This window comes from Astatotilapia calliptera, chromosome 6 (genome assembly GCF_900246225.1).
Source record: "Astatotilapia calliptera chromosome 6, fAstCal1.2, whole genome shotgun sequence".
Taxonomy (NCBI): domain Eukaryota; kingdom Metazoa; phylum Chordata; class Actinopteri; order Cichliformes; family Cichlidae; genus Astatotilapia; species Astatotilapia calliptera.
In genome coordinates, this window is record NC_039307.1 from 17,822,525 (window position 1) to 17,957,417 (window position 134,893).

The following is a 134,893-nucleotide window of genomic DNA, read 5'->3' on the forward strand; positions in this document are numbered from 1 at the left end:
AGGCTCACTAATAACATGTTGTATCCTATTAGTTTAATTATCTCAAATTGACATAAATACTTTTTCAGAGAGCTTGTAAGCTGTTGCCATGCCAGAAACTTCCATTTTTAGCACATCCAGCCAAAGGTCCAATAAGCTTCTGCCACGGAAAAGCATCCATCCACAATTCAAAAGAATCGCTACTCCTCCGAGAGTATTAGTTAGATTTCAGTGAAATGTGCACACAGTGATCCCCTAATCAATCATCCAGATAGTGCTCAAGGTCAGGGTCACATTTGTAGGGCTCATAAGCCTACTACATCATTGATGTTCTGGTTTATTAGCAAGACAGTGACTACTGTTTTATACTCCTGTTTTGAAGCCTTAATCCTAGTTTTATTGAACTCATCGTCTGTTTTTATTTCTTTCTGGGAGCAGAAGTGACTGTTAGCATGGTGAATCTATTCACTGGACATATAATTCATTGTAGGCATACTGCTCTTTACCTATAAGAGCTCAGTAACATAGAAATAAAATACCACATGGTTTGGACAGTTTGTTACAGCATGTGCTTTCTTTACTAATATTATTAAAATTGCTTCAAAAGCCACAAAAACTGTCAAAATGTCGGGTTTACTGAATTAGCTGAAGTTAACCCTAGCACACAGCTAGTAGCCTAGCTTAGACTAGCCCCTCCCCCTGTCATTCCAAACAGCAAATTATGTGTTGGCTAACTATAAGATTTTATTAAATTTAAATGGATGAGTTATACAAAAGAACCTCTTCCAATTTATAAAAGAAAAAATAAGCTATAAAGACCAAAAACTGTTATTTTTTTAATAAATTTATTTTTTATGTAAAGTCAGCCAACTTAATATGGAAGTCTATAGGGAATTGTTTACCTCGAAACGCCATTAAAGGAACTACAAATCAAATTCAGCTTCATTTTTCAGCCCTGGGCTTGCTGGTTGGTCTCCAGTTTATGCTAACCCAAGCTAATTGACTGTAGCTTCATAATATCAACCTTCTAATCTACATTAGCAACATGTCAGCTTTTTCCTCCAGGTTATTATCCTGCAGTGGACCTGGATATATAATAAATGTACCCCTCTGTGCTCTCGGTCATCCTTTCTACACTCATCATTAACAAATCCCTCAAATAAAACATAAAAAAGAAATCTCAGTATGTACTGTAGCCCTGATTTATCCCTCCACCCGGCCCTAATCTGTTTCACATGCTGAGATTTTTGATGAAGAAGAGAATTGGCCCTCAAGTTCAAGGTCCTGTGTGGATTGTGTCAACTGCAGACTTTTGTAAGGGGGGAAAACAGAGTAAAGAGATGTAGGCGCACTAAAATAAGGTGGGACGCTGTGTGAAAAACACCACCTTTATTATCGATTGACTTATTTTTATGTTGCTAAAAAAAAACCAGGCAGCTTCCAAATCCACATCAGACACTCAGATGATCTCTGCTCTGACTGAATATGAAGGTGAAAACTAAGTTGTGTATTTCCTAAGTTTCCTGCTCTCTCTGTCCTTTAAATTGTATTATTATTCATGAAAAGTATATTCTACTTAAAGTCACTGGTCCAGTTTGACTTGAAGTCATGTTACCAAACCAAATTTTGATATCTACAAAGCACAATCCTGTCTGAATGGATCTAATACTTAGTTTGTAGAACATCCCGGTCAATTTTTTAGAAGACTTTCCTTCCCTTGGTGGACAAGTCAGTATGTATGATACAAGGGTGATGATGAGGGGCGGGGGGTGTCCAGTGTTTGTAAGCACTTGCATGTATACACTTTTCTTTATTTCTGTTTTTTAACTTTCAATTTTAGCCCAAAAAATGTGTGTTCTTGAATGATATTTGGAATTTTATCACTTTCACTGGTACTGATGATCCATGTAGTACTATAGGTGTGTGTGTGTGTGTGTGTTTTTGTAAGAGAAGAGCGATCTAAAAGTCAAAATTTTTCAGTTTCACTCAAATGCCGAATCTGAGTAAAACTTTTCACTATGGTAAAGATAGAAGACACTTTTCTTTTCTTTTTTTTACTGTTAACCTTATATAACTTTCTTGATACTTTGTGGCTCAGTTCTTGCTTTACACACTCGCTGTCACTTAAAAAAAAACTTTTTTTCCCTCTCATTTCAACGATTTTTTCCCTTTTGAATATAGCTCATTATTTCTGTTATTGTATGTGCCTGAAAACATACGCTTGATTACCTCTGTGTGTGCTCATATGGGAGACAGAGTGCGTCTGAGAGATATAGCTGTTTGTTGTACATGTACTATAAAGCTGTATGTAAATACTTTACCTCACGCTCATGGACTTTTGATAAAAACCTGTACAAAACAACAGCAGAGAGTACATCTATTTGGGATAAATCTTTCATTCTGAGATCCCCAATGCAGAACTGCTTTTTGTAATGACTTCAGGCCAGGATACGTGCAGTCATTTATTATCACACAGATAGTGCACACATTTAACGAGTGTTGCGTTTTGGGGTTTTTTTGTTGTTTTTTGACCAGTTAAGAAGGCTGTTTTTTTTTTCTCGCGAGGGGAGATCGTAAACCACCGCCAATAATTGCTACCCAGAAAGCACAATAGATTATCTATTGCATTTTTACAGAGGTGTGGTCTCTTTTTTTGTCCCTCTTTAGCTAAATCTTCTGTTATGTTGTGTTTGGTCACAGAGGAGATCGAACAAATCTATTCCCGAGCTGTACAGATTGTGAAAAATGTACATATGTCAAAAAAATCTAGTTCATCCTTGCATTTTTTTTGTATGGAGAGAAATTACTTGTGTGCAGAGAGTATTTCAAATTTGATTGAATATTTAGTAATATTGAAAAATGAGATTAAACACAGTCAATGTGAAAATAAGTGCTGAGAAATATTATTCTTCTGTCTCTTTGGAATAAAAGTGTTAAGTATTAATAAAAAATAAGAAATTTCAGCTGGTTGGTCTTTTCTTTTTCTCCTGCAGTTTATGTGCATGTCTGTAGGTTGACCGTGATGTCACATGAAGGGATCACATTGCTGTGTCCATGTGCGGTCCTGTGACATTATGGCTGCTGCAGAATGCCATCTTTTTTGCTCTTTCATTGCATCTTTTGCTTGTCATTCTCTGTTTTCCAGTGGGAAGAAAAAAACCACAAAGAGGCATGAGAGAGGCAGAGGAGATAAGGAGAACAAAAAATAATGGGAGATATATTGAGGGAAAGGAGAAGTGATGCAAACTGAACCGAGCAGCAGAGATCAAAGCCCCCAAAAACCTCTCTCTCCCCCTCCCCTTACTCTTCAGACTCTCTCTTTACTCTTGTCCAGCAACAGGAGTTATTTAAAGAAACCAGCCGGTTTGAAAATGTACCGATGCCTTGCCTACAGATTTGGAGGGAAGGTTTTTTTTAACAGCTGCAGTCCTGGATGGTTGAACAGAACAAGGTGAGGCATAGGTAGAAATAACCTTTTCATAAGTTAATCAGCTTCTGAAAAAAAAAAAGTAAAAACATCAGCCTTTTTTTTTTTTTGCTTACTTCTTCGATCCCTCCATCAACCCAACAACCCCAGGATGCATTGCAACACATGTAACTACTTCTTGACAATTAACTGTTACCTAGCAACTGGCTCTTTTTGCTGAGATGGGGAGGGGTGTAGAAAGAGAGACGGGGAGGGAGATTTATACAGTATTCCCACGGCATCTTAACTGGATTGGATGCAACAATGCATTGACAATACAGTACCAAAATGGAAAGTACAGCCTGAGCTGAACGCCCACACGTAGCAGCGAAGAGGGAAGGGGGCGTGCAGGGAGAGGAGGGGGGGAAAGAGAGGTGTGGTGGTTTGATATACAGTATGGGGGTGGGGGGATCACTGGTGGAATATTTTTAAAAAGGAAGGAATTAGCGTGCAGCTGCAAGTTGAAAGTGAGAAAAAAGGGAGAGAATGGACACGCCACCCTGCAGTATGAGATGAGGATGATAAGTGAAGTTGTAGAAGAGGAGTAGGGAGAAGCTGGTTGCTGTAGAAACACTTGGCAAAGTTTTAATGAAGGCATAAAGTTGGCTGTCTGCACTCAAGACGCACACACACGATCACCATACGCAAACAAACATTATAATTATGTTAGAAAATAATGGGCAGCCCCTGCTGGGCCCACGAGGGTCGTTCCTGGACTTCAGCTGAAATAAATAAATAAATGAAGATCAGCCTCCGTGAATCGGTGTAAAGCCGCGTGTGATTACGGCGGCAGACGAGCACTGACACCCTGTGGCAAAAACAGGGCATCCGCCTTGTTGGGACACGCACAGGTACCAGGAGAACAGCCTTCGTCTGCAGTGTTGCAGACGTCCACGCCTCTCACCGTCAGCCCTATGTGTGCGGTTAGGTGTCTGCCTTTCAAAGGTTATTTGTGTAATAAATATAGGCTTGAATATTAAATCAAGTAACGCACACTTAATGTTTCCATGAATAAAATTAGTTGCGCTGTGGACTTATTTTAAGGGTGTATTTTTTCCTGTTTTGGGCATTTAAAAAAAAAACTTAGCCAAATTGTCTACAAACCTCCATTTTTATTATGTCCTCTGCAGGCATGACTCACGGTGAGTTACTCTGGTCTAGAAGAAAGACGGAAACCCCGACGATTTTCATGCTTCTGTTCGATTTCTTACATAAAATCATTATGTAATTATTCTGCTTGTTCCTCCTCACATAAGAACTCCTCGCTCTCCCTGAAATCATTTGTCCATGCCTAGTTACAGATATGTGGGAAAAATAATGTGTCCTTATCCTTTAGATGCTACACCCGACTGTGAACTTCAAGGACTTGTGCTGTCTGCATGTAGACTATCGCTGTGTTGGTTATCATGATAAGCACCTTTATTTCAGTCAAATCAAATAGAGACCCTCTCTTTTTAAAGTGCGAGAGACTTAAAAAAAAAAGTGGGGTGTGAACTTCTTTCGACTTCCTTAAGTGGGGGCATGCCAGAGAAAGGTTTGACAATAACCTAATGAAACAAGTCTTTCTTCTTCTTGTTTTACGCGCACACCATCCTTGCATTTTGCGCGCTGTAATATATTATATTCAATCCAATAAGGAGGTGGCGTGGGAGTATTGCTTCGTTTGGGGGGTTGGAATGCTCTTTAATAAAAACAATAGGAATCACGTGGCTTAAAAGTGATGTAATGGTTATTTTATTTCTAGACATTGTGCTACTCGTTAGGTATGATTTCTAACCTTTCTATAAATAGCCCTTTGAAAGTGAACCTTAAATAAACATAAAACAGCCACTAACAACAAGAAGATAATTTAGTTGTTGGCTGATGTATTCGGTTTTGTTTAGTGATCAGTTTCTTTAGCTCTCAACCGTCCTTGATAGCGGACAGCTTTTTGGATTATCCCGTCACATTATTTCTGTATCTAATCAATCTACACGGATTAGATACAGTGCGGCTAAAGTAGCAGAGAGCTTCTGGAACAGCAATTAGGTTTGTGTAAGGTTGTTTCCCAAGTTGAGGTGATCCATAAAATAAAAGAAGAGAGAATGAGAAGTGGAACTGATGAGGCAAAAACCGCAATGAAATGGTGATAACAGTTTATTAAAGAATTTTAGTCTCTCACTAATAAAAATCAGAGGTTATATTGCATATGTAGAAACTTTACACTGTTTATAAAGGGATTTATAATTCGTTTCGGTAAACCCAACAAAGCCTCCAACTTTTTCCCTCTTTCCGTCGCACGCCCCCGCCCCCAACTCTGTCCATCCATCTATGTGTCACTCTTGACCAGCTTCACTCCCCTATTCTTCAGGACTCTCACCCGCCTCCTCCTCACCACCCTGCTCCCTCTGGGCGGGCTCACGCTCACTGCGCTCCTCGGGGTGTATCGGGCCAGACTCGCCACCTTCCCTTTCAGGCTGTGAGCCCGCCTGCCTTCCGCCTCCTCCTCCTCATCCTCCCCATCCTCCCCCTGGTAGCCGTAGCGACGGAGAAATGGTTCCAGCGTTGCTAGGCGATGAGAGAGCTCGGCGATGCGTCGGTGCAGCAGAGAGACTTCCCTGAAGAGGTCGTTGACAGACTCGGACAGAGGGCGCACCCTGCAGGAGGAACAGAGGACGGTTAACTTCAGAGGACCGCTCACACATATGGAGCGCTGTATGAAATTAATTATGACTGTGGATAAAGTCTTGAAAGACTTGATCCAAAGCAATCTGTGTGGTTACAGGAGACAAAGGAGGCAAAGACAGGCTGAGGTGAGAGTAAGAAATGCTCCTGTTCGTCTTCAAATTGGATTGGTTTACTCTCTCGTGACTTTTGATGCTCCCAAAATACATTTGTGGCAGTTCATTCATATCTCACTTTAGAATAAAAACTTGCTCTTTTTTTCAGTTCAGCTAAAGTTTAATTTAAGTAATCCAGTTCATAAAATGGTGAGTATATACATAATGCACTGGTGGAAACTTTCTGGGCATATCTTGCTATTGCCTGGTCCATATTGACATGATAGCATTAGACAGCTGCTGCAGATTTCTTGGATTGAGATCTGGTGACTTTGGAGGCCATTTGAACACAATGAACTCAGTGTCAAGAAACCAGTTTGATATGATGTCGGCTTTATGACATGGTGTGTTATGCTGCTGGAAGCAGCATCAGAGGATTGGTACACTGTGGTCATGAAGGGATGGACACGGTTAGCAACAATACTGTCGTGTAAAACAATGCTCAGTTGGTACTAAGGGGCCCAAAGTGTGCCAAATACAGTTACACCATTAGACCACCAGCAGCTACAGCCCCAAACCATTGATACACGGTAGGATGGATTCACGCTTTCATGCTTTCATGATCCTGCCATTGAAATTTCACAGCAGAAGTTGAGACTCAAGCAATGCAAATATTAGCCTTAATTTTACCTCAACTTCTTAGCTGACAGATATGGTCTTCTGCTGAGTTCAAAAGATGCTCTTTTGCATATACTTTGGTTGTTACGAGTGTTTATTTGAGCCACTGTTGCATTCCTATCAGCTCAAAGCAGTCTGGCCATTCTCCTCTGATCCCTGGCCTCAACAGGACATTTCCATCCAGAAAAATGCTACTCACTGGATATTTGTTCTTTTGTGCACCATTCTCTGTAAACCCTGGAGATGGCTGTGTGGGGGAAAATCCCAGTAGATCAGCAGTTTCTGAAACACTCAGACCAGCCATTTGGCATCAATAACCGTGCTTTCAAAGTCACTTAAATCACCTTTCTTCCTCATTTTGATGCTTGATTTGAACTTTATCAGGCCACCTCGACCATGTCTACGTCCCTAAATGCACAGACTTGATTGTCTAGTTAGAGGTTTGCATTAACAAGCAGTCAACAAGCAGGGCATTGGTGTACCCTACAAAGTAATGGGAAATGCGTTCACATGGTCTTAATAAAATATGAAATCTCCCAGGCTGACTAAAACAAGCCTCAATAAAAATAAAAAAACACAGAGTGAACTCTTCTTGTCAACAAACGATGCTGAAGAAATAAACATTTGCCTTAAAAGCAGATACTGTTAAACAGTAGTCATCTAATCACATAAAAGCGACTCTTTTGTCTAATCCTCAGAAACTGAGTAAACAAACCTCAGGCTGATTAGACATCATGATGATGGGTGATAAAGGTTAGGCCCACCTGGAGTAGTCGGGCAGCAGCGTGCTGGGCTGTGAGTGCAGCAGAGTTTTGATCTCACTGAAGATGCGTTTTCCCCAGGCATCTAAAACTCTGGTCACACTGCGCACTGAGGCCACATTCACGCTCTGAGCTGAAAGCGAAGCGTGACACCATCAGGCTTCAATTTATGGAACAACAAAACATCCTGTATGAATCATGAAAATGAAGAAAGCGTGTGCTTTAATTGTTCAAGAACTGTTTCTCTGAAGTGTCTCGGATTGCTGCGTTTCATTCAGCTGCCATAGCTCACGGCTTCAAACGCACAGTGATTTACGGGCTCCGTATCTCCAAACAGAATAGATCAAACACAGGCTTGTGATTTATACCTCCCTCTCTGTAGTTCCAGTACCCGTAATCCACTTCATTCTCCTCCTCGGCTGCATAGGCCCCAGTTGCTGTGGCAACCACCATCAGCGCCATCAACAGAGAGTGAGGGCCCATGTCGAGCAGATACACGCTCCCCCTTATAAAAGATGAAGAAGAAGAGAACAAATGTGCCTGTGTCAAAGTTATTTTTCAAACCAACCTTTTTTTCCCCTCCTTGTTTTTAAAGCAGAAAAAAATGTGTTTACATCGCCGACAAAGATGTGTGGAAATCAAAGCAACTTCATGTGCCACTAATTAGTGAAAAGGCGAGCATTTTTTTTGTGTGTGTGTGTTTTGCCAGTGCGATGTGCAACTTTGCTACTGTTTTTGTTTTATTATATTTTACTTTATTGTCTCAGTTAGGACAATTTCTTGGAATCTGCCCGTGCTAAGACTAATCACTGCTTAAAAAATGGAAAAGTGATCAAAGAAAATTTGTTGATAAAGATAGACGTAGCTTCTGAGTACAAAAAGTAAACCAAATCAAAAGTGTCTTAAACATCACTTCTTTCTAATGGCCAGCAGGAGGCGCCTCCTCTGTTTGGAAATCATAGTTTTGTATAGAAATCTTTGACAAAATAAACAGACTACTCCCGCTTGTTTAAAACTGCCCTTACTAACCATAATCTAAGCTATTTTAGGTAAATTATGTCCCCGTTCAGCTTCTCTGTTTCTCTGTGAAATGATCTGTCCTGTTTGAAAACAGTAAAAACAGTACAATGCTCAGCTTCAGGCAGAGTGGGACTTCGCCAGCTACTGGGCTGACTTTGCAGTGGCTATGTGCATCTTTCATATACAGTCTTTGGGTCAATTGGCACACGTGTGCCAGTAATAACTGTTACTGTCTTAGTAAATAAAAGACATCTTTCACTTAAACTGTAAGAAATAAATGTGTATAATTATGAAAAAAGTTAGCTCATTGTAATTATTCTGTAACCCTCCTATAATAATTTTGAAGCAAAATGTTTATGTTAATTCACAGAAAATGAAATTATTTTTTTAAAATGTATTTATTTTACTTTTTACTTTGGAGGCATACTGATGAAAAAACAAATAATAAATAAATATACAAATAAACGAATAAATAAATTACTATATGCAATAGTGAAAAAACAGGAACAATTCTGTCATTTGATTGTTTATCTATTACTTCATTCCTTTGTTAGAGTATGAATCGTGGTGGGGAAGGTCTTTATCAGTAGGAAAAGCTGTATAATATAAAATACAGTCCAAAATTATGCCTTTCTTCATATATTCCAAAGCTTTCCAGTGGACCAGCTTGGAGTCTTTCCCAGGCCAATTTTGGCCCCTGGGCCTCCTGTTTGACATCCCCGGTATAGAGTTTACCAAAAAGCCTTAGAACCTGGTACTTTATTACCAAAAAATACAAAAATGTTTGTGAGTATGACTGATAGCTCAAAGCATAAATGCAATGCGACTTCACTTCTTGTCTGGCAGCTTTATCTCCAGCCTTTTTCATAAAATCAAACTATGGATGTTTCGACCACAGCTTGATCCGGTGAGTCCAACAGCACCTTATTTTTGGTTAAAAAGATCACTGGTGGGGTTAGAAAGCTGGAGACTCGTGTAATACTCCCAGTCACTGTGGCAGATCCAGGATCCACAGAGGGAAAAAGAAGACGTGTAAAAACACTTGTACGTCTCTGCTTTCCCTCCAATAAAACCCCACTGATGACAACACAGCTACTTGATAATGGGGCAGGATGCGAACCAAAAAAATCTTGTTCCCTGTCGAACTGAAGGGATGAAGAAAACAGGCTTTTTCCAGTTGGACCTGTCTGTGTGTGTGGAGAGAGCAACAGCAGTTCAGTTAGGAAAAAGAAAAGGAAGGCAAGTTTTTGATTTTTAGAGTCCAGTTTTAATGGGGAAGAAAAGAGAAATGCTAAAGGCAGGCGACCCAGAAAACCAACCAAGCAAAGGGAAAAGCAAAACATCAGCACTGCATCCATATGACAGATCTGTGAATCATACTGGACAGTAATAAGTCGATGACTCACTGCTGAGGTATTGTAAATGTTCTCAGGAGGTCTGAATTTGGAGGCTGATCAAAGGAGGAGTGAAAATTAACCGCACAACAGCACCACGCAAACCAGCCGTCACCTGTTATGATCATGGTTTGTGGCTGTGCTGGAACAAAAACACTTTGCAACTTTGCAAACTAATGCCGCAGCGGCAGAAGTATCACAAGCTGGGAGCTGTTTCGGAAAAATAAGCAAATGAGCCGATACTCACGACTTGAAATGATGATGATGCTTTTAAGACTCAGCAGGAAGTCCTTCTCCCTCTCCCATGCGGTTTGAATACCAGATGTCTCTGCTCCTCTCGCCTCTCCACCCTGTCGCTGCCACGGTCCCTCTACTTACTTCTTCTCCCTTCTCTCCTGTTTTCTCCGACGCTCTCTCCACCCTCTTCTCCCAGCTTTGGGATAATTAAGAGAAGAGTGTGCGGCAGGTCCGGTACAGAGCTCTTTTTAAAACAAGTTTAGGGTTTGGGAGCTGTGCTAGCTTTTAGACCCCAACACACGCCCACCTCCAACTCTCTCTCTCCCTCTCATGCATATCACATGCAGACAAATTCTGCAACCCAGCTGCTGCCAGATGTGTGGCACATCCTCTTCTCTGAGATGTGATTTACCCCGTACTCCTTCTGTCTCATCTTCAGCGTGGGTATATGTATATTTGAGACTGTAATCTCACTCTGCTGGAGGATCACATCTCTGCACCGTGGTCTCCTTAAAAATGTTACAAATCCTTTTTATCTGACCGTTTAACACCTTCTGCCCTCCACACAGCGATATTCAACTATAAGAAGCAACTGCTGCTAGTATTTATGTCAGAAACAGAGAAACAAGAGAAACATCTTTTACTTTTCTAGTAAACTTTAATAGAAAACCTGCATGTTTACTCTACACTGTATTGTAGACCCACTTACTCTGTAAATTAAGAATAAATATACAAAATATAATGCATTTTTAGAGGTTAAACCAACTAACAATATATACATAACATGCATTAGTTTGTTTTCTTTATTTAATATGTTGAAGAATATTTTCTCTGTAATTTGTTTGATGTTCATCCTCCAGCGTCTCTAAAATCCTCTTACAGTCATAATAATAAAATATGTATATTGTGAAGAAATAGAAGCTGTTATCTGCATGCTAAAAACACAAATGAAAAATAATTGTGGAAAATGTTGCAGTAAGTTAAACTGAAGTCATTTTGACTTCCTCTATGTAATCTGATTAAGTGCAGGAAAGTATTCAAGTTCTGTAACACGTAACGTTAAGTATAGATAAATCCATTTAAAGCGAGCATAAAGTATAAGCATAAAATATACTCCAATATGTTTACTAATACTGTGCTCATAAATAATTTTCCCTTAAACTTTGAGATAAAGATTCAAATGATTTAACATTAACAAGTAAATAAGGACTTATAATTGTTGTTTAATCACCCATTAAGGTTTTTAGACATGATCCGAAGAGCCTGCTGAAGTTCACACTGAGCATTGGAATGGGGAAGAAAAGCGAACTAAATAATTTTATTTCATATTTCAGAAACTCCATGTAGATTTCTGCTGCAGCAAACAGATAGTTCGGGCAGAATTTGGTGGAAACAACATGAAAGCATGGATCCCTGTGTAAACATTTCACACTGGTGGTGTTGTCATGGTATGAAGAACATTTATCTGAGTGGTGGCTACCACAGCCTACCTGAGTGTTGTTGCTCATCATGTCCATGTCTTTATGACCACAGTGTACCCAGCTTCTGATGCCTGCTTCCAGTAGGATAATGCACCAGTTCACAAAGTGCAAATCATCTCAACTTGGTTTCTTGAACATGACATCAAGTTCACTTTACCCAAACGGCCTCTACAAAATACAGTAGTAGTTGCAGTAAATCAAAACTTGAACATCTTCCTTATATAATATTACAGAGCAGAAGGCTAATGTACGTCAAAAGGGAAACACCAGCTAAGTAAAGTTCCTCAGCAAAGCCTAGTAGTTCATTAAACCTTTGTTTCAGCACTGGAAACTTTTGAACTCAGGGGATGTTAGGAGTCCAATCCAGTATATTAAAGGCACATAACCTCATTTCTCAGTGCACCGATTAAAGCTAAAAAGGCAATACAGTGACTCCAGTTCAACTGGTTCAGAATTCCAGTGAGGCACTTGTTTGCATGTCAGATTTAAAAGGACCTCTTAGGTTAAGTGCCCTTTTGTGCTGTGCTCCTGTAAACCTGACTATCTGTGGCTTTACTGTATACTTCACTCCCCAGGAAGGAGGAGAGATAAGAAGTGCATTATAGTGGGTATGAAATGGAAAGAGTTATTTCTCAGTGACTGGCATCCAGATGTTATTCCCCCTCTCTATGTCTGTTTTCATGCTGTGAGCTGAGGTGAGGTCAGAGTTGGACGGTAATCTCTCCAGAAAGGAAACGCTGAAAAAGTCAGGTGGACGGGTGGAGAGAAGAAGGAGGGCGTAGGAACAAAAAAGACAAATGGAGTTAAATAACAATAACTGCCACACTTTAACATCTGCACATCTCCATTGGCAGCTTCAGAGAGAGCGAATCAGCAGAGAGTTACTGCCGTGAAGAAGTCACACAACCCGCGACAGCTGGTTCACATTAACAAAAGGCAATTTGTCACCTTCAGCTAAATTCCAGCCATGTACACACACACACACACACACACACACACACACACACACACACACACACACACACACACACACACACACACACTTATTTCCGCTCCCTGCTCGAGTCTTCTCTTTCTGCTGTTGTCTGAAAACCACATGACGAGGTGCGCACTCGTGGCTCACTCTGTTACTTCGCCAACACTGTCTCACTGTGGACGAAAGCCAAAACTGCAGTTTGCTTCCCATCCAGACGCTGACGTAACAGCAAACTGCAACCAGGAGAAGTCTTTCTTTGGACAAAACAAAAACTTTTAGAGTTGCCTGTGAAAAGTCTTTAACCTTTAGTGTTTTTAGACTTTAATATTGTCTGCCATGTCCTAGACTAACATGTAAAATGCTGTTTTTGCTTGTTCCCTTTAGAGTGCGTCAGTGTCCATCAAACATTTTGGGGAAGTGTTTTTTGGCAGAAAGAGGAACTTCAACAGTCTATAGAGTCACAAAACATTGTCATCGAAAAAGAATACAGACACTTTTATCAAACTATCCAATCGCACCATGGAATCTCAACCGTTTTGGACCCTTTTCTTCAAGTTGACATGGATACCTGCATTTTTCCTTCTCACTGTCTGTTCAGCAATGGATTCACCAAGTGAGCCACCACATTTGTGTTGTGACTGATATTTATTTGACTGGGATGAGTGTTTTCTGTTGCTTACGTGTGCGACTAACCCTGTAGTCTAGAAATAGATCGGAGAATAAATGAACTGCAGCAAATTTATTTCGTGTCCAGCGCTGAGTCATTTCAGCCCTAATGTGAACCTCTAACATGTCTTTTCACAGGTATCAGTCTGGAGCGCGAAGTCTTTGTGGCCTTTAGAGGTGAAAATCTCAACATTACATGCAATTTGATCAAAGCAGTAAACCAAACGGAAGATGGCTGCTTGACATGCTTTGATCCAAAAAACAAAACAATATACAATAATACCATCCCCACAATGGATACCGAACAGGAAAGATTTTCCTGGCATCTGGAGCTGAAAAACCTGAAGCTTTCAGGACTTTACTCCTGCCAGTATCAAACGGTGAAGGTGGATTGGTTTCTTCGAGTGACAGGTTAGTCCAAAAGAAAGAAAATGAAGATGAAAGCTCCAACTATAAGACATCTTTATCACAGTTACTCAGCAGTAAAGTATTCTAAGGAAGGAAGACCTGCCTTAACCTTCCTCTCGTGTTAGCTTTCTGTTATCATCTCTTATGTTAGCGGGTCGGTTTTGACCCGTGAATTAAATCAGCTATAAAATATACTAAAAACAATAAGTTATCATCCAATTTGTTTCTCATCTCTTGGTTACCTTGTTAGGCTTCCTTATCCATGAAAATGTTGGTTTTAATACTTTTGGCGTGGGCCTCTGGGTCTTTTTTTGTCACTGTACCCCTCGATTTCAATTTTAAAAAAATTGTAAAATTAACCTCAAGAGAATCATATTAATAAATAAAAGGTTTCTGTGTTACCTGAGTATTACTGAGGGGTATAGGATACATCTCTTAAATAAATCTGTTTTATTGATTTTTTTCATTTTAAGATTAATAACTAAAATGACATCTATGGTGTTACGGGTCAATTTCGACCCATAGACATTTACATCAAGAAAAGACAAAAAAAAGGTTGTTTTTTTCAGCAGTAGACCTTTAATATAAACTGAAAAAAAGAAAAAGTCCACTCCTCCTTTGTTTTGGTTATAGCCGTGGGTAATTGTGGGCTTTTTATCACTTCCCAATGATACAGCTTCACCTCAGTTTCCTTTGTGAAGTTCTTGTCCGTGGTCATATCTGGTAAAAAATAAAATAAAATAAAATATCACAGCTGATCCTGCAGTCCAGTGGTCATATGGAGGACCACACATTTTCATTGTTTCTTCTCAGGAGTGCCACTCGCAGCTTTGACTGTGAAAATCTGTACATTCCAGGCATAGTTGGTTTTTGCATCACAGGCTTCCCAGATTTTTCTGCCGTTTTTCCCTGGCTTACTGGGTATATATTGCCGGAAGGGGCATTTTCCTCAAAAAGTGGACAAGACGTTCATCCACTGTCACTGGCCCTGGGATGAACATCAGTGGAAGAAACTGCACCCATCTCTCCCAGACATCCCTAATGGGAGCAAGCTTGTCAGACCTCGGTCTGATCTCTCTGTTGTCAAATCTGAGGACTCTTGAATCAAAATGATATCAAATGTCTGAAGTGACATCGTTGCCCAGAAAATGTTTCTGCCTGTCGATGCATCCCATAGACCAGGGCTGCCCAATCCCAGTCCTCGAGAGCTACTATCCTGCAGTTTTAGATGCATCCCTACTCCAACACAGCTGAATCAAATGGTTTGATTACCTCTTCAGCATGCCATCATGTTTGGCAAAGGCCTGATAACAAGCCATTCATTTGATTCAGCTGTGTTGGAGTAGGGATGCATCTAAAAGCTGCAGGATAGTAGCTCTCGAGGACTGGGATTGGGCAGCCCTGCCATAGACGATCAGTGGCCTCATTGCAGCATCTGTACACTCCAGCAAGAAGAACACCAATGAAAGCATCCAGGTATTCCTCATCATGTCGCCATGGACTTTTTTTTCCTTCAAGGTTTATCATAGTAATGATGATTCTTTCTAGTGACAATGGCATAAATATCTCAAAACATCTCTTGATGTCACTGACTTTGGTCAGAGCAAACCTTGTGATTCCAGGGGTCATTTTGATGACATTTGCAGCAGCTGCCCTGCCATGTACATCATGAGGTACTGAGCTCCAAAAGATCTTACCATTTTTGGACTTGAATCTTTCAGCAGGAGTAGCTTCAGCACCAGCGACCTCCACCTCTGATCAGATGTGTCTGTGTCTTCTGGATGATAGTCCACATTGTCTTCCTCCTTAGAAACCTGCCCATCTGAATCGCTATGCTGCTCTGTGTCCTCTCCTTCATTTTCACCAAAAATATGATCCTGAACTTGGCTCACTGTGAATCTTCTTCTCATTTTTTGTATGCTGCAAATTGTAAATGTGCACTCTGGAAGTCAAATGGCCACTCAAATAGTGAATTCACCTCACATGCCCGTGTTTATTTTGTTTTGTTTTTGTGCAGGTATACTGCAAAAAACATGCAAAATAAGAATCCCCTAAAGCTCATATGATTAGGAGAGGTGCTTGCTGTAAGTGTTTTAGCTGACAGTGCACTTATGATTTCAGTTTTGGCTTTAATTATTGCTTTATACTCATAATATTATACCTGGGTCGAAACCGACCCTAACAACACAAAGGTCATAATTTTAACTAGGGCATTTTATAATTTAGTGAAAATATATTTTTTTTGGTTTTATTTTGTAGAAATAGAGGTTCCTGACAAAGTCAAAAAGCCTTGATACAATAAACAAATCTATGTGGTTTTTTTATGCATTTGAAATTTAAAATGGGTCGGTGCCGACCCTAACACGAGAGGAGGGTTAAGAAACAGATTCACTGCATTTTTTCAGATTTCTTTTTTTTTAAAGAGTAAATGTGTTTAAAAGGCTCTCTGTTAAAGACATGCAGGACATGAAGATAACTGTTTGTAATCATACAATGAGTGTAACTTCTCAACTTTCCCTTCTTATTCCTTCTTTTTAAATCTTCCTCTTTCTTCAAATGAAGCAGCGTCCATCTGTGATCCTGTCACAGATGAACACGATAAATTAAAAAGAAAGCTACTGCAGTGGCAGGGCAGTTAAAACATGTTTTGAAAATAAGATTAAGATGCTTGAATCAGGGCTGCTTTGATACATATTATTAGTGTCGAGGAGGTTGGTGGGGTCAGTGGCTGAACTACGATGATACCTTGCTGCTATTGAACAACACTAAAAATAAGAAGTTTTTATAGTTGCATCCTTTACAAATACAAGCAATAATCAAAATAAGTTGTAACACAGCTTTAAGGTGAATTAATTAAGAATAGGCTTTCAAATCCTTACAGTCCCACAAAGGGGGATCATATACAGTTTGCTATTTTCCACTGGTTCTTGAAGGGCATGCGTACTGATGAAAAAGTATTGCGTAGTTCATACAGAAAAGAATAAATAAACAGCATTCTGTGTAATAAAAACAACATTTTTTCTCTCTTATCCTTCCAGTAGCTTTGCTATCCCTGAGATCTATCTTCCGACCCTTTGAAAGGTCCTGAATCTTCTTTTGGAAACCCTTGTACGTCTTGAGAAATTAGCCAGAACAGACGCCAAAGGCCATTTGATCTGCATGTTATCCAGTTGTGATGAAGTCCACCACAGGGTGACATAATTTTTTTTTAATGTATTTATTTTTTTGTCTTTGTGGTTTTTCCAGATGAAGGCTACAAGGAACCTGTTAACACAGAGTTCATCATCATGGCCATTTTCACGGGTGTGCTGTTGATCTTCAGTGTGCTCGGCTCGGTGTATGTCTTCAGAGGACATTGGGTAAGACTGATCCTGCTGTTAAGCAAGCAGTAGTTAAGAAACAGCAGGTTACAACACACCAGAGTTGTGTCACAGTTTAATGAGGGATATTTTGACAAATTTTTAACTGTATCCAGGCTTGCTCAGTTCTACAAACAAAGGTATTTAACCTCAGTGGGATGGTTGTCCCCTTTGGACGTGGTCCTGAGGGTCACTGACCCACTATTAATCACATGAGTAATCACACAACCCGAGGCATGCTCTCTAGATTAAGTTATAAGTTGGAATTTAAAATGCCCCAGTGAGAATTTTCATCTGAAACTGATTATATGATTTAATCCTGATTATACTTAAGTTTAATAAGTGTGAACAATTATACTGCCAATAACAAACAGCTGTCCAACATCAGGCAGTGTCATCTCAGTCTCAATCACAAAACCCAACTCAGATTAATGGAAATAGTCACATGCCACCAGTTTTGTCATGTCTTTATTGCCTCATAAACTGCACTGGGACTGCTGTTACTGAACTACTGAATTATAATCATTTACACACTGATTTGAGCCAAAGAAAACCTAATACTCTGATTTGCAACATGCTCAAATTCTTCATCTTATCAGTGGCTGTGCTTCTTTTGTAGTCCCAGTGGACTTGAGCTCTTATACAGGAAGTGCATTGAATGCGAAAATGAAGTTAGCGCCATAAACTCTGAATACAAACACAAGACAAAAAACTAGAAAGGGAGCAGCTGTGAAGAAAGCCTCGTGTTTTACTCGTTTGTATGTTGCACACCTGTGATTGTTTTTTGGTTTTTTTTGATGAATCCAACTCCATCTTTAGACTGAGAAACATGGAGCTGGCGAGAAAAAACTAAAGCAAAGCCAAGAAGAGAAGAAGGTGACAAAGAAGGAGGACGATAGCTTGGATGCAACAGCAGCTCAGTCCTACTATGCCGTGAGCACCTCTCTCCTCATCAGTGTCTTTCACCTGAACTTCCTTACATTCATGTGGTCATTTCCAACATTTATTTGGACACTGACATGAAGATCTCTTTCAGAGTCTAGAGCCTCGTCCCAGGTCTATTTATGATGTACTGGACAGCTCACCTGCCAGAAGAGAGAATGACCAAGACAAAGCCAAACCCATGAAAAAGGAACCACCCAAAAAGGTCAGCGAACTTTGAGTGTCTTTTCAAAATAACGTGGTGTCAAAATAAAACGCGTAAATGTTGACCTGCCTTTCATTTTACCTCCACAGGCAGCGCAAAAGACAAAAGACAAGGATGAAGGTGTTTTTGAGTCTGTTTATGAGAACTTTTAGATCAACTCGTGATTGTGGGATCATAATCCAGCGCTTTTCTACTTTAATCTCATCTGTGTCAGCGACACTGAGAGAATCATCTTTCAATAAAATCAACAAAAACCACAAATGCAAAGTAAAAGTAGTTTGGTACAACACAAAGATTTCTAAAAGTGTGTAAAAAATGTAAATGAACAGAAGCATTCCCATCAGAATGAGCACAGTGTATCAAAAGTACTAAAGGTTTTCACTAAATACTACGACTGTACTATGTAAAAGTCTTTAGCTACACCTCATTTCTTTAGATTTTGTGCACCAATTTATTCAAACAGCCAAGGCAAAAAGAGAGTTTGAACAGTTCTAATGAGCTTAAAAGTCAGTATTCAGTATGAGCACCTATATTTTCCACCAAAGCCTGAAATTTCTTGCTCAACTTTCTTGTCATTTCTTTAAGTAGTCTTTAGGAATAGTTCTCCAGGCATCTTGATGGATGTTCAATGCTCTTCTTTGGATGTTGACTGGGTTTGCTCTATTATCTGTTGAAATGATTCCACACCGCTTCAATAATGTTGGTGTGGGAATAAAGTCTGGTCTCTGGGGAGATCAATTCCATAACTGACAGTGTGTGTGCGTGTGTGTGTGTGTGTTGTTGTTGTTTTTTTTAAATATTATTATTGCTGGTTTTCCTTTAGTTCAGTTAGTTTGGGATCACTTTCATGCTCAAAAATGGAGTAGCTAACAATCAGATGCCAAATGGTTTTGCGTGAAAGATCAAAATCCTGTGTTTATAGTTTCATTCATTTTTGACCCCCAGTTGAATGGCAGCCCCAAACCATGACAGAGCCTCTGCCGTGTTATACACATGGCTGCACATACTCTCTGTTGTACTTCTCTCCTAAGCTCCTCCGTACTGATGATGATTTAAACCAAAAATTTCCAATTTGGATTCATCACTCTATAAGACCTGTGGCCACTGATTTTCAGTCCAGTTCTTGTTTAATTTTGCACACCAGAGCCTTTTCTCCCCTTTTCCATTCATTAACAATGCTGTTTAACAGCCACCTTCCACTGAAACCATTTCTGATGAGGCTTCAGTGAACAGTACATGGATCAACTGAAGGGTCAGATGTATCTCCACTTTTTTTCCAAGTGGAGTCTAGTGTTTGATGTCTTCTTCTCACCTTAGAAACTGTGGGTAACAGGTAGCTGATTTTCAATAAATGTGTCTCTTGTCACCTGCTTCTGTCCGGAGCTGTAGCCTTTCTACTCATTTGCAGTGTTGCCAACTCCTCAGTAAGGAAAATCGCTATTGGCTGTCCTAAAAGTCGCTAGAAGTCGCTAAATGACGTCATCGCCTAATTTGCATAATTGGTCATGCTAATCTAATTGTAACCTATGTTGTTGGAGAGAGAAATAACATCGTGGAACAGACATAAAGTGAGTAAAAAACGTCCTAAATGCATTTAGAGTTTATTTAGAACTACAAATTAAATTTCTTTTAGCAATTATTGTTTTTTTTAATGTCACAATTCCAACCCTGCTCCTTTACTCGGGTTTGGACCGGTGTTCCAGATCTACTGGCGTTTAGATCAACTGGCGTTGGTCGAACAGATGTGTGGCAGTCTTGCGTTTCAGGAGCTCCTACCGACAAACCAGCAAAAAAACGCCAAATGTGTCATCTGTTACACTTGTGAGGTTGTCTCAAACACACTCCGTCAGTCTTGATGCTGTTGAACAACAAAATGTATAAAAATGTGGCGAGTTTACCTGGTGATATCCTCATGCGCGACGCGATCGCAAAAACAGCAAACAAGTAACACCACGCCGATGTTGTTCACAGGACAGCAAGAGTAAACGATCGGGAGAACCTTGTCGTCGTTATCGTTCCCCTCGCACGGTTTATTTCTCCGAATTCAGCGTTTTTGCTTCACAACTAAAGCGAGCAGTTTACTTTGTGCACTAACATGGACTCGAGTCAACCAGCGCCACCTCTGGCCAAGTGCCACAGCCTACAGCCAGATCAGCCTGTGACACTCATCTGCACCACGTTTGAATAAGTGTCATGCACATTTGTACCTTTCAATTGTCTCTGTTTGTGCGTCATGCAAATAAACCTTTGAAAAGAATGAAATGATATCATATATTCCTTATTGGCCTACATTTGTTCAAAATCCCAAATTATATACACAAAGTCATAGACATCACCACTCCAATTGGTCATCATGATTTTGATATTCTCTTTTTCCATAACAATGAAATACGCCTTGGACAAATATGACACATCAATATTTCATTAGTGTTGTAACATCACATGTCGTTAGCATAGTCTGTCTGTGTCTTCCCTCTGCAAACGAACATTTCAGAGTTGGTTGTTATATACAGTCTGTATAAGTGTGGTTAATCTAATAAACATTTGTAAGGAGATGGCAGTTACTGTGAATGTACTGCAGGTGATTAGTAATAAACAGTCAGACAATGACCCTGACAATCTCATTCAATCTTGCAGATTGAATGCACCTTCTGTGGAAAGTGGTACCACACAGTGTTGTGGACAAATGTTGTGGGTGCTAAATAAACAGAAAAAAGTGATCCCTGTTGTCTTTGCTTACTGATTGTTTTTAGTGTTGACAATCCACATTGCTGGCATTGCATCTGTCAACATGTTTGTGGGCAGATTTGGATGTACCAGGGGTAAGTGCAGCCACTCAGCCTCTACTCAATGTGATCATAGCAGCAGGTGCAGATGTGTCACAAGTTAATCTAGTAGTAGGCTATGGTAGTAGTGGACTGACCTCCATTGGAGACTGCTCCAGCTGCTGTGTGATAGTGGATCTGCTACAAATTGAAGATCATAAGCAAGTTTTGGAAATTAACCCTTGTATTATGTTGAAGAACAAACAATTGACATTGATTTTGTTGCGGGTCATTTTGACCCATACTGTGTAAATCCACTCAGAATTATCCAAAAACTGCAATAAAACAATAGCAACTTTATTTTCCATTAGATAAACATGTAGAACACAGACATACAACAGTGACTTTCCATAACTATTTTAGGAACAATTTGGTTTTTCGTTCTTACAAACACATTTCTTTTGAACTTGCCCAACGTTCTCAGTTTTTCAATGCTCAACATTTTCAATTTTGTCCACATGTTGGACAAAATGTGCTTTCTGCAGATGTACTTCTTGCATTCCTCACAGAAAGTGCTTGTTTTCAAACAGGAATCTTCCTAACTAAGATTTAAAACAAAAGATTTCTACGTCTCCTCCAGTCTCACAAACAGATGACAAACCAAGCGACACACCTGAGTCACTGACTTTCTTAAATCCACTCACTCTCACTGGCTGTTTATTACTAATCACTGTGTAACTGCTGTGAATTCACAGTAACTGCCATCTCCTTACAAATGTTCATTAGATTAACCACACTTATACAGACTGTATATAACTCCAGCCATGTTGATGGATTGCGTAAATTGGCTGGAAATATTAATTTCCAGGGAAAAGACACAGACAGACGATGCTTACAGGATGTGATGTGACAACACTAATGAAATATTGATGTGTCATATTTGTCCAAGGTGTATTTCATTGTTATGGAAAAAGAGAATATCAAAATCATGATGACCAATTGGAGTGGTGATGTCTATGACTTTGGCTACGTTCACACTGCAGGCGAAAGCGCATCAAATCCGATTTTTTTGACCCTATGCGACCCATATCCGATCATGGTATGACAGTGTGAACGGCACAAATCTGATATTTTCAAATCCAATCTGGGTCACTTTCGTATGTGGTACTGAATCCGATACATATCCGATGTTTCAGAAAGCAACTGCTGTGTGAACGGTCAAGTCGCATTAAATCCATCTTTTACGTCACTGACACGAGACAGACGCCAAGCTCCTTTGACTACGATGACCTGGATGACTGAGAACCTTCACATACAAGACAGACGCCAATTATCAGCGCCAAAGAAGCGCCCGAGAAGACATCGCGAACGCTTCCTGGCCATCCGGTGAAACTGCTGGGAAGACAACGTTGGAGAAACGTGAACATTTTATTTGTACTGCATAACCTGCAGATTCTGACATAAATCTGCAACTATCCTTTGAAGCACCGCTCCTCTAAAACAGCAATAAGGATCATTATTAGGTTATCTACATTATTATGTAAATAACAAAATAACTTAAAGCAAAAATTGGAAAACATGAAGTCCGAAGTCTTTATATTAAGGGCCATCAGTCAAACAATATAGTTTGCTCTGGGTCTAAACAGAGCGCGTTGTGTGTGACGTCTTCTTTTGCGCATGCGGGCCGCTTTGAGCGTTCACACTAGAGCGCGTTTGCTGTCGCATTTTATTTGTAGTGTGAACACGCAGACAAAAAAATCGGATTTGATCAAAAAATCGGAATCGAGCATTAAGACCTGCAGTGTGAACGTAGCCTAAGTTGGCAACACTGCTCATTTGGGCATGTCCTTTACGTCATGCGCCACGCAATTGCCGACGCCGACCAATGAAATCGTGAGTTGAGGCTGCTGTCACTTGGACTTCCTGGCATTGATCATGGCTGCGGAGGGCGATTTTCTGGCGAGATACCGAGCTGTGTCAAATAAACTGAAAAAGTAAGGCTTTGAAATGGCTTTGTTTAAGAAGAAAGACGGACGAATATCGGGAATAGCTAAATGTTATTTAGACTGAATGCGAGGTAACGGCTTTCAGCTAGTGCTAATAGGCTAAGCTAGCGTTACTGTTAGCCATTTGCTCGTTTTGTAGTGAAATATTTGGTCATTTTGAGATATTTAGCCCAGGTTCATCGAAAAATAAGCGATGAGTTGTTGGTGCTGTTTGACAGCTAATTGTAAAGCGCTTTGAGGGCCCCGAAAAGCGCTATATAAATGCAATCCGTTATTATTATTATTATTATTATTATTATTATTATTATTATTATTAACCCATAACTAGCCGGTAGTTTGCCACAGTACTGATATTCTATGTTTATCTAGCTGGCGTGTATCACAGTTGGCTATCTAAGATGTTTTAAAATGTGAAAATACTTTGTTTTCTTTTGTAGGCGTTTTCTTCGGAAGCCCAATGTGGCAGAGGCAAGTGAGCAATTTGGTGAGTGCCACATTAGTCCATCCATGTAAATGCTGTGATCCAGCCTATACTGCCGCACAGAAGAGTCAGCGCCTCTCCTGTGCTGTTAAATGATAGAGGCTGAATAAATGTCACCAGGCTTGTCTTTACCTGTGCTTTCAGGTCAGCTGGCAAAGGAGCTGAAGCAGCAGGACTGCCTTCAGTATGCTGCCTTCTGTAACCTGGCCATGGCTCGGTGAGTGGATCCGTATTCATTTTAACTGAATTGTGCCAAAGCACAGCAACAGGCACCTTACGGTGTAAAAGCACCTCGCACAAGTAAAGACCCCACAATAATCTGGAGAAAAACCCCAACAATTAAGCAACCCACCATGAGCAAGCACTTTGCAATGGTGGGAAGCAAAAACTCCCTTCTAACAAGAAAAATGCTCTTGCAGAACCATGTAGAACAGCAGCGTTTGTCCTGCATACATAGAGCAACAGGAATAGCAGCTAGCCAGCCTCAACAGCTAAGGACTGGACAACCAGAGTCCCAACTAGGGAATTTGTGTAACTAGATGGCTTGTTGCTGTTGTCACTAGTTTGCACAGGATGTACTAGTCGTTTAATCTAATTGTTTTGCATTTTAATTGATAACCAATTCTGATAAATTGTTGCGTCCTAATGCTATGTAGCTATCTGCCACCAGATGGTGTGTCATTGCCAGAGTAGTGCAGGGCTTTCTAGATCAGTGGTGTATCCTGAGACTTCCTTGGCCAGCATTAACCCTGATATGTTTCCTATCTAACATGCCTGGAACATGCTGAGTCAACAAACAGGGTGCACTGCACAGCTGCAGACTGCACTCACCCTGGAATGGAGAGCAGTTCCTCAATAACATAATATATCCAGACACTTGTGCAGTCCATGCAGAAACCGGTAAAAATGCATAGATTTCAAATACAGTAACACAGACTTATTGCCTTAACACAGACACACACTTTTGCTTTTCTAGTCTAGCTGAGCACTCAAAGTGCTTTACACAACTTCCCTCATTCACCCACACAAGCACTTTTATTCTATCCTCTTTCTTTAAGCGCTTTCTGCCTAACATTTACACACATTCATATTCTGATGGGTGAGACTCTTGGGTTGGTATCTTGCACAAGGATATTTGGCATGCAGATTGGAGCAGCCAGGGATCGAACCACCAACCCTTCTGATTAGCAGATGACCTGCTCTGCCTCGTGAGCTGAGCCACTCCACTCAGTAACGAGGCGCTTGATTTCACTGATGTTCTTGTAGAAGACTGTGAGTAAATCCTTCATGCTTGTTTCCAAAATTTCTGGGATCTCTGCCAGGAAACTGCAGAAACTTGCTCATCATCATTATTTTGGGGTGAAATGCTCAAGGATCACACGCAGGTTTATTGATCAAATATTCACACGCTTGTCCTACATTCAGGTCATAAAAGATTCAAGTGTAGAACCAAGCATAAAAGACTTTAAGAGGGGGCTGACTTGAAGCTTGAAAATAATTCTGTTACTCATTATGGTTTCACCACATAACGCTGCCGTGTAATAAGTCAATTTTAGGTATTTTTCCTACATCCGCTATCATTTTTTTCAGAAACAAATGATGAAATTTTTGACAAAAGTATAAGTAGCATGTCCTCATGAGGACAATTAGATAAAAATAAAAAAATCACACTTTTGTTATTATAATTATGTCATAATTATCTTATTTAGCTTTCAAATGGCACGCATGTTTGTTATCAGTTTTTTAAGGTCTATAAATCTAATATTATATTTTTAGCTTAAAATATTTAGAGCAGATCACTACTTTTCTTGTTTAAAAAAAACAAAGAAACAGCATGTGAGGTTATTACATAAAGGTACAGTCGGTGGAGTGATGAGTCCTCAGTGGTCAGCAGTAGTCTTAATTGGCCCACAGGGAGAGCGTAGCATTCATAGTCATGACAGTGACCTATCGGCTGTTGTTATACATCCTCGATGTCTTGACTGCAGGTGTGAGCAGACTCTCTTTAATGCTCCTGGAGAGGCACTGGCATTAACTGACGCTGCTCGCCTCTTCCTCTCATCTGAGAAGGAGAACAGGGCACTGCAGGCTCCAGGCTTTGATGAACACCTCCAGGCTGCACTCAACTGCTACAGCTTCGCCACTAAGGTATGATCAGCTCTAGTTTTCAAATCGATTTTTAGAGTTTGATGCAGTAAATGCACTCCAGAAGAAATCAGCAAATAAAGCAGATTCACCATGGAATATTTCATTAGATCAGGGTCTGGAGAAAAGATTGTGGAGTACATTCTTGTATAGTGACTGAATTCTGATGTACAAATGAATCGCAGGTGTATATTGAGATGAACCAGCCTGTGATGGCAGCCAGCCTGTGTTTGGAACTTGGCAACGCGCTCAAGGTAAAGCTGCTGTCTCTGAGGATAAATGACCCAGAATTGGTTTTTTGGGGGATTTTTTTTTTTTTTTTTTTTTTAAGCAAATGATGGAAAAAATGATTCATCGTTACTCTCCTGTCTTCCTCAATAGGAGATTAACAGACCAGGAGAGGCTATTGTTCATTATCAGAGGGCTGCAGAGTTACAGACGCAAACACCCATCGAAGCTTTGCTGTCAATGGGAGAAATGGCCACGTGTAAAATCCTCACCCGTGAGTTCTGTCGGTTCTGATTGAGTAGCTGCAGTTTGTTTGCTGTGCAAACAGGATCTGACGGGACTTTTGTTTGAGTTTGTGTTACTTGTGTTTTTATGATTTTCTTTTTTCTTTTCCAGGTGATTATGACGGTGCTTTGTCAGTGTTCACAGAGATGCAGCTGATCTGTCAGGAGAAAGGACTGCAGCTACCAGGCTCCATCACCCCTGTTGGTGAGCATCTGATAAAAAAAATGATATTAGCAGAGTTTTGTAAAGATGGGGTGTTATTACAGCCTTAGCAGTTTGTGTTTTCTTAACTAAAGCTGTATCCAGCATCTTAAATTGATTAACACAATTCAACTTGAAAACTGGGATAATTAAGAGCTGCATTCCCTCGTGATTGTCTTTTTTTTTTCGTTGCTGTGCAGATTTTTCATGTTATTTGCACTAAGAGGAAAAAATGTCTTAATTTCTCATCTTTAATTTTACTTTCTTGACAACAAAGGTGCCTTTTTGGACATTGTGGCAAAATGTGAGATATCCAGGGTGCTTCTGCTCATGTTGCTTGAGGTAAGCTCATCGGTTTTGCTGATAATTAAAACAACCTCTCTCACTGCAGACTTGAGTGCAAAGTCATGTTCAGTGTTGTGTTTTTGAAGGTATGATTCAGGCCATTTGTTTAAATTTATCTAAATATGCACTTTAACAAGTTTTTATTTATAGGTAGTTGCAATAAATACCTTTAAATTCACTCTTCAAACATACTATATTGCCAAAAGTATTCGTGCAGCTGCCTTCTCACTCATATGAATTTGAGTGATGTCCCATTCTTAATCCATAGTGTTTAATATAATGTCGACCCACCCTTTGTAGCTATAACAGCTTCAACCTTTCTGGGAATTCATTCCACAAGGTTTAGGAGTTTGTTTAAGGGAATTTTTGACCAGTCTTCCAGAAGCACATTTGTGAGGTCAGTCACGGATGTTGGGTGAAAAGGCCCGGCTCGCAGTCTCCACTCTAATTCATCCAAAAGGTTTTCTGTCAGGTTGAGGTCAGGACTCTGTGCGGGCCAGTTAAATTCTTCCACACCAAATTCGCTCATCCTTGTCTTTATGGACCTTGCTTTCTGCACTCGTGTGCAGTCTTTTTGAAACAGGAAGGTACCATTGACAGACTATTTCTACAAAGTTGGGAATTTGAAATTGTCTGAAATATCTTGTTATGCTGAAGCATTAAGTTTCTTTCACTGGAACTGAGGGGCTGAGTCCGAGGGGCAACATGAGGTTCGAAGGTCTGTAGCAGTCGACTCTGCAGAAAGTTGGAGAACTCTTTGCATTGTGCGTCTCAACATCCACTGACCCCACTCTGTGATTTTATGTGCTCTGCCACTTCATGACTAAGTTGCTGTCATTCCCAATCACTTCCACATCATTTTAACACCACTAACAGCTGACTGTGGAATATTTAGTAGTGAGGAAATTTCACAACTGGACTTGTTGCACAGGTGGCATCCTATCACAGTACACAGTTGGAAATACAGTGTACTTTAAATGCACTGCAAGGAGAGAGGAGGCACAGAGTGAGAAAAAGCTGGTCCTAATGTATCCTGACACAAGTACTGCACCTCCACATGCGACACACAGTTTGACGTGACGTGAGACTCGAGCTATTAATGCAAGCATTTCTCATTTGGCAGCTTTGGACCCTCCGGTTTCACGTCTCTTCACTGTCTCTCGCACTTAATTCTCGCAGCGAGGAGCTGAGACTCGAGTGAGAGAGCTGAGGAGACACATTAGCATAATGAAAGCACCTGTTGTGTGCATTGCATAGAGTTTCATTTCTTTATTTTAACCACATAGATTCAGCAGCTTAAACACTCACCTGTACTTGAGTGTCAAACAGCCTTCCGCTGGCCAATCAGTGAACTGTTAGAAAGCAGAATAGTTTTTTAAAGCTGTTTTAAACAATGCAATTACACTTAATGACAATGTTAATTATTTATCCAGCATCTTACAGTAATTACTGTGCATCTTGAAAAATTCAGGATTGTTGGTGCAGCAGAACTTAAATGGTCCCACGTTGTTGTGGTTTTGTTTGGGTTTTTTTGGTGCAGCCTCCACCTCAGAAGTTGTTACCAGAACACGCCCAGACCCTGGAGAGATACGCGTGGGAGTCCTTTGATCCTCACAGCCAATGTAAATTCACCTCAGCACTCGACTACTTGAGTATAATAATGTGTCATTAATCCTGCGCACTTATTGAAGTTGCGTAAATGTTGTTTTTTGTCTTCTGTTTCAGTGACCTTCCTGCCTGAGAATGTTTTCCTGCTCCTGCAGTCCGTAGTGGTGAGTTTCATGATAACACGGTCTGAGTCTTCCTGTCTCGTACAGGAAAAATAATGGTCTTCACGCCCTTCATATGACAGTGATGTATTGTGTGTGTTGAAGTTTGTTTTGTTTTTTTTCCTTTGGCAGTGAAGTGATTCTTTTTTTGTTTGTTTGTTTTTGCTTCAGCATTTGCAGTTTGCCAGCTTTGTGTAGGTTTTCTGCCTCAGAATTTTTCCCTCTTACACATTACATCATGTCGGTATTTTTACAGAGAAGCCAAAATATAGAAGCACTGTGTGAAAAACACCTTTAGTTCTTCTGTAGGTATTAAGAGAGTAAGAAGCAACCAGGTGCTGCTAATCAAATGCACAGACGTTTTGGCAGTTTGTTGGCCTGCAGCATTCATAATCACAGTGCCAATGTGGAAGACATCAGCAATGATGTGAGAGAAGCAGCTGTCGCTGCCCTTCAATCTAGGCAGGGTTACAAAGCTGATTCCAAACAATTTGAGGTCCATCATTCTGCAGTGAGACAGTCACAAGTGGAAAACATTCAAGATAGCTGTCAGTCTTCCCAGGAGTGGACGTCCCAGCAAATTAATCCCAAGATTAGATTATCCAGTGGTCAGAGAAACCGCAAAGAACCCAAGAGCTGCATTTCATAGGCTCAGTTAGCAGGTTACATGTTAAATTGCATGACCATACAGTTAAAGCATACGATAAAGCCTCTGCTTTCAGAATATGGAAGCATGACTTGGGTTTGCAAAGTTGCATCTGAACAAACTACAATACTTCTGGAACAGTGTCCTTTGGACCCCAAGCACAGCAGCAAATCTCAAACAGAGAATGGCTGAAAAAGAAAAGAAACAAGGCTCAAAGTTTAGACCACAAACTTAAGAGAGCTGTGCATAAACAAAGGACACACACCTCACCACTAAGGTTGTTCTACAATTTACTGAATCTTGAGTTGATGTTTTTCACACACTGCTTCTGTTTTTTTTGGGTTTTTTTAGCTGTTTTGTTAAATAATGATGAAATGTCTCAGGATGTCTTTACCTAATTTTAAGACCTACTATGGACCAAATAATATTTTTTACTGCGTCCTGATAAGGAACACATAAGAATTGACAGAGGCCATCCTTTTTTCTTTTTTCTTTTTTTTTTTTAAAATAACTGTATAAATAAAAAAAAGTTAATAAAAAATAATCATGTGTAATGTAGAGAAAGATTCTTCTCGAAGGAGCACGCTCTGTCTTTGGGAATGAATGGCCGGTAACAGAGAATAAATATTAACAAGTCAGAGGCCTCGTCAGGGTCCTCTGAATCTGCAGTTATGTTTTTATTAGTGCAGTGAATAACAACAGATCTGTTTTGCAGATGGCGTGTCAGGAGAAAGACACAGAGTCTCTAAAGTCTCTTCAGACTGAGCTATGGTAAGCATTTACAAATGTTAATTTCCATCATGTGAGAAAATATCTTTTACTGCTTGTCATTCTTAATTTTCCATATTGATCACATGCTTTATGCGGTTTTCCCCTTGCAGGCCGTTTCTGACAGCTGAGCAGAACCATCTTCTCCACCTGGTGGTTCAGGAGCGCATCACGCCGTCTGGTCAAGGCATTTAATACAGTCCAGTTTTTATTCGCTTCCTCTGGGAACGATACTTTATATAATGGAACATTCCTGTTTCTGAATGGGTCTGTTGTAAGGCCCGGAGAAGGGTTGTTTTCAAACTCCAGTGTTGTAACTTGGACTCAGAGAAATGTTAAACTTTGTGCTTATTCAGTCACGTAGGTTTGGAAATCAAGCTGAACTGTCTTTGTTGTCCTCAGACGTGCAGATTGCTGTTGCCAGGAATGCTTAGCTAAGAATAAATGTTGTGTATGTATCTGAGTGGAGACTATAAAACTGGACCACGTCATATGTTTTTATTATGTAAAAGTTTCAAATGTAGAAGAACTTATTGTGTTTACAGCTGGTTAGTAGATTAAACACGAATGCTTTGTTTTATCATTTTTATTAATAAATGACATAACATGGCTTAAATTCCAATATAACAAAATCTTCTACTGCATAGTTCTGTAATATGGTGCAATGACACCTCTGTCCTCCATCCCTGGGTCACTTAATTTTCACTTGTACAAATGCATGTACTTTTCTTATGATAGCAGCCCCCTACAGACACATAAGTAAACACAATAATAAAAAAAACAAAAAGGAGCTTAAAAATATATGATGGTTACAATGTACATAGACTGATGTATAATGTATTTGTTTTTTTTTCTAGCTGTAAAATAACGATTAACAGCTAGTCGTAAATGAAGGATTGTTATTTCCTGATTGTTCAAGTACTATAACAGGAATGTTATTTGTCGTTTTTTACTCCTCAGTTAGAATTTTAACATATTAAATGATAAGATTTAGTCTCCATCAACCTTTCTGAACCTTAAAGGAACTGGTAAACATTTTGGGACTAAATTATTTACTATCTTGCTGAGTAGGAGATTAATACTAATTGTTTGACTTTGTACACTAAAGAGGACCAAGGTTTTAAAAAAACAAAACAAAGACCGTGACCATGTAAAGAGAGTTTCCTGAGCAGTTTTGTCTTCCCATCGTCTTCTACGCAACCACGCTGCACAGATTTGCCCCCTGCTGGTCATTAGGAAGAATGCAGCTCGGAAGTTGTGACCATCTTTTATGCACAGTCTTAGCAGAAGAACTGAAAATGTGAAAACACTGGCTTCAAACCGCCGTCACCTCTGAAGTTAGAGTCTCCCCTTTTTGTTTGCACCCAGCCAAAAATGCTCATGTACAGCTCAGTGACTGTTTCACTAAAGCTAAGGTGACCAAAAGTTCACTCAAATCAATCTTGCCATTTTTTTTTTAGCACAAAACAACAAACAAAACAACCCAAAGCGATTATAAGCCTTTCTCAAAATGTCACACTATTCCTTTAAAGTACTTATGTCTGAACTACTACTACTATTTAAGACTAAACTGATTTATTAGCTATGTTCTGGTAATATTCCCAATAATTCAGCTCTATAAGGCGTTTTAGTCACATTATTAAAAAGAAAAAACATTATTTTGTTTGTCAGTTTTGCTGAAAAAATGTGTTTCACACTTGTAATGTTAGCATTTGCTCCATATCATTTTATATATATATATATATATTTTAAAAAGCTGTATAAACAAATGGCTCTCATTAGCATTTGGACATTTTGCTACAGTCGTAGCTTCAGATGGTGTTCATCAATTCTAAAAGAGGAGAACGAGCCCTGCCCTCTGTTTTTCCTCTCACTCTTTCTTCTTACGCAGGATGAAATAGGTGAGCGCTAAGATGAAGGTGAGGACAAACGAGATCCACGCCAGGATGTAGCAGTGTCCGTAACCTCCAGATGTGTCATTGACATGGAGCTTGGCTGTGTAGATTGAGGCTCCTGTCATTATGCAAAGGCCTGCAAGAGGGAAAATTATTATTACATGCAACCAAGACAAGGCAATCAAGAAGTAATTATTTTTCTATTATAAGATAAAGCTCGTGATGTGACCAGTGCAATCACAAGGAAATGAAAGACATGACACTTCCACCTTGTTAATTTTCCAGTGTTATGAACTCATGACATTCGCACTTTGTGTGAGTTTCTCATGTGCTCGTAGTACTATCACTGATAATGCATAATTAACTTAAAGCATGAAATTTTAATCACTCGGGACCTTTTTTTTTTTCTTTTACATCTGACATGGTGGCAAAAAACTGACTCGGTTTGTGGTCTTTTTGTTAGGGAGGATTTGCATGAAAATGTTTCTTGACTAAAATAAAAAGCAGCCAATGTCCAATGAAACTTTAAAGAACCTCCAGGAAGCCTGGAGAACTATCGCTTACTTTAAGAAGAAAGCCTGGCTCCTTGGAAGCAAAGCATAGACATGACAGGTGGTTCGGGCTTTTGTGAGTGAATACATTTTCTAGATTTTGCTCCTCAAACGTGAAAACATGATGCTTTGTTGCACATTGACGGCAAACAAAAATGTTTGGGGGTGTTGTTGAGAAATCAGCACACCTGAGAATGCTGGAGCAGGTGTGCTGGACAACTTTTCTTTCTAGTGAACCTCATGACATTAACAGAAGCAGCACACTGTTAAATGTGATACTGTTAACTATTTGAAGTGTCAAAATCATTCATTTGTGACACCTAAAAGACTAACACACTGCTGTGCTGTGGCTGAGATCAGCTTCTACTGATTTTCTACAGATTTCATGTGTCTGAGATGCAAACACGCTCACCTTGCTGATCCATCACAGTTCACTGGTTATTGCAATGTGTGAGGTACACACAGAAAGTGAAGAACTTCTAATCACTGGTTCGCTGTTTTGTACAAACTAATGAGAATTCAAATCCACTGAGTAGTCAAGGGTCTCTCAAACAGTCATATCGAGGGCAGATTCATCTTGTTCAGCACCAAATGAAAGTGTTTGAACTCAGGACTACTGATGATTACACGACAGGGCTGCAGCTACCCATTATTTTAGTAATCTATCTGTCTATTATTATTAATGAGAAATAACAAATATTCAAAAGAGAAAAATGAACTGTTCATTGATTTTCAGTTTAGAAACTGCAAGAAAATAGCAAGTTTACCTGCAAACATCTCTTAATAAAAACAAACAAAAATAGACCCTTTCCTTATTTTTACTCGCCATATTAAAATGATATTTTTAAAAGACAACACTTTCTTAATTGCAAAAACAAATAATAACAAGTACAGTAATCTCAAATACATACAAGCTAAACTAGCGCATGAAAATGAAACGGCTTTTACTCTCTCTTCTCAGAAGTCTTTCTTACATTAAGAGCAGGCCAAAAGAGTTCTGGTGGTATTAATATCTCCTTAATGAGGTAGATTTGGTGTGTGTGTGAGTGTCTGCATGCTTAGATGTGGTAGTGAATGCGCAAATATGCCTTTAAGTATTTACGCAAGTATGTGGCGGCTGCTATGAGGAAAAGCAGGCTAATCAGCATTTTCAGAACTGAAGCTTTGCCCTGCGCTTCGATGCAACGTTTCGTGCTGCAGAAGACAAACATTACCATGGTGTGGATGTCAATAATGTTAATGTTAATAATAACAATTTAGTATCCAACCTCCAGCCTCAGGTCAGTGTCTCGGAATCTGACTGGCCCACTTAAAATAAATGATATAATTTAATTGACTTATTTATATTTTATATTATGAGATAAATCTTATTTTTTACAGATTACATTGATCTAAATCTGCATAATAGTGTTGAAATTAAATGATGTGCACGCATCAGGATGTCACTGCTCTGACAGTATTACTCATGTTATCAACACTGGTAACAGGAAAGCCCTGACCACACCTTCCTAATTTGGGTGTCAACCAGTCAGACCACTTCATCCACATCCATGTAGTGAGAAGCCATTATATGACCTTTGTGTGTAAGTCGATTAAACTCTGCCCAGTACTGAAAGAGGAGTGGTGATTGTTGTGAACTGACACAGATAGATAGATGCCTCGCCATGCAATGAGCTCATTGGTCTGTTGAACGGATGAGGCTAAAAATTAGTTTAATTATTTACGAAGCTTTAAGTTCGAGCGTCGTGCTAACTTATTTAGTTAGACAAAAATCACATATGTCAGGTTTGTCAGTCGCACATCCTCCAGAGAAAATCATAAAGTCAGCCAAAAGAAACAAGACTGCAGGTAACTTACAGGCGATTATCTGTAAAATGCCAGTGAAGGTGAACCTCATTCCTTTGGGCAGGGTGAACAGCTGGGCCACAAATACAAACAAGGCAAGGATGGTGAAAACGCAGGCCAGCACTGAGGTGGCCTGCACCGCCTGGAGATAATCTGCAGCAACAAGATAATAAAAAAGTCAACAATAACACAGGCGTGAGGAAATATTCGGCCTTTTCAGTTTTATGTTTGTATTAACACCACTACCTACAGATCTACTCATTTCAGACTGACAATATTTACTGTAAACAGTGTAATACGTGATTTGTTCCGTCATCATCTTTGCCCTTCATTGTATAAATAATGAAAAATCACTAACTTTAACAGGGGGACAATCTGTGGAGTTTACCTTCTGGGTAGCCTTTCAGATTTGTGTAATGCCACACATTGTTTGATAAGTCCCACCTGCCCCACAGGTCAGCTGACACTAAATCGTCGACCCACCAGGCCTGACGACACAAAGGAAAGATTTAAAGTTCATGCAGATATGTTACACATTTTCTAGAAACCGCTGTCAGATCTCCTCCAGTTAATACAGAAAATAACATCATCTTACATTGTCAATGGCGGCCACCAGGAGCAGGATGATGGTGGTTATGTGCAGAACAACGATTGCTGCCAGCATCAACATTATGGCCTTCTGAAAACTGATAATGGGGTGGGGGAAGTGGAAGGAGGCACATCGTTATTTATTTTGCAAGCGCAGACGTATGTAACACGGACTCGTACATGAGGGAGTATTAATTACACACACACACACACACACACACACACACAGAGAGAGAGAGAGAGAGAGAGAGAAACTGTGTGAAACAAAGAAATAAAGAAATAACAGTAACAGAGAAGAGAGCCGTTTTATACAAGCCCAGACTTGCCGCAGAAATCATGCAGGCATAAACATTTTTGAATAAAACACATCTGGTGTCAAACACATCAGTGCTTTCAATCATTGTCATTACGTTTATTTATTATTTATTATATTTAATCAGCTCAGATTCATTAGCACCAATCACTGCGCCTGTAAACGCCCGCAGTTTGCTTTGAGCCTCTTTTTTTTTACGTCTTTTGAGCGTTTCCGTCGACAATAAAGGCGCATTTGTTAAGACGGCATTCCCAAACGGATGACACACACAGGGCCCGCACTGTAGTCGATAACTTTAAAAAGAGCGCGATAGTACGACAACAGAAAACAATAATAAGCACAGCATAAACTCACGGACTATTCAACGCTATGTTAGTGCGCCAAATTTCCAGTTGCGCGTCTTTTTAGGACTTTTTTGCGCTCACGGTCAGTCATATTTCTTGCGCTTAAAGTAACTGAAGTTTTTCCTACAGGCTTTAAAAAAACCCACTTCAGCCATCCGTAAGAGGGTTTCACAGAGTGTGCTCCGTAAACCGTCGCCTTTCTACAAGTAAGCAAAGAGCAGAAACGTTACCTGAACGCTCTTTAACGCACCGCGCGGGAGTTATTTGGGAATGTGAAACTCTGTGGACCCACCCAGCTTTGAATTCACAGCACACACATCACCGTGTTTTCCCTCTTCTTCTTTCCCCTCACCAAGCCCCACCCATAACGTTTCTCGAGTGAAAATAAACGGTGTCAGGTCGCCTCTTCCTGCAACTCCAGTGTGTGCGTAAAGGCGAGTAAGATCTTCGAAGGATTGCGTATCGTCAGATTCATTTACAAACGAAACAAACAAATAAACAAACAAACACGCGACAGCTTCACACGCACTATTTTAGTTGCTTCTTTAGTGTTTTACCTGGAAAATGTTTTTAATATAGAAATATCTTCATTCTCTCTGAGCGGCTCACCTGTGTGAGCTGTAGCTTCACTTTTTTTTGTCGCACATGGATACAAAATGCCATTTTGGACACGCTTGCAGAGCAGCCATAGTGTATCCTGGACTTGTTTTCAGGCCACTCACGCGCAATTGCCGCTTCATTGTGTACCTAAATTGACTTCTCCAAAGATGGGACATTAAGAAGCCGTGCATGGAATATCGCAGTGCATTGTGAGCCCCAGGGAGCTCATATTCAATTCAGCAGCAGTTTCACTCTGATGGCTGAGACTTACGTTCAAGCAAGTGAAAAACAGAATTCGTGTTCATGCAGATGCATTTTTGACTGCTACAAACAAATGAAAGTAAGATCGTTCCATTGATAAAAAGATATAAATAGATTCTTACCTGCGCCTCACACGCTATGCACTTTTATGTTTCGTGCGCCACTGCCAGAAAGCAGAAAAAAAAACTGCTGAAACATCAGAGGGTCTTAACATATTCATACTGTCCGAAACAATACATGGATAGTTTCTTTACTGAGAGATGTAATTACCTCTCAGTGAAGAAAAGTAAGAAAAAGGTCATGTTACTTGATGTCACACAGACTGCAGATCTCAGTGGGCCGGGCTGTGTCACGGCTTTGGAAAAACTCTGTTTACCCCATAAGCAACCAGCCGGTACAAGGATTTGCACACTTCACACTGTGTTTTGAAAGAAAAAAAAAGAAAAAAAGATTTTCCTCAAATGTTCGTCAGAAACAAAGAAGAAAAGATGGATGTTCAAATGTAGACAAACTCCAGCCGAAATAAGAGATGGCTGAAAAATAATCAGCGCCCAGCTCACTTCATTGTGTTTCGAGGCCACATTTTAAGAGAAGTTAGTGCTTCACTCATCCGTAGCACAAGATATTTATATAAAAGTCAGTAATTGCAAGTCATGTGACATGTGTTCACAGTGAAATAGTTGCTGCTGTGCCAGAGCATGCTTAAACTTTTGTTTTCATTATTTATTGTTTCAGTCATCATAAAAAGAAAGTACTCTCCCTGTTAGCTCTACATATCAGGACACAATTGGAAAAAATTATCTTCACCGAGTCTTAAAATTAGGTAAATACAACCTCAGATGAACACATGAAATATTACACCATGTCTCTTGTAAAGCAACCTTTAGCAGCACTATCAGGCCACTCACACACAGTTTCTCAGTCTCTTACATCATTGTGGAGGAATTTTATCCCAGCGTTTTTTTACAGCTTTGCTTCAGCTTACTGAGGTTTGCTAACATTAGTTTATGTGCAGCTCTCTTAAGGTCCCATCACAACTGTTCAGTCAGGTTGTGGTCTGGACTTTAAACCATTGCAACACCTTGATCTTTTTCTTCCAACCTGCTGTAGTTTTGCTGCTGTGCTTGAGATCATTGTATTTTTGCATGTCCCACAAGCTATGCTTGTCTTTAAAATCCTTTGCTTTACAGAGGAGCACATGGTTGAGTCAGAGATTGTAAGGTACCCAGGTCCGGTGGCTGAAAAATAAACCCAAATCCTCAGCCCTCCACCACCGTGCTTGACAGATGGTACGAAGAGTTTGTGCTGATATCCTGTTTGACTTTCACTAGACATGGCACTGTGCACTGTGGCCGAACATGTCCACTTTGGTCTCATCTTTGCAAACGTGTTCTTCTAAGACAGAAGACGTGTTGCAGCCCTCTCAAATAAATCCATACTGTCTGAGTCTTTTTCTGATTAACTGTCATTATATACTAACTGAGGCCTGTAGAGTCTGAGGTGTAGTTCTTCAGTCATTCCACCTCAAATCAACACAGGCCTTTTGCTGATGAAGCTAAAATGTGACAGAAATCGTTGTAATTCTGGACATAAAATCTTTATGCAAATCACAGATGGTCAAGCAGAAAATGCTCTAAATGTTGTCTGATTGGTGATGGACTGACCCTCTTGAGGGTTTTAATGGTAACCTCTCTGCTTTTAAGATTAGGCTTAAACATAAATTAAGCATATAGTTATGGCTACATCAGAATGAAATGTATCTTAGTTTTACTGCAATACGCTTAAGCTGCTGGGGCCTTCCCATGATGCACTGTTTCTTCTTCACTCACCTTTTTACACTCACTATGTGTTTATACCTCTCTGCAATTAATTAGTGTAGATGCTGATCATCCACAGTATTGAGATCCAAATCTTTATTATTAGTTATTATTTATCTCTGAATCTCTTCCACAATGTATCTTTGTCCTGTCCTGCCGCACCTCTCTGAGCCTGGTTCTGCTGGATGTTTCTTCCTGTTAAAAGGGAGTTTTTCCTTCCAACTGTCGCCAAAACACTTGCTCAAAGGGGTTCATATGCTTGTTGGGATTTTCTCTGTATTATTGCAGGGTGTTTACCTTACAGTATAAAGAGCCTTGAGACAACTGTTGTTATAATTTGGTGCTATATAAATAAAATTGAATTGAATTAAATTCCTCTAGACATTTCTGCAAACTCAACCTTTCATGGGGGAGGAGGGGGTCTTAAGTGAATTCCTAGTTAATTTCTGGTGTTTTAACTCATGAATTCTTAGTTTTTAGAAAGTGTTTTTAGTTTAGTAACACTGTGATACTATGGGCCACAAAATACAAAATACCATATGAGTGCAATCTCCAAATAGTGATCATACTCAAAAGTGTGGTTAATTTTACAGGTGATTTACAAAAGTTGTGCTGTTTTCTAAGGATAGGAGGCATCAGGTCATTTCAATATAAAGTGCAAAAAAATAAGACGTGCCCTTTTTTGTGTTGAATATCGGCGCAACTAGCAGCAAATTGCATGTCACGATCTATTAGTAAATCAGTTTGTGTATTTAATTCAAACATTTTCTTCCCTATATTTTGTGCCTTGAGAAAGGAATTCCCAGAAATACATATGCAGCAGGGACAGTTACAAATATTCGGCAATTTCCACCTCTTGCACACAATTTTGTTGCTGTGTTCTAGTTGTAAATACCGATAGTGCTTTTTTAAAATGTAAATGTGAAAAGCCAGTTTGTCTGGTTCGACTCATTAGTTAGTTTGTTTGAGTTTTGGATTTTTAGTTATTCTTCTTGTTATTCTTAGTTTGTCCAGCTCCCTCAGTTTTCCCGTCTTTCTCATTTTGTTTCTTTTCAAAAACACAAAGTGTTTTACTCAGGGGGTAAAAAACAGAGACCCAGAGTGTGATGCCAGCAAACAGTGATGAGGTTAAAGCAAAGGTAGGGTTAAAACAGAGTGAGAGAAAATATGCAGAAATGCCAAAATGTCAATATAAAATAATAAATACCAACAAAAAGAATAAACTCAATAAAAGAAATAACAGTAACAAACAATAAAAAGATAATTGAAAATGATAAAAGGACAATAAAAGACAACTGCACATAAAAGGACATTTTTGTGTCTATGTCAGAGTGTTTTATTAAGCCATTTAAAGAAAATTACTCTGTTCTGCAAGTCTCATCTCTTCAGCAAAGTTGTTCCAAAGCTGAACAGCCCCGATGACAAACGCACAGACGGCTTTAGATTTAAGCTTCAGCGTGATGATCTAAGGCTGCCAGGGGGTTTGCAATCCCAAATGACATTACAGGGTTGTGCTTTAAAACTGGCCAGTAAAATGCAGAAATCAATAAATCAATTCTAAACCGTACAGGAAGCCAGTGGAGAGAAGCCCAGACTGGGGTTATGTTTTGCTCTTTGCTAATGCTGGTAAGAAAGCAGCTGCTTTCTGAAGCAGCCGGGACTGAGATAGGCAGTCATTACCCCAGAGACACAGACACGCAGTAAAATACCAAAAATACTGAGGTACTGACATTCAAATCCTGGGTATTTTCAGGTAGTTTAATGAGGCACGCAGTGGCCTGAGCTTCCATCAGAAATGCAATTTATATAATATACACATAAACCTTTTCTGACCTTTATGAACTCGTGATAGATCGCCGATAGATTTAGTTTTCCTCCGAAACGCAAGCCTTTGTTAAATAAGAAAACAAAAGGGTAGGAGTAACGCAGAGAATAAATGTCAGTGATGAATATTAATAACGCCTTATGTTAACATACATGAGGCTTCAGTTATAGACAAACTGTCATACTTGAACCTCAGAAACTGTCATATTCTAAACTGACATTGTCAGATAGCTCTGCTTGTCGGCTCTGGTCAAATAGAACCGCGTAATTAAGGGATTACTTGTCAGACAGTGCACATCTAGAAAAGCTTTTCATCATCTGTCTTGGGTTAAAGCAAGCTTAAGCGGTTATGGATTTTCCCATTTTCACATAAATAGCTTTATAAATGAACGTTTCTATCTGGATGTGAAGTTTGTTTGCCTGGCAGGCCCCTTATCTCCCCTCGGGCTCACTAAAGACCAGACTCAGGTCAAGACTGAGGAACTTCTGGTGTTAGTGCTACAACGGTAGCTTTATCCTGCAGGAGGCGGGATGAAGACAGATACAGTAATTGCTTCCTTTGCTCTTTCACTTATTCCCTCATTTGTTGACAGTATAGATTCAGTCCGTATGAGCAGCCTAACCCGGACAGTTTACACAGTTCAGTGTTGAAAGTTGAGAATGTACAGTAGAGCAGGAGGGGGGATGTATTTTTGTGCAGTTTAGCACGGAGCTCCACTTAATTACTTCAGCCTTGAGCCAGAGTGAACATGTGTGCCAAATCTGATGAAACCTTTTCATAGAGGGGGAACTTGGATACATAGACTCACTTTAAGTATTCCTTCCTAACACCGGGTTGGACCTCCTTTCGAGTTCAGATCTGCCTTAATTCTTCCTTGCATAGATTCAACAAGCTGCTGGAATCCTCTGAGATTTGTACCCATATTGACACAATAGTATCACTATTGTGTGGATGCTGGATGCTGCACATCCACGATGTTTCACCACATCTCACTGGATGGGATCGGGTGACAGTGGTGGAAATTTGAGTATGTAACCTTTTTTTCCCCCCTATTTTATTTTAGTGTAAAGCACTTTGGATTTTTTAAAACTGGAAGTGTTTTTCAAATCTTCTGTTGTTCAATTTTGGTGAGCCCGTGTGAATGTAGCCTCAGTTTGCTGTTCTGGGCCAACACTAGTGGCAGCCGGTCTGGTCTTCTGCTGCTGAAGCTCATCTGCTTCAAGGGTCAACGTGTTGTGGATTCAGAGATGGCCTTTGTGCTTGCTGTGGTTGAAATGAGTGGTTATTTGAGTTACTGCAGTACGGCCAGTCTCCTCTGACCTCTGATGGGATTATCATCCACAGAACTGAACTGCATGCCTACATGCATTGAGTTCCTGCTATGTGATTGATTGATCGGGTATTTGTGTCAACCAGTAACCACCTTTTTTAAGGTATCCTTAATAAAGTGGTCAGTGAGTTTTTATAGATGTACATATGTCTGATTAGGTGAAAATCCAAAAAACATAATAAAACAATACAAAGCCAAGCCTATAAGCATCCCTAGGCCCATTCCTGTTTAGTGTGAGGAGCTCAGAACAAAGAGGAGAGACCTGTAGGCATCTTCTGTTCAAATACATTTGTAATGATCGGGCAGAGATATTGATCAGCCTTGCAATACATTCACTTAGCCAGCAGTTTATTTGCCAGCTTTACTTCCTGTGTTTGGCTGCAGCTGCTGTATTACTTATTTAAATTCATCATATTTGTTCATGATTGTGGCTGCTGATCAGGCCAGAGCGTATAACTGTCAGATCCGTCCCGCAGTGCTAGACAGCAGCTCCAGAGTGAAGTGGACAAACACAATCCAGCATCCTCCTTATTTGGTCAGAGAGGATGCTCTTTATGTTTATGTGAATGTGCAGATGCTTTAAGCACTGTTGTGTGATCACTTGATTGCAGTTAACCATATATAATATAATAACTGGGATAGGCTCTGCCCCTTTGTGACCTTGAACTGGATAAGAGGAAGAAAATGGCTATATAGAGGGATGCATGAATTTTGCCAGATCAAGCAATCAGTGATTACAGTTTTGGTGAAGAAATGAAATATTTTTGGATTCTGAACTGACGGTGATAGATCAGGACGGCATTTTTACTTTTTGACATTTAGCTGACAATTTCATTGACAAAATAATCACCAGAATTATAATAATAATGATCAGCTGCAGCCGTAAATACATGACAGACACACAGTTGAAATGCCATTCAACCCAAATGTCTCCTTTGAAGTGAATACATTTCTCACAGGCTCTGTGTTACATAACCTTTTGCAATGACGTCTGGGTGATAATAGAGCTAATAGTGTAGGCCTCTGTTTTTATTGTAGTGCTGCTGAGATGAAAATCATTTGAGAGCTATATTATTGTCAGAGGGTGTGGGAATGAACTCGGAGAAGCATTTTCTCCTGGCAGTAAGTCTGAATAGATGTCAAAACCATTACATCTGACCCCTGACGGTTCGTCATATCCTCACAGTAAATGTTGAGTGGGTGCGGAGCAGCGCTGGTTCCCATTTTATGCCACTTCTGACTCAGTGGAGTTTTCTATTCCTGTCACAACATGTGGGCCTCTGCAGAGTGTGCAGTCTAACATCCATTGTGCAGTGGGTGTCCAGTGAAAGGGTATTATGCAGAAGTAGCTGCTTCTAGTTTAAAATCCCAAGGAATCGATGCGAGCTCATCTTTATCTTTTACTGGGGTGTATTTTGGGGAAAACTTTGAACTGTTAGTCTTTTCAATTATGTCTGTGAATAAAGGTTATTACAATCATTTGTCTGCTGTTTTCTTGGTTAATCTGTTTATTTTTTGGCCTTAAAAATATCTCAGTTTTATGGAGAAGGTCACGTTTTTCTAAAGCCCCATTTAATGTCCTCCAGTGTTGGCGCACAGCTCATAAAGTCTTCTATTTGCTATCTTAGCAGACCAATAAAAGCCTCCGCCTCTTCCCCTCCAACTAAAACACTGATGTGATGAAATAGTTGCAACACCCATCTTCCCACATCAAATCACTTTGCTCTTCTTAGACCAGTCTCCTCAGCTCCCTGCAGTACTGTCGCGGCACAGGGCGTCCAATCTATTAACAAAGCCATTTAACTTTAGGATTTAGCCCCGTCCTCAAGCAGCGGCACAACAGCCAAGAAATATTCCACCATTATCACGCTCCCATGAATCTCCTCCTCGTGTCCTAACACCTCGCGACTCTCTTCGCCGAATCATGTAAATATGGAATAAGGAATAAAAATGCTGAGGAACTTCCAGTCGCCCTGTCTGCCTCCTCCTTGTTGACAAATTTTAAGTTGGGTACCTTAAAATTCCTGGAGTGCTGAGAAAATAACTTGAAATTTGACTCAGTGACTGAAGCAAGCTTCCATCTCTGTCAGACCGTGAACACTGCAACTCAGAAAACAGTATTATTTAAAAAAAAAAAAAAAAAAAAAAACCCCATAGTTACAAGTCCGCAAGAAACAAAACATTTCACAATAATATTTCATCAATTCGAATTTTAAAGTAAAAATCAACTACTTTGATAATTAGGTAATATTTTAAGTTTGTATTTAATTTCATAAAAAAATTACAAAATACTGAGCTTCCAAAATGTTCTGATGTCTTTGAGTTTCAGGAATTGTTAGAAATGACGTTAAAAATTACCTAACATACTAAAACTGATGGACCATATAATATAACCTTAAAACAATAACAGCCAGACTCACCCAAAGACTTGCAAACATATTCATTCTGGTGCTAACGTTATCAAATTTCCCATCAAGCCTTTCGCTCGACAGCCTCTCTCGCTCTCTCTCTGTGCAGGCTTTTTAATTGGCTCGTGCTTGATGACTTAATTGATCACCTTCGCGTTCAGGTGAGGCCCTCTGCGCGCACGCGGGCAAGAAGCGTCCATTCCGGCGATGTCTTGCAAACAGAAAAGAGGAAAAAGTATATTTTTATTTGTGGCAACTGTTTATTTTTACGTGTTTCAGCTGTGTTGTTCAGTAAGTTTAGGACAGTGGGAGGATGGTTTTACAGCTACAGAAGGGGAGAGGATTAAACAGGACAAAACTCCAGCTGGACAGCACACCGGGACAGGATATGGTGATCTGCGCGAATCTAACGAACAGAGACTTCACAAGCTTCAACTTCAGCCTGGATCTGGAGAGCCACACCCACATCTTAGCGCACAAGACCTTAAGAAGTCAGACGTCAAATTTGTGCCCGAGAGTTTGTCTTGGAATATTGGGAATGTTAGCGTGAAACCAAAGTCCTCGACTCCAGAGTCTGTACATGGACATCAAGCAGATTTTACAGGTTAACCTCAAACTCTCATATGTTATTCACAGGTGGTTTATGTGGTGAGTAAAGGCTGGCGTTTATTAAGCCTTTAGTTGCTTCAGTAGGAATTCCTTTGAGTCAGTTTGGGTCGGGTATAGTAAGGATACCCATATAGCTGCAGCACACCTGAAAACTAAACTGTGAGCGACTTGCATTCTGGGAAATGTAGGGCGCAGCCAGCATGAAGGATAAAACAGTCACTTCTGCTTCTGCTACACATTTCTATCATTAACAAACAATACCCAGCACATCTAATGACTGCTATGCCAAACTGGGTGGGTAATTTAAAGACAAGAACTACATCTTTGATGTGTATTTGGCTTTTTAATCCTCTAGGTTTTCAGGGGGAGGTTTTGGGCCTATCCTCTGAGTCCAGTACACATTTTTCTGAGTGGCAGGCTATGAGTCCTCTGGTGGAGTGTGATGATGATGTCATGGTCTTCACTGCCTCCGGTCAAGGATTTACACACCTGTCAGTGGACAGAGGTAAGTTTGTGGTGTTGGAAGACATGTCTTGTGTGTTTTGTTTTGTTTTTTTTTTTGTTTTGGGGTACTTCTTTTTATTTATTTTATTTTATTTTTTTGTGCCATTATACCATTATATTCAGAGGGAGGGCTCACCACATGTGATTTCAATATATAAGAAATTAAAAAAACAAACCCCCCAGTTCTTTACACTTTTTGTTTCTACAGTGGGAACCTCTCCGATCTCGGTGTTTCAGTTGCCTCCATACTGTGGTTACACTCTGAGGACATCGTGGAGTGACCTTGAGATGATGGTGCCATACGACGCCTGTTACATCACCCAGGAGGTACCAGCAGCAGCGTTTGACGCCCATCATCGTCTCTCGTGGTCTGTGTTAACTGCCCCTGACTTTGTCGTGCTGCTTTCTGTCAGAATAACAGTTACATGCTGCCCCTGCTGTGGTGGGGCACCCCGCTGAAGCTCTCCTGCCCAATTCGGATATCCATTCCTACACCCTTGTTCCCTCTTTCACCACCCTCAGTCTTCTGCTCCTCCTTTGGCATGGCAGTGCAGATACATGCACAGGAGAAGGATATACCTGCATTGGGAGTGAAAGGTTTTTTGTTTTGTGTGTGTATTTTATGTAAAGTTAGGAGATAGCTTAATGCTTCTGGTCTTGAAGAATAGTGGAAATTTATGCAATTTTTAAACACTGGTGGTTTTCATTGTCAATTGAGTAAAAAAACAAAAACAAAAGTATGTTCAATGTCTTGCAGTGAATGGAGCTTTGCATCCATTTGTATCTGAACAGTGTGCGTACTATATAGACTCCCAGTCTGAGGAGCATACTTTGTTCATCTACTCCAGTGCTCCTTGTTTCACCAGTAGAGTAAGTTTTCCTATTTTAACTGGATTACCAGACTGTTTGCTTGCAATAATATCTGCAACACTTCTTTTAATTTTTTCCCCCCCCACAGGATGGTCTCCAGCTTGAGCTTGTATTTGGTGATAATGAATACATTCTCTCCTGCCCAGTCACTTCTTGGTTCCCCTATGCACCCTCTACACCTTGGTCTCCACCTTTGTCTCCCGACAACCCTCAGTATCCCAACATCCCAGATCCCGTTGGACCTTCCCCTCCTCCACCTCCAACCCCAGAACACGGAAAATTTCCGGGCTATCCTGACTACAGCTATCCTGGTCTCCAGTTCCCCCAGCTGCCCCAGTTCCTCCAGCTCTACCCTCCTGGGCCACAAGCCAAAGAGCCACCTCAGCCCACCGGTGACAGTCCTCCCGGTTACCAGCCCAATTTTCCTGGGAAGTCACCTTATTCTTTTGGCTCCTTGAAATATCCACCTTCTCACTACCGTTCTCCAGTCATGGTGCTGGCCAGGCCTGATCCCAATCCTCGTCCACTTGAAAATGGACAGTCTCCACATCAAGTGCCTAATTTACCTCCTCAGTATCTATTTGATTACTCCCATATGTCATTCTACTACCCAACAGTGACACCAGCTACAACCACACCACCTCAAACCACCACTACTACTGTTCCTCCACTTACAAAACCAGCCAAACCTCCATCACATCCTCTTTACCCTCAGTACTATCTTCAGATGCCTTACTATCCTGAACCAGTAAACCAGCCACCTGTTCCTCTGCCTCCTGGTCCACAATATCCTCCTCCATCTCAGTCTAAACAGCCTATAGGTCCTCCAGCTTCTTCTTACAGCTCCTATTATGGTTATTGGCCAGTGTCCTACCAAAAACCTTCTGCTGCTCCACTTGACCCTATTAAAACCAGGGGTTACAACTTTCTCTCAAATCTGTTTTACCTACAACCAGCTGAATCTCCAACACCTGCCAATGAGGAACCTCAGAAACCAGTTCCACAAGAGATCTGTCTGCCTTACAGTCACACAATATGTAGCTCTTATCCTTACCATGTTTATCATACTCTCTACCCACCACACTACATTCCACCCCACCCCCCTCTGCCTCGGTATCCAGAGATTCAACCACCTGTGACGACACCAAAGCCTTCCACCACCACTACTACTCCCCCCACCACAAGCTCTACAACCCCAGCTGGGCCCTCTCCATGGACTCCTAATCTCCAGTGTATGACTGGGAGGATGGTTGCTTTCTTGCCTTTTACTCACCCAGACTCTATACAGGTCAAAGGTTGGTGTTTGTCCAAACATAAGAGCTCTTTGTGTTGGCAAGTAGTTAGATAAACAGACTAGCTGTGACACTTTATATTATTTTACTGCCAGCTGCCTCGGTTAAAGAAGAAATCCTTAGTCAGGTATATTTGTGATTTGAGGTGCTGTTGAAGAAATCACAGCAAAATATACTTAATATTTGACATGTATGTTTATTTTATTTTTTAAACCATAACTCTAACTCATAACTAATAAGTATTTAACTAGGTGTCATGTTTGCTGCATTAGACATACAAATTGTGCAATTACTTAAGGGGAAAAAAAACCCAGTGATGTATCCCATGGTGGTGGTCAGAGGGCCCGGTGGCGCCAGTGTCCGGCAGCCTCGCCTCTGTCAGTGCGCCCCAGGGCAGCTGTGGCTACAATGTAGCTTGCCATCGTGTGTGTGTGTGTGACTAAATGTAGTGTAAAGCGCTATACAAATACAGGTCATTTACCATGTAGAAGTCTCAAACTTAGTAAAACTTATGTACCAAAGATGAAACCTACAATGGCTTTAAAGAATTTATTAATTTTTTCCCTCAAAGATTTAGTTTTTTCTAGTGGAAGGTTCGACACAATTTGTCTTCATCACTTTTTGTGGAGGCAGGGGCGCACTGACTCAAGTATAATTTCCTGTGGAAATTAATTTCTAACCAGGCTCTGACCTGTTTAAATGTTTTAACATTTAAACCTTTCAAACACGGTGAAACATTGTTTGTTTAGCTTCCGTATGTTTTTATTGTTGCATTCATAATTAATCAGTTATAGTAAGGTAAGAATTTAGAATCTGACTTTCAGAAAGAACAAGCTGGTTTGTTTATTTTTGTCACCAGAGACATTGGAGAAAACCATGGTTTTAAAATAAGCGTGCATTTACGTCTGAAATAACGTAGCTTTTACCAGATGAGCTTAGAAACACTGTCAGTATGTTTGAATCAGGTTTTACTTTCAAGATGAAAAATGTATGTAATCTGCAGTTATCTAACTAATATTGGTTCCTACTCCAGACCAAACAAACATCTGGACTTTCGTCTCCAGTGTGGCTCCATTCTGTGGGTACATGCTACAGATGACTGAGGGCTTTGGGGTAATTCTCCACTCTCCTCTGCCTGCCTGCCACAGCTACTTACAGGTGGGATCAGTGCGTTTAGTCTGTCATTTTTGTGTTTGTTGTGGGGTTTTTTTTTGCATTGTTGCTTTGTGTGTTTTGTAATGGGAGCATAGCACACTGATTCCCAAAATGCCAACTGTGTGCATTATTGAAAATGTCTAACTTGGAAAATAAGGCAGCCGTTGTATGTCTTTTAATCGCGTAATGTTGCTGATGATGCAATGTCCAACTTCAGGCGTGTAGTCATTGAATTGGAATGAGACGTCAACATCGGTCAGACACAACTTTAGAACCACCTCCTGAAATTTTGTGTAGGTTCAATTTATCCATCAAAGCAGTTCTGACTTGTTATGGCATTGACACCTGACCTCTATCTACTCAGATTGTAATGGTGTTTAGGTGGGTGTTGTCATACTAATGAGCCAAAAGGATGCCAGGTTCCAGCAGGTTAAAGAGAACACAGCATTGTAATGACATGATCAACGATCGATGTTTCCTTCACCTGTCAGTGGTTTTGTTCTTGTGGACGATTGTTTTGGATATGCAGGATAAAATGGCACATGCATTTAAAAACAAGGCAGCTCAAAGGGAATCCTTGAGTACTGTGATACTGAGTGGTATCACAATGACAGACTGACAGGAAAATTATTCAAGTGTTGGTTAAACTGTTAATTTCTGAGTCTGTTGCCTGGTTGCTTTCCATTTTTCTTTTGTCTGTTAAATTTTCATTACTCTATGAATAAATGGATGGGGGGAACAAATGCACAGATGAACTGCAGTCCTCTACAGCAACATGGCAAGATATAAAGCTATTTTGAATTGCTGATGATGGCAGTTTGCACCATTTGTGTTGTCACTACAGCAAGTCCTGCTTGCATATAGAACACAGCCGGGCAGTTCTTCCTAGTCAGCAGCGCATATTTATGATTAATCCCATATGGACTATGCAGCACTGGTTCTGCATGCATCTGTGTTGGGTGGAGTTTTTTTTTTTTAAATTAAATATGTTCTCTGCAACCCAACTGCTGAACTGTTTTGTGACCTCCACTGGCAGACTTTATTTTTGAATACAGGCGCTTGAAACCATGCGTGGTTGCTCTTATTGATTTTGATTTCTCTTGCTGTAGACTCCCACGACCATTTCCTTACCTCTACGGTTTTGGGACTTCTCCATGGCGCAGTACAGGACTGTGGACCTGGAGTGCCCATTTCAAAGCCCCTCTGACAATCTTGCTACAGATGCCCCACTACCCACACCAACCCCACCAAGCACCACCAAGGATGGGATCGGCCCGTCTGCTGTTCCAAAGCCTAAAATCTTCTGCTCTTCTCATGAGATGACTGTGGAGCTCCCCTTTGGTCCCATTTCAGAAATAGTTGTTAAAGGTGTGTGCGTCTGTGTGGTGGTGTATGCGTTCCAGGTGCATATGTTTGCCATCATCTCTGCATGAGTTGACTACTACATGGTTCAGGGGCTTTGGTTTACTGTGAGTGGGAGTGGCAGACTTGGTCTTTTATTTTGACTGGGGAGTGCTTAAACGGAGCCCCTTACGCCTGCTGAGATCTATAATTGTGCCGCTTTAAAGTGCACACAAAAATAACTTGTTGTGCGTTTCCAAATGTATTTTTCAGACATCAAGGGGAACCAGATGAACCTCAAGGATGCCCCAAAGCAATGTGGGTACTCTGCAAGCAAAGGCAAAGATGGCAAAATCCATTTGAATCTACAGTTGCACTCACGCTGCCACATGAGTGTGCAGGCAAGTATTGACTTGGATTTCACACTGAGCATATGACCTTTTTGTATAATTGACTATTTTATGTGCCTATTAACTCTGGTATAAACATTTTTCTCTAAAAGGGTACACTATACATCATCACTGTCATCTACATGACACTAAATGGCAAAAAGGAGTCTCAGTTTTCCTGTCCGGTTACCATCTCGGGGCCCAGGCAAGGTAGATAGACTTAATATTTACTCCTCTGAAAGGCTGTTCAATTTGCCAAAGGTTGTTTTCTCCTGGCCATTCAGAGTTATTTTAACTGTGTGGCTGACATTTGTCGTGCTGTCCCTCAGAGTGCAACCTTCCTCACGAACAGCGTCTCCCCTGTGGATCCAGCTCTCTATCCCAGACACAGTGCCTCTCCATGGGCTGCTGCTTCAACAAGCACCCCCCTGCCTGCTACTACCCCATGGATGGTGAGCTGCAGTCTGCGTCCCCACTGGCTTTTTCACACCACTTAGCTGAGTACATTTGAGATGTTTTGGGTGCAGAAATGTAAGCGCTACAGCTGCTGGATGTGTGAAGAGGGATATTCAGGGCCAGCGCAGCATGATTCAAGCTGGCAGTGACACAAAATGTGAAAAGGGTATAAGATACCTTGGGTCTCATTATCAATTGCCTCCTGAGATTTCTGACCTTTGGTTCATCTGACCTTTACATAACTGTGCATGTGTATCTGTGTTTGTCTTTCTGCATCCCCCTCCAGAGTGCACTATTGACCGCCACTTTGTCTTCTCTGTGCCTGCCTCCATCACGGAGCCCCCTCTTTCCCCTGCCCTGCTTGTCGCTGCCGGCAACTTCACCTGCAGACCTCAGAAAGTGACTTCTGACTACGCCTTGTTTAAGATCCCGATGGATGGCTGTGGGACACGCAGAGTGGTGAGATTTGACCAGTGCACAAATTTACTTCTAATATTTAGTGTTTCCTATAGTTACTAGAGTGCTGATTTAATGAGTCTATAGCTAATTGGGGAAAATAATGAAAAGTCCAGTTGTATTCCATGATTCCTTTGGTTTGCATTAAGAAATTTCTTTTCCCCGTCCTAACAGATGTTGGGGGAAACTGTTGTCTATATGGTAGAAGTCATCAACATGGTTCAGGCAATCAGCCTCAACTATGGCACTATCACAAGAGATTCTCCTGTCAGGTCAGACCCATATTTACCTTTAATATGCCCACAGTGTTCACAGAAAGCTTCGGTCATGTCACTGAAGGATGGAGTGAATAACTCCATGATGGACAGTTTGGTGGATGAATAACATGCAACAAAGATGAAGAAATGACAAATGATTAAACTGTCTAGATATTATTTATCACATCTTCTGTCTTAATTCTCAGGCTGCTGGTGGAGTGCAGGTACATGCCAGGAACAGTTCTGACTGTGAGCTACATAGTTAAAACTCCCACCCTCGGTCCTGAAATTCAGTCCTATGGGGCATTTGGAGTTCAGCTAAGGATTGCTGAAGGTAAATTGTACTAATTTCAAGACAAAATGCTTTTTAATATCAAATAACCATTCAACACTGGTTGGGATGGATTGGAAAAATAATTGAATAACAAACAATTGTTGGGAAATTAAATATTTAGGCAGTGTATGAATATCTTAAACTGCATCCAGTTCAGCTTTGAGATCTTGTGCTTGCTTATGAAAGAGTGAAATGCTATTCCTATATACCTACACGGCAGATGACCAGTACAAAAGGTACTACCCACAATATCACCAGCCCTTGAAGATGATGCTGGGGAAGCCTCTCAATCTGGAAGTGCGGCTCCTCAACTCTCCAGATCCCACTTTAGTTCTGCTGGTACACTTCTGCGTGGCCTACCCCCGCTCTGGAAAAGCTGTGTGGGTGCTGCTGTACAATGGGTAGGTTTAAAAATGTGAAAAGAACATAGGAGGGGAAAAAACTGAGCTCGTAGGAGGAGGAGAGGTCCGTAGGAGTATCAAAACTTTCTTCTCACAAATATTTGATTTTTACATGGAAAGTAAAACGTGTTATCACATTGGCTCTCATCTATTCCACAGATGTCCCAACCCTTTGGACCCAGCACCGCCACAGGCTGTTCCATCGCATCCTCAGCCACTTTCTCCTGATGCTCAGACCCGCCGCTTCACCATCACAACATTCCAGTTCCTTCCTGATGGTGAGTTTAAGGATCTGGATGAAGAGGTAAGCAGGAACACAGCCACTTGAGTTCTGCATATAATGGTTTTGGGCTACTCTATAGGCATGTAAATACTTCTGTAGACATAGGATTGTTTGTTAAATTGGGATATGACTTTTTTTTTTTTTGATGCCATGGCTTTGCAAAAATACACCTCTGTTAGCTCAAAGCTTACAGAGACACAGACCTGCATGTTAAAATCAAACTTGAAATGATAAACATGATTTCATAATGTCCTGTGACATAACAGTTGACATGTATACATGTACAACATTTGTTCTGGATACACTTATTGGGTATAAACTGTTTTAACACATGTTAAAAATTACAAGTGTGACTCCTTGCAAGGAAACTGTAAAGACATGAGGGGTGACTCGGGACTCTTGCACAGTACAGTATCCAGGCTTCCTGTCTTAATTTGGTTAAAATGTGAACAAATGTGTGCTTGTTAGACTCTCTATTAGTGCCAGTTCAGATGAGTTATCTTTTCATCTAGTGGAAACGTGTTGTCTGAAGACGATTTGTGGCTATATCTCTAAATCTCTTAGGCAGCATTCCTAATGAGATGTGGAGGAGCCATTTTGTAAGCTGCAAATTCTGGCCCCATCTCAATTGCCAGCAGCTGTTTGTAATATTACGCTGCACACTCTGGAGACTGGACACAACATTAAATCCTGCTCTACTTTTCTTCCCTCTCAGATCTACTTCATGTGTTCGACTGAAATCTGCTCGCCACGTGATGGTCCTTGTGTTGAAGGATGCTTTGGCCAGTGACGGTGAGGATAATTAGCGCTCTGTCCTCAAATCACCCAGCACACTCTTGTGAACTCGGGTGGATCGCAACAAAACTGCCATGAATGAACTCCTTCACAAGCCGCCTACTCTCCGAGAACAGCCAGAGAGCCAGTAGTAGCTACAGTTCCATATGACAGCAGGACAATGTTTTAGTAATGAGGACAGTTTTGAATTATTAATTCAGACGGAGCCATTTCCTGTTTTTTCAGTTACACCACAGTAAATGCATGAAATTAGCCAAGATGATTGTCTGACTAGTAAAACAGCTGTGTTTACGTCTTGTTTATATACTTCAAAGTTAATTTCTTAACCATTTCTTTGCCCCCCTTTTTTTTTTTTTTTTTTCTTCTTTTTTTTTTTTTTTTTTCTTCTTTCTCCCCTTTTCTTTTTCAGGCCTCAGTCATCACTCATAACTACCAATAAAAGCTCTCAAGTAGCATGTGTGGGTTTTTTTTTTTATTTTATTTTATTTTTTTTATTTTAAACTGACAGCCATTAGCTTTTACAGTAGGAAGTGGCAGTACATCAAAAAAAGTGGGAGGCAACTTTGTGTGGACATGCTATCATTGTGGAGTAGACTGAGCCCATGTGGGCTCAGTCTATGTGCATGTTTAGAGCAGGATGACTGGAGGCTATGCACGAAGAATGAGGTAGAAACCTCAGCATGGACAGAAATGACATGCTTGACCTCATTACACAGTATCCAATTTTATTTATAAAGCACTTTAAAATACCCAGCACAGGAACAAAGTGCTGTACAGAAAAGAAGTTAAAACAATAGAATAACAGAAAAAACCAAAATAAATAAAACACAAAATTAAAACAGCCCTATATTAAAACAAAAACAAGATAAAACGGCATTGAATCAACTAAAATAAAAACCAACATCTCACGGTGTCAAAGGCCAGGGTAAAGAGGTGGGTTTTCAAGAGTGACTTAAAAACGGATAAAGAACTGGCCTGTCTAATCTCTAAAGGAAGCTCGTTCCACAGTTTGAATGTGAATGTTATTCATGATTATTATGCAGCTTCAAGTAGTAATACAACTGTGACTGAACACATTCTACAAAAAAGCCACCATGTATGCCAGGGGAAACCTTCTGATGGCACTTCCCAACTCAATTTGAGTACTTAGTACAACACCCCCCCCCCCTCCCTCCCTGAAAGAGGTGTCACAAATGAGACCCAATGGCAAGAATTGGACTGGCAAAGCCTCCAATCTGGCCCACTGGACAACTTTGGAGAATGTAGTGGTGGACTTCTATTTTGGACAAAGCATTACAGGTTGTTTTTTTTTTTTTTTTTTTTTGTATGTAGACCTTCCCTACACCCTGATAATTTCTTGATTTTTGGTACATTTCTAAGCTAAAAATTGTATGTAAATCTGTCAGCAGAACTCTTCTTCTACTACAGCTGCACTTCTTTATCATGTAGGAAAAACTGAGACATCCTGTTAATTTAAATTATTTTCCTTATACTAACGGTCTTGGAGATTGTATATTTTAGTTTCTGTACACTCAAAGAAAGGGGTGTTTCACTGGTCTGACCCACATAAGATTAGCCTGCAATGTAAATGAGTTTGACATCCCTGGTCTTAACACTTTGTCTAGCATTCACACATGTGCCGATGGATGCATTAGGGCCAGCTTGGTTCAGTAACCTGCTCAGATATACACTGACATGCAGACTAGAGGAGCTGTGGATCAATCCATCATTACCACCTCAGCCACAGATGCTCCAATGTCGCCCCACTAATAAGGGCTGAGCTTCGAGTTTATTTAATAAGGCACAAATCACCTAAAAGACCCTTTTAGGTGCAACTCACAGTAAACCCCTGGCTCTTGGTGTCCTTGGGCAGTTGTCTACTTTACTATTAAGCTTGAATTTTATTATTTTTGCATAGAAACTAACTCTGAGAATCCACATGTGAAAATGATAAATGTAAGGCTGCAGCTGTCTGTGTGGCATAAAGGCTATAAAGCATAAGATCCAAAAACAACCGTTGCATATTCTTAATGATTAAAATGCTAAACCTGTGCATTGCGGTAATGTGCAAGGGAGACTTTATTGTGCAGAAGTCACTCAACTGTGATTATAAGTGTATATCCCGAAATATCCAGTTATCAGAGTTGGGGAGGGAAAACGAGAATGTTTGCAAGGTAGAGTGGGAGGAGTCATGGCTCCTGCAAAAGGTTTTTTTTCCAAAATAAATTAAACTGGGACTATTCAGGTCAAGCGACTGGAGATTGTGCTGAACCAACACATGTAATAAACCTCTGCAAGTCTGCTCTTGTTTGTATTTTAAATCGCTACAACAGTTCCCCTTTGAAGTGCTCCTTTCCCATGGTACCCTTTGACCACTGGGTGTCATCCAAGCAATAAAAATGCCAGAGGAACATAAGGTACTCCATGCTGCATGACTCACAGCTGGGCTTGTGTGAAGACCTTGGCCTGCGTATCGGTTGTGTAATGAGTTAGGCATGAAATCTTCCCGAGCAGCCCACCCCTTTCAATATTCAGCCATGTAATGTGGCCAACATTAAAGAGCAAAAACTTTTATTTTGAAGAACTGCGCACAAACAAAAATGTGAATAGTAAAAGCAGCTTACAGTTACAGTTTTATTTTTTGGGGAGAGGGGTTGAATTGTAGTGCGTGTCGCCCCTTCTCTCTCTCACACACACACCTCCCCCTCGGTGAAATGTATGGAAGCACTGCGGCACACTGCGTGTATTTTGTAGGCTGCATGGCTGCCTGGCTCTGCGTTCAAAGGCAAGAGCGGAAGATAGGAGGAGGGGAATGACTACACCAAGAGAGTAGGAGGAGGGTGGAAAGGAGGGAGGGAGGACAGTTTCCTTTCTGTAACACACACGCTACATGAACACACCGGGAAAGCGGAGAGCGGAAAGAAAATAATAAGCGAGAGAAAGAGAGGGAGAAGGAAACGCTGCAGCCCCGGCGTCCGTCCGTCCGCCTGTCCGTCCTTCGGTTGGTTGGTTGGCTTTATTGTTTTTGTTTTTTTTGGGGGGAGGGAAGAAGCCGTCTTTTCTTTAAGCGCAGACTTGCGGACTAACATGGGAAGAGAGAGCTCCTGAGGAGGATTGACTTTCAGTGAACCTCTGCTCTGTGGTAAAAGTCTGTGGCTAACAGGGAGGAAAAAGGGCGACGGGGAAGACATGTTGAGGGTTTTTTTCATCTTGAGGTTGCGGTAGGGTATTGATGTTGTGCTCTTAAAAAACACACAGCTCTCCTGGAGTGGGGTTAAAAAAGAGAGAGAGAAAGAGAGGGGGGAGCAAATGGAAACTAGGCAGTAGGCTAAGCTCAGGAGCCATTGTTTTGATCGGTGTTTGTTTAATTGGCTTGTTATGATCTGAAATAACGTAGGCCTCTTAGGCATCCCCGCAGTAAATACATACACGGTCAGCAGACAGGGGCTACACAGCTGCAAATTAGCCCGACAGAGCTGCTCGCATTACAGGGGACTCTGTTATGAAATAACAGGGAAAACGGTGCTTGTGTGAGATTTCCTTTTATATATATATTTTTTTTTTTTCAAGTGACATTTTTTAAGCCAGGCAGCCAAAACATTTCCAGATACATCAACTCACTGGGGGGGAATCATACAAAGGCCCAAAATACAGTGAAAGCTACTTGGATTATTAAAAGACTGTTTTAATCCCTCCGACGATTTAAGCACAGAGGTGCACTAGATTAGGTTATTTTAGCCCCGTTTAGCTGAAGAGAGGGAACAAAAGATTTTTAAATGTTAATGTCGACCGACGTTGCATCCATCATGCTGCCTGTATCCCGGGGTCTCATAGACCGGGATAGAGAGCTGGACCCCATGGCCGGGGTGCATCCCAACCCCGGTGGCGCTCCTGCAGCTGTTCGCGGCATGAAGCGAGGAGACCCGGAGCCCGACGGACAGACAGCGGCGGCTCTGGTGGACTCGACCGGCGCTGAGTGCAAGCGTCCCCGCATCGACGGCACAGGAGGAATGGGCGAGGTTGGTCAGGTACAGAGAGGATTGTTTTTTGTTTTTTTCTTTTTTTTCTTTTTCCTAATACAATAAGGCAAAGACGGCTAAACGCAATCGTGGTGCAAGGCCAGGTTTCTCTTAATAATTTGGCCTATGCTGTTAATGTAATCTCACGATTTACCGGTGTTTCAGATGCGTGATCAGTGTGATAGTTGCGGATAGTTTAGAGCTGTAGCGGAGGGCCCAGCACACAGGCCTGTGACTGCTCATCCCATTACCAGCTGTGCAGGAAATGCCACCACAGCTGTAGATGACTCTACATGCTGTTTGAAGATGGAGCTGGATTAGTAACAAAGTAACTCACTGCGTTAACTGGACTGTTATAGATGCTACGGTGAAGCTCAGACAGTTAATTTAAAGGGGAATAGCAGTAATCCGGTTTGTATTGGCCTGGTTCATAGTTAACTGGTTAGTTATTCGAAAACCTGTCCAAAGATCATCTATGAAAACCCAGACAGCCCTGGCTGAGGGTGAAGAATGTAAACACATCCAGCATTTTACTACACCAAACACGAAAGAAAACATTCCTATGTGGCATAAGTGTGTACAACATTTGCTTTACAACGAGTCAGTGTCCATATCTGACTGTTTGACCTTTTTTTGGTGGGGGGGCAGACTGCAGGCTATCTAGAGTAAACAATGATCATTTTACCAAGGAGCCTAAACCTCATCAGTCCAATTGCCTGGATCCTAACACCCCTGCTTTTATGAGCACCACTGCTAAACTGGACTAGCAGTCAGCATAATCAGTTTGTTGTTGTTTTTTCCCCCCTTTCCCTCATTGATCCCAAAATGGTCAAATATTGTTATTAATAGAGCGTCACATGAGGACCCGAAGATGCTCTGGATAACATTAAAGTGGATTATGTAGGGTGAAGTACTCCAGTGGAAGACAGAAAGCTATTTCTCCATCGCTGAAAGCTCCAGTAATGGAGGTGAAGTGGCTTGTTTGCTCCAGTTTGGAAAACTAAATGGCTGGCTTTAACGTCGTCCTGCTGTCAGTCGAGGGAGTGCTGACAGACACGGCTAGAAATGTAATGCACTTAAAAACAGATGTGCAGGGAAAAGAGTGTGTGTGTGTGAGAGAGAGTCGGAGAGAAGAGCACGGATCAATAGCTTCAGCCCCTAAAACGTATTGAACGTGAACTGGCTGGACAGTCCGGAAATTAGAGTAGGAGAACCCCCTCCTTCCCTAGATGGTGCAGGAACAGATTTGCCCTATCACTGGCAGCAAAGAGGCTTTGTTTCCAGCTAATGGGATCACATCTCAAACTGGAGGGGGCATTATAACCGCACTGATCCCTGAGATCCTTATTTAAGGCCCTGGATTCTATGGGATGCCGTCACACAGATATTGGTGAAAACCAGATGAAGCTTATATACTGTAGTCCATTGTGTAATGCTCCTATTAGTGCACTAGCGAGTTATTAAAAACATCTTCCAGCCCTATATTTTTATATAGCAAGTGAATTTCTCTTCTAATGCTGTCATTGCAGGTCTGATGAAGTCAAACAAATAAAGGGCAGCCGTTAGATTCATTTCCAACTCCACGTTAAGTGTCCTAAAATAATCCTTCTTTGGACCTTTGTCTAGCTCAGGGGTCAGCAACCTTTAACACCCAAAGAGCCATTTGGAGCCGGTTTCCACGCAAAAGAAAACACTGGGAGCCGCAAATACTTTTTGACATCTAAAATCAAGATAACACTGTATATATTGTTTTTTACCTTTATGCTTTGTGTGAACAACTAAGGTGTGTTGCTTATGAAATCCATGAAGTGCTACAGAGAAAATTACATTTTGTTTATGTAATTAACACATTTTGAACTCTTAAAGAAATATAACAAAAGGAAAGACACCCAGCTGAACTAAAATGATCCAGCAAACAAAAACTGTTGTGAGCCGCCACCCTTATATCGCCTTTGGGATTTTGGAGCACTATGCTGCTGAAAAAAGAAAAATAGATATTTGCAAAATTCTGCCTAAATATGTATTTTACCTGGTTAATGTGTATGACGGGGCGTGGTCTAGGAGGACGTACCTGAGCGGCACCCGCAATCGCGCCTCGCCGCCTTAACCTCTGTGCCGTCTATGCTGTTGTTGGTATGTGTCGGGTTGTGAGCTGAAAAGCTACAGCCGGCTGTATGCGTACAGCAACCGTGTGTGAGAAGTGGTCAATAAAGATATGCTGAACATATGTTTGTTTACAAAGGGACTTCTGCTCCCGAACCTCTGCGCACAGCGTCTGCAAATCGGGGCTGTACGAAGTCACGTCATCTTTACGCAGGGCTGTAAGGTGTCATCTGTGAGGCGTGAGCGGTGTTTGTTTTTAACATAGCTCACGATTGAGAATAGCTGCTGTCATAATGTGGATCCGAAGATCCATAATTAGCCTACCTGGGGTTGAAAGTCTCGATAAATGCACGGCGTTTCGGCGGGTTAACCGGCTTCCGCGCTTATTTTGAGCCATGGAAAAAATAATAGAATATAATTTTATTTTTATATTTCAATATCACAATAATCTTCCAATTTAGAACTACAAATTAAAAAAGATCTAACATAAATAAAATACACTTCAGCTAAATACTTCAAATTTATTTTCCCAAACCACGCGGAGCCGCACTATACAGACTAAAGAGCCGCATGCGGCTCCGGAGCTGCAGGTTGCCGAGCCCTGGTCTAGCTCATCACTTCATGCTGTGAATCGAGCTGGTTTAATTCCTCTGCATTTAAGGTCACATTTCTTTTAGACTGGATTGGCGGCCCCTCTTAAATAAAAAAAGTGGGCGGAGCTTCTGTACTCTCACAGCAAGAGCTGAGATGGCAGTTTTCGAGATATCCCCTGTCATTGACATCACACAGACCCAAACGTAAAAAATGAAAAAAAAAAAGCAGTCTGAAACTAGAGCACCGAGCTTCAATATTAGAAATTTTGAGTGTTAAATATGATAGCACACCACTGTGACACTGTACATATGACAGAAAATAAGAAAAAGCATACGTGGTCCTTAAGTTTAATATTCATACATTCTGTACGTGCAGTTTCACCACTTTTCTATGTTTTCTCATTAAACATGTGCAGTCTGAACGTTTGAAGACATGAAATGTGACCATAAACTTTCTTTCTGACATTTTGCAGACTATAAAAATTAACCAGTAAATAATGTCATTAAAAAAAGTAAAAGGCAGAAAATTCATCCATAGATTTATATTATTACTCCAAAATCTCCACTGGGTTTAAATTTTTACCGTTGGCCTTTTAGGGAAAACAAAAAATAACAACCCTCATCTGTACAGACCATTTTTCCACTGTGCTTTGTGCCACATGCTTAACGAATTACCCCCCTCCCCCCAGACTCAGTGTGTGTATGTAAAACACTGACGTATTTTTATACCTCTTACCCGCTGACACCATTAAGGTTTCAGAAGCAAACTGGGGTGGGTGACGTTCAGTTTTCCTTAGTTCCTTAAATCGGGACGCTTGACTTTCCAAGAAACGTCTATAAAATCACAGAGAAGGCCATCTGTAAAGCTAATCTTCAGGAGGAGGGTAAATACTGGAAAATGTTACAGCATCTGGTACCCTGGCTCCTGCAAAGCACGCTGTCTCCCTTCCTTATTTTTTTTTTCCATTCTTGATTTTTAAAAAAAGTCTTTATTGCTGACGACACGGCAAGAGTTGAACTCTGACCTGTGAAGCCAGCAGAACAGGGGTGTGGTTGCGGTAGAGAGAGAAAGTAATTTATACCGCTGTGGCCTAATAATGGGATCTTTCCCGTTTGGTTATTGACACTGCTGTTTTTCTCATTAGGCTCTGATGTCATCACAGTGGAGTGGGAGGAAGTGCTCTGTTGAGTCAAAGCTACAAAGTAGCTACAGAGCAGCAGTGCGTTTATAAATCGGTGCAGCAAGCAGTGAATGACTGAATGCTCAGCTAACGAGGGCAAATAAAGCCAGTGAAAGGAAGAAAAAAAAGAAAAAGGGAAGAAGAAGCTGAGTGCTTTCAGCAGTATGAGTTCAGAGAAATTAGCTACTGATTTCCTGCCTCTGCCGTTGCCCTTCTCCGATTTTAAATGAGCGTGCTGCTCTCCCCGCCAACCCAACAACACACAATCAGTCTGTATTGCATTCCAGTGCAGCACCGGGGAAGTCCTGCATTTTTCAGGGTGACAGAGGATTCATAACGGCACCCTGCATCTTCAGCTCTGGTCAGATTTTGGGAATTGTCGAGAGTAGCTTGTCGGCTTCAATATCCATCTGGCCTGCTGCTGAGCGGCCCGTGTTTTGTTGTCACTCTGCGTAGGAACCGGGGCTCTCTCTAACCTAATAAGGTCCTGCCTGGGGCGACAGCGCTGAGGACAAATGACTTGACTAGGACGTTAATGTAGGTGGATCACCCTGCTGTACTTTCATCTCAGCCCCTGCACTGAAATGGTATGAAAATGTCAGCAAGAAAAATGTTCTCTTGCAGCCGGTGGAGAATATTTGTTTAGTTTTTGGGACCCTGATTTTCTGTGATGAATTGCAAGGAGAAATCTCTCGACTGATTCATGTTGAAGACCGGCGGTGTTTTGAGACTTGGCTTTGGGGGGGAAATTTGATGTTGCTACAGTGTACTTATCCTTATATTAACTTCGGTCTGGAGACTTTACAGCATTTCTAGTGTTGATGGTGTGTAACAGTGTATCAGTTCATGCTTATTTGAAAGGTAGACATCAGTCTCAGTGTTCGAGAATTTCCCAAAACGGAGCTATTATTGCCTTGTATTACCCAGTTTTTGCATAATATAATATCTTGGGGTGATTTTTAACCATAGTACTAAAAAGTTATTCTTTTGAGCTACCAAATTGTGCGGTTAGGGGATTTACCAGGATTTCTGGCTTTGGATGGGGTGTAGTGTTATACTGATGTTTATTTAAACATTGCTCTTCAATCTCTATTTGCAAACTGCACAAAACGGTGCTATTATGGTCTTTCTCCCCTATTAATAAATCATTATATATAAGTGTATAGTGTATAGTAGGGCTGAACGATATATCGCATTTGCGATAATATCGCGACATGATCAAGTGCAATTTTCTAACCGCAAAGGCTGCGATTATACTGCGATTATAAGGCTGTCCAAATTACTACCATATCCCAGAATTCATAGCGCGGCCCAGCCAAACTCCAGTTTCCAGCAATGGCGGCCGCTACTAAGTTTTAAAATTACTCATACTAATCTTTCTGGGTCACAAAATAAACTTTTAACATATTTTCAGGCGAGAAAGTAGTTGTGTAAACATCAAATATCTGCTCGGTTTATCAAGATATCCCATATTTGCAAAAGTGCTTCGACGTTTTCAGAGGCGTCTGCTACCCACCAGCTCGACAGCTAGCCGGGAGCTCGAGGGTTACTGATGCGGCCGAGAACGGCACAACTCCCGGCACATCATTTTCAGATCACCGCGGAGTTTCGCTGCTCGGGTTAAACGTAATATATAAGTCACTTAGACAACCTAAAAATGTTATTGTTGGGCTTTTTTCAGTGTTTTGTTTGTTCGTGAGTAAATCGGTTTGGCTGAGATTAAAGTTATTAGATTAGATAAAATAAAACTTTATTAATCCCCCGGGTGGGTTCCTCCTTGGTTTTCACACAGCTGACTAAACGTCAAACAGAAAACTTATTAAACAGAAGTATGAGACAGTCGAGAATTTACACCAGTGTCTGGTTATATTTTAGATAGCAAGAAGCAGACGGCCGAGTTTATTAAACTCCACTGAGACAGCGGTGACGCTAATCAGAACTAGCCTTCTGATTGGCTAATCAGAAGGCTAGATCGTCCAATTTCACGCCTTTAAATTTTAAAGGCGTGTTTGTGTGTGTGTTTATACAATTGCTATTATGTTTGCACTTTATGTGTAATGTTACTGACTGCAGAGATCAGTAAGATGTGTGTATTTTTTATTTATTAGTTTTATTTATTTAATATTATTTTTTAATTGAATGACTGTCCAGTAGTTCACAGATGTCGAAAAACTGAGTGTGGTAAAGCCACTGATTTTTTTTTATGTATATTTCTGCAATCTGCACATTGTACTGACTTTCATTTTAATGTTTACACCAGGGTTCCTTGTCAGCACTTTATGCTCAGATGTTTGTAAGCTAAAAATAAACTATTGTGTATGTTCAAATATACTGTTGTGATTGAAGAAGTTAAATAAAAATGTCAGTCATCAATTCATGCATCACCTCATGTCATCATAACAGAGGTCTGTCTTCCAGGAAAGAACAGTTTAAAATTAATGTAATATAGTATTGGCCATACTATATGATGTATTGCTTGTCTTTGTTTAATAATACAGAAGACAAAGACCTTAAAAAATAATCGCATATCGCATCGCAATCGCAATATTGGGGCAAAAAATCGCAATTAGATTATTTTCCATAATCGTTCAGCCCTAGTGTATAGTATGAATATTAATGACTTTCAACCACCAATAATAAAATGTTTAGTGTTAGATAATAAATTGTGATTCTCTGAGTAGCTAGAAACAGTATCATTTCTTTAATAAAATAAGTTATTACGTCTTAAATCCAGCATGCAGATTGTTACTGGGTCTTCTCTCAGTTCCTGTTAGTTAAAGTGAAGAAGATTGAATCACCTTTACCTGAATAAATGAATACTGCTTTAGCCAAAAGAGAAAAAAAAAAGTAGGTGAAGCAGATTTATGAAACCGTTTTCTCTTTTCTTCTTGTCTCCATATTTTTCCTCCTAACTGCTTTGATCTTTTGCTCATACCGAGGCTGCTGGCTCGTGGCTAGCTCTGACTTCTGGATAGCTTTAGCTTTAGCCACTTTCCCTTTGCTAGCTTCTTTAAAATGTCCATTTTCAGTTGAGTGAGGGTGATTTATGACCCCGATTAGGTTTGTTGCTACGAACAAATCTATTCAGACTTGCCAAAGTAAGCCGTAGCTTTTCTTCTGGTTTGCTTTGGCAAACTTTGTGTCTTTGCTTACAGTAAGGAGCTTCAACACTAATGATATTTTGGCATGTGAATGTGAGTTTACGTTTGACTTTTTCCCTGCCCCGCAGTGTGTGTGTTGTGCGTGCATGAAACGGACCAGCTTGTAATCAGACAAATGTGAGGCTGACCGGCCGGTCACCGGTCAAAGCCAGGAGCGCTGGATATCAGCCGATTCCGCTCCCTGGCTGGTTGATCCGCGCATCTCTAGTTTGATTTTTAATTTTTTTTATTGGTACACTTGGTAAATTAATTGGGAAACCATTTGAGCATTACATCTGGGGCATAGGGCTGAAAAATGTGATGATTTTTTTGTAGTTTTTGTGTAATATTTCTTAAATACAGTACATAAAAGAGATGATGTATGGGTCCAGTTATTGCTACTCAGTCTTCCCATCAGGCTCCACCCTTTTACAGGAGTTTAACTGCCTTTTAGAGTGAAGTCTGACATATTAAATGTAAAAATGGGGCCAGCAGCCACAATGTCATCAACATTGGTTCCAAAAATCCAATACTGGTCTCTGGTTTCACTGGAATGAAGGGATAATGCAGATTAATCATTATGGGCAATTATGTGGTGCCGTAAATAATTACATACAAATGTTAATTCTCTCTCTATCAGATCTGAAATAAATTGGGGGATCCAAATCACAATTGTGTTCAGCGGTTTCATTATGTAGCATGTGATCCAGCAGCTGATGCTGCTTCATGATTATCTTCATGCCAGAAGGGTCGAAGCAGCCTCCAAAACCCCCCCAGTGACTCCAACCAGCGTACCCTCAAAGAAGCACGTGTAGGTTTACTGTGTGAGGTATACCGAGGGGAAAATAAACTTTAGATCTTCTGGCCAACAGTTTGGAGGCTTAGCACATAAGTGCTTTGTGGAAGAAGTGGATTCACATCCTCTCGAGTGTATGCAGTGCCCTGCTTTGCAGTTAGGTAGGATGACTCTCAGAGTAGTGAAATGTAGTTCCTATTTTCCTCCTCCTCATCAGAACAGTAGCGGTCCCAAGGCGCGATAGGAATAGACACGAGTCTTGTGACCAAATTAGACATCCCACACGTGCTAAACAATCACACACACACCTACCCCACCTGTATTTATTTTTTTTGAAGAGCGGTATCAGGGTTCATGTGTACAGTGGGATACTTCTGCTGAGTGAAGGAGAAACCTGGAGGTAACTGTGCCTCTCATCCTGTGCTTCCTTTCAGATTTAATTATTACAGGACTGCTCCCGTCTCCCCTCCACCTCCTGCAAGCTGGTCTCTCTCCCCTCTCCTCCTCCCCATCTTTGCCATCTGTTGACTTCAGGTCATTTTGCTACTTTCTCGTGATTGCTCACCCGGTCTTCCCCTGCAGTTTCTTCTGTTGTTTTAGCCCCCTCCCCAGGAAAAAAGTCATTACCATCCCCGGAACGAGTCAGCGCGCCTTTATTGACTACCTGAAGTACAGAGTTTTCTATTTTCTCATGTTCGGTGCAAGTGGCCGCGGTGTTGAGTGACACTGAGATACACTCATCCTGAGCTGACTCCAGTGCACTGCCCCCCTCCCCCGCTCATCCCGCTGAGTTGCTTAAGGAAATTAAGCACATGACTCCACTCGTGTATGAGTCATTGTCTTTGCTCCCTCCATTCCCCCCCCCCCCCCCCACTTTTTTCTTTGCTGCCCATTTCCTGTTGAATTTCCAGTCCTTCCCTATTTTCCTGCTCATATGTTTCCAGATGTTTGCCTGTGAGAGCGCCGCCCTCACTGTGACGCAGCGTGCCCGTTCCATGAATCTCGTGCGCCCCCATACCTTCAGTGTTTTTTTTTTATTTTTTTGTGTTTAGAGTTTGGCCTCACCGTAAAGTAAGGTTCATACTTTATTCATGTTATTCAAGCCTCTAAGAGGTGATTCATTATTTAGAGCTTCTACCTCCCAAAGCCAGTTCACTAAGTACATTTTTGGCTCTGAGATAGACTCGCGCAAGCTGCATTTTTCAATCACGAAGACGCTTCCTGCTCCCTCCTCCTCAACCGAGCCTCTTACATTTGGAAATGTTGTGCTTAGTTTTAGTGAAACGGCCCCATGGGGTCCAGAGTTAGATGGCTACAGTATTAATCAGGCGAACTCAAGCTGTGAAGCGCACAGAGCAAAGTGTTCCCCCTGGGTACAGAGCAGACGAGGGACATTGGTTCCAGATGAAAGGAAGATCAGAGGGGGAAGGACAGAGGGAGGAGGGAGAAGCTGGGTTGTTTTCTAATCTAGTGATATGAAGTCAGAGACAGGCAAATCTGTTTTTTTTCTCCCTTCAAAGTGTGTTGTAATTGCTGTGAAAAGCGCCTCCATTTAATGGAATACATTAGCATAAAAGCTGGAACACGGTATTATGAGAGTGAATAAAGTGAGTTACAAACTATTTTAGGGAGTAGAGGAATGATTTATGTTTAATATTTGGCCATAAACAAATTATTTTTTTGTCTCCTCTGCATCTTGTGTTACTGTAATTACTCACCAGATGTTTGATGTATCCGCCGCTGCTTTGCACAGCCAGAACATTGAGAGGGATGTGTTGGAGATTGCATCAGGGCTCATGATCGCATTTCACACCGATGGGCTTCATGCTCGCTGACACTCCTGACCTATTTATGATTTAAGAGCCGCGGTGACACTCATTCTTTCTCTCTCGTCTTTCATCTACTGCTCGCATGATCTCACTCGCCCCCGTTATCACGGCTTTGCAAGCAGACAAAAGATCCACTGGGTGGAAAACTCTGGAGGAGACTGACTTGGGAGATAGCAGGAGTGTGTCACAGAACAGAGTTAATTTGATTAGGAGTCAGAAACGGCACGCAGCTGTAAAGTCAAATATGGAGGCAACAGCTTAGTGGGCATAAAAACAGAAGGAAAAAAGTCTGAGTGAATAACAATGAAGCATGAAAATGTTTTTAAGCGACTTGTCCTTTTTCTTCACAAATTTCTGACCATGTTTCCGAAAAATCTGCTCCTCTCTTTCAGAACAACGACCCCTTGGCGCTCAGCTATCACGGATACCCGTCTCATAGTCAGGTAAGAGGAAAAACATGTGCCAAAATCCACGTTGTGTAATGTGGCCTCATTCCACTCCTTCCATTTATACAGTATTCAGATAACATTAATATGGCTCAGTGTAGCTCTTCAAACCACAAGGTGGGGGTGTAGATTATAAATTAGCAGTCGTGTAGTAAAAGACACGCCTCCACAACCCTCCAGTATTACCCTCCACCCACTTTCCTTTCTGTTCCCAATAATGCACACTTAGTAATCATCTTTCAGATGGCAAATCCAACTTGTTCTTTCTCTTTTAGCACCTTTAAACATGCTGATGTTATAGTTTTCTGCCCACAAACACGCACTCCCACTGCATTGCATCTTGTTTGTGTTTATGTGTGTGTGCGTGTAAGACTACAGCATGTTTGCCCATCTTTGTATTAGCCTGCTGATTGTGTTATTAGACTGCTCAGTTTATGTGGTTAATCCTTAGATCATCCTCCGTTCATCCACTCATCCTCTCATGTTCTGCCCGTAATCTCCTCATCCCTCGCACTCCGTGGTGCCCGACAACCTCCGGCTGCTTATCTGCACTTTATCTGTCTTCACTTGAATGCTTTTATTTGCCCCAGTATGAGAATGGGCTTTTTTTTTTTAGTACAGCTAAGTGGGTATTGCAGAAGCCTGGAAGTCAAACAGACAGTTTTGATTTCACTCTTAATCTTACTTTTGATGATGATGTTTTAAAGTTTCGGCTTGTCTGAACAGCCTCTTGTTGGGATCGAAAGAAGTCATTCAAGGACTGCTTGGGGGCTTGGAGGTGTGATTTGGCCTCTGACCAGGAGGGGGGAAAAATGACAGAGAGGAAGAAAACAATGCCGGGCAGCGGAGGCTTCCACAACACTGAGGTGCTAAACTGTCAGCAGCAGTGTGAGAATGATGTGATCAAAGACTCCTGGAAGGAAGAGCCTGGAGAGTAGCAGAAGCCCCAAGTGTGAAGGGGAAGACAAGCTCTTTGCAGATGGAGTATGAAACTTGGCAGGCTGCCTATTGAAGTAGTTTTCAAACTTTTTTTATATAAAGTAAAATCATCAGGTAATGGCTTGGCATGGTATTTGTCACCCGGTGCGCAAACCTGTGCCGCGCTGGAGTTCTGCATTTGAGCAAAGGATTCACGTGCAGTGTGCTGTGCTGAAGATTAATGCCACTTCATTACTCGTGTAGTCGATGGTCGTTATTCAAGAAACGATGGCGATTTGTTCGGCGGGTGCTGGCATCTTTTCTTGCATCTTTGATGAGCCTTCCTGCTCAGGGCGTGTTTGGTGCCCCCAGTGGTGTCGTTTTCTTCTGAGAAAAATCTGCTCAATGCTTCAATATGTTTAGCTGTAATGATGCTATCTTTAGCTCTCTGCTGGACGCGGATTACCGTGGGGGTTTGGGACATATTTTTAAAAATGCAGCGAGCGCGAAGCCAAAACAATGATCTAAAAGGTGCTAAAATGCTCTGTAAACCTAAGGGGAGCTGCAGAGCTTACACCGCTGTGGCTTCATCCTCCTTGTTTTTATAGAAATATCGTCCGACACAGCTTTAAGTTGAATGTGATAACAGCCAGACTTGGGCCATGTTGGCGGTGTTATGAAAAACGCTGCTCGGTATGACCTAGTATCGTTGCAGTCGTGACTTTTGCAGGAAAAAAATGACTGATGTGTAAAATTACCGGCTCATTTGCGTAACAAGGTGCGTGTCTGAGAGAGAGAGAGAGAAGAAAAGACGTCTATTGCTCTCTCCCAGTGGTGCCAGCAGCCCCAGTTAACTCACCTACATGGAGAAAGAGAATAGAAGGAGAGAGAGAGAGTGAGGAGAGGAGAGGAGGACTGCGACATGAGAGGAAAGCAGAGGGGAGGGGAAAGTTTGCAGGTGTGACAGAGGCAGAGAAGTAGGAAGGGGGAGGCGTTAGGCTATCTGGGTGAGATAGGAGGAGAGGAGGAGGACCGGAGAAGAGACAGAAGAGATGAGCAGGCAAGGGCACAGCAGCAAAACAGAAGGCTGGGGGTAGAGGGAAAGCAAAGGAGCGAGTGGGAGAGGGAAAGAAAAGACTGAGTGGGAGTCGGGGAGAGAGAGAGAGAGAGAGAGATAGATAGAGGGGAAGGGGGGGTTGAAAGAAAAGAAAAGCAAGCAAGTAAGCAAGTGAGGGAGAGTGACAGGGACAGAAGCCAGGAGAGGAGGAGGAGGAGGTGGGGAGGGGATTGGCAGGGCAGACAGAGCGAGCGGGGGCAGAGAGAGGGAGATTTTGAATTTGTGAGACAGACAAGAGAGACTGAGCTGGTGAGGTGACACAGGCTCGGCGAGGGAGAGAAAGCGAGGCAGCGTGAGAAGAGGAAAGGAGAGAGAGGAGAGAGGAGCGACGACAGTTTGAGTTGTTGCACAGAATACGATGATGGGACTGTACTATCCTAACGTGCTGTCGGTGAGTGTTTATCCCCGTATCTTTTCATATCCTCCTCCGCCTGCGTGCACGGCCGCTGCATCTCCTCGTCGGCGCTCGGGCTCGGCCGTACGCGAAACAGCATCAGAACGGGCTGTCATCGAGCATTAAATGTTAATTAACTACTAACAGACGAGGAGTCTACTTGACCCGATCGCTAGAGCGGGTCCAGTCAGAGAGCGTTTCGGGCTCTTGTCAGGACTCGGCAGCTACTTGCTACGAGTGGGATATAAACACTGGAAGTAGTGTAGCAGGCGTTGATGACAGCGAGATACAGGCTGGAGATCGTATCTCCACAATTATGATTCGTTATGCCGAGCCGCACGAGCGGCAGTGTGTTATTGTACGCTGTTATTGTGGCATCTGTCCCCCCCCCAACCCTGCCAAAAGCTAGAAGTGCACGCAGTTTGAACATCAAGGGCTGCCACTGCCAGAAACTGCGCTCAGCCATGTATTATGTATGGTCAGGAGAATCTTATGTGAGCATACAGTACAGCGTGTCAGCTGGATGTAGCGGTTCAGTGGCGCTATTTCTGCTAGTCAACTATTTCGATATATCTGAAGCAGGAGAGTGGAAGCAGAGAGGGAATTGGAGGGGGGAGAGGAGAGGTAAGTGGAAAACTCTTTCTTCTTTATTGGCCCTGCAGCTGTCTCTGTACATCGCTCCAGCCTGTGAGCGAAAGGGACAGGTGTCCACAGAACAGTTGTCCCTGCCCTTGTGTTGTGTTTTCCTTTTTTTATTGCTCGTTCTTTCTCTCTCGTCCTCCCTTCTGCATCTCTTCTATTCAGCTAACAACACCTCCTCACTGTAATTTCTGTGTCACACATTTCACAAACACACACACAAGCTCGAGCACACAGTGGGCTGCAAAGTTGGTGCATGAAGTGTCATGTTCATATCATTACATTTCAATTGGTGTGAGTCAGTATGAGTGTGTGTGTGCTTCTCTTTCAGCTGTACCTCGGATTCCTGCTCTCTTTACTGTTTGACCTCTTTTCTCCCTTCTCTCGCTCTCCCCGGGGCCCTGGCAGCTGTTATCTCAATGTTTTCCTTTAAGAGCCCCTGGAAGAGAGGGGGATGGGGTTTGAAGGGAGAGAAGGAGAGAAGGAATGGGAGCACGAGGAGAAGATTTTTAAAACAATTTTAGGGTGATGGGACACCCCACGCTTCCCCACCGCAGTCAAGGAAGCTCGTAGGTGAGGGAGCAGAACAGACACGGGCGAGCAGCATGAAAATCACATATTGTAGGTCAACTAGAGGCGGCTAGTTTGCTCAGTGACGCAATTTCAGTGTGTAAAGCTGACTTTGCAGTTATGTCCATATGTGAGTGTTCCGAGTTTGTTTACAGCGGGGGTAATTTATCAGCTCCTTGATGGCGCTGCTTTTGCTAATTTTATATAACTAAATATATATATTTTTTAAATTGTCTCTTTCTCCTGCGAGAGAGTTGAGAGCAGCAGATTGGGTGCAGAAGAAATATTTTCTCAAGCCCCACCTAAGCGTGTGCCCTGAGGCAAGGGAGAGACGCCTACCTGCTGCAAAAGCTATGCGCAGCCTGCCACGCTTGCACAAACTGGAAACGGGTCGTGAGGATTCACCCCCCCACACACTGGCACGCCTCCACCTCCCAAATCTTGTTATCGATTCTTTGCAGGGGTAACAATGGTGGTCGTTAACTGATCCCGATGAACCGTGTTGCCGTGGCAACTTGGATGAGTCACTCATTTTGCGCTGATTGTTAGGTGGTTCGAGGCATGAGGCAAAATGTTGATGGGAAACCTTTTGTGATGTAAACACCTTTCTGGACGGGGGTAAATCTTGAGCGGGCCTCCTCCTCCTCCAGCTGTGTGCTTCCCTTAACTGCTCTAAAAGTGCTCAGCGTGAGGCATCAGTGCAGCTTTAACAAAAAAAAAGAAGGAAAAAGGCAGGGGTTGCCCTTCCTGACTCTTTAGGCGGTGCAGTTGACAGTGACAACACCGTCCTACAGCTGGCTTCCGTATGTTTTTAAACCACACTGGACAACCAGGCGATTAGTGCAGAGCCCTCTGTGAGCGTCAAACAGGACAAACTAGTTTCAGGGTCATGTCTAATGTATTGAAAGAGGCATAGTCATGTTGGGTTAATACATATCTGTTTGCAGGTTTGTATGCTCACCTGCCTGTGTGTTTGTCTGGGATGGCGTGTGGATTCTAATGTGGAATAAATGTGAACAAATAATGTCATCATCCTTTTTGTTTTCGGGTGTTTATCTTTCATAAAATGCCGCAGTGGTGCTGAACGGACCATTTATGCAGCTACTGAGGAGATGACAGGGGAAAGTCGGGGTTGTGCGTGTGTGTGCATGCGTGCACGCGCGAATGCATGTTCCTGTGCACATGTATGAGGCTGGGGAGTCTCCCAGAAATGGCGTGCGAGGAAGGGGAGACCCTACAAGGAAAAGGATGGGGGTGGATTAGGAGGGGTTTGTTTGACAAGCACACATGTTACCCTATAAGGAAATGGAGGAGAGAATGGAAGGAGGAGCCTGGATCGCGCTGATATCCTGTTGCTATGAGGCAAATGAGCTTGATTGACATGTGTGGGGGCGGGACGTATGCGAGGGTCCCGTCTGGATTTTATGAAGCGTAAAGAAGTGAAGCGCACAGCAGAGAGAGTGGGAGGAAAGGGAGAACAGCAGCAGAGAGGAAGAGCGAGTGAAGGGAGGAGGGGGGAACCGATGGAGGAGGGGTTGATGTTGGATGGAATAATTTAACAAGAGGGTGTCTCCTGGCTCATCGGTATGCCACAGGCATGTTGTAAAACGTTTCTCCAGCTGTTTGCAGCTTGGGTAACAGCAGCGCAGACTCGGAAGCCAAGATCTGAGCTGAACACCGAACTTCACCACTTAATCCGATTATTGAGCCAAAATACGAGCTGCTGCTAACAACATGAATCACGTTTTCCATAGTCCAGTCTGTTGAATTAGGCATTAGCGTTATGGCCGGAAGCCAGAGAAAGTACGATTCTGAAACGTCATTATTCATGTGAAATGACCCACTGATGCCCCAGTTAGCTTTTAACCACACTTCCTCTCCTCTCTCCTTTGCTCTTCTCCTTGTCTCCTCGAGTAGCGTAGTGAGACTGCCGCAGACGGGCACATTTTATAACATGCCTCCTCAGACACACTTGCTGCTGCTAACTGACCCGAAAGTAAGCCAGCTACAGCTACCGCTCTGAGTCACTGGCTTTGCCTGGCCAACGCATGCACTTTCACAACCCTTAAAATCCCTTAAAACACCGGGAGCATACACCGAGACAAGCGCAAGACATGCACACAAACAAAATGTACACAAACCTTGAGTGCTGACACAAATGAACAGCCTACAGTTTGCTTGTGCACAGGGCAGCACTTCTCCAAGAATGCCCTCCTCCTCTGCCTTTGTGTTCCTCCTCTTATCCTGCTATCTGTGTGCATTTATTCAGTAGATGCTTTTATCCTGATTCGAATCACAAAGGCCACTCGCAGTCAGCAAAAGGCCCCAAAGCCTTACAGAGGGAGGGAGACGAGGAGGGGGGCACATACTGTTTTTGGAGATACGGGGTTGTTAACACAGTGCATCAGGTATAGAGAGGCCCGTTGAGATGCTGCAAAAATGGATCTCCTCTGAAAAGGCCAATCGTCAAACACAAATACAAGGTTGTTTTTGGCTTGCATTACCGCTTCTATTTTGGGTCTGGCAGAAGGAGCGGCAACAGCCGGGGTTGTCCATTCTCCTGCGAGGCTGTAGTCTGTGCATGAGCAACAACAATGAGGAGAAGAGAAGAACCGACAGAGTTGTGATCGGGGGTCTGTGTCAGAAAATAACTTAAAGAGACTCCGACTCTAACCACAAATTTCTTATTTTCAGTCCCAGAAAAAGCTCCCAGTATTCCTCGCTAAGAGCTAAATATAATTGAACACGGGGAATTTTAATCCAGAGAAGCTAGAAATGTGAATCAGAGCTGGTCTTGAGATTTATCTTCAAAACTACCAGTGGAGACTGGAGTCAGCAAGTTTGCACTATTACATTTATTTCAGCACAGCTCATTCATTCACTGTTTTCTTGAATTTGCCTTAAAGTTTAGATTATTTAGCCTGATAAGGACAAGACACACATGTATGTGAAAACATGGGTTGCTGTTGATGTTTATTAATACTCAGATCCAGAGAGATCTTGTTCACTACCTACCTCTACTACCTTTACTTTGGTTTTTCTTTGGTTTTTAGTGATTAGAGCTGCAACACAATCGTCCTCAACCAGAATTATTCAGATGATCTGTCCAATATTGGCTGCTATAACTTATTTGTTCCATAGGTACGACTGTTTGCTTATCAATGAAGAAATGCTTCCTCATTGATCAGTCTCTTAGGCATCTAAAGGTTCATAGAGATTGCTACATTAATGCATTCTTAATGTGATTTTATGCCGTGCCGAGGATGAATCCTGCATATTTACAGATCTATTTCTCTATCATTGGTGACATTCGTCAACTGGTCTATGAAATGAACTGGTTCCAGTACCTTTGATATCGATGATACAGCTGATTCAGGGTTGGTATAGAAAACCTTAGAGAAGGCTGGTGAGGCTCACAGGGTCACAGAGTTTATGTTCCTCCTCCTTTCAGAAAAAAAGATCAAAGATTTGAAGTCGTCATCTCTAAATCTGCCTCCTGGGTCATACCTCTACTCAGTGGTTTGTGCTGCTGAAATTACATATGTATATTGCTGCAATCAGAAATTGAGGCTTAAAGCGTGCGCTATTAACATCCAAGTCACTATCATTCTGTCTAAGTTGCATCACAACTTGTCAAGTCCAAGACTGACTCATCTGTAGTCGAGTGAGATGTGTCATGAGTCATCAATGTTGGGACTCAAGTACGACAGCAGTAAAGCGGTGATGAACAGTAGGAGGGTGGTTTTCCCATCAAATTGGACAAAAGATAGACTTTTATTGCATTTATTCATGTAAGCCTCTACAGCAGGGGGATCCCTCAGTTAAAACAATCTTCCTTTTGACCTTTTTTGCTTATATGTTAAGTTTTTTTTAATTCATTCCATTGAAGCTCTTTAATTTGCAGTAAGATAGAAATATAAAATAAATGATAGCTTTAGACTTTAAATAAAAGCAGAGCTGTCAGCGTATTCACTCAGTGCAGCTTGTTGGACGGTGGAAAAGCATCTGAAGGTGGGAGGGGAGGCGTGGAGGTGCTTTGAGCTCAGCGTTAATAACATGGCGATATTTATAAACAAATATCTGCTCATTTTATTTTAACCTTTGCTTTTTACTTATATGAATATGCAGAATCTTTTGGGAAGTGGAGCGGGAAGCCTTCTGGTTTCCGTTTGTAGCCCGGTTAACACTAGTTGGAACACAAACAGTCGCTTTTGAGCAGGCTTTGTTTGCACGCAGGTAAACAGTCCCAATGAAAGGCACAAGAGAGGCTGCATTTTTGAAAATGCAGCTCCAAACCACCAGCTATCATCTAATGCCAATTTTGTTTTTAATTAGTTTTAAAAATGTATCTCAAACAATGACTGCCAGATGGAAGAGGAAGTCTTGGCCCAGGTCATCAGAGCAGAAGACAAGCCAGTACGTTCTCTGACTGACGACATGGTAACACCCGTAACGTTTACCGTTTTCACCGTTTTCACCGTTTTTAATTTAGCCTGTTAGCTAAATAGCGAATATTTGGCAGTCAGAGCACAGAACTGCATTATGATGCGGTGATGCCACTAGATCAAAAGTGAAAGAGATCATTAAAATTTAATGGCGCTGCATTTAATAGCGGCTGAAACAGTTAAAAGGTTTCCCTCATTGCCACAAAATGTTGCCAGCCTATTGTCCCCTTTCAGCTTTTCCCGTTTCACCGCTTCACCCAATCTGGGGTCATCAACTTTCCCTTTCGAAGGAAGACACGGGAGCGGGTCGAGTTTCTCTCTCTTTCTGTTTGCCACCCAGGTTAGCTCCTACCTAGTGACCCAGAATTGCTTGCTCCACCTACTCTCATATTCACCTCCGCAAATGCATTTAATCTAGGATGGGTTTATGCAAAGTGAAGTCATTCAGTGTGTCACTTAACATGTCTGTTTTTTTCCCAGCTGCAGTTAAAAGCTTGATCTAAACTAGCTAATTTCCACATCTCTGCTCTCTCCTTTTCTTTTTTTTTTTTGCATCTCTGAATTGAGCAAATGTAATGAATTCAGGATCTCTCATCAGAGGATTGCAGCTAATGTTCACATTATTGCCACCAGTGAAGTAACAGAGTGTTGTTTCTTTTCCCCCACAACAAGGAGAAAATGCATGTTTTGTTCACTAATTGGAGCATAAAATCATAACGGCTAATAACAGAAACCAAATTAATGAGAGGGTGAAGTAATGCAGGAAAAGAGATGCAGCAGTTCATTTCTCTTTATTTATTCTGGGAACTTGGAAGAGCTGAAATTTTGCAAAGCCGCACCTCTAAAAGCATGCATCCTAAAACCCTGGCAGGTTATAATAATCACAGGAACAATCTGTGCAAATCACAAGCACGGCTCGCCAAGGTGTAAGGTGTTTGCGCTGCGACGTGAAACTTAGGACACGGAGGCGAGGCTGTTGAGGAGCGCTATCTTGTATCAAAATCTTAATTTGAGTGCTTGTGGGCGAGATTGGAAGAGGTTCATACAGCTGCAGAGTTTAGATGAGCGGACACAGCTGCTATCTGAAAACGTGAATGAAGTTAAACTTGGACACTGTGGTCAGTAATCTGGTGGCTGTATTGCTCAAGTGGCAGCCACTGAAGATGAGGATCGCGGTTTCTGTTTTGCCCGAGGTGGTGACTCTTCACCTGCCAGGCGAGCTGCGGGGATGTGTGCGCGCGGCGAAATGGTGTGGCAGCGGCGCTTCGGGGTAAGGCTCACAGTGTTGAGATGAGCGATAACATGCATTTTAGTGCCCGTTATCGGTGAGCGAGAGCCAGGGAGATGGCAGGATTTCTGTTTGTAATTACACTCCTGAAATCACAAAAGGCAGAACGCGGCTGCAGCCTTTAACGGACGAGTTCAAAGCATTCCTCTTAAAGCGTCTGGTTCTGCCTACTTTTTGCCTCACGACGGCGGGAAAGACAAGTATAGGTGCGATGCAAAGAATTTTCTGCACCAGGAATCTTCCAGTAAATGATTAGATGAATAATTATATCATTCTTTTGTTGTTCTTTAAAAAGGCAGCTTAAAACTCATGTGTTCAGACAGACACTATGTTGTTTTTCTTCATTCATGTGTGTCCACTTTGCCTTTGGCGTGGGCTGGATTTGATTAAATTACCTCTGTAAAGCAATTTGTGACCATTCCTTGTCTCAAAAAGCGCTATAAAAATGAACTTTACTCATTTACTTAGCGACTTGTGAGTTCCGGTATATCAGACATGATTATTCTTAAGTTTTAGACCCCGCTTTGCTTTTAGAGCTGCATAAATTCTTTGTGGCATCGATTCAGCGAGGTTCTGGAAACATTCCTCTGAGATTTTGGTCCTCACTGGCATGAAGGAATTGTGCAGCTCATGAAGCCGTTTTTCTTTTTTTCTTTTTTCTCCTTTTGCCCGTTCCCCCACATCTCAAGGGTGCTCGATTGGATTGAGATGTGGAGACTGTGGAGTATACTGAGGATACCACTGAGCCCATTCTCCTGCTGAAAATAGCCATTTGAAGATGGGTACACTGTCATTATAAAGGGATGGGCATGGTCACAAACAGCATGAGGTTCAAAGTTTACCATAAAAAAAACACATCTGCAATACAATTACACCACCAACCTGAATCGTCGATATAAAAGCAGGATGGATCCGTGCTTTCGTTTTGTTTATGCCAAATCCTGACCCGTCCGTCTGAGTGCTGCACCACAAATCGAGATTCATCGCGGCCAGGCAACGTTTTGTCCCAATTTTTAGTGAACCCGTGCCACTCAATTTCCTGTTCCGAGATGACAGGAGCGGCACCCGGTGTGGTCGTCTTCTGCTGTGGGCCATCTGCTTCCATATTCTTTGTGCTGTGTTCGGCGATGCTCATCTGCATATTGGTGGTTATTTGAGTTGCTGCCACGTTTCTGTAAGCTCAAACCACTCTGGCTGTTTGTCTCTGGCCTCTCCAGTCAACAAAGCATTTTCGCCCAGAGAACTGCCACTCACCGGACCCCCCCCCCCCCCTTCTCTATAAACCCTGGAGATGGCTGCATATGAAAATCTCAGTAGATCAGCAGTTTGTCAAACCAGCCTGTCTGGCACCAACGGCCATGCCACTTTCAAAGTCACCTAAATCACCTTTCCTCCTCATTCTGATATTTGGTTTTAACTTCGTAGGAGTCTCCTGACCAGTGCCAGTGTCTGACTCAGTCCATTGAGGTTGTATATAGGTACATACAGGAACGAATTTCTTTGAAGTGTGATGGGCGGCATTTTCCTTTTAATAACAAAGCATTTCAAGGACGATGCTTCTGACTGATAAAATGTCTTAAAAAAGTAGTCCAGGAAGAAATCATTAGATTGATGTTTATAGTAAATGTACACAAATCTATTTTCTGTATTTAGAGTTAGGATTTATCCAATAGAAAAAATACTTAAGTTGTTAAGTTTAACAAATTCCAGCTTTATTTGCTTAAGTTTGTCTGCTTGGTACACGGCAGAGTTTCTCTCTCACTGCTCGCTGGGAGCAGCTCAGCTGAAGCTGTTCTCGTGTCACGATATCGATGTGATCCGTGTCGACCGCGTGCATCCCCCGGTTTGTTACTGAGTCGAGGGGCCGGACTACAGTGTCACAGGTGTGACGCTGAGAAAGGTCAAAAGCTGGGAGACAGATGGCATGCTCGCAAACGCACACACAAACACACACGCACACATACGTACATACTCACCCTCCCACACACTTATAACACTCCCAAAGGGACAGTGATCTATTGTGCAGCTCAGATGGGCATCGCTGCAGCCTGTCACTCACACACACACACACACACACACACACACACACACACACACACACACACACACACACACACTTGAAGTGAGTATAGCCAAGCAGATGTCAGGTAGGCTCAACTGAGTCTATTTAGAAGTGATATAATGCCGACGGGGGGGCGACATTGTAACTTCTTTTACTAATTAATTATTGTATTACTGTCTTTGCGAGTCTGTCTTACATTAGTACTATTCCTAATAAAGCAATGATGATGATGATTGTAGTAATTAGTTGTTACAGTCAAATGAGAAGAACAAAGAGGTTAGAAAGACACAGCAAAGGAGAATAGGCTGAACAAAAAAGGCTACACAATGGGTGCTACTCCGGGTTTCTAGATATCGTCATCATTTGTATCTATTGTGATTTACAAATGTATAATTTAGTTTTTATGATTTTGTTTTCTGGTGCCGGTATCAGGTTGTTTAGTTCTCATTTTCTGGTACATTTTAATGTCATATGTATCAGGTGTGGTGAAAAAAATATTGAGAGTTGGTAGAGTTTTTTGTTTTTTTAAATCAGGGCTAACATGCTAACGTGGCTCACGCCAGATTAATGATGATGGTCAACTGGATTTTGGCAATCAGTGTGATCTCTGCAACCACTTGAATGCATTACCACAATAGTTTTGTACATTCTTGGTCCCCAGTAGATGAATCTTACCACTAAAAATTTGATTTCATTCGGTTTGATTTGTATAGCGCCAAATCACAGCAACAGTTGCCTCAATGCACTTTATATTGGAGGAGAGCCTACAATAATACAGAAAAACCATTAGGCAACAAACTATGAGCAAGCAATTGGCGACAGTGGGAAGGAAAAACTCCCTTTTAGCAGGAAGATGCATATAGTGAATACTTTATACCTGCTAAATGTCGGTATGTTAAGTTTGTTGCTTTTAACTGTTTTTACACTTTCTCTGCAGCCCTTAGCATTTCTCACATCACCTGACAAAGGTGTTATGGCAGTGAGCAAATCTCCAGTGCAATCACTTTGGATGTCAGCTCATCTACCAGCATGTGAGAGGTCAGATTGTACCGGTTGACAAATCGCTCCGCTAAACGTCCACTGCGTTCACAGCTACAGTAAGTGAGGGGGTGTCGCTTACTGCCTTCTGCATGTCTCATCCAGGCAATCTGTTTCTGGTAGTGTGACCACGTCGTAAGTAGACCGTTTCATGCTTTGCGGTACTTTGCGTGAAAAAGGACAAACTCAGACAATGTCCTGATTTATTTATTTATTTTCTTAAAACGTGCTGACATTAGCATTTAAAGCATCCCTCTCTGAACCAGAAAACCATCGTAGTGTTTTTATAGTCTTTAATAAAATGACCAAACACTGCAGTTATTGGAATTAGAAATCTGGTGAAGTTTGAGTAATCCTTTGCAGCTATGGATCGGGCCTCGTCTCTTGAATCTGTCATCACCTTTTATCTTCAAATCCCCCAGCCCGGCCCCGTCCTCTCCCATCCTTGCTGCCTCTCTGTTACCATTTAGGGTATCCATACCCCACTGCCAGCAGTAAGGAATGTGTGTGCGCGTGTGTGTGTGTGTGTGTGTGTTGTGTTAATGCCTCTGCCATGTTTATGTGTCTCTACCATGTGTTTATGGACGCCTGTGTTGTTCTCCTACAAGCTCGAATTTTGGCATCTTACACATGCATCTTCTTGGGGGTGGGGGGGATAATATGTACGAAGTACTTGGGCCGGCTTCCTTGCAAACAGTTGGTCTTTGTGTGAGCGTTTAGGTGTGTGGGTGTTTGCGTGTCAAAGGTGGTTTGTGTGCAGAGGCGTTTGTAAGTGTGCGTGCAGGCATTAGACACTCATCATTGTGCAACACACTGAGCATGGAGGCATCTGACCCTCAATAATAGATGTGGCAGCAGTGAATATTTAATGGTTGGGGGGGGGGGGGGGGGGGGGGGGTTAGATACACGCACACACACACACACACACACACACACACACACACACACACACACACACACAGGAAAATGGAAATATAATATCCATGCCTGTATGACTTTTAGACTGACGCTCTTGGGGAAGTGGTCTCTGTGTGGTCGGGTGATGCTCTTAGTAAAAGATACCGTGGTATTTCGCCAGCCGACCACTTTAGTTCTCACTCCCACCTCACTTTTCTCTCTTTTTCTTCCAACAGGGTTCTCAGGATAGTGCTGGCGGTCAGGAGGGACTCGTCCCCCCACCTTTCTCTGCCTTCCCGCCTCCTCCACCACCGCCCCCCCAGAACGGCCTGGCCCTGGATTACGGGGGCAGCCTGTATGCTGCAGGGGCCGTCCAGGGTCCCGTGGAAGCCGGCGGAGCAGCGAATAGCGCAGCCAACGCCGCTAACAGCCTCAGTGCCCAAGTGAGTACCGGCCTCCTTCCTCTGTTGGCAGCCCACACCCAGGCTGTGCCTTGAGAGGGCGCTTAGTGAGTGGGATACACGTTACAGACTGAAATGAGGATATTATAAGAGCACATTACTAATTGTGACCACAATTCAAGTTTTTCTTTTCAACTGAGCTGTAACATTTTCACATGTTGTTTTGTTTTTATCTCGCTCGGATTAAAACGTATAAACCTCTCTGTGTTACGATCGTTCCTCCAAACACAAAAATAATTCCACCTGTCATAACCGATTCTGTGGCCACTTCGCTGTCACAGAAACATACACTGAGAGAGTGTGTGAAGTAGGGGTGGGTTTTTATAATCGATTCATCGATTAAAATCGATTCTGGCTTGGATAACGTAAAATCGATTCATTAAAATCCTGAATCGATTTTTTAATATAAATTTATTTTGTCCGAAATGCCAGAATCTCTGGTGACATCTCACAAAATTTCAAGAACCACCAAACAGTAAATGAGAGCAGGTACAGGGATTCTGCACATAGACTTAAACACACAGCGCGACCCGCGGATCAGAATCAGTTAGATGTCGCCTTTCTCACAGTCGGGGCTGAAAGCCGACAGCTCGCTGATCCGGGTCCGTGCTTTGTGTTCACGCCCTTTATGCGCTGATTCTAAAGCTGTTAGTTTGATCTCTCTCCAAACAATATTGACCGAACCAGCAGCAAAAGAAGATCCAAACGCTTCACATAAACATCGTCATGAATTCACTCTTTTACTGTTTTGCTTCCATTGCGATGCGCAGCTCTCTCTCTCTCTCTCCCCCCCCCCCCCCCCCCCCCCCCCCCACCCTCTCTCTCTCTCGAACAGTTTCGCTTTCTTCATTATTCGCTTGCTTGTTACGCACAAGTCTACCGCTGTTTACAGACTGTCGGCCGCTGTTTTTTTCCCTTTTACATTCTTCCGAAAAGAAAACCTCATTTCTGCTGTTCAATACTGAACAAATTTAAACTTTTTAATATTATTCAAAATGCAAAATGCTTAGCCGTGTGTCTAATAAAACCGCTGTAACGTCAGAGGTAATGTTCATTAATTAATGGTTTTCTTTCGTTTTTGATGTACTGCAGAATATTTTTATAAAATCCCAGGCCAGGAAAATCACCTTCATGTTTTTCTGTGTTTTATCTTCAGCTACTTTGACACAAAGGCATCTGCTGTGATGCTCACACCTTGGATAAAGTCTTGCGAGTGTCAGCTTCCTTTTTATAGATACAAAAATATGTAAATGTTCTGATCTGAATTATACTTCTGACTGTCAAAATTTCCCAGATTTAAATCGAATCGAATCGAATTAAATCGAATCGTGGATCGAATCGATTTGGGACCTTGTGAATCGGAATTGAATCGATTCTAGAAATCAGTGACGATACCCAGCCCTAGTGTGAAGGCTGCCTTTTTCTGTCTGTCATCAAGTTTATGTAAAAACTACCAAACCATATTTTATGAAACTGTGGAAAGGTGGAGCGCGGGCAAAGAAAGAACCCATTAAATGTTTTGGAGGCAAGAGTGGGAGAGTTCTGGATCAGTTTCTTTGAAATTGCAAAACAGGTCATTTGCCATGGTTTGGTATTCACTCTCTAAGTGCTTTCTATCATTATGATAGGAAAACAGCTTCTTTTTTTTTAACTCATCCAGCAGTTAGGGTGGAATAGCTACATTTATTTGGAGGGTTTTTGTTTTTTTTTTTCTTCTCTGGTCGACTTGCAAATTACAGCCCAATCTTCACTCTTCTTTTTGCTTTGTTTGTCTTTGAGCACTTTGACATGCAAAAGCCCACACAGCTAAACGCTCACACAAAGAACGACTGTTGGTAACATTGCCTACCCAACTTTTTAAAAAATGACAGAAGTGTGAAAACACAATTTGCTTAAAGCAGGAATTTGACATGGGTGTTACTGCTGATGGCCGCCACTTATATAATGTTATATGCAATGTTTTGTCACCACAGTTAATTTTTATCCACTGTTTTTTCTTCAGGTGGAAAAAAGGTGAAAAATTCAGGTTTCATTTTTTTCAGATGGTGGTATTTAAACATCATCAACAATAAATCCTTATAAATTTTGAAATTGGACAGCTGAGAGAAACTACATGTTTAGATTGGACTGTGTGTCTAATTTTGCAAATCCAGAGAATGACAGTACTGTGCAAAAGTCTTGACCCACACCTCATTTCTTTATATATAGATTTTCTGAAGGTCTTTTGAAGTTTTTCTTTGGACATTGGCTGCTTTTCTGCTCACTCCAGTCCCTAAAGTTTCTCATTTTTAAAGTAATGTTTGCTTTTTCCCCCCTTGTCGTTGTTTGTTAAGCAACTTAACACTGACTTATGAATAATTCAAGCAAAAGAAAAAAATCCTTAGTCAAGATATGAAGCGGTGTTGTGTCTCCACACAGCAGACAACTGAGCAAAGAGCCAATTTTAGATGATATCTTTGGCACTTCTGGCACCGTTACTAGCAGTGTGTCACAAAGACCCGTAATTTTTTCCCCATTTCTTTAGTTGAATCTGTGAAAAATGCCAGCGATAACACAATTTGAAATTGAAATTTTATTTTTGCACCAACAAGGTGATTATCAAAGAGCTATTAGCAGAAAACTTGGCATATCTCAGCAGGGTGTGCAGCGTGTCCTTAAAATGCTGAGGAAACTGGCCAAATGGAGGAGAAAAGAAGTGGCAGGGATAAAGAAAACTACCTACACCAGATAAACAGAAAGTCATGTCCTTAAGAAATAAGAAGAAATCCAGTAAAGATCTCACAGACAACACAAATACTTGTTGCCACAAATTTTATGCAGCAATGAATCCAAATTTGACATTTTTTGGTACAAATTGTTGTCAGTTTGTAGAGAGGAGGTCAGGATGGAGGTGCAGCAGTGAGTGTCTACAGCCATCTGTAAAACACGCTGCAATTGTACAAATTCTCTTTTTGCCTTATATACTATATTGTGCATGTATGTTTGCACGTGTTTCAATAAATCACTGCAAACCTTTTCAAATTTTTCAAGCAAAATATAAAGAAATGAAAGGTGGCTCAAGACCTTTGGACTGTGCCATAAGTATTTTTTAAATCAAATACTACAGCGTCACATGAAATAAAATTTACAGTGAATAAAAACAGTCATGGTTTTCATTCGTTGTACACTGCTGCTTATAACCAGAGGCAATACAAATATGTTGAGGTTAAATCATTTATTTATTATGTTCTGTCGGTTGTTTGAGTCAATTCACAGATTTTTGCAACGGTTTTAATTTTCCCTTTAATAATTTTGGACTCTGTTCAAGCAACACGCCAAAAAATGGGAAAAATACTGTCTTTGTGTTCTTCTCACAGGGAAAAAGCACAAAATATCGATTATGAAACATAATCGATATTTTGTGCTTTTTCCCTGTTTCTAGGCAAAGCGAGTACTTGGACATTTTTCCTGTTCAATCCATAATTTGTGCAAGCTGATTAATGAACTAATCAGCACAATAATCAGCTGATTAATGGAAGCAGCGAGCAGCGCCTACTGCAGTGCAAATCTGACAGATGACAGTCTGTCAGCTAATGGTGCATTGCGTATCGTCTTTTCGCAACCCTAACAAGACCTCTTTGTTTTCGTCTGTCTGTCTCTGTTTGTCTTTTTGCATCCTTGTGTCTAAGCAGTCAGATGGGTCCTCCCAGATTGACGGCCAGTCTGGGGTTGGCTCGGGAGGTGGAGGCGGCGGGGGGAACGCCGGAGACGATTCGGACTCCAAGGCCACCCCCAAACGCCTTCACGTATCTAACATCCCCTTCCGCTTCCGAGACCCTGACCTACGGCAGATGTTTGGGGTAAGCGGACCAGAACGTTGCCTTTTTTCCCCTCCACTGTGTATCGTTACATAACAGAGTAAAATCCCCTCTAAACTAAACCCCCCTCATCTAGTGACTGCAGCCCTTTGCTATCTTCTAGTGACGCTTATATAAAAACAAGGGTTTGCCATGCTGTTTTTTTGCTGAGCAGAATCCATTGTCTTATTTGATTATTTAGATTTTCAGCTCTCCAGCAGCTTATCTAAAGTGAAGTGTAATAATCTGGCCTGGTTCCCTCCAGTTTTGCAAGAGGAACGGCTCTAAAATGCAGTGCAGAGAAAAGAACAGAGGAAAGGAAGATATGGTAGAAGACCTAGCAGCCAGTGTAGGCTCAGTGCCAGCTCATCGTGGTTGAACAGTGCTGACACCCCGTGGCGAGAAGCAGTGTGTGTGACTTACATGCTCGCTCAGCTTCTTCATTTTCCTTCTCTTTTTTTAATTAATTAATTCATTATTTTCCTGTTTCTTGTTTCAGCAATTTGGCAAAATCCTTGATGTGGAGATCATTTTTAACGAGAGGGGATCGAAGGTAGGACACTGAGGAAAAAGAAAACATGTCAGGCATTTCAAAATGCAGCAAAAAAAAAAGAAAAAAAAGAAGCTTAACTGCAATCTCCTTCTCCTCCTCCTCCTGCGTCTCCTTGTCGTTTCTTTACCCTCCTTTGCTTGCAGGGCTTCGGTTTTGTTACGTTTGAGTCGAGCGCAGATGCAGAGAGGGCCAGAGAGAAGCTCCACGGCACGCTGGTGGAAGGACGTAAAATCGAGGTAACGGCACGCTCGCCTCTTTTTCCTATTTTAATTTTTTTTTTCAACAGTGACCATTTTCTCCTCTGTGTCCCCTCCATGTCCAACTGTGACCTTAATTCTTCTGGCCCAGAGAAGGTTTCCGGATGGCTGTTGTTTAAACCCCCCCCCCCCCCCCCCCCCTCCTCCCTTCGGCTTCACTATAGCATGGTGCAGTGGTGCCGCACGCAAAGGCGTCTCTTTCGAAGCCACTTCCTGTTGATGTTCGTGCTGTTAATGCTGTTCTCGTTCTTCTCGATATCGTGCGCTGTCCCATTGCACCTTGATCCTTAAAAGTCGTGTGGTTTGCAAAGCATGCTGGGTGGAGTGGCTACACAACAGGCATGGCTGGTGAGAAGTCACTACGACACGATTGCTGATGATATCTGCTTACATCACAGCATGGATGATTTTTTTTCCTTCTTTTTAAATTACTATTATTTTTGTTTAATCTGTCTTCCTGCACCTTTTCCATCATCCTCATCATCATCGTCACTTCTTCCATGATCATGACGAGTGGCCATTCTTGATTTATGGTTGTGTTTATGACTGGATGAGCAGTTAAAAGCCTCTCAGTTATTTTCCTCTTGGGTGGGGGGGGGAGAAAAGTGCTTGCTGCTGGTGTAAGAGGCTACTGTATGTTGCATGGATGGAGCACTGGCTCAGATGTTGTCAAGGATTTTTCACTCTTTTCACTTGAAATTGCGCGGCTGCCACTGAGTCGTAGTTTTTTTACGTTTGGTGTGTTTACGAGATTGATGCATGATGGGCGTTGGGGTGGGGCATTTTCAGGGGGGCAGTTTTGGGAATAAGGCTGCTGTGAGAAGTGTGGTGTCATTTCTGATGCTTTTGTAAAAAAAAAAAAAAAGCCAACAAAAAACACCCTTTAATCTCAGATGTGCAAGATGAACGGTTAAAAATAAAAAGAGAAGTGTTGTTTTACACACACACACACACACACACACACACACACACACACACACACACACACACACACACACACACACACACACACACACACACACACACACACACACACCTGCATCCAGCGCTCCTGAAAAACAACACTAGATCTCATGGAAGTGCTTTTTCTTGTGACTTTTTTTTCCTTTTTTTTCCTTTAATTTGTTAGCATGAGCTCGGATTTCAGTTGCAAATGGCCTGGGAGATCAAATACACCGTGCTTTCGCCATTTGCTCTGGCTCTTTTGATTTTAAAATCACGCTTTTGATTTTTTTTTCTTTTTTAAAAAATGATTTCTACTTGCTACTAAAGCTCTTCTGCATGGTCCTGAATGTCCTGCTCTCTTCTCTGTCTCTTGTGTGTGGGTGTGGAGAATGTTTCAAAAAATGAATAAATAAAAAATATGGAGGGTGGAGACAGAACAAACAAGTGAAGAGAATAGTCATCCCCTCTCCTGTCCTTTTATTTCATTGGTCCTCCATCTTTCTCCACTCTATTTTCCCCCCCACCCGGCCAGTCAGTCTGTCTTTCCCACTCCGTGTCCCATATGCATCTTCATCTCTTCTGTCCATTCCTACCTAAATTTCTCTGTCCATTTCCCCCTTCCTGGGATGTAGTCAGGTAGCACAAACACCAGAGAGTGGGAATCAGTTAGACTTTGAGTGATAACTTTGTCAGTTATTTGAATATAACCTGGACAATACTATAACGTGTAGTTTCCTTCCCCAAGTTATATTTTAATTTCTGACGTTTTCTGTTTCCGTTCTATTTCTTTCCTTTGTTCGCAGAGGGTTTTTTTGTTGTTGTTGTTTTTTTAATTGTTTTTTTAGAGGCTAGATTGTTGTGATGTGGCTGATTCTTGTAGGTGACTGTTGACACGTGACCTGTTACATCACTTCCTCTCTACCACAGGGTGGGGGTTGCTTTTCATTACCTCGTTTTGTTTATGTTTACTTTTTTTTTTTTTTTGGTTTTTTTGGTTCATCATTTCTTTCTTACATATATTTTCTCTATTTCCCTGATGATTTTTGTATGTTGTTGTTGTTGTCAGTCTCCACGGTAACTGCTCGCGTGTCCTCACGCCGTTTCCCTGCCAACGGTAAGTTGTGTACACATGGCATCATCTTTGAATGACCCCTCCCCCCAACCCCATCCGTCCAAATGAAATTAAAAAGAATAAATAACGATGCACCCAACACCCAAATGAAGGACTCCTCTTACTTAAGGGAGGCTTGATTGGTCGATTGACAGAACCTGATTGGCTAATCCTGTGATTGATTTGGGGAGGTGGTGAATGAAACGATTTACGTGATTAGCCATTGACCGCATGGCATTACAAAAAGGCCACTTGTGTAACTGAATGTACTGCATCTATCTGCAAGTGCAACAACTATGACTACCACTTCTTATGCGTTCATTCCAATCACCTCTCTAACTGCATTCAGCATTTAATTCCAGAGCTGTATCCTGCATGGTTTACTCTCTTTCTCGTCATCTGTATGACGTCATATAGTACTATGTCATCTCTCTGTGTCATGTGTCAGCTGATAGCTGCATTTTCTGCACCTTAGTGGGACAGCATGCTAAAGCATGTGTGCAATGTTAGCTTAACTGGAGAGGGGATAATAGTAGTCTGTATATCATGGCGTGCTGTAGTGCTTGACTACAACCTTCTGCACCAATTTGCGGACTGCAGACAGTTGCAGAGATACGGCTGTGCAGACGTGACATTTCCTCTTAAAGCTGTACCTGTGGATGAATAGTGTGTTGCCCTAAAGGGGATGCAAGCATATCGTAAAGCAATTTTACTAAATGTGGTAATTTGAGAAAAAAAAATACAAAAGATTTTAAAAAAGCTGTCATGAAATAATTAGTAGAATTTTTTTAAAATCAGCGACAGCTTTTCTTTGTTCTGATTTCTGTTAAGCGGTTTCCTTGTTTTCGATAAGTTTGGTTCTGGATGGTGTGTGTTGGTGGTTGTGTGCTTCGAGGTGTTTCTGGCGTGTGACACTGATCTGAAATGCCTGGCAGTGTTTCACAGCCGTGGTTTCTGTTTGATTTTTTTCATTTGATTTTTATTTTTTGATTTGAGGAATGATATTTGCATCCCCCATCCTCTCTGTCTTTTATCTAGACTTTTTCTCTTTCTGTACTCGTTCTTGCTCCATCCATCATTTCTCCATCACTGCTCACGTACAGTTAGATCCAATGTAGGCAAACGGTCAGATGAATGTTGTACGAGTGTATTGCATCTTATTGTTCGTTTGTTTGAAGAACTGCACATTTGGATGGACTGTTCACTCGCTGTCTCTCTTCTCCACGTCATGTGTGTGTTTTTTCTGTGTGTTTTCATGTGGACTGGCTCCTCCTTCTGCATCCCTTTTATATTTCTGTCCTTTCTCTGTTGTTCTCTCTCCCTCCTCTTCCTCCTTTTTTCTGTATGATGTGTATTTGATTGGGAGGGCTGCCGACCTTATTTGATTGGTCTCTTGCTGCATCTGATGCTTGCTGACTGGCTAGTTTTGCTCACCTCTGGTGATGTGATGCGCTCTTGATTGGCCGTGTGTAATTTGTGTATGAACTCTTCGATTGATGTTTTTTGCATTGTGTTCAACTGATGAATCTGCCGCTTAATTCACCTTCTTTTTCCCTCCTTTTTTTTAAGGTAGCAAAATAATGGTCTTGGATTTCTTTTTGAATGCCTTTGATCTCAGATATTTTGTTGTTTTCTTTGTTCTGTGTGCCAATGGTTGCATTGTTTGCGTGCAAAACTGCCTGACTACTCACCAGGATCCTTGTTTTCAATGTCTTTCTCCTTCAAAAGAAGCGCATGCAACAAATACCATCGCTGCTCATCAACAGAATTAACCCCTGTCATAAGTACAAAACTGTGAAAAGTAAAACGACACCTCACTGAATATGAAAGCTCCAGTAATCATATGAAGTGTCACAGACAAAACTCAGCGTAACCTGACCTGTGATTGGACTGTGCTTGTGTCAACCATTAAAAGTGAATGAAATGAGCCTCTGATCACTTTCTTTGGTGTCCAGGTTAATAACGCCACAGCCAGAGTGATGACAAACAAGAAGATGACCACGCCGTACTCGAACGGAGAGGGCCTTGCGGCACTGCCATATGGTAATGCATTTTGCACGGTTGGACCAGAGAGAGGGGGCAGAAATTATTGTCACTAAATTAAAGCGGCAGACACTACCCCCACCCCCCCCCCAAAGAAACAAACAACATGCAAGAATGAGTAAATGTCGTGTGAACCCTGGCTGCCCGTCGCTTCTGTGACACGTTTCTGTTTACATGTTGTTGTCAATTTTCTTTATTATAGCTGGATGGAAGCTGAGTCCTATGGTTGGAGGCATTTACAGTCCTGAGCTCTATACAGGTAAGAAAGCCTTCCTTTATTCTTACCTGACTGATACCCAGCAAACATTGCTTGCATGTCTCCCAAAACTGATCACAATAAGAGGTCAGGCCAAACTTTTCTGATTTTTACAAAGTGCAAAACACGGTTCAGATTATTTATTTATTTATTTATTCTTAACAATGACAGCTAATTTAGCTAGCACATTGTTGTGTGAATGTCACCTCAACATCTAATGACATCTTTTTTTAAATAGTTAAATAGATACCCAAATTACATTTCACTTGTTACCGGAAGAACTTGATGCATCACACGCTTACACTTCTCCCCTCGCTGTCTGCGATGTCAGCATCTTAAACTCAGGAAGGAGTGCTACTACTGACACGTGAAATCAATTAGCTCAGTGGGAGAAGTGGTGGACCCGAAAGTGTGAGATTGTGAGTTTGAGTCACTGTTGAGGTGTTTTGTTCTTTCTTTCCCATTCTCTCTCCTTTTTCATTGAGAAACATGTTTTCATGTAGATTTTTTTTTAATCTCATCTGGGAATAAAATTCCTTGAAAAGGAGCGCGATGCAAAACAAAATTCTCAAAACTCTTACAAGGATATCCAGGTAACGTTGAGGTGACCTCAAACTGGCGTTATGGTAACTTCTGCGATGTCAGTTGAATTTTTTTCCCGGGGGACTATTATTCAGTCGTGACTAGACATCTAGAAAATACCGCCAGCCCGAGAGTTAGTCTGCATCGAAAAGTTTGCTGTGTATTGAAGAAAAAAGAAATGCAAGGATTACTCAGCGTGCTGTTCCAGTATTTTACAGCTGTTTGACATTTATGCTTAAAAATGAAGGTGCAATACTTTCTGTGTGTTAGATAGATTTATAATAGATGTTGATAGGTCATCTTTAGTTTTTAGTTGAATTTGAATACATCAGTTGAACTCTGGGGAGTTATAGCAAGCATTTGCTGCTTTTTATTGATTTGTAGGACAAATGATTGTGATTTCAGTCAATCTAAATGTTTAATCGACATCAGTAAAAATAAACCGTGTTTTAATTCTGTCTCTCTTGCTCTCAGTACCAGGGTTTCCGTACCCAGCAGCAGCAGCAGCAGCAGCTGCCTCGACCGCTGCAACCTTTCGAGGCGCTCACCTCCGAGGTCGTGCTCGGCCAGTGTACAGCGCAGTCAGGGCCGCTGTCCCACAGCCTGCCATCCCCACCTATCCTGGGTAAACACACTCAAAAATAACAACACCGCTAATAGTGACGATGATGTCACAGATCAATCGTCTTCTTAGAAGCATGGCTGCACTTTTTATGTAAAAAAATAAAAAATAATGCATGCTGTGTGTTTGAATATAATTTTTTATTGAGAGTTGACATTGATGGTTGGCTGAGCTGAAATACCATTTCCTTGTAAGTCCAAAATGGTAATGATAGCTACATTGAGTAGTTTTTTCAATGTTTAATAAGCAGCCGAAGAAACAGTAGTATCACTTTGAGGCATTTGCATACAAAGAGGTGGTATTTTTGTCCTGCATGTTGCACGGTGTGTAATAATCTCACCCTTCTTTCTCTCTTCTCTCTCTCACAATCTGTTTGGCACCGTTTTCCCATCTTTCCCCCCTCAATCGTCACTCTTCTTTGTTGTTTTCTGCACTGCCCACATGGTGGCGCATCACACCATTTTTTTTCCCCTTTTGTTTCGTTTTGTTTGTTTTGACTTCCCACCACCGCTCCTTTTTCTACTCTCTATCTGTCCTCCCCCCTTTCTCCTGTATTATCTGTTTCTCTCTCAGTGTGATGGCCTATCAGGATGGTTTTTACGGTGCAGCTGATCTCTATGTAAGTACGCCTGCCTCTCCTCCACTGCCTCCCTCGTCACCTACCTTTCCCCTCCCCCTTGTTGCCTTGTGGGTTTTCAAGTGTGAAATGGCACGGATCAAACCCGTAGAGACGTGTACTTTTGAGTGTTTTGACTCATCACCGCTTGACATTTTACTGAAACTTAAACGAGGCCTTTGATTGAAATCAAAATTTGCACAGTCTCACATTCAACGCGCCAGCGTTCGCTTAGCTGTCCAGCACAACACGGCAAAACCGTGCACTCATTCGTGAGTAGACTCCTCTAGGGTTTGTCTCTGTGCATTTGTGAGTTAGTTTGTACCAATGTGATTACGAGTGTGTGCCTGTGTGTAATGGTGTGTGTGCGCGCGTGTGTGACCAGGTTGACAATAGATGTTTCTGTTCTCTCTGTAGACTAGTGTTTCAGGACATTAGTGGCAGATTGCCCCAGGTAGGGTTTTACACACTCTGTGTGAGAGCCAGTGTGCATCCTCCTCGTCTCCAATGACTGCGTGCTGCTAGACATTATTGACCATCTGAGATTGAAATGCCTTCTCTGTCTTCTTCTACTAACTCACTGGATTCTGACATGGGCGGAGTTGCGGAAGGGGGAGGAAAGAATGCAAAACACATTAGGAAAAAACAAAACCAAACGGCAGCTGGTCTGATATGTTTTTCTGTAAATTAAGTGCAGTATCCAACGGAAGTAGTGGAAAAGGGATCGAGGGATATACGTTTGGTCAGAGCTTGAAAAACTCGATTGAATCTGATCTATGCTGACACTTCAGCTTTCCATTAGTGTGCACACACACGCAGTGTTAAACACATTCATTAGACCACCACCAAATGTTTGGTTTATACCACAAGTGCCCTGAATTAACAGGATTTGTAATTAGCAAAATCATTTTTTATGTTTCTGTAATGGTTAATCTGCCAGTATGCACAAGCTCTTACTTTTAATGCTAATTATTGTTGTAACTAATGAATTAAAAATGTACTGTTTGACAGTAAAGGCAGAATAAAATAGTAAAGCTTTTTTTTTTTTAATTAAGCGGCTAAATTACAGGTATTTACTTGCATCCCTGAGCAGAAAAACATAGTTTTAGTGGTTTTAATGTTAAGCTTGATTAATTTCTGACCTCTTAGGATGCTCGGCTCCACTTTGGGTGTAAAAATATGAAATCGGTCTATTTGTCTAATAAACATAATCCTTAGTCTTTGAACAAGACTCATTTGTGTTTTCTTGTATTTATGACAGGTGGTCTAATAAATTTGTTAAGCCCTGTAGACCCGAACATGATCTTTTTGCTTCTTGTTGATGGAACAAACAAATGTTAGGCTTCATGTTTTAATCACTGCGTTTTGTTTTCTTTATTTATTTTGTGAGAAACTCCCTGAAAATTGGGGTTGAATCGCCGTTGTCATTTTTGAGTCCGAACGCTTGTTCATTTTGTGAAACCTGCTTTTTAAATTTCACTTGAGCGATCGTGCACCGTAGCTTTCCGAGACGTCGCATTTCCTGTATTAACGAAGATGAAATAAGCTAAATAAGTAATACCCAAACCTGTGATTTGAGTACAGAGAGTACTCGCAGTTTTAAAGGGATGTAGAGAGAGATTTTCCTTCATCCAATTAGCAGATCATTCAGACCCCTTCCAGGAATCTCCCTATCTGTTTCACCTGTGGCATGCTAACTGAATCAATGTCAGCATGCAGACATACTTACAAGGCTGACTCCCCGCCCCCCATCCCGTGTATTTTCCTCCCAAATCTTCTCCTTTTATTTCTGCCAACCTCCCTTTTTATTCATCCTTTCCTCCTTTGACTGTTAAAGTAGACCTTTACTAAAGGTTCTTATCTAGTTCAGTACTTTCTCTTCCTCTTCATTTTTATTATTATCAGACCCTTCTTTTCTACTCTTATGTTCACTGTGGTTTCCCACCTTCCCTCCTATCCTTTTCCATCACCTCTACTTTCTCTGTCTCTCCTTCCCTCATCTTCCCCTCCTCCCCCGGTCCAGCCTTCCTCCCATAGCAGCAACTGTGTGGTCCTGAATGCAGGAACTGATTCCTTAGGGTAGAATGCAGTGGTGTGTGTTTCTTTCCTTATTTATTTATTTTTGTTTCCATAGGGATGTTTGGCCTAATACACTGTTTGTTCTGAATTCGGGAAAGCATGCTGTGTCTGTCAGTGATTGGTTGCTGGCCATGTGAGAGTGTGTGTGTTTGCCCTCTTTTTTTTCATTTTTTAAAATCCAACTGGCTGACTTGTCTTCTTACACCTGTAGTTTTATTTTTGTGTCTGTTCATCAGCTGTTCATCCAAACGTAGATAATGACACGATCATCCTGCCACTCCTTCCCCTTTCTTTAACTGTGTGTTTTTGGTAGGGGAACCGGGGTGGGGCACAGTTATGGCTGTGAACTCTCACTCCCTTCATGTCTAACTCACTGTGGGATAGATGAAGGCGATTCAGAGCTACAAACGCTAAAAACAACAACAGCATTGTGTGCAATTAAGGGTATTTTTTTCCCCACATTAGCCATGAAGTGAGAGAGCCACACAGAGCCTGAGCTACATCCTTGTGAATGCTGTACTGCACCAGATTAGCCAGTTTTGCTGACTGACTGCTTGTTAATCTCTCGCTCTCTTCTCAGCAGTTTTTTTTCTCACAATGTAACACGTTAGATTCACTGCTAGTGTTTTTTAATAGTCTGCAGAGAAAATATGGCAAACTTTAAACAAGACCTTTCTCTTCTTTCCGTCCCGTCCTTCCTGCCCTTTCATTGCATCTCTTTTTCTCTCTCTCTCCTCTTTTCCTCTGCTCCACTCTTCCCCTCTTCTCTGTCCTCCACCTCTCTCGTCTCCATCGACTCCTCACAGGGTGGCTATGCAGCGTATCGATACGCCCAGCCGGCTGCAGTAGCAACGCCTGCGGCGGCAGCAGCTGCAGCGGCAGCTTACAGTGACAGGTGAGCGTAGTGTCCTGGACACTTTTTTATCACAATTGCTACTTTTGCGTAACTACATCGTGTCAATATCGATATATTAAAAACATTAAAATACTCTGGAAATACTGTGAACAGCAAGGCCTATCTCATGCACCAGCATCCTGAGGTTACATTAGCAACGTGAGCAAACTTTTACAGAAAAACCAGGCTTAGGTTGACAAAGCTACCTCCTGATTCAGAGCCTCAGTCACACGAGTAAAAATAAGACAGCAACCTTTTTACATCTAGGAGAAAATCTGCGGCTGAGTCTGTCTTATGGCAACGTTTCTGGGAGGTTTTGTTTCCTCGACGATCTCATTTTTGCAGAAAAAAGATAAGATACGATAAGATGACCTTTATTAGTCCCACAGGTGGGAAATTTGTTTTGTTACAGCAAAAGTGCAAAGTTATGCAGCAGATATTAGAAAACACTTGAATGCAATAAAATACAATAGAATAAAATAGAATAATATATACAATAGAATAAAATAGAAATACAAATACTATATACAATAGGAAAATATAAAAACACAACAATATAAAATATAAAATACAAAAACACAACAAAATACAAAAAATAACTGAAGTCAGATAATTTTATTTTACTGGATAAAACAGATATTTGCAAAGTTTAAATTTGAGGATCTATTGTACAGTTGAAAAAAAGTGATAAATTGCAATATTTATAATTGCAGTACTGAGCGTCTGGTGGTTCCCATGTCAGATGCATGTAGAGGTGATTGTTGTCATGCTTGTGTCGACTGGGACGCCCTTACAAAAGAGACTTTAAATCTGAGGAGTCATTTAATCCCGGTTAGGTAAAGGTTAAATACAAAAATGAACCTTTAGCTTACACGAAACGATGTGATCTGTTCTTAAACTTTTGCAGTGTCGTGTTTCCTGATCTAAAATACAGGGAAAAGTTTAACATTTTGTTGACGTCCTCCTCTGTAATTTGAACACTTTGGGTGGGCTGTATGTATGACACTGTTGTAGTTTCTAACAGCTAGCAGAAAAAATACTAATAAGATAAAATTAATTTTGTGTGCCTAACTTTCTTCACATTTTGAGGTATCTTGGGCCTTCTTAAAAAGACACAACACTTGTTTCTCTCCTGCACTATGTCAGAATCATTTTGCAGCTAATCTAAATCAGCTTGTGTAACCCTTTCCCCCCCCCCTCATAGTTATGGACGAGTTTACACGGCAGATCCCTACCACGCTGCACTTGCCCCAGCTGCCTACGGCGTTGGAGCCATGGTAAGTCCACGTAGGGCGTGAATACTGTTTTGTGGTCTGTTCGCAAGAAAATGTCAATATTTTTAGTATTAATCAGTATTGTTTGAATATGTTATGTTGTAGTCACTGATTAATATGTATAATAGTGTTTATGCAACTAAGAAAGAGCCTGAATTAAGGAAAAATGAGCAGTTTTATTTTACCAATGTGTATCTGGCATAAGGGTTCTGTGTACTTTTATTAGGCTATGCGTACACCAGCAACTCGTGTTTGACAAATCAATTCGTTTTGGTCTTTTTCTGTGATGTATTGACGAAAATGACGAATCACAGCTTGAAACAACTGCAATTCTGACTCTAGTGAACGATTTTATTCACTAAGTGTTCCTTTTATTGCTTTGTAGGCTACGCTGTACAGGGGAGGCTACAGTAGATTTGCTCCCTACTAAAGACACTACATTTTCCAGGAGCTCCTCTCTTCCATTGAATTACTTTGAAAGAGCTCCCCCTGTTGTCACGGAGGTGGACTGCACCCAGTTTTAAAACGTGGACTTGACCACAAAGAAGATATTTCAGATCCCACCCCAGAGCAGTCCCACGTTTTCTTATATACGCTAATACAGAAATAGAGGAATGCTGTATTAAAGACTGAAGGATGGCCTTAATGTTAAAAAAAAAAAGAAGAAGAAGAAGAAGAGAAAAAAATAAGACTTAAGATGGCCTCCTTCCCTATTGCACGGCTGTATTATAGTCTCCCCTTCTTATTCCCTCTGCACTCAGCAGCACAAGATTTGGGACAGAGCCCAGATGTTCTTCCAAAGGCTGCATGTGGATAACTGACACTTAAAACAGCCGTCACCCGTGTGCGTGTTTGTGTGTGTGTGAGTGCATGAAAGAGCCGAGCGTTGTGTGGCCTGCACACGCTCTCCGCTGAAGGAAAACATCAGGGCAGTAGGAAGAAAGACGGTGCGCAGAAAGAGCACCGAGAAAACATTCTGAACCAGAATGACGAGTCAAATGATAAAACCACCCACGGATGGATTTTATAATTCCTCCTCGACGTGGGCGGATAGTAAGGAGAGGATTTCCAATCCCGCGGTGTTCTTTCTGGCAGAGGGAGACTGAATGTGGCAGCTTGGAGAGATGATGTGACGGTTTATAACGCTATAGAAATCACGTCCGAAAGCTGAAGGAGGGAGGGTTTATTAGAGCTGTTCCTTACCTCAAGTTTTCTTAGTATGTGGAAATGGTAAACCTTTAAACTTAAAATTGTTATATGCAAAGAAATTAGTTTAGAGAGAAAAAAAAGTTACCAAATTATTATTATTAATGATATTTGTAATTGTAATTATTCTCATTATTACTCTTATAAAACCATTCTTATGTTTGAGTCAGCAGCCGCTGCTGTCATGGATTCAACAGTGAACCCTGGGGTTAAAAATCATTAACAAAGTACAAATATGCTGTCAGGTATATGAAAACAGCTTATATCCGTGCACGGGACTTCACCCGACACTACAAACATGGCAACACTACACAGAAGAAGAAGGGGGGGGAAAAGGTTCCCGTTTAGTGGAGTTTACACCCAAACTAAACCCTGGGGTTCAAATAGTGGTTGGTCCTTTTAGTGTAGGAATATATTATTTGGATCCCCCTCCCCTCATATTCCATCTTTTGTAGAGTGTCCAGCAATGGATGAGTCTTCCTGAAACATACTTCTGTTGGTATTGTGTTTAAGATGCTGCAGCAGCAACTGCTGAGCAAGAGAGAGAGATTCAGTTAGTGAGTTTGTAGTAAATATTTAAATGCAAAACACAATTGTGCATATTTCTATTCCATTGTATTCTATATTTCCAAACTCTGGCTTTTTTTTATTTTTGGGCTTTTGTTTTTGTTCCAAAGATTTGTAGAAAGCACATTTTTCTGCCGTATGTATAAATATATTATCTTTGTTATTGTTATTATCATAATCCTACAGCTGTTTTTATTATTTACTTTCATCTTCTGTGTTGTTCCTTGTCCTGTAAGGTGCAAGGACATTTTCAAGTGACTTTGTTTTTTCTCTTGGGAGTAAAGTTCTTCAGCTGGAAAGCATAGCTGGTTGGGGACAAACAAAGGTATGCGTGTCACACCACCAAACTTTTGTCCTTTTGGTTGACTATTCAGTCATTTTTTGTTTGTTTGTTTGTTTGTTTGTTTGTTTTTGATTGATCATAGGATCTGCTAGCTTGACATTTATCATATTTCAAAATATACAGTAACACTTTTTTTTGTGTACGTGTGTCCATGTTTTGCAAGCGACTGAGCTATTTGGAATGAGTGAACATAGGCCTGTAGCACTTGAGTTAAAGCAGTCTGTATTGTTTTGGTTTGAAATCTTAATGATTCCTTACATTTCACTGGCTAAATCTGTCAGCTTGGCTACTCTGGATTTGTTTGAAAAAAGTGTTATCGCTCATACATGCACAGGTTAAGGTTCCTGGCGAAAAACAATTTGTCAGCATTGGGATATGAAGTTGTTTTTATCCATCTTCAAAGCTACCTTTTGTGTTTTCTGCTTCTCACAATCAGGAAAACATGCTTTTCATTAACATGCTTTTTTTTCTCCCTTTCTTTTAAATGTGCTGCTGTTGGATTTTCTCAAGTCATTTAGTGTTACTTTAAAAAAAAATCTCCATATTAATGTAGAATGTGCTTCAGACACTTTTAATTTTTCTTTTTTTTAAAAAAAGAAAAAAAAAAGGCACTAGCCAAAGATGCTAACAGTACCCAGCATGTTCTGGCTTGACATGTGCTACACAAAATACTCTAAGATGGACTTTTGGAGCCACTGAAGGCATGGACAAACCAGCATGAGCGATACTTGTCGAGTTATATATAAAAAAATAGTTTTGCATGAATCTTGTGTCTTTTCATATTTGATTCCTGAGCAGCAGAGCCCAGCTGCGTTCTTCTTTACCACTAAACTCCATGACAGGCAGCTAGCGAATCTAAGCTAGTTAACGCATCAAAGAGCACAGTGCTGTTTGGCAAAAAGGCCCGGTGACAAACAAAATGGCTGCCGCACAAATGACACGTGGCAGCTTCATTTTTTTTCCTGTCGTGGTTTTCTTGCCAGTGTATTATAGTAAACTATGTGGTCATCCTTCATAGTTGCTATGGTTTCTCAATGGACAGTCCCCTTTCCTCTGTCATGTCTGTATTCCCCCTTGACTGCCATTATGTTTTTTTTGTTATTGAATGTCCATATAAAATGTTTTATATAAAAATGTTTTGTTGTGATTGAACTTCTCAGATTGTTTTTTTCTTTCTATGCATTATTAAAGTGGTTGAGTCTTATATTATAGTGCAGCTGGCAAACCCGGATGCAGATTGACTTTTATTGTCCACACTGGCCACTGCAAGCAAACTGTAACCATGATACTGTGTTCATGATAATAGGATGAACATGATGGTATCTACTATAAATAAGCATCATTATTTATTTCTACTGTCCAATCAATTTATTCCACAGTTTGTCACATTACCATCGCCTTATTTCAAAATGGAATTCATTCATTTTTCATCCCATAATGACAACGTGAAAAAAGTATTCACAGCCATCTCAGTGAAACTCAAAATTGAGCTCAAGTGCATCCTCTTTCCACTGATCGTCTCTCAGATGCTTCTGCAACTTGATTGGAGTCCACCTGTGGTAAATTCAGCTGATAGGACGCCTGTCTATGTAAGGCCTCGCAGTTGATAATGCATGTCTGACCAAGCCATGAAGTCCAAGGGATTATGTGTAGACCTCAGAGACACAATGTATCGAGGGAGAGATCTGGCAAACGCAACAGGAACATTTCTTCAACAGTGACAGTGGCCTCAGTCGTTTGGAGTTCGGAACCAACAGCATTTTTTCCTAGATAGGAAGGCCCTTTTACTAAGGTAGAAGGTCCTTAGTCAGGGAGGTGACTAATAACCAAATGGTCATTCTGAACCTTCTATAAGGGTACCCATTTCTGCAGCACTTCATCAATCCGGCTTGTATGGTAGAGTGGCCAGACGGAAGCCACTCCTCACATAAAAGCCCAACGGGAGTTTGCTAAAAGGCAACTGAAGGTGTCTCAGACCATGAGAAACAAAATTCTGGTCTTCACTATAGGTGGCCACTACCACCTATAGTGAAGCATGTTAGTGGCAGCATTATGCTTTTTGACAGAGGACCAGTCAGGGTAGAGATGAATGCATGTACCAAGCTTGTAGCGTCATTCTCAAAAATACTTAAGCTTGTAATTGCTGCCAAGGTCCTTCAACAAAGTATTGAGTAAAGGCTGTGAATACTTATGTACATATTATATTTTTTGTTTTTTATTTTTAATACATTTTCAATAATTTCGGACAAACCTTTTCACTTTGGGATTATGGAGTATTGTGTGCAGAATTTGGAGGGGAAAAATAAATGTATCCATTTTGGAATAAGGCTGTAACATGACAAAAAGTGGAAAAGTGAAGTACTGTGAATACTTTCTGGATGCACTGTACTGTAGGTGTATCTGTTTCCACCAGAAAATCCACATTCAACTTTTAGCTCAGTTTTGGTCACAAATAACTCTTGTGAATTGCATTTGCCACTGCCATTTCATTAGGTACAGCTGTTCAACTACTAGTTAATGCAAATATCTAATCAGCCAACCACACTGCAGCAGATCAGTGCATTTAGGCATGCACATACGACCAAGAAGACCTGCTGAAGACATAGTTTTGGTGACAGATGGTCAAGATGGAATTAGGCTTGAAACAGCATAAAAACACTGATCCATTCTGTCTTGATGGTTCAGACTGGTGTTGGTGTGAGTTCACTCTTCTCAGATGGCCTGAGGAGTCCACAGATTTTAATCGACTAGAGGACCTTGGGGATGTGCTGAAGATTCCTATCAAGGATGTGCAGCAACAAATATGCAGCCAAAGGGGGCAAAATGTAGTCCAACCCAACACTAGCAAGGTATACCTATTAAAGTCTGGTCAGTGAATCCGGCTCTTCTCATCTGTAAACCCAGTAGTTTGACTGAAACATCAAAGCACTTGGAGAGACACACACAAATCAGACCTCCCATCGTTTGCTGACAAAGTCAAGTGACTTGTTAGCATGCTGATAAGGATTTTACACTGGATGAGTGTGCTAGAAGTAAAATGACACTATCACAGATTTTAATGACCAACGAAGAATTATTTCAGTTCATCCAATCTAGTTGAGGGCCAAGGAGCAAAGCCGGGTAACCATCTATTTTGTTTTTATGTTTTTTTGCACATCTTCTTACTTTTTTCTTTCTGCTATTAAACTCTATGTAGACTAAAGATATAAAATTCGGGTCACTGTCTGACCTTCAAGCACTCTCAAGCCCTTGAGTGAAGCTGAAGGTGGCTTTAAAAGCAAGTGTATTCTTCCGTTCTTTGGATAAAGCTGATCAAGCATGAGCAAAATTCTAGTTTCAATGGGCTGAATTTATTTCCCCCCAGTCACAAGATGAAGTGGCAGAGACCATCTTCAGATAAAGCCCCACAAATGTCTTATTTTCATTTTACAAAAACAGTGTAACTGTCCACAAGGTTAAGGTCATACCTCATCAATCCTCTCATCTATTCCCAGAAAGTTGATCGTTCATCCTATTTGTAGTGTTTTTAGTGGGAAAAAATGCTTTGTTCAAATGAACACAATTTACTTTCTGGGATTTCCTGTTATTGAGCATGCACTGAGACTCTTTCACCTAATAAACATTTTGACTCCATTTTGAAAAAGTGCAGGCCTTAAACTGGGTCTAGATTCTCACAGGCTAAAAATTTGCAATGAATTTTCACAGCTTACAGAGATAACCTTCAGACAAAACAGATGGTTTTGAGAATCTTCCACAGCTAATTTGCAGACCACTGAGGCTGATTTAGTAAATACAAGTGAGGAAAGTGGAGGGTTTTTTATTTGTTGTTGTTGATTTAATTTTTTAAATCACAATCAGAACAACCTGTGATTGTGCCCAAGTGTTTGGTTGGCAGTATTTGTGAAATACTTTGTTCATAACCTCAAATAGCAACCTGACAGTCATTGATATTACCTGGGAATCATAACAAAGGTCCATAAACAAAGTTGTGCCATATCATTGATTCAGTGGATTACTGGATAAGTGAAAGCTTTAATCTTGTGTTGAACACAGGAAGAAAAGAAAAAAAAAAAACGAGGATCACAAATATCCATGGAAAGCAGTCTGTGTGATCGATATCTATACATAAAATAATACATTTCTGTCTGTTTGTCTGTTTCTTTGTCCGCATACTACTCCTACATGATCAGGAGTCGAGCACCCAAACCCAACTTGCAGGCCCATCTTAGGCTTCATAAGGTTCTTATCTATATCAGATTTCATGACATAGCCACGTTGCCCAGCAACCACCTATCAAATAGCTATAAATGACCTATGGGAGCTATATAATTTTATATAATTTACGTTAACAAAACTAAATTTTTTCATCATATGTCATGAAACCATGAGGTTCCCTTGCACGAGTTTGTGATAATACATGTAACTAATGTTGAGATGTTTAAATCTCTGACGTTGTCTGGCTCGCATAAATGTTTGTTTTCTTTGATTACCTTAAAAGTATAGTATCTGTTCAAAAAGACACAAAGGTTTTTATAGGGGAAAGTATTTATTGACATAACTTCCATTCCTACATTAATAGCATGTGCAACATTACATTCATATTTCATAAAAATAAAAATATTTTTATTTATATATTCATCATCATCTGTACATTAAGAAAAAATAACTCCAAAGAGGTGGAGGACGGGCGGAGCGGAAAAGGCAGAAGAGAGAAGGTTTAGTGATGATGCAGCTGTGAGGAAACTTGCTTTCAACATATCTGAATGGTCTCTCAGAACAAACAAACCAGCACAAAGTACAATGGAGGGAGTTTGGAGGAGCAGGTTGACACACGGACACCTCAGTGAAGCATATATAAATAAATAAATGTACATAGAGCTATTTAATGTAATATATGATAGCTTTGACACATAGTTGGATCAACCTTGAGGATAGAAGGTTTTGTGTAATTTTTCCCAAACTACATATGGGTGTAACAACCACAATAAACTTCAAGTCGGGATTTGGGGAGGGGGAAAGCCTCCTGGGCTGTGAAATGAAAGATAAGAGGACTGAGTGGAGGAAAATTAGTGCAGGGAGGTTTATAATTGAGGAAAGGGCACGGGAGGGTTTCTAGACGATTCCATATTTCGCCAGGTCGCTGAGCTCCATGTCCCCAAAGGCTTCCCATGGGCAGACCACTGTGAAGTCTGTACCGAGACCCTCCATGCCGGGGATGTCGTCTCCGAATCTAAAAAAAGCAACAAAAGTATGTCTTAACTCTTGACCTGCTTTCACTGTGTATCGTTTAATGAGTACTCAATATCAGGTGTGTCAAACACAAGGCCTGGGTAAGACTCCAGTCCAGCCCACTGGATGCCATCGAAGAATATGAAGGACGGGTTAGATTTGGACTTTTAACTGTATTTTCATAAGTTTTACACCTTTTCCCACTGATACACACCTCTCCCATAATATACCAAAATAATGAAGTAATATAGAAACTATTAGTATATTTTATTATCTACAATAGAGATTTCTGAGTTTTAGAATGGGTAGTTAAACTTCCTTAGACACTTAAGATCAAAGTGGGGTGTACATGGCCCACGATGTAAATTGAGCTTGGCGTCCATGCTCTGTACTATGCAAAGACTATACTCGAGCAAGGATTTCATGTGTCAAAGAAAGCAGAAGAGTTCTGTGATTGAAATACTATCCCCTGTGATTGTTTAAGTATTGTGTTGCAAATGTTAGTCCAACAGTCGATGTAACTGTTTTGAAACTAGTTTAGCAAAAATAATCCAATCGATCACAAGTTTGATCCGAATACCCGTGAAATTAAATATTCACGAGCCACTGCTTTAGTCTTCAACACTGTTCTATTATAGGATGTGGCAATATGATTTTTAAATGTCATCCCTCAAGCTAAAATGGACTACTATCTCCTAACTGTCATGCGCTAGCTTTAATATTTAGTGCGGTTGGAGCGTGAAGTATTAGAAATGTTGTGCCGTGTCTTCCTCTCACCCCTTCTGGCCTGGTTTGGGGGCCTTGCTCTTGAAGGTACGGGCTGTCCTCTGTTTGAACTTGGGAGGTGCCTTCTTGTCAGCAGGTGCAGGTGCGTCTGCCATTGTTTATGATCTGAGAGAAAAAGAATAAACAGTTAATCACTTAATCTTGGTGTTTAAGACCATTCGTCGTCCTCCTCCTCTTTGATGATATAACACTTGCAGCTTAGATCAAATTATAAACCAAAGCTACCATAGCACCTTAAGCTTTGTTACACCATCAGTGGCTATTTTTACACCTTGACTTTTGAGTTCATGTGTGGTCAAGTTAACACGGCATATATTTAGAGACCAGGATTTCTGCTAATTCTGCTGTTAGACTGAAGGTTAACCTGCGTGGTGTAAATAATAAGCTCGGGTATAAGGGGATTTGACCTGAACAACAATTTCAGTCTACTTTAATCTGGTCTTTTCTTGGCTCAGTTGACTGTGTCACAGTTAAGCTCATCAGTGCTCCTGATTACAAATGTGCTTTGACCTCACTGATGGACTTTTGTAACAGCAAGCAGATTAACTCCTAAGTATCCCACCTTTATTCAACTTTTTATAATGTAGTTACAACACCTTGCTGCTTTTTATATATATATATATATATATATATATATATATATATATATATATATATATATATATATATATATATACATATATAACATTGCAATTGTGTACAAAAACACAACTACATAAATAAATTAATCATTTTAAAGAAACTAATTAATGAATATTTTTTATTTGGTTTTCCGTAAAATTTTAGTACAAATTAAATAAGGCTATAGTGACAGGTGTTATAACATGCTGAAATAATAAGACAAATAAAAGAGTTAAAAGGATGCCAGTGTAAATTAATTTTTCCTTTTGAAGGTTTACTTGAAGGTTTTTGTTTTTTGTATCAAGGGGAGCGATATATTTCATAGGTTTCTGTTAATTTCGACATTATTTGCAAACCCCCCCACAAATAAGCCTCCCTTGGCTGTCTTACACAATTAAAAAAAAACTTATAATGACTTTTTAAATGCTTTTCTAAACAGCATTTACAAAATTGAAAGCATAAAGAAGAAAAAAATGATGTAAAGAAGACATACAGTGCACAAACTTTAAACTATAAAGCTTGAAATGATCTTTTGGTTTTATTTTTTTAGAAATGTGTAAAATATATCTCCAAAATAAAGTTCTTAAGTGACTCTTACTCTTTAATTCTTCTCTTAGTAATCTTCACTGCAGAATGGAAAGTCAACCAAAGCTCACAGCTGAGTGAAAGTCAGAGTTAGATCTTACCTGTTGTTGCAGTAGCACGGGTGGCTTCTGGATTATGCCTCTCTGGTCTGTTCGTGTTGTTGTAGTCTATGGCTTGCTCCCTGCTTATATACTCTCCCCTCTAATCCCTCTAACATGCTTATCCATAGCTTTTCTGTCCTATTTTTTTACAGCACGGTCTAGATTTTTCCCTTGATTAGCTTAGGGAGTGGCCTCATATGTTCACCCTAATGCGTCTTGCCATATAAAGACATATGTTCCTTATATAATGAAGCACAGCGGAGAAGAGAAACTAAGAGGTTCATTCAATGATATTAACCTGTTTGGGGCTTGATTCTGACTGTCAATAGAGGAATATTTTCTGGTAGATGCATTTTACCAAATACCTTTTTGTTAATCTACATAACAGTTGAGCTTGAAATCATAATCAGCTGATCGTGATCATTCTTAATTTGAAAAAACAAACAAACAAACAAACAATAAATTTGACCAAAAAAAAAAAAAAAATAATAATCCAGTCCTGCCCAGAGCTTTTAGGCACTTCTTCCAGTATTAATCAGATAATTAAATTTAGGAAAGCCCCAGAAAAGCTGTACAGTAGCCTTAAAGCTCAGATTTTCTTTCTTTCTTTCTTTTTATTGCCTTACATTAACTGTAAAGACAGCATTAGTGTGTTACTACCTGCAGACCACACCTGTCACATTGGTAATCATTCATTTAAAGGTCTACATACTGTACCTAGGCACAGTTCATGCCATGTGTTGAAGGATTAAAAGCTGAATAGCTAAGTGTTCTTTATTTGTCAGCATCTGATTCATCACCTGAAGAGAGTTCAGGGCACCTCTGCTCTTACATCACGTGGTGCTCCAGATCCTCTTGAAGCTATGTCAGGACACATTTGTTTACAAATATTATCTCCAATCCATGAAGAGGTGTAAAATATTAAATTTGGGTAAACAATGGTAGAAGAAATGATGGTTACCCCTTCAGTACAGTGAAGTCAGTGAAGGGATGCAAAATTTTACCCTCATAAATATAACCTCATGAAACACACAGGAGGGTGATGAGATTGTGCACAAAATAATTTACCTGTACTTGAAGTACAGGTGATAACAGGACTGAAAGAATGAAACACAATCAAAATGTATAAATAATTTCCTTAACTGTCACAATCTAATTTCCATATTTTCTTTTTTGTTCAGCATCGCAGCCTTTTGACGATCACAGAGCCACATTGAGATGTTTTGAACTTTGTGACATGAGGCGTCATCCTGCATGTGAAGCAGCCATCGCAAGATGTGTACAGTGGTGAGGTGTTCTGCTGCTGTAGCCCATCTGCCTCAAGGTTTGACCTGCTGTCTGTTCAGAGATGCTCTTCTGCGCACCCTGGTTGTAACAAGTGCTTATTTAAGTCACACTTGCTTTCATGTCAACTTGAAGCAGTCTGGCAATTTTTCCTCCAACCTCTGGCATCAGCAAGGAATGTTTTGGTTTACCCGAAGAACTGCCCACTGAATATTTCCTCTTTTTCAGGCCATTCACGGTAAACCCTAGAGACGGCTGTGTGGGAAAGTCCCACCAGTTTGTGATACTAATACTCAGGCCAGCTCATCTGGCACCAAAAGCCAAGCCAAAATCAAGAGTTACTTAAATCACTTTTCTTCCTCATTCTTATGCTCGATTTGAACTTCATCAGATCATTCTGATCGCGTCGACGTGAATAAAATCACAGAGTTGCTGCCACATGATTTACTAATTAGATATCCATGTTAGCAAGCAGTTAAATAGGTGTGCCTAATGAAGTGGCAGTGAATATTCAGTAAATGATTGCATGATTCAGGTAGAAACTGATGCGTGTGGTGATCGATGGGTGATTGATTGATAATGTAGCTATGGCAGTTAGATAGACAGGTATCTTTCTCCATATTTAGATTTGTGTGTTAATCACTGTCGCCCGCTGCTGCCCGTGAATGGCTCCTCTGTAGTTTGCTTCAGTTTGCACATTTACAGGCATGTCTATCTTGAAATACACCTTGTATTTATATCTCACTATCCTTTATCTCCTCTATTTGTGGCTGAGCTGGTTCAGAATAGGGCAGAGCTGGCACATCACAGAGCGAACATCTGAGTGGATTAGCAGCTCGGAGGACTTTAAAAACGGGTCGTCAGTCTGAGAGAGACACCACAAGTGAGAAAACGACAGACTCGCCAGACAGCATCAGAAAAACTCTTTGAGACTTTGAACAAAAGGTGAGATGAAACTGCAATTTTGTCAGCTCTTGTGCGAGGAGTTTAGGCTATTATTGCTTTGTATTACCTCAGATTCTTTTCTGCTTTTGTAACTACATCCTCACAGCAGAGAAAAACAGAGCACTGGCTTTACAGCTTTTCTTTTCCTTCCTGAGTATCACGCCTGAAATGGAGTTGAAATGAGACATTTCATAAGAAGCAATGCTTTGTGATGGCCTTTTTGTAAATACTGCTCAAGGCACTGTTGGATTGGATTTGGGTGAACTTGCTGGTTGAGGATTTTATTTCCAATGGTTAATGCACTCATAATTTAGTGATTTGCTTGGTTGTTTGCAAGCCTGAGTGTGAAATATAAGTGTTTCCAGAAGGGATGTGCAATGACTCCTCTGTAAAGAGGAGATTATTGATTGCTGTAGCCGAACAAAGAAAAGAGGCAAATTCAGTTTTATTTCTATAACAACCTTTAGCACCAAGGCACTGGAACTGGTTTATGTAAGACAATAAAAGGCATGAAGAAACAGCATAAAAAAAGAAACCCACAGAAAGTGATTCACAAAGATAGAAGAATAAGCAAAACACATGCTGAGAAAAAGAAATTACAAGTTCTCCTCCAATAAATCTGAATTGTTAGTGGTATCTTTGCAGGAAATCAACATATTACTGTTATTTTTTAACCTGTTTTCTCTTTCAGGAACCAAACACAATGGCAGACGTCGCAACTCCCGTTGACAAGAAAGCACCTCCCAAATTTAAGCAGAGGGCCGCACGCACCTTCAAGAGCAAGGCGCCCAAACCGGGCCAGAAGGGGTGAGATGCTTTCTTTGTTTTGTTTTTAACATCACACGTGCAGCTTTTCTTCCATAACTTTGTCTTTCTTTCTGCTGGTTTTGCTCATCAAAGCTTGTTGTTTCTTCCAATTAGATTTGGAGACGACATCCCCGGCATGGAGGGTCTTGGCACAGACTTCACCGTGGTCTGCCCATGGGAAGCCTTTGGGGACATGGAGCTTAGCGACCTGGCGAAATATGGAATCGTCTAGAAACCTCAACTGTTTTCTTGGACCGAGTCCTCCTGTCTCTCACCTCACAGCCCAGCTTTCCTTCTCCTTCCCAAAATACCCATCCTCATATTCATTGTCCCTCATGTAATTTGAGATACATTGCACACAAATTGATCAGCTAGCAAAAACATTGCAGCATTTAGCTGTTTTTCTTCTTTTTTCCCCCCTGTTTACCCCTCATGTGGTCCTACTGTCAATTAAGCAGCTAGAACTCTACGACCTGCACAGAGGAGGCAGCTTTTGATGTTTTAGAGGTTTGACCTGAAAACAAACCCCCCTCACACTCTCTTTTGTCTCATGCACTTTGTCACCCAACCCTCCCCCCACTTTTCCACCAATGCTCCATCGTCCTTTCCTACTTTTCCTAATCCCCAGCTTCTCTTCATCTCCCGAACCCCTCACTTTCATCTCTAATAACCCATGCAGAGAAAAAATAATATAAAAATGAATAAAAGACAGTTTGATATCTGTGATATCTTTGGACTGTTCTTCTTAACTCATCTACCACCTCTGCTCGCCAAAGCTGCTGATTAACATTGCACAGTCTATTTTGTGTATTAGCAAATTTCCCTTGTGTTTGTGTGTTTGTGCTTTTTTTTCATTATTATAATGAGAAAGTCTATAATTCACAACCCGCCTGAGTGAATTAGATAAATCCTATATTTTCTCAGTAAATGGAAATATTTTTAATGAACTCAATAAATGAGAATATTTTCCACTAACTACGTGTCTTTGTGTCTTAGCTCATATTAACACCGAAGGTTTAATTTAGGATTTTGCACACAGCAGTACAATAACCACAGACTCTGGTCTGATTCATTTGCAGGGTATAAAACGGTAAAATCCACAGTTATTAACTCAAATTGTTTTAAAAATAAAAAAATAATAATAAAATAAAACAAAACCGGCTGCAGGGATAAATTGTGAGCAAAAAATTGAAGACGAGGAGCGTAACTGAATATACTGTTTCCATGGCAACCAGACCTACTTATTCACAGAAGCAGTCTTTTGTTTTTTCTTCACCAGTGCAGAGAAAGGTTTGATAAATGAACACTGCAGCAAAGGTCGTGTTAGGTTAGCCGATCAGCATCAATTAGGCCGTGCTTACTAACGGCAGATAAAAACTAAAACGCACGTGTGCAAACAAATTAGTTTGCTTTTTTAATTTTTTACAGATTAATATTAATTTTATTTATAAATATTAACACACAAATCTGAACTGGATAAGCAGAAGGGAAAGGATGGATGGGTGGAATTAACACTTATGCGTTATTGGGTCTTTCATCCAGAATGGGATGGTATCCTTTTATTGGTCAAACAAGAGGAAATAGAGTGTGGTGCAACAGTTTAGGTTAACAAATACCACAAATAGCTTTTAGAATAGAGAATTGAATAATCCTTTAATTGTCCCACAAGGGGAAATTTGGTTGTATCAGCAGCAAAAAACCCCCCACACACATACAAAAAAGAACAGGACACAGAACAGAAAACACAATTTTTACATATTTACATCATGGACAATAGTTACCAGAGCAGAGTACAGTACAGTTGTTAAAATTAGCGTACAGATAGTGTGCAAACAGAGCAGGATACTGAAAGATGTTTAAATAGTTAAGAATATTTAGAATAATTAGAAAAGTGCAGACTGTGTATTGTACCTGTGCATTAAAAAGTAGACATGTAACTTCCAATAAGTTAGTATATATATAAACTGAGAAAAGTAATGTGCAGTTATAACAGTAGAAGTTGTTACAGCACTGATGTAAACATCTGTGTTTGTTGGGAGCAGTTTTGATTGTACAGTCTGAGAGCTGCAGTCTGACACCTGCTATTTCTCAGGTAACTTCATACACATTGTGGCACAAATTAACAAAGATATGTAAATGAAATCTATTATTTATATGAGAATGCTTCACCTGTAAAACAAGAGCACACTGAGCACTGCACAGGTAGGCTGCGTCAGGTATTTAAGAGAGCCTGCCTCAGTTCCTCTTTCTTTCTTTCTTTCTTTCTTTCTTTCTTTCTTTCTTTCTTTCTTTCTTTCTTTCTTTCTTTCTTTCTTTCTTTCTTTTCACCGTACATCCATTACCATGACATACTGCATGACAAATTGGTTAGTGAAACTTTTATTAATAACACACGAACAACAACAGTAAAATGGTTAATTTGTTGTTGTTGTTTAAATACAGTTATGGTTACACACACTCTCTCCCCACCTCCTTTACTTGTAATTTTAACTTTAACCTTTTTTCTCTATTCTGATGCTCGGTTTGAACTTTAGCAGCAACTTGACTATATCTATATGCCTGAATGCAAGGAAATCCTGCCATGTGATTGGCTGATTAGATATTTGTGTTAATGGGCAGTTAAACGGGTATTCCTAAGTGACTGGTATATTTCACACATTAGAAATTCTGTTAATAGGATGTTGTGTCAGGGTTTTGTCTGTGCTCATGGAAGACAGAAATAGTTTTTAAAATGACTTAAGCGTGTCTACTTGTTACTTAATTACACTGTATTCTGAGCAGCATTTAAGCTTCTCAGTGCGACTTTGCAGTGCAACATTTTGCTGCTTGCGTGTGTCTGGTGCTTTTTGTTGGTGCCAGTGACAGTATGTGTGAGGCCTCCGGATACTAATGTGCTTTTGTGTCACTGCATCAATTAACTGTTCGAGCCTCTGAACTGTGAGCAGACAAAAGGGACACTGCCTCGTGTAATGAGGCATAAACATAACAAACATCAGTCCAAAGCCTTTGGCCAGTTCATTAAAAAGAGGGCCTGCAGCAGAGACACGGCTATTTGACCACCAGAGCTTTAGTCTGCAACAAAACTGATCTCATCAGAAGCGGAGTATGGGTTAGTCACTGTGAATATGAATGAATGAAAGTAGTAAAAATAAAATGGACAAAACCTCAGCAGGTAAAAAAAACTACTAACTTTACCTGCAGCAATAAATGATACATTTCTAAAATTCGAATAATTTTCAAAGCCTTGATGCGTTTAAAAAAAATCCATGAATTTACATGAACATTAGGGGAAAGTCTGCAAACTTTGTGAGCTAGAACTTCTTTAAAGTGCCACTGGGCAAAATATTCAAGGTCTTTTTGACAGTCAAGTATTTTTTAACATTCAAGCATTCAAAGAGAATTAGAAAAAGAAAGCACTAACAAACAAAACTGTGTTACTCGTAAAAGGTAAATGTGAGCTGTTTAAAGACAGCCATGTAAGATAATTAAGTCTTAATGGTGTTAATTGTCTTAAGCTTTGTCAGTGTGGCTTCCAGTTCGCCTTAAACTGCTTTTTCAAGTGCAGCTGAGTGCACCTTAAGTTGCTTTTTATAGCTGCCAGTTGCAGCTCAGAGGGGGCTCGACGCAGGCGCAGCTGCATCATCAGCATCAGCATCAGGCGACTGTTTCAGGTGTTGTTAATGAAATAAAAGCAAGTTTCTGAATTACGTCTTACAACATTTTTTGGTTTTGCATTTGTTAAGCTCAGCTAAGCTCAGAGTGTATTTATAGTTACGTGGAGCAAAAATATCCTCTACTGTCTTTTTTACAGGATTGCACTCACAGACAGTCTGTGCAGTGTACAGAGTACACCTTGTTTTGTGTTCTCATTAAGAATATATTATTGCTGAATCTACAGATGTAAACTGCAAACTGCTAGTGTGCAGTGAACCTGACAATGCAACAAAATTTAGCCTCTAAATGCCCTGAAGCATGGACAAAGACCACCATATGCAATATGATGCATTTGGCACTAATGGGCAAACCTGAAAGTGTCTGCTGCATCAATTTATTTGATATATGCAACAAAAATATGAACGATTCTCACTGCTGCAAGATCATATACCTGAGCCACAACCCTGTCAGTCAAACTGCTGCCTACTTCTTCCACAAAACTGAAAGGAGGAGCATTGTATCCAGAAATGTCCCCAAATTTCTAGTTTTTGAGTGCTACAGGCAACTGTTGGAAGCAATAGTTTGCAAGTGTATTAAGAAGCAAATCTGTCACAAACTGCAACCTGTACATCCAAGAATCACCCCCACTCCCCCAACTCTATATGTATACTGTTAAGTTATTGAAATGACACAGTCTCCCAGTGCCGGGAGTACAGGAAGGGCATCCAGCATAAAAATCTGTGCCAAATCACATGTGCAGATCCATCCACTGTGGTGACCCCTTAGACATGCTGTTTGCATGTTCTCCTGTTTCCATGTTGTTTCTCTCCAGTTGCCTCCCGGATGCGCTATGATAGCTGAGATGGGCTCCAGCTCCCCCACGAACCTGAGTTGGGTAAGCAGAAGAAAATGGATGGGTGGGTGGATGAACCACATGAAAAGCAGGGACTATTGTGGAGGCAGTTATCTTAACCCTCCTGCCATCCTTTAAAAAACTCACACCCATCACCCTAGGGACCATTCTCAGCCACGCCATAAAAAGACCATATATCCATATTTTATTCCACTTTAAATTAGCCAACCTTGTAAAACTACTTCTCCCTGAAATATTCATGTAAAGTTTTAATTATATTTTTGTTGTTTTAACCCTTCAAATCCCAGTGTTATTACATGAGCGCCCTGTGTTATAAGCCCCAAAAACCAAAAAACGAAACTAAATATTTCCACAAAAAACCAGTTGAAGTAATATGTGATTGTCATTATAAGTAGGCCTTTAGATGGACCAAAGATTGGCACCAACATACATTTTGACCTGCCATTATTTTTTTTGCATTTTTTTTGCAATTTAAAAATTAAAACTTCAAGGCCCTGAGTCTTCATTGACATCCAAGAAAAGAAGAAAAAATAAAATCATATGATGATAATTTGGGGTTGAAAAATAGCGTTTATAATGGAAGTCAATGGGCAGAAAATGGTCCCCAGGGTGATGGGTGTGGGGATTTCTGCTGCTCAGCCATTTTAGGCTGATTTAAGGAATTCACACTGGAATATTAACATTGACAGGTAAAAACTATCCTGTGGCAAGTTTGGTTATATTCCACTGAACACAGTGGAAATGGCAGCCATTTAACACATAGCAGTGGCACAAAAAGGTCCCAAGAAGGCAGGAAGGTTAAACACTTTGTTTCTTCCCAAATTTGATCTGCAGGGCTGGAATGCAGAAGGTAAGAACAAGTGCAGTGAAAAACCTGGAACCTCTCAGGTGATTCATGCTATGTACTAATCAGCAGTTCCCCGTTTGTCACTTTGTTCTTTGGTCTGGCATGAAGGCGTGACTCTTCACTCTGTGACCAGACGAGCTGGCAGCTTTCGTGGCTGTAACGAGATTGGAGCTCGTCCATGTGGGTCAGAGGTTTGTGGCCAAAGCTTTTTACAAGCAACACATTCATGTAAAAACTGGGACTTTTTCACTTAAATTAAGGTTTTTATGTATTAATATTCTGGACACATGCCAACACACATTTTTCTCAACCCTCAATTTGATTAAAGTTTCAAATTTGAAGAGCACATTTGAAAGGATTTGCACCTAATACAACACATACGATTAATATGAGTAAGAACAGAACAGGACAGGAAGCAGAGAAAGAACAAAAGGAGTTTGGGATCAAATTGGCAGCCTGCATGTAAATGTCAAGATGTTGCTCTTCCTTGGTAGCCATGTTCTATATTGATCTATATTTGATGGGAGGAATTTTAAATTAGTAATGAGATTATGAGTCAGGCAAACAGGTTCAGCTTCACTTTCGGGTTCTGATTTACTCTACAGGAACGATGGAAAGGCAACAGTCTGGCAGAGAGCAGGTGGAAGTGAGCAGTATAAGTACTGAGGGAGTGAGTGGTGATCAAGGATCAGCTGAGCAGATCAGACAGTCTGTAAGTTGTTCACAACCCACCCAAGAAATCTACACAACAAAGACTCTGTCAGCGCTCACACAGCAACAATGACCAGACCAAACATGACACTAAGAAAGATATCAGCAGCAGTTGGAATAATAATTCAAATAATTTAGCTCTGCATCATTTTAAATAATAACAATGTTGCCAGTATACTACTGTTTCATACATACAGTTAATATAGTTCTTTTTAATCACATTCTTTTTGATGTTTGCGAGGTCGGTTTTGTCTTCATCTTGCTGTTACAGGTAATTTCTGGCCTTCATCAACATCAAAAAAGGGGAAAAAGCTTATAAGAATTTTTCAAGACCTCCAATAATAAGTGGTTATTTTTCATGCAGACATTTTCAGGGAACTGTATGTTGCATATTGTGATTTATTTATGAAATTTGCCCCTTTTACAGCTTTTTCATGCAACCTCATTCATTCTTTATTCTCATAATTATGTGTAGGAGAAAAATGCAAAAAGGGACTCCGGGCTTTTAAGTCATAATTTCAGCTCCTCTTTTTTATAATTTTAAGTGCTTCTTCTTTTCTCCGCTTGATGTTTCTTCTTCCTCATGACAAACATGTGCAAATTGCATAAGTGAGCCACCAGCAGATGCAAGAAGAAGCTCAACAGCAGGGTCTGGGGATTAGTCAGTTCGCATACACCGAGGATATAACAAAGCCTAACAGGTTTACAAGTTGTGTAACTGATGATTGAGATAAAGTGGCGGCTTTTATCTAACCACAGTCTAAATACCTGAAAGCCATCTGCCTCAGGTGTGTGTGCATTATATCACCGCCACGCCACTAAAATTTCATCTCTGTCTGCAAGTAAACTCATACAAGGAAACTTTACAAAGCAAATTACTGAGTGAAAGAAATAAAGTGTATTTAATTTTGACTCATTTTAAAATTCTAGGTTTATAAACACCATAAAAAAGGGCCTTTTTATGGTGTTTCATGTATTTTGCATATTTTCATGATTATTTTTGCTTTTTTTAAATTTAGTTTTTAGGTTTACTTGGAGTCAACCTTTAAACGTGCTATTTAAATAAAAGTAACTTGAGCGTTTCAGCTCTGTATTAAGAATATGTACAAAGAAACAAAATCACACTATTATAAAATCTTCATGGAGTGTATACATGTAAATTATGAGCTAAATGTACTTTAGATTCATTTTGTACCATGAGAACATCATGTAAAATCTTTATGAACTCTGGTTTTCTTCACTTTATGCATCAGATTTGATCCAAACCCTAAAAGCCAGTGTGATAGTCACACATGTAACAAATGATGCTGTGAAAACTACAATATTCAGTATGTCTACTTCTGTCCTCTGGTGATCATGTGACCTGTTATTCCATTACACGTCTATAAAGAAGTGATGACAGATTGAGGACACAGGGCTCTTGCCAAGTGCCATGATAGCCTTTAATCGCTACAGGAGTATCCTGATCCTTATAGTCTAAAATGCGATTAACTTCTTTGATTTAATAACTGTACAAGAGAGGTTGTCGTATATTCAGTGATGGAAATTCAAAAATTATCTGGTGTAGCGGTTATAGTCATGCATTTGCAGATCTCCGAGCATTTTTCATCATGTTTTTACTGACAAAGTCATCTCGAAATAGGAAAACACACAGTGTCTGTGAAGGAAGTCTCAAGTTTTAATTTCTGCCTCTGTTTATAATGTAATCATTACTTCTGCTTTGTTTATTTGCAGCACCGGCTATATGAGCGCCGGGGTCTGTAATTTTAACCTAAACTGCATCCTCTTAGAGTCTGTTGAACATTTTACACCAGTCCAAAAGGAATAAAAAATGTTCTCTTTATTCCGGTCTGTTCTTTTTCTGACTTTCTTTAGTTGTTTTTTTTTTTCTTTTTACCATCCTTCTTTCCTTTTCATATTCTCTGGCATGCTTTTGTGTCAGGAATGCTGTAAACACTGACTTTACTGACAAGCATATGGGTCTTTGTCGCAATGACTTAAAGAACATCGTGAAAATCCTGCTGGAAACATGAAGTCTTTGAGGATAACGATGAAATACGTTTCTGAATTCATGCAGATATAAAGATGTGATTAAAGCACAATAGATCGTGGCAAGTGAACTGATTTCAGAAGGTTTTTATATCAGTTCTTACATTAAATCTCCCAGAGCTGCACAACAATATGACTCTTACACTTTAGGCTATAGCACACAAGTTGGAGCGTTAGTCTTTTTGCATGCAGGATACAGAGAACCTGCTAATAACAGAAAGCGAGGAAGTACAAAAAACAAGAGGTTCAATTCTGAGTCTCACAATTCTTACTGCAAGTTAAAATTGAGGTTACAAACAGGGTACCTGCACATGCACGTCATACAAAGCAACTAACTTTATGTAACTGTAAAAAATAAACAGAAAATAAGGATGTGCAAAAGATGAGCATTGTACCCCATTATATTTAAAGAGGTAACCACAGTTTCCCCTTGTGCTGTCAGGACACCTTTCGTCACACTGTTGGCACACTAAATAATCGCACAGTGATTTGTGGGCTGTAATCTGAGGTGTTGCCTTTAGCTCTGAAGTGACAGAATAAGTATTTGTAAGAGGCTTTATTCTTACTTCTTCTTACAGTCGCCTGCTCATGCTGCGAGTGTCATGTCGCTCGTGACGTATGGATTCGCGCTATTCTCTGAAGTCATCGGTCTTTACCGGTAACTGCTGCCCTGATTTGCAGTATTAGTCTTTCCCTGCTGATCTCGAGCTCCTGTGTAAACACACATCACATACACCAGCTCGAAAACAGGCAGAGACTTTCCACAGCGCACCTTAGTTTCAGACAATTTCAGAAATTTATCCACATCTGAGTCTAATAAGTTTCCATATTATTCAAGACTTTTTACGATTACTGGTGGAAGCATGTCCACCACTCTGGTTCAGACTGAAACATCTCAACATTGTCAGATTAAATATTTTACAGACGTCACACAGTTCATGCCTACAGGACCTGCGAGCCTCTAACTTTACCTCTGATGCAGCAGCAGATCAAAATGTCATGTGTCTTGTGAAACATCTCACTAAAATACTCCAAAGAGAATTACATTAGACCTGTGGGGATGGGGCCTAACAAAGCTTTATGCTACTTTGTTAATATTTTCTGATTGTCTGATCTGACTTTTTGGGCATTTAGCTTTCAGCTTACATGTTTGATTCTTTGTTGCTTTTTTAAGATTAATTTTTGGCGCCTTAAACAGCAACTGTCTGACTAAATTTGAACTTTTAGAAAACGCTTTTAGGAGAACTCAAAGTTTCAGCAGGAATGTGTTGGGTTCCCAGTTAGAAGAAACCTTTTAGATTTAATATTTTTAGACTTAAATGTGTTCACGTAATATTGAAGCAAAAAGAGGAAGTTTATAGGGTTCAGCCTAAACCCGCCAAACTCTGTTCCTCAAGAGTTCATTGTATTTTGGGGTTTTGAGTTTTTTCCCCCCTCGCGGTCAACCAAACTGTAGCATTCATGCAATTTTTGGCAGATTTCTCTTTAGAGGAACAAAGCCACTTGTTGAAATGTCAAGCGTCATATAAATCGTGCTTTCTTTGTTTTGTTAGATAATAGCTTTGGTGCTGTTATGAATAAATCTGTCCATCAGAAGTATTTTGATTTTGGTTTAACATCAAATGTGAAGCAGCATTTCTGAGGTTGGTTGAGCTGCTCTGGCAATGTGGGCCTTTTTGTTTTTTTAAGGTGACAAAACGCTTCATGTGTTTTTATGTATTTTGAATTTGAATTTGAGTTTTCAAATTTTGAATTTTAATGACAATCATCAAAGCACTTCCTTATTTAGTGCACCTACTTTGCTTCTCATGGATTAGTGGTGACTGGTTTCTTCATGCAGCAGAAGTACCCTTGTAGGATTTCCTTAACTTTCTAATGCTCTGTGAGTTTTAGAGATTATGACAAATCCTTGCTGTCTCTAAAGTGTGTTTTTAAAGTAACTTAAAAAAAAGAGTTAAAATTAGAAAAGAAAATTTGTTCTTCTTTATATTACTGGTTAACAAAATGCCTGATTTCAGTGTTTTTCAAATACCCCCAAAGCTACAGTATGAGGCCAAAACTGCCGTCTTCATGATCCATTAACAAGTAGGAGTTGTGTCCCTCCTGTGGCGATTCATCCAAACTGCCGCCGGTTCTCTGAACCTCTCCTGCTCACACAGGCCTACATACACACTATTTGCAGCCTCCCCGGTTAAATTATAAGCACTAACCAAACTGTTATATTTTCATACACACAGCAGGTGTAGATGATACTTACATGTGAAGGGTGGAGTGGTTAAAGGCTGCTGCTAAACACAGGTCAAGACACAAGAAAGGGTGATGTGGGTGATGTAGCACAAACGTCTCTCTCTCTCTCTCTCACACACACACACACACACACACACACACACACACACACACACACACACACACACACACCTTTCACTGAATGACACGTAACTCAAAAGCCACCCGCCAAACTTATCAGGAGCACCTGGCTGATTCCCATAAAACTTCCAATCACAACCCAGAGAAGTCACAGTGGCCACACTGGGCTGCCATGTGGCGACCATCAGAGACAGAGCAGAGGTGACAAAGCTCTTTTTAAAGAGTCAAACAGCTACAGGTTCTCCTACACTTTCCTTGGTTCGCTCCTTGATCACCCACCTCACCCGTGTGAGTTGAATCACCCAAAAACATGCCGGGCACCCTGTTTCTCTGCCTCCTAGTGTCTTCTGTAATCGCTGCAGAAAAAGGTAAACTCTTTAAGAATTCTCTTGACTCTCTTTAGTTCTCGTCACTGCTCTAAATGTCAAATATTGCAATGGGAATGTCTTCCTCTAAGTTCATAACAGTGTTGCAGATTTACTGATGTCCTGTACACGTTTGAGCTACTCTTTCACAACTGTGCTCCAGACTAGAAGACCTGTATGTTTTATGGATGGTTTACCCATTTAAAGAAAAAAATAAATAAATTCCCATTTCCTAAAAAACTTTCCAGCTCATTTTGGTGATTTCCTGACTTCCCAGTGATGGGGATCTCGCTTGTGAGAGAGAAAGGCGTCTACAGGGTGAAAGTAGTTAAAACTGGGACACTTTTTCACAAAATGTTAAGAAAGAATCATAACAATTACAGATACTCATGTATTTATCCTTGTATCCTTGTAAGTGTATCATATTTTAACAGTTTGGGTTAGTTTTTTGAGACTTTAGCATCATCACTGTGATTTCCCCTGGAAAAAAAAGTAAAACTGGCACGATACATTTTTAAGCATTACATTGAAAAAAAACTCAGATGTCGCAAATAGGGATGGGTACCGGTGTCCGGTGCCATGATGGCACCGGTTCTGACATAAACGGTAGTAACCAGACCGAAAAGCAGCGCACATTTCGGTGCTTTATTTCGGTGCTTTTTTTTCCTGAGCTGTGATACACTTCTAGCCAATCATTTTACGTTTCCGAGGATAGTAGGCGGGGCCAGGTACGTACGTTCTGTTAAAGCAGAGCTACAGATTAAAAATGCCCAAGGCGAAGCGGTCAAAAGTCTGGCTGTACTTCACAGCAAAATATGCAAACTCAGCAGCCTGCAACAAGTGCTTTAAGCTGATACTGTGATACTGTCAAAGGAGGTAACACCAAGAATCCGATTAAACGGCTGGCGCATAGCGTTTTTTTTAAAAGCCGAGAAATGCGCGAGACCTCACACCGTGCATGTCAGGTGTGGTGCCAGTTATCGGACCGGAGCAACATCCCCCAAAAACCCGAAGAATAGAGTCCTGGCCCCTAGCTCTGCCAGTGTAGCAGAAATGATGAGGATGATGATGCAGCAGCAGCAGCAGTTCTTCTCTGCGTGAGTAGCTTAATGTTGTTCGTGTGTAATTTACGTTGAGTAGGCTAACCACGTTATTACATTAATGCATGTAAGGTGAACTAGCAAACATCATCATAGCTACATGCAGCTGTCTTCTTGTTTGATGGCAGATACTCCCTTCACCCTGGCCAAAAAGGCTAAAATGACCAAAGAAAAAGTGGGAAACAGTTAAACATGAGAGGTTTTTGGACAAAGTTTGTGTTTTTTCCATTGTTTAAGCACTGCTTCCAGCCAAGAGTGATACCATATATGCCACATAGCTGCAGAAAAGGCTAACATTGTTATCTTTTTACAAAAAAAAACCAAAAACAGCTGAACATGAGAGGTTTTTGGACAAAGTTTGTGTTCTCCATTCTTTAAGCACCGGTTTGAGCACCGTTTAAGCACCGGCACCGTTTCAAAAGTACCGATTTGGCACCGGTATCGGATAAAACCTAAACGATACCCATCCCTAGTCGCAAATATGAGAAAAAGTAAAACTCTTATATACAAAGTACTATTTCATTTATTTTATTTCATCAGAAGATTCAATAACCTCTACATTTAAAAAAAAAACTTGACTTTTCTTGAATTATTTGATGATTTGGGGTTTAAAGGGTTAAAAAATATGCTATGCCACTTCTCTAATTCTTTTGTGTCAGATGCCATCTTCTGGGTTAAACAAACCCTAAAAATAGCCCATCACTGAAAAGATCAGATCAAACTGTACAAAGTGTTGTTTCTTTGCATTTTAGTAACACATAAAATTGCATTTCATTGTAAACAAATAGGTCACATTCTATAGCAGTTAATAAATCCACAAAGATTTATTGAATAGGTTAAACTTCAAATACAAAAATACTTTACAAAGTCTTTAGTAGAAGTAAAAGCATTATGATGAAGACTCAATTTATTATGTTTTGGGTTTTTTTCTCTGAGACTCAATTACTAAAATTCTTTATGCCTCCTAAAATCTAGCACAAAGCAAAATCAGTTTCCATCGACAAGACTCCTTTTTGGTGCCTCGTTTTTTTCTTATAATTCTCATGCAGACGCAGATTTATTGTTTCCAATTTGGAATATTGGTGGACTACCAATAAGAAGGAAAGTCCAGGACTTTCATTCTATACATTTTGATATCAGCCATTTATATTATTATGTATTAGCAGTGCTAGCAGCATGCCTTCAAGACTAGCAGTCGTGGTAGTGCAGTCAGCAGGTTAAAGGTCAACCACTATGGCCTTCGACAGTCCTACTAGAGATGACACAAGCCTGTAAGGACATTTTTCTTTATAGTATAAGCACTGACATCCTATATCGGGGGTCTCCAACTCCAGGCCTCGAGGGCCGGTGTCCTGCAGGTTTTAGATCTAACCGTGGGTCAACACACCTGAGTCACATTTTTAGTTCGTTACCAGGCCTCTGGAGAACTTCAGGACATGTTGAGGAGGTCATTTAGCTATTTGAATCAGCTGTGTTGGACCAAGGACACATCTACAACCTGCAGGACACCGGCCCTTGAGGCCTGGAATTGGAGACCCCTGTCCTATATACTGCATATGTGTGTGTGTCACTAAGCGAGTGCAGACTTTGTTTCCTGGTCTTATTGAGACACTGAAAAAAGGAAGTAAAATCTCTCTGCACAGTTGAGTGTTTAGTGTGTCTCCTGTCTTCCTGCCTCAGACAGCGCCCTTCCTGGACTGAATAACACCAAAGATGTTGAAGCCTTCATCGACTCTGCTGAAGTGGTGGTCATCGGATTCCTGGAGGTCAGACAAGAAAATTGCATGTGAATAAAAAAAGGTCTCAATCATAGGCTCAGATAAGTTTGGGGATTTTTTTTAAAGCAAAGCCCACAGTAGCTGTTTTGCGGCTTAGTTTATTATGTTAACATGCATGTGGAAACCCAGACACGATGAGACAAATTAGCTGAGAGTGAGACCGTGAGGTCTCCAGAAATACAGCCTTTGTTTGCACCCCGGCCTCGGTGATGCTGCTGTCACGAATACGTTTTGAAAAAGGATCTGCTTCCCGTGGCCACACCTTTGGCAGTGCTGGTGCTGTAAGGACACAGGGTGGCTGGCTGTCCCACGGTGGCGAGCTCTTTGGCCAGACTTTGTGTGCGGGGGAAGATGGCAGACTTGACAGGAAATACATAGGCATCTGAAGATCTGTGGGATTGGCTCCATTGCTCCTCTCATAAACAAGTGCAGAGACGAGGGGAAGGTTCAAGAGAGGATAGTGGAGGAGAAAGACAGAGAGCACACAAGGATAGTTCATAGCCGGACCATGATGCTGAAGGCAATAAGAGACAAAAATATTGGTGCTGTGACTCACTGAGAATGAACACATATTACAGGCTGCGAAATGAGAAAACGGACTGCCAGAGCTCATGCAACAGACTCTCAGAAATAGACATGATTCACCTTCCTTTGAGTCAGCCTCATCTGTCTTTTCTCCCTGGCAGCTGCACCTTCCAAATTGTTGAGGGTTTCTAGTGTCCCCCTGGAGACACTGGTGTTCTCGCTCAAATTTTACATAAGATAGGACAAACAGTAACAAACAAATAGTGAGGGGGAGAAAAAGAAGGGAAAAAAAAGAATTTACATGGTAAGTTATGAGAGGAGGTTGAAACGGTCTCCCTCTTTGTTCCAGGGAGAGGAGAGTTATGGCTATAAAGAACTGGTGGAGGCTGTGAAGCAAGTCAGCTCTGTCCCCGCAGCCATTTGCTCCGTGAAGGAGGTGTGGGCTGAGTACAACCTCTCCTCGGATGCCATCACTCTCTTCAGAAAAGTACTGCACATATTTTCAGTAATAAACGATGTACGATGTCTGTTTTCATGAATGCGATGGTGATGCTGTGTGTGATGCTTGCAGGCAGATAACCACCAGGAGAACATTGATCTTTCTGAGGCCAAGGACTTAAAAGCTGACGGTCTTGTAAACTTTATTTCTGTGAACGAGATCCGATACATCACAGAGTACAGCCAAGTGGTAGGTCCCACTCATGTCTTCTTCACGGTCCTCTCCTTCTATCTAATATTATCTGTTAAGTTAACATTTCAAATACTTTTAATTAATTGAAAAATGAATGAATAAAAAGCAAAGATCCATCACACAAAATCCCCGGAAAAAGGTGGATTGTTAGAATTTTATTTCTCACATTTTGAACCCCACTCTTTTCTATGTCCTCATCACTCTCTTTTCTCTTCTGTTCCTCTCAGACAGCAGTGGGTCTGTTCAATTCAGAGGTGAAGACACATCTCCTGCTCCTTGCCAACAGGGGGAGCAAAGATTTTGTTGAGCTCAAGGAGCGACTGGGAGCCCTGGCACCCGAGTACACAGGCAAAGTGAGAATATTCCTTAGTGTAATTCAGGTGTAGAAGAGCAGCTTTGAATAAATCTGAGTGCTATATGCATCGATCAGCTTCACTCTGGAGTGTGGAAATAGAAAGGGCTCATGAGAATACAATAAGGTTTGGCTTTTTTGCTTCAGTACATCATCATAGTGGATTGAAAATCAAACAATCCATAAGTGACTGAAGTGCAGACTTTCAGCTTTAATTAAAGAGGTTTAACAAAAAAAAGTATTGACTGTTTAGGAATTACTTTCATTTTTAGACAGTCTTTAATTCTCGCTTTAATTTCAAGGTAACTGGGTAAGCATAAGAGCATAACACGTTATCAAGTCAAACATGGCAATGTTATGGCATTATGGATACTAATGGAACCGGCTTAGGTGTGCATTGCTCATGCCAAGTCAGTCACCTGATCTGAATCCAATAGGCATTCCTGTTCAGTTACTGAAGACAGTGAGGTGTCTGCAGCTCATGGCAGGAATAAATATGAATTTATGAGGTTTAAATATCAATTTCCTGCCTTTAGGTGAGAGGCAGGTTACATCTTGGACAGGTCACCAATCTATCGCAGGGCTAACATATAGACAGACAACCATTCACACATGTGGTCAATTCAGAATCCCCTTTTAGCCTAATCCCATACAGTGAGAGGAAACCAAACACAGGGAGAACATGCAAACACCACACAGGTGGGAACTTGGAAACTGCTTGTTGTGAGGCCTCAGTGCTAACCAACAGCTTTAATATAAAATCGTGTTAATTTGTCCAATTACTAAATCCTAAACAGTAAATGAAATACTTTTGTTAAACCTCTTAAGCTAAAGCTCAGAGTCTGCACTTCAGTCACATCTTGATTGTTTGATTTAAAATGCGCTGTGGTGGAACACACACAAAACTGTGTGGCCTGTTTCTATACTAGTTGATCATTAGACTGCAAACCACGTGCATCCTTCATACAGCACTTTATTCTACATCCTTTTATCTATCTCACATCTACACTTACAGACCCTTTTTGAATAAGCAATTAAGCTAACACGCAAGACTTTGGACCAAGTAGAACTTATTCAATCTGGCCAACGAAAGTATAGACAGGGATACAAAATTCTTTAATTACATTCTGCCAAAAATCAAATAACTTGATCTAATCTAATTATGTAAAATGAACCGCCTGTGTTCCAGTTCTTGTTCGTGCTGCTTAATGGAGCGCTGAAGTCCAACTTAAAGCCACTCGAGTACTTTGGCCTCAAGCCGAAGGACCTCCCACGAGTTGGCATCTACGATGGTAACTCTGACACGAAGTGGCTTCTACCGGAAGGAGAAATTTCTACAGAGCGAGTGCGGGAGTTCTGTGAGTCTTTCTTACGAGGAGAACTGAAGGTGAGCAGCTGTTACTAAAGCTTAGTCACTGCTCTTGACCGAACACATCTATGGTTGCGGTGTATACAAATCCAGTTTGAAGATTTTAATTTATTATGGCAAAATGATCATTCTCTTGAACAAACAGAGGTCAGTATCCTCCAGGAAAAATTGCAATTGCATTAGCCCACACTAGTAATGTACCATGAGCCATCTTCCATATATGAGCCACACAAAAGACAGGAAACCCCCCCCTCTGTGTATACCAGTTTGCTCTGTTACACCCCACAGAGCTCCAGCTGGCTGTGAGTTTCCACATCACTAAACTGTGGCATTAGAAATCTGAATTCAACTGACATCATATTCATTAAATGAATCAGCCCTAAAAAAAAAAAGAAAAAAGAGAGAGAAGCAAAAATAACAGCAAAACACAAGAAAGCATAATCTGCTTAAAGGTTTAATCATAATAATCTTTTAGAGAGCACAATTGCTGATTAACCTATCGATGAGTTAATGCTTCTTTCTCTACTTCAGATTATAGTTGTTATAGTCTAATCCAAAATGTGTCATCAAAAGATGTATTAAGACAGAAAGAAAACCTGCCACTGCTATTTGCTTGCTTTTTATTTTGCGTTCAGTTTCTGGTGGGCTTTTTTTAAGCTCTCAGCTGCAGATATACTTTAAAAGGAAAAGCTTTGACTCTCATCTTCCTTTTATAAATGGTTCAATCACATATTTACTTGAATAAAGGAATCCATTTAGCTTATAAATATGTTGCTTCCCCCAGACGCTGTCTTCTAAAATGCTAAAAGATGAATACATTTATAATGTTCAGGATTAAATTACTTAAAAAAAACAAACAGATGTGGCCAGCGTAAATGAAAGTGCTCATAATGCATCCGTGTAGCTGCCATGATTGTAGTTTATTCATGAATTGCAAGACTTTGAACTTTCCTCTGAATAATGCTGAATTGATAAGCTGTCTTCTGTATTTCACTTATTGCACCTTTATTTATTTATTTATTTATTTATTTTCAGGGGATGAAAGAGGCTGAAGAAAAGCCTAAAACAGAGCTGTAGGACTCAAGAAGAAAATGAAAATGAGCTTCTTATTTACAAAATAAAATGAGTAAATTTGAATGAAAAAACTAGATTGATGTCTCTTTTCTCATAGGACTTATACCCTTTGAGCAGACAGGGAATTGTTTATATTTATGAGTGTCCATAAGTATATTATGTGTCCTTGTTTATTTTCCAGTATTTGTTATGTTTTGCCTGTTTACACGAGTGTGAGTCCGTCTGCAGTCTGGTTAGTTGACCACAAGTCACTGGCCGCAAGTCGCAGTGATCTGGCGGAGTTTGTTAGTCTTGTCCACTAATGTTATTGTCAGAGCCACAACACACCAACCTCAGAGAGACTGACAGAAAGCATGCTGGGAAGATGTGGATGGAAGCACTGTAGTAAGTGGTAGTTTCTCGAATGATTCATTCTGGGGAACAGTGTTCAAATAAAGTGAAAAACACCATCTGTACAATATAAACTAACATGAAAATCACACACAGCCCTAAAGCGGGGCATCTAATTCAAGATTAACGTAAAGTTTCACTACAAGACATATCAGGATCTAAAAAAACGGAGCATATTTAGCTACAGAGGCTGTAAAAGTTCTATAAAAGAACAACAGATGGGCTGTAGACATCAAGAGTGAAAAAGGTTTGGGCTGTTCCCAAAAATATTCTCTCAAGCAAGAAGGGAATTTCAAGGCCCAGACTGGGATCAGTATAATTAGTGGTGCTGCGCTGCCAAGCGGATACATCCGGCGGAATCGGGAAAGCCTGGCAGGTGAACATTTCTCCAAGACCAGATGGAATATACAGTATGTGTCCCCCGCCATCTGAGTTTGTTTACGGCTACAAGTGAGACGGCTGACAGATGAGGCAGTGTTACATAAAGTGCTGGGGGCGGACAGACATGACAGCGTTTTCATCAAAAGGGCAAATTGTAAGTTAAAGCCTCTGTAGGGTTCACGTTTCCTTACGTCTGATATTAAATATTGCTGCCCCTCTCGTGCTCTTCTTAAATAAACAAGATGTTGTATCACCAGAAATTAAAGTATGATTTTATTTGCATTTATTGTGTTTATATTACTGTCATTTTTAATCAAGGTTCCTTCTGTCATCACATCAAAATACAAAGAACACATGATTTAATACAGAATCGCATGGCCTCCTGTGGTTTACAGATGATTTTCTTAGAAATTCTGCCAAGGCTGTTTTTAAATTGAAACTTTGGCGGCTGTTAATTTTAATAATTTGGTAATTTAGTTCTGGATGCAGGTGGGACAAGCTGACGAACATTTGGAGAGTATGGGTATGGGAAGAAAAAAACACAAATAATTCCATCATTTCCTCTTAAAAACAAGCAAAAACTGTTATTTGCTTTGTTTTCCTCAGAGCATAGAGTTTAAGTACATGTAGTTTCTGTTGCTCTTTACCTTATATGTCTTCAGTGCAGCAGACAGACTGCAGCCATGCCAACTGCAGATGTTCTGCTCAACAAAACTCACTCCCAACCAGTCGTGGCAGATGGCCACCTGTCCATGAGCCTGGTTCTGCTTTAGGTTTCTTCCTGTTAAAAGGAGTTTTTCCTTTCCAATGTTGCCAAAGTGCTTGCTCCGAGGAGCTCTTTTTTCTCGAATTATTGTAACATCTTTACAATATGAAGCACGTTGAGGCTACTGTTGTTGTGATAAAACTGAATTAATTTTAATTGAATGTGTCCTTCAGTGTGCACATTAAACATGTAGAAGTGTTTTCTTTCATTTGTGCTGTGTTTATTTGTAAAATTAGAAACAGTCTAATGTATTACTTTATGGATGGACTATTGTTATTCATTTTTATGTTCTTAAAGCTTCCTGAAAATTCAGTTCAATTCAATTTTATTTAAATAACACCAAATAATAACAACAGCCTTACAATAATACAGAGAGAACCCCAACAATTATTCAACCCCCAATGAGCAAGCACTAAGGCTACGTCCACACTCATTGTTAGTCCATTTAAAAATCTCTGTGCTTTTCCTGAACATTTTGCCGCAACGTTTCAACGAACCGGAAAGTAAATAAACGGCAGACAGAAATGAGACAGGCCGAATCTTCTTGCGTTTCATGCATGCGCAGTACTGGAACGTAAGCGTTTTGGGCCTTTTCAATGTGGACGCACAGCTCTGTAAAAACGACTGAAAACGCTAGTGTGGACGCGGAGCGTTTTCAGACGAAAACACCGTTTTCAAATCTATCCGGGCTAGTGTGGACGTAGCCTAAGTGACTGTGGGAAGGAAAATGTCCCTTTTTGCTGGAAGCAAACTCCGACAGGAAGAAGACAGGACAAAGGACACACTGTGGGAGGGGGGCAGGTATTAATAATTACTAATGATTAAATACAGTGTGGTGTATAAATTGACTGAAAAAGAAATAGTCATGGGATTACCCCAGAAACCTAAACCTATTACAGCATAACTAAGGGAGGATCAGGATACCCTGATCCAGCCCAAACTATGAGCTTTATCAAAAAGTAAAGTTTTAAACGTAATTTTAAAAGTAAAGAGGGTGGCTGTCTCCCACATCCAACCTGGGAGATGGTTTCACAGAAGAGGGGCCTGAAGGCTCTGCCTCCCATTCCCAAAGGAAGTTTTTCCTTCCCACTGTTGGCAAATTTTTCTTACAACTGATTATATGATTATTGTGGTTTTCTCTCTAATATTACTGAATTGGTGCTTCATAAATATCACTGACCTGAGTTGAATCCACTGGATGTAGAAACTCTTAAAAAAAAGAATATGACACCACCTATATTACTGTAGCTGGTGATCATGGACAAGATAAGGCCACAGCTTCAGCTGCTTGATTCTGTAGTTTCCACTATTGTAGGTATTAGATTCATGAGTGAGCTCATGAGCTTGTGGGATTGATGGTATAAGCCTCAGGGCCATCTTTCATGACATCTGACATGTGAAGCAACAATCTCTTCCTCCTGCTGCAGAACCCAAACATGATCCTCTCTGTTCTCTGGCTCTCACGGTCCTGTTGGGCTAAACTAAGCAGTAACTTGGCTCTTACAGCCCAAAGTAAACCTCATAAATCTGCATCTAAAACTGGCCTCTCAGTAAGACAAGTCTCTAATAAGTAAGCAATAAGTATACTGTAGGTAACCGTCTTTAGCCAAGTGTGTAACTGGTGTTCCCCAGTTTTTCAGAAAAAAGGCATAAAATGTCACATGATGCTGTTTGTTTATTCTTCTGAAAAGAAGTGGTAATGTATTTAACAGAAAACAAAAATTCTTTACTGCACATTTTTTGATTTGATTTTGATTTTATTGATTAGGATTCAAATATCTCAATGAATACAGAACAAAGATCTACCACAAAGCAAGAAAGCATGAGACAAGGCTAATCAAAAGGTACTGGCTGAAGCAGTTGCTTATTACGCCAACCCTTTTAACAAAAGATCTTTTTGCATGCAGCTCCTGTACACAGGGCAGAAAGAAAAAGACTTTCCCTCCATATATTTATAGTGTGCAATGCTCTGAAACCACATCGATGTACTTTACAGATTTAGATTACTGTGTGTATGTGTGTTTACTGCTTGTATAACAAAACTTTTATTACTCCCTTACTTTGTGCGGCACACAAAAAGCAAAAAAGCACAAGTGTTTTTCATTTTTATTATCAGTATGAAGTTGTAGCTTCATATGCTTATTAAATAGATGGTATGTGTGTGAGGTTGTGTAGTAGTAGTAGTGTGTGTGTGTGTGTGTGTAGTGGGGTGGTGGGGGGCAGCAGTTTAATATCGATGGGTTTTTTTTAGGAAATGTGTTTTGCTGGCTTGATGAAAGGTTTTGTGGTAAGTGTGAAGTCCCATCCATCCAATTTACAAAAATAGCCTTTATTTTGAAAGATGCAGATGGCATCTAAACATGCAGAAAAAAATGTAGATAGCTATAATGTATTATTAGAGCTTCCTGCAGGAGTGCTCAACCTAATACATTTTTTTTTGTTCTTCCTCCTGAATGCCACAAAAAACCTTCTGTTTGTCGAAACATGACGTCACACAAGTGTCTTGTGGTGGTTTGATGGATCAGGTGACGAGAAAGAGGACCGGCTTCAGCACCATACAGACCTCGTGTGCCAAAATGTGCAGTGAGGATGTGCTAGAAGTCCATGAGATGTCCAACACCACTGCTGTGTTGGGTGAGGCTGATTTAGCTGACAGGCACCTTGAGATCAAACAGAGCCCTACTCTGGCAGTTGCTGAAGTTTCGTGATGCCATGAAATAAAAGCTCCATCCTCTGCACAACTCTTACAAATTTTTAGTCAGTGAAGGGGAAAGCATCTTCCCACCCACTCTGTATGCAGAGGGGGCAGACTGCTGTCAACCTTAACTGAGGATACAGTCAGGTGGTGGAAAAAGTACTTTGAGGATCTCCTCAATCCCACTGGCACACCTTCCATAGAGGAAGCAGGGTATGGAGACAAGGGGTATGCCTGTGGCTGGGGTCACTAAGTTTTATATAAACTCTGGTGACAGGGGCCCTAAGACCTAGAGTCCCTTTGCCCTTGGATTGGTGGTGGCCCCTATTTTTAAGAAGGTGTGTACAAAGTTCAGGGAGATCACACTTCTCACCCTCCCTTGGAAGCCTCAGCCTCCCCTTGTAGACATGAGAGAGGAGGTGTAAATTTAGTTTTTATTGCTAACAATAAATTAAACTCATTCATGATGGCAGCTGGACTACTACCTAGAAAAGAATTTCTAGGTGTAACTGAGATGGATGTGGTCTCAGGATCTCATTTTGCACTGGGGCACTTTACAGCCAAGTGTGAAGCAATCTAAGGCCATAGTTCTCCCCCAAACACGGTGAAGAATCCACTTTGGGTGGGGAATAAATTGCTGCCTAAAGTGAAAGAGTGCAAGTGTCTCAGGTGGTTGTTCATGAGGGAGGAAACAAGGGATCTGGAGATTGACATTCAGATAGTTGCAGCGTCAGCAGTGATGCAAGTACTGCCATCTGTTATGGTGAAAGCGAGCTGAGCATGAAAGGAAAGCTGATGACTTAGCAGTTGATCTATGTTTGTACCCTTAGTTATGGAAACAAGCACTGTATGCCAGAAAGAATGAGATCACAGATACAGGTAGCAGAAACAAGCTTCCCTCAAAAGGTTTCAGGCCATCTGTTAGACATAGGGTGAGGTGCTCAGTCAGTAGCGCCTCAGAATAGAGACACTTCTTCTCCACATCAAACGAAGGAAGCTGAGGCATTTTAGCATCTAAGATGCCTGCAGGATTATCTCCTGGGCAGAACTGTTTGAAGGGGCTTGAAACTGGGGGTGCTGAATATATGAGTGTTTGTGCGCGCACGCTTAGTGCAACACATGTGAGGCAGAAACACAGGTGAGCAAATTGATTATGAAACACTTAAAAAGTATACCAGTCTTTCAACTACGAGTTTTCTTTAGACACAGCAGTCAAGATGTGCATACACACACAATAACCTATGTGTGTGCAGCTAACCAAAACCTAAACCTAACCCTAAATAATGACATGAATCATTTTTGAAATTTAAAATACATTTATCTGTTTTTTTGCATTTGCAGGGGTTACTGTACTGTACTTCCCGCAGCATTGCTCTTAAGGTTTTTCAGCCATGTCCAAATAGGAAGAGAAACCCAATAAATGCAGGCGAGATATATCTCTATATCTTTACAGCTAGCTTGGGAATGCTTCACTGTTCTCCCATGACAGTTTGAGGAGGTGACAGGGGAGAAAGAAGGCCTCTGTTTAGACTGCTGCCCCCCCCCCCCCCCCCCCAAGCCAAACTCCCATAAGTGGCAGAAAATGATGGATGGATGGATGTAATAACATAGCTGCTTCATTATAAATCCATGTCCAGTATTATAATGTAATTTTAAATTTTGTGTCTAAGCACAACTAAAATTTAACTGCTAAAAATCAAAAAACTTGTTTTGCTTTTATTTAAGCTGGATAATTTTTACTGCTAATTGTTTGTTGTTTTTTGTTTGTTTAATATACTAAAGGAACAGCTAGAACTGGCTCTTGCGGTAACACTGTTGTATAACAGCACCGTGTCCGACAGTTCCTTACTCTTTTCAGATGTTACACTGTAATATTTAAATGTTGCTGAAATATATTATGGGTATTTTAGGTACCTTACTGCAGACACAACACGAACAAAAGGAAATGTCATGCTTTTCTCCGAGCTTCCACACGCAGCCTGAGGTAATGGTTTTAAAAAATGCTGAATACAGTCCTCTAACTGGTCATTTGAAAGTTGTTTGTTGCAAAGATATGAGGCATGTGCATCATGCAACAGGAATAAAGCTGGTATGGATAAGAGTTCCAGTAAGAATGGCTCTGCTTACCCATCACCCATGAGGCCATCTGTCTGATGGATATAGACGTCTTTACTAGATACTGATTCTGTGTAAACTACACAAAGCTCAAAGAGAAGCAAATGATGGTTAGCCAAGAAAAGAAATTCCAGATTTCAACCCCACTGAAGTGTCGTGGAAGTATTTACAAGAACAAAAACTGACCGTCTTGTAGTTAGAGATATTTTCCTTTGAAAGGTGAAACAAAATTTCAGCAAACTGACAATAACGAGAAATTGTCCCTGCTTAAAAAAGGGAAATGATAACTTCTCAGGAATTTATTTCTCTACGTGAGAGCATATCTTCAGACCAAATGTGAAGAGGTCATTTTCTGATTGAGATCTTTGTGCTTTTTTAAATTTGTTTTGTTTTTAAATTTAGCCCCACAGGCTGAAAATTAATTTACCTTTTTTTTTTACTTAATACTTATTGCTTATTACTATTTACATACTTAATGAATCACTTTGTAATTCAACTATTGTTTCTTTGACTTTTCTTTTAGTTGTTTGTTGATATTGTAATTCACTGCTAACTATTAGCAGTAAAATGTGTTTGCGATAAAGTCAATATGCAACAGCATATGCTCTATGTCGTTTTCTCAAAAGAGTTTCTTTGTAAGTTTTTTTTTTGTATTTTTACTGGTTATGATATGACTAAATATACTGATAATCATACATGTGCAAATAGACAATGGAAAAGTACAATGAAACAGAGAAAAATCATTGGATTTATCAAAAAAGTTCCAATAACAACAACGTAACGGATCATTTACTAAATAAAATTTTAGTGATAAGACGATGTAATCAAAAGCCAGGGTGAGGAAGTGCTTCATAGTTCGGCCTCAGATCATTTGATAGATTGTTCCAGTAGCTCGGAGCATGAAAACTGAATGAAAAAATCTTTGGAATGCCGAAATCATTCCCTGAAACATTATGTATCTCAGGGGATGTGATTTAAAAATACATTTGTAGGAAGTTCTTAAATTAAAGAAAAATATGAAAAAAGGGAAAAATGATGACATTTGACTTGTGAGGATATTACATCATCTGCTTTAGAAAAAGATGCTCATCACTGATATGACTTGACTGCTGTGATCATACACAGTACAGTCGCTATCACATGTTTTAGTTGTATTTAAATCTGCTAGATGCACAAGAGCTGGGACAACTGTGAAAAACTGAGAGCGTTACCTGATGTCTACATGATATTAATTAAAAGCCAGGATGCGGCAGCAACGAGGAACTGTGTCTGCTGCATTTCCTGCCTCCTCGGGGATGTTATCACAATTGTTTTCTCCAACTGTGTCCCCCGAGTACTAAATCCACAAAAATCCACAAAAATGGACACTGGACGAGACACTGAAATTACATGGCATGAAGTCCAAAACAAATCCTAGACACCAGGAATAACGCTAGACTACGAAGCACAAAGGACAACAAGGTCACTCTGCACCACTGGATCTGGCTCACTACATGACAAATGAAGCCATTCGGGGCTCTTTGAGATAAATATGTATATACACGAGTCAAGTGATATGTGTGTGTGAAAGTTTGGTTATCTACACAGTATTTAAGATGCAATATGGTTTAGGTTAAAGCTGCAAACTCCAATACCTTTTTTAAAAATATACAAGCCACCAAAGCCGCACTCGAATATATCGCACAAACAGAAAACTGCATCCAAACCCGCGTGCATAACGCTGTGCGTCCAACACATGGGGGTTGTCTAAATTTATCTCTCTATATGCTGAAATACGCTGACTGACACTGTGCATTGGGCCGCTGGTTGGTGTTGGTAAGCCATAGCCGTGCACTGGATCTCTCCAGGACCTGGGCCGAGATGGATCTGTAAATAGCGTTTGACTGCGGTTTCGAGTGGGACTCTGCAACACTCTAATTAAGCTCTGTCGCATAATGAGGCTCACTGCTGTTCCGTGTCACTCGATTAGTAGGTTGTGGTAGGCTCAGACTATAGTTTGGGGTTTGTGTGGGTGGGAGATCACATCTGGGGCAAGGAATATAGAAACATAACAGCAATGGCAGACCTGGCAACCTTGATGTTAAAGAGGCAGCCCTGCAGTGGGTCGTCTGGATTAAAATCCAATTAAATGTTAAGGATATTTTATAGAAATCTTGTAATAGCACCAATTTGGACTTTCAGGGTTTGTTGTATTATTTATACTTCAGCGATGACGGATCAGGACTTAAAGGAATTTGAAGGGGATGTATAAGACTGGTAAACAAGACAAGTATATAAAAAATGATTAGTTTTGCCTTAAAAAAAAATTGCATTTTTTGTTGGAGAAAATATTACTAAATATATATATATATATATATATATATATATATATATATATATATATATATATATATATATATATATATATATATATATATATATA

General features: G+C 40.7%; 8 protein-coding genes across 18 annotated transcripts; 6 read left to right on the plus strand and 2 right to left on the minus strand.

Annotated features, from left to right (window-relative positions):
• Window positions 1-6,106: 6,106 nt before the first annotated feature.
• nfam1 (NFAT activating protein with ITAM motif 1) lies at window positions 6,107-19,083 on the plus strand. Its single transcript, XM_026170724.1, has 7 exons — window positions 6,107-6,237; window positions 13,136-13,364; window positions 13,556-13,828; window positions 17,072-17,184; window positions 18,004-18,117; window positions 18,221-18,331; window positions 18,421-19,083. Exons 2-7 carry the CDS (start codon window positions 13,271-13,273, stop codon window positions 18,481-18,483), a joined length of 768 nt encoding a protein of 255 aa, XP_026026509.1. The 5' UTR covers window positions 6,107-6,237; window positions 13,136-13,270; the 3' UTR covers window positions 18,484-19,083.
• Window positions 19,084-22,960: 3,877 nt separating this feature from the next.
• On the plus strand, window positions 22,961-30,548 carry f8a (coagulation factor VIII associated). 2 transcript variants are annotated; one of them, XM_026170727.1, is made up of 12 exons: window positions 22,961-23,090; window positions 23,540-23,586; window positions 23,728-23,800; window positions 25,572-25,731; window positions 25,914-25,982; window positions 26,110-26,230; window positions 26,353-26,445; window positions 26,720-26,784; window positions 28,328-28,409; window positions 28,513-28,559; window positions 29,918-29,973; window positions 30,084-30,548. In XM_026170727.1, the coding sequence occupies exons 1-12, from the start codon at window positions 23,032-23,034 to the stop codon at window positions 30,163-30,165; spliced, it is 954 nt and encodes a 317-aa protein (XP_026026512.1). In that variant the 5' UTR covers window positions 22,961-23,031; the 3' UTR covers window positions 30,166-30,548. The 2 variants fall into 2 exon arrangements, with proteins under 2 accessions (XP_026026512.1, XP_026026513.1); XM_026170728.1 differs by lacking the exon at window positions 22,961-23,090 and adding an exon at window positions 23,117-23,173.
• On the minus strand, window positions 30,542-36,627 carry LOC113024087 (epithelial membrane protein 1). 4 transcript variants are annotated; one of them, XM_026170730.1, is made up of 5 exons: window positions 36,490-36,627; window positions 34,857-34,947; window positions 34,650-34,749; window positions 34,274-34,414; window positions 30,542-32,001 (listed from the first exon to the last, which is right to left on the minus strand). In XM_026170730.1, the coding sequence occupies exons 2-5, from the start codon at window positions 34,929-34,931 to the stop codon at window positions 31,841-31,843; spliced, it is 477 nt and encodes a 158-aa protein (XP_026026515.1). In that variant the 5' UTR covers window positions 34,932-34,947; window positions 36,490-36,627; the 3' UTR covers window positions 30,542-31,840. The 4 variants fall into 4 exon arrangements, with proteins under 4 accessions (XP_026026515.1, XP_026026516.1, XP_026026514.1 ...); XM_026170731.1 differs by lacking the exon at window positions 36,490-36,627 and adding an exon at window positions 35,799-35,854; XM_026170729.1 differs by lacking the exon at window positions 36,490-36,627 and adding an exon at window positions 35,737-35,853.
• A 7,247-nt stretch (window positions 36,628-43,874) lies between these two features.
• On the plus strand, window positions 43,875-53,344 carry LOC113024085 (uncharacterized). Its single transcript, XM_026170726.1, has 18 exons — window positions 43,875-44,351; window positions 44,712-44,861; window positions 45,069-45,187; window positions 45,274-45,457; window positions 45,618-45,730; window positions 45,819-47,025; window positions 48,056-48,180; window positions 49,287-49,545; window positions 49,792-49,919; window positions 50,021-50,117; window positions 50,237-50,359; window positions 50,650-50,822; window positions 50,994-51,091; window positions 51,283-51,410; window positions 51,631-51,811; window positions 51,971-52,115; window positions 52,810-52,886; window positions 53,299-53,344. Exons 1-17 carry the CDS (start codon window positions 43,955-43,957, stop codon window positions 52,882-52,884), a joined length of 3,702 nt encoding a protein of 1,233 aa, XP_026026511.1. The 5' UTR covers window positions 43,875-43,954; the 3' UTR covers window positions 52,885-52,886; window positions 53,299-53,344.
• A 2,359-nt stretch (window positions 53,345-55,703) lies between these two features.
• On the plus strand, window positions 55,704-96,564 carry rbfox2 (RNA binding fox-1 homolog 2). 7 transcript variants are annotated; one of them, XM_026170740.1, is made up of 14 exons: window positions 55,704-55,890; window positions 56,724-56,917; window positions 66,943-66,993; window positions 80,601-80,807; window positions 84,494-84,664; window positions 85,161-85,214; window positions 85,358-85,450; window positions 89,483-89,570; window positions 89,773-89,829; window positions 90,883-91,033; window positions 91,604-91,649; window positions 94,532-94,620; window positions 95,825-95,897; window positions 96,280-96,564. In XM_026170740.1, exons 2-14 carry the CDS (start codon window positions 56,747-56,749, stop codon window positions 96,322-96,324), a joined length of 1,296 nt encoding a protein of 431 aa, XP_026026525.1. In that variant the 5' UTR covers window positions 55,704-55,890; window positions 56,724-56,746; the 3' UTR covers window positions 96,325-96,564. The 7 variants fall into 7 exon arrangements, with proteins under 7 accessions (XP_026026525.1, XP_026026522.1, XP_026026523.1 ...); XM_026170736.1 differs by lacking the exon at window positions 91,604-91,649 and adding an exon at window positions 92,064-92,100 and having other exon boundaries at window positions 55,726-56,917; XM_026170733.1 differs by having other exon boundaries at window positions 55,727-56,917.
• Window positions 96,565-102,537: 5,973 nt separating this feature from the next.
• Window positions 102,538-105,407, minus strand: LOC113024090 (retinal cone rhodopsin-sensitive cGMP 3',5'-cyclic phosphodiesterase subunit gamma-like). The gene is made up of 3 exons (XM_026170742.1): window positions 105,333-105,407; window positions 104,017-104,130; window positions 102,538-103,240 (listed from the first exon to the last, which is right to left on the minus strand). Exons 2-3 carry the CDS (start codon window positions 104,118-104,120, stop codon window positions 103,123-103,125), a joined length of 222 nt encoding a protein of 73 aa, XP_026026527.1. The 5' UTR covers window positions 104,121-104,130; window positions 105,333-105,407; the 3' UTR covers window positions 102,538-103,122.
• A 2,072-nt stretch (window positions 105,408-107,479) lies between these two features.
• Window positions 107,480-109,094, plus strand: LOC113024089 (retinal cone rhodopsin-sensitive cGMP 3',5'-cyclic phosphodiesterase subunit gamma-like). The gene is made up of 3 exons (XM_026170741.1): window positions 107,480-107,561; window positions 108,253-108,368; window positions 108,483-109,094. Exons 2-3 carry the CDS (start codon window positions 108,265-108,267, stop codon window positions 108,598-108,600), a joined length of 222 nt encoding a protein of 73 aa, XP_026026526.1. The 5' UTR covers window positions 107,480-107,561; window positions 108,253-108,264; the 3' UTR covers window positions 108,601-109,094.
• A 9,942-nt stretch (window positions 109,095-119,036) lies between these two features.
• On the plus strand, window positions 119,037-126,147 carry erp27 (endoplasmic reticulum protein 27). The gene is made up of 7 exons (XM_026169297.1): window positions 119,037-119,238; window positions 122,016-122,101; window positions 122,988-123,125; window positions 123,210-123,326; window positions 123,557-123,682; window positions 124,871-125,068; window positions 126,086-126,147. The coding sequence occupies exons 1-7, from the start codon at window positions 119,181-119,183 to the stop codon at window positions 126,125-126,127; spliced, it is 765 nt and encodes a 254-aa protein (XP_026025082.1). The 5' UTR covers window positions 119,037-119,180; the 3' UTR covers window positions 126,128-126,147.
• The last annotated feature ends 8,746 nt before the right edge of the window (window positions 126,148-134,893 follow it).

What these genes read in the sequence shown, in the direction of transcription:
- nfam1 (XM_026170724.1), top strand. Translation starts at nt 13,271, where the DNA reads ATGGAATCTCAACCGTTTTGGACCCTTTTCTTCAAGTTGACATGGATA. An exon ending in CAGCTCAGTCCTACTATGCC is followed by an intron (nt 18,118 to 18,220) that starts GTGAGCACCTCT and finishes GATCTCTTTCAG; the next exon opens with AGTCTAGAGCCTCGTCCCAG. An exon ending in AAAAGGAACCACCCAAAAAG is followed by an intron (nt 18,332 to 18,420) that starts GTCAGCGAACTT and finishes TTACCTCCACAG; the next exon opens with GCAGCGCAAAAGACAAAAGA.
- f8a (XM_026170727.1), top strand. Translation starts at nt 23,032, where the DNA reads ATGGCTGCGGAGGGCGATTTTCTGGCGAGATACCGAGCTGTGTCAAAT. An exon ending in AGAGGCAAGTGAGCAATTTG is followed by an intron (nt 23,587 to 23,727) that starts GTGAGTGCCACA and finishes CTGTGCTTTCAG; the next exon opens with GTCAGCTGGCAAAGGAGCTG. An exon ending in AACTTGGCAACGCGCTCAAG is followed by an intron (nt 25,983 to 26,109) that starts GTAAAGCTGCTG and finishes CTTCCTCAATAG; the next exon opens with GAGATTAACAGACCAGGAGA.
- LOC113024087 (XM_026170730.1), bottom strand. Translation starts at nt 34,931, where the DNA reads ATGTTGATGCTGGCAGCAATCGTTGTTCTGCACATAACCACCATCATC. An exon ending in TCTGAAAGGCTACCCAGAAG is followed by an intron (nt 34,415 to 34,649) that starts GTAAACTCCACA and finishes TTGTTGCTGCAG; the next exon opens with ATTATCTCCAGGCGGTGCAG. An exon ending in CATTTTACAGATAATCGCCT is followed by an intron (nt 32,002 to 34,273) that starts GTAAGTTACCTG and finishes TCCCTCTTGCAG; the next exon opens with GCCTTTGCATAATGACAGGA.
- LOC113024085 (XM_026170726.1), top strand. Translation starts at nt 43,955, where the DNA reads ATGTCTTGCAAACAGAAAAGAGGAAAAAGTATATTTTTATTTGTGGCA. An exon ending in TTCAGAAATAGTTGTTAAAG is followed by an intron (nt 49,546 to 49,791) that starts GTGTGTGCGTCT and finishes TGTATTTTTCAG; the next exon opens with ACATCAAGGGGAACCAGATG. An exon ending in GCTGTGGGACACGCAGAGTG is followed by an intron (nt 50,823 to 50,993) that starts GTGAGATTTGAC and finishes CCGTCCTAACAG; the next exon opens with ATGTTGGGGGAAACTGTTGT.
- rbfox2 (XM_026170733.1), top strand. Translation starts at nt 56,666, where the DNA reads ATGTTAATGTCGACCGACGTTGCATCCATCATGCTGCCTGTATCCCGG. An exon ending in GATACCCGTCTCATAGTCAG is followed by an intron (nt 66,994 to 80,600) that starts GTAAGAGGAAAA and finishes TTCTTCCAACAG; the next exon opens with GGTTCTCAGGATAGTGCTGG. An exon ending in GCCATCCCCACCTATCCTGG is followed by an intron (nt 91,034 to 91,603) that starts GTAAACACACTC and finishes TTTCTCTCTCAG; the next exon opens with TGTGATGGCCTATCAGGATG.
- LOC113024090 (XM_026170742.1), bottom strand. Translation starts at nt 104,120, where the DNA reads ATGGCAGACGCACCTGCACCTGCTGACAAGAAGGCACCTCCCAAGTTC. An exon ending in CCCAAACCAGGCCAGAAGGG is followed by an intron (nt 103,241 to 104,016) that starts GTGAGAGGAAGA and finishes TGCTTTTTTTAG; the next exon opens with ATTCGGAGACGACATCCCCG.
- LOC113024089 (XM_026170741.1), top strand. Translation starts at nt 108,265, where the DNA reads ATGGCAGACGTCGCAACTCCCGTTGACAAGAAAGCACCTCCCAAATTT. An exon ending in CCCAAACCGGGCCAGAAGGG is followed by an intron (nt 108,369 to 108,482) that starts GTGAGATGCTTT and finishes TCTTCCAATTAG; the next exon opens with ATTTGGAGACGACATCCCCG.
- erp27 (XM_026169297.1), top strand. Translation starts at nt 119,181, where the DNA reads ATGCCGGGCACCCTGTTTCTCTGCCTCCTAGTGTCTTCTGTAATCGCT. An exon ending in TGTAATCGCTGCAGAAAAAG is followed by an intron (nt 119,239 to 122,015) that starts GTAAACTCTTTA and finishes TTCCTGCCTCAG; the next exon opens with ACAGCGCCCTTCCTGGACTG. An exon ending in TGGTCATCGGATTCCTGGAG is followed by an intron (nt 122,102 to 122,987) that starts GTCAGACAAGAA and finishes TCTTTGTTCCAG; the next exon opens with GGAGAGGAGAGTTATGGCTA.